Source organism: Balaenoptera physalus, assembly GCF_965194825.1.
Source record: "Balaenoptera physalus genome assembly, chromosome: 3".
Lineage (NCBI taxonomy): Eukaryota > Metazoa > Chordata > Mammalia > Artiodactyla > Balaenopteridae > Balaenoptera > Balaenoptera physalus.
Genome location: NC_138890.1, coordinates 28,161,096 through 28,297,049, shown reverse-complemented (window position 1 = coordinate 28,297,049; position 135,954 = coordinate 28,161,096). Strand labels below are relative to the sequence as shown.

The following is a 135,954-nucleotide window of genomic DNA, read 5'->3' as shown; positions in this document are numbered from 1 at the left end:
CGCTGAAGTTTAGAAGAAATTTAGATTAAGCTTAGAAGGGAAATGCAGCGGCTTGTTGGGGTAAGATCATTGGCTTTGAGATGAGATAAATGTGAGTTCAAATCCCAACTCGGCCACATCTGTAAAAGCCTGACTTTCAAATAGCAGGCCTGGCACACAAGAGCCGAAGTGATAACCACAGTGATTCATGCTGAGGATGTTTGCAAAGCACCTTCCTGTGCAGGCTTCATTTAATCTTCACAACCACCCCATGAGGCAGGAAACGTTTACAGAAGAGGAAACTCAGGGTCAGACCCAACATGATTAGAAATGGAGGTGAGTTTCTCCCCAGAGGAGGAGGTGGCTTTAAAGCTGAAATTCGCAGCCCCTCTGCCATATCATTGTGTTTTTATTACTTTTGATAGCCTAACCTCTAGGAAATTACTTTGCATCTTGTATGGTGAAGGGTCTATCTCCTCAACTGGACTGCCATTTATTTGATTAAAGGACTTGCATCTCCTTCACCTCTGTATCATCACCCCCTCCCCACGTTTGAGCAGTTCATGAAATAGCAACTGATTGACATGAACAGGCTTTGGAGAGAATTTTTCAACAGCCCAGCTATCTTTCCCTCTCCACCCATTAATAAAAAGTCATCTTAAATATGAATGTTCCATTATAAAAGTAAACATATCAAATGCAGAAAATTCAGAAAACTATAAAAATAAGGAGAAAAAAATAATTTATGCTCTAACCACCCAAAAGTATTATTTTGTCTTATCTCCTTCCAATCTCCCTGTGCAGAGATTTTTATTATTGCTCTTTATCTAAGAGACTATTCATTATAAATGTTTATTTTATTTTTACAATAAAAAAGTATATTTGTACATTGGAAAAGGGAAAAAAACCCTGAAAAATAATACAAGTTACTCAAAAGATTACAACCAAGAGATAGTTGATGTTAAAATACTTGGCATATTTTGACTTGACTTCTCCGCATTTCATTCTGAGGACCCCGAATTGAAGAATGGGGGGCTCCCAGGCCTGGCTGAGGTTCAGATCAGCCAAAGAACATCTCTACAATCCATGAAACCAGACTGCATAAGGCAGAGGTGTTTGTTCAGCTGTTTTAATCTAATGTTGAATGTGTAGGATTATATAGGAAAGTATAGGATTTCTTATTTACTCTTTTTTTTTATATATATACAGCAGGTTCTTATTAGTTATCCATTTTATACATATTAGTGTATATATGTCAATCCCAGTCTCCCATTAATGACTACTTGATAATTCTATCATATGGCTGAACCCAAAATCATTTCACCAGTTCCGAGTAGTGGTTGGGCATGTTGGTGGTTTTCAACCCTTCATATTTGGAAGCACCAGTGAAACCGACATCGCTGCTGTTACCTCTGCTAGCAGGCTCTCTGGTCATTGACTCAGAGGTAACCAGGACAGCCACATGGGCGCTTGGATCCCAAAGGCTGAGTTTCACCCACCTTCCCGTTCTTTTCGGTATAAGCCTGAGTGCCCGTGGATCTGAGAGAGCCGATGGATTTGATTCATCTGGAGGAGCAAGTTGCTGATGAGGAAATGACTTTGTGGGTTCCCCCTAGGAACCTCCTGCAATTTTTCTAGAGTGTCAGCTTCTGATCTCCCTTATAGATGGATGCACGGGGATAGAGAGGGCAAAAAACGTAGAAAAGGGACTTTTAAAAGTGAATATGTGAAATACACTGCCATGTGTAAAATAGCTAGTGGGAACCTGTGGTATAGCACAGGAAGCTCAGCTCGGTGCTCTGTGCTGACCTAGATGGGTGGGATGGGGGGGTGGTTCAAGAGGGAGGGGATATATATATATGTATAGCTGATTCATTTCACTGTACAACAGAAACTAACACAACATTGTAAAGCAATTATACTCCAATGAAAAAAATGAATATTTGCACATGAAAAACATTTCAACACTTCAGGGGAAGAAAAGGAAAAAGACAACAAAAAGTAATCTCTCTCTCACACCCAGATTCCCTATTACCTTTCCATAGGCAAATATTGTCCATGGTTTCTCATGTCTTCAGGAACTGTCTACACTTACACAATCATTTCTCTATCTTTCCACCTATCTATTCACTTGTCCAGCTATCTTTTTTCCATGTACCTATATAGCTAGCTACTCATCCATCCATCTATCCATCCATCCATCCATCCATTCATCTATCTATCCATCCGTCCATCCATATAAAAAACCAGGAATCTTTAAATGAATGTTAACCACAAATAGAGCAGTTTAGAATGGACTTTAAGAGGTAGCACCCTGCTTCCCCAGCCCAGCCACCCACCTGCTTTGTAACATTAGCCAAGATACCTTACTTCTCTCTGCCTCGATTTCCTAATATGAAAAGATGAGTTCCCTAATACCCCCCAAGGGGGCTGTGAATGTGCCTTGGAATGTGGAGACAGGAAGGCCGATGGGACAGTGGATGGAGAGTCTCGCTCTCCCAAGACCTGCAGGGAGGAAGGACATCAGTGAGGTTTTCCACCCAAATGAGTGCACAGGAGAGGAGAAAGGTGAAGCAAGGTGGCCAAGGGGAGTTCACCCTTGGGCACAGGTTGGTCACATTGGCACCCCTGCCTGGTGGAAGGGGACAGAGTGATGTTTCATAAACATTACCTCACCTGCTTTGCGGGAGATAAGGTGTTTGCTAAACTTTGTGGGGAGAGCAGGACCTTCCGCGTGACCACAACCAGGACGGTTGCCTGCTCAGACCGGCTGCCGGGACCTCCAGCTCAGCTTGCCCAAAATACAGGAACCAGCAAACAGCACTGGGTCTATTTAGTGTAAATAGAGGCAAATTCTCGGGAGATAAAGGACAAAGAGGTCACAGCTGGGAGAGGGACAGTGGCCTCCTCATGAGCCAGTGTCTGCGAACAGCTTTGCAATGTGGGGTTCAGGCTCCTGGTATGGCATTAGCTCCCTCTGGGGTTTGCATCAGGGCCTCTGTGTGGCATAACCACGTGAAGGGTGCCCCCTGGAGTTGTGCATTGGGGCAGACTGGCATGTACACATCAACGCGCTTATTGGTCCTTGACTATTTGGAAATTCTATTGATTTGAGAAGTCCGTCACTGTCCGTGCTGGCACTGGGCCCATCCACGTTTGGCTTTCGCATTCTGTGCTTCCTAATGCCATTTCTTAATTATGATTACACAGCTTTAGTACGTAGACTTGATGTTAAGTAATGGCCCTAAGTAAGAGTGAATTTTAATTAAGCTTCATTCAGAGCCTGCCTCTGATTGCCAAAGATTTGCAGCCTGAGAAGGGGAAAGCCTGCCTGTGTACAAAACTCTGACCTTTGTGCTCCTGAGCTGTCTCGACCAGATGGGTTTGCTTGATTTTCTGGCCTCAGGAGCACATTTCTTCACCACGCTGCAGGGGATATAAACTACACTCCCACCTTCCCTCCCAGCCAGCCGCAAACTCAGCCCAGGCAACAAGAAAACAGAACAAAACTATCCTGAGTGTAGGGGGACTACACTTCCTGAGGCTCAGCCCAGGGGTCAGCATCTCTTGGCGGAATATCACCCACATTGCCCACCTTGTCTTAGGAAATAAAGCTCACTCACTGTTCTCCAGTTCTCACGATACCCACTCTACAGATGAGAAAACCAAAGCTCTCAGAGGCTAAGGCTCACGGCTAGTGGGGGTAGAGGGAAGACTAGAAATCAGATCTGGTCTCAACGCCTGTGCCCTCCTCTGGTTAGAACACAGCCTTCCAGTACATGGCGAACATCTATGAGTTTGGGAGAAACCAACTTCCTTTTATTTCCTATCGGGCCGCTTAAACCAGTGTATCCCAAACTTTAGGGTTCGTACGCCATGCAGGTGAGTTTTACCACATCCGTAAACACAATCATGTACTTAACAGTGAAGAACAAACTCATTCGTTTTAAAACAAAACTTTATGTACTACCATAGAAACTGCTATCAAGCAAAAGTGATCATAAAAATACAACCATGAAAAATGAAACAATGTTATTAAATCCAAAGCAGAAAATGTTACCTTCTAAAAGTCCAAGACTCAGGCCTGGTTTTTATCTAAAAAAGAAGATGAGAAAAATATGAAAAACATGAGCATGAAACTGCGACTTTGTCCTTGAGATAATCAGAAGGCTTGAAAGAGAGTTGGAAAGATAATCATTATGTCACAATGTGACTCAGTGGTACTTAAAGTCCTATCCAAGTGCCACCTAAGAACGACTCAACTGCCCAACACTTTCCAAGATACTGATCTAGGCCTTTAGCACATGGTTCCAGGCTTTGCCTCTGAGTAATACTGCCCTTCAGCTGCCCCACGGATGACAAAATTCTGGCCAGAATTTTAGCTCTCCTATCGCCCAGCCCTGGCCCAAGGATGAGGTGTGGATATTCCTTTGGTGTTTCAAGTGCAAACACAGTGAAATCAAGGCCGGCTGGCGGGGTGGGTTCAGCTGCAGAGGACAAGCCTGACTGCCCTGTGCTGAATGTCATCGCCAGATCAGTCTCTTTCAGGATACTGAAGTTCCCGCCTTATCAAATCACCCACTGAAGCTAAGCTCTAAAAACATTTCGATTTTTCTAGAAGGAAAAGGTAAGTGGAAAATGCACTTTTCAATTACCTTGAAAAAAAAAGGGGCAATTTCACTCACAAATGACATACTTAGAAGCTCAGTTTGAAAACAGCAATTCAAATGAATCCCAGGCCAAATTAAAAGGGGGGGAAAAAAAAAAGGAAATCATTTATTAATCCCCTTCCATCTACTCCTTCTGACTGAGTGAATCTTCCTTAGACTCAAAAAAAGGATAAATGGGCTTGAAACAATTAAATAAGCACTTTATGACTTTAATAATCCAAGCCACAGAACTTTTCCATTAAAAGTTGGGTATTTAGAAGACCTAACCAGTCTAGTGACCCCAAAACCACCGTGTTTCAGGTGTTCTTCTAAATGGAGCTGGAGAAGGACTCTCTGCTCTTCTCCAAGGGATTTGAGGTGAAGTTTCAACCAAACCCTTTAACAGAGCCAAAGACTCTTAGGTAAACCTGCCCAATCTCTTCCCACTTCCTACACCTGGAAAACTTCACTAGAAAAGAAGGTACCTTGCTTGAAGTAGAAAAACAATATGGAAATTAACTTATGCCAGACAACCATCATTATCCCATGAAAACCACTACCCATTCTTTTTTTCTTGATGTTTTTAATGCCTGGTATCGGAGTGATGGTTGATGGTTTCTTAAGGCATACTTAGCATATTTTCTCCTACCATGAATAACAACAGCTGGAGCCAGACTGCTCAGGGGTTGAATTTCTACTCTGCAAGTTACCAGCTGTGGAACTTGGAACCTCAGTTTCCCCATCTGTAAAATGGGGATAATAATAGCACCTACCTCATATCGGATTGTTGTAAGGATTAAATGAGAGCATGCTTAGCACAATGCATGGCACATAGTCACTGCTCAGTGGACAGTCGATGGTTGACATTAACCCTGGCTCAAGCTTGTGTTGTGGTTTATCTCAGCAACTACTGACTTGCCTTTTGGGAGAAGTCGCTCCTATGCTCAGAAGTATTCAGAAGACCTGCAGGAAGGTGGTGAGCGACTCAACTCCTCTGTGAGTCTCTGGGATGCTTCTCTGTCCTCACTTCAGTTTTCTGCCCACCACGTGGGCCAAAGAGCACTGGCCAGAAGCAGGCGCGATCATTTTCCTGAGGACCTGGCTGGAGGGATGGGGCCATATGTAGCACATGAAAGAGGCATGTGCTCAGACCAGCACTGTCTTGGAAATCCATTTTGACTGTGGATCCAAAGAAAATCCTTCCAGACTTCGTGCCACACACCAAATCCTGCACACACGTATGCATTTCTCTCTCCCTATGCATATCCCCCGCACATCTGAGCGAACACCTGTCCCCGCACATGACATCTCATGCACATAGCTGTCCGGCCCTTTGATAAAATGCTCTGTTTCTCCCCAAGTGAAGCTTAATGTGCCTCTGCCTGGGGATTTATACCAAGCAATAAAATCCGCAGAATAGAGAAATGCAAATAGATTGTATAATATAATATTATCATTGTCAACACAGAAGACTTTTATTTACAGCCCCCCAAAAGAAAATACACTGTAGTGTCATTTGTTTCAGGGAATGCAAAAAAGGTTTCAACAACTAACAGGGCATGTTTCTGAGCAAAATATGCCCCATATATGATGTCGGAACACATATTGTCAGTGGCCGCTCGTGTGTCTGTGTTCTTGCAAACAAACCCGTGGAGTCGAGTTAGAGAAGGTCACTTCCAGCCTCTTTGAACCACAGGCCACCTGCCTTGTCCACACACAAACCAAGCAGCGCAGATTTATTTGGCAGGAGAGGGCCTCTGAGGCCGGCCATACCCGAGGAGCACATCTCAGGACGAGGTGTCTGAAGTGTCGCTGACTTGGCTTCCTGAGGAACTGAAGGGGGATGTGACAGAGGCCAAGTGAACAGGGTTCATGCTTTGAGCCAAGAGGCAGTAAGGAGGAAATGCAGGAGAGCAGACAGAGGCAGTGACTCCATCTTTTCTCTGGGCTGCATCCCTACAAGCTGAATCCCCACATTCCCCAAAGCTAGAGATCCTTCCATCAACGCTTTTGTTGCACAGGTTACTGACCTCTAATGAGACCAATGTTTTTCATGGATTTGGTTAGAAAATAAATCTGTTATTTTATTTAGGGATTTGGGTGTCCTGTGAGACCTGGTCCCAGTGATAATTTCATTTCTGTCTGAGAGGGAAGGGTGTAAATTTATAAAGCTTCAAACAGTAATAATTACCTGAAAGACATTTTATGCAAAAAAAATATATATTCTAGCTGTTTCACCCAATAGCGCTAAGAAATATGCAGGTATCATTAGAGCCACTTTATAGATGAGAACACAGAGGCTTGAGAGAAGTAAAGTGCATTATCCACGGTCACCCAGCTTGTAAGAGGGAGAACCGAGACGCACATTCAGGTCTGTTTGACTCCAGAGGCCATGACCGTGAACTTTACCCTAACCTGCCTGACCACCCATTACGAAAGCCTCGGCCTGTGCTGGGTGCCCCAACAAGGGTACGTCATTCAATCCTCCCAGGTGAGGTAGGCATTATGTTTCCAACACACGGATGAACAAAGTGAGGCTCCGGAGAGGAAAAGCATTTTCCCAAGTCACGCAGATGTTATGGATCTTGACTGGGATTCGGACCCCAAGCCCTGATTCCAAATCCTGTGGGATATAAAATGAGAGCTTGAAGGTGTAGTGATTATACCTTCCCCAGCCCACCATGCTCCCTATCAGTCCTACATGTTGGGTGAGTTTCATGGGTAATCAAATCAGTAACCTCATTTTGCAACCTACAATTCCTATTTTTTTGCTTGCAGCTCATTTGGACAAGGAAGGCCCCCATGTTTGAGAAGACAGTTCAGTAAAGCACTCTTGACCATCCCCAGGGTTTCTGCATCCAGGGTGGGTTGGATGGGTCATAACAACCGACTCCAGTTAAAGAAGGAAGGGAGGAAACCCCACCCCAGAGAGCAAGCTGATCTCCCAGGGGTTAAATGCCACGACCCTCCTAACTCAGTCCTGACCCATCCATCACAGATCCCCTGGTGACCTTCCACCATGTGCCCCAAAGTCAAGACAGAACCCAAGGAATGGTGAGTTCTGGGAATGGTGAGTTCTGTCAATCTGCTTTCACTGGACCCCATCATCACAGGGAGGTCAGAATGGAGAGGACTCACTTATTCGGGCAACAAATATTGGTGACCATGAAATTGGTGGCACCATGTCATGGGCTGGGGATTTGGTGGAGAGGAGCACAGACACATTCTCCGGTATCTGGGACTTATATCCTAGTCAGGGAAACAGATGAGAATCGGGGAAACAGATAAAGCAGACCAGCTATCAGATGGTGCTAAGTGTAAGAAGACAATAAAACAGGGGGTGTGATACTGGGGAGTTTGGGGGGTAACATTAGATGCAGAGGTCAGAGAAGGCTTCCCTGAGGAGGTAACACTGACTGGGACCTGACTGATGGGAAGGAGCTGCCCTAGGAAGACCTGGGCATCCCGAGCAGCCCTGGGGAACTCTGTTTGGGGCAGTCACCCGTCAGAGTGTCCATGATGACAGGAAGGTCACAAGAATCCCCAGACTCTAATTTCAGTCCACAACGAATCACATCCCTCTGCGAGCACCACGGCCCCAAACCCCCACTGCAGCCACACGCCCACAGCAGCAGCTTGTTTGACCAACAGAGTAGTGTTCCAAAACACACTCAGCGAAAACCTCCCTGGGGAGGTGAGGTCTCCAGTTTCTTTCTTTCTTTCTTCCCTTCCTTCCTTCTTCCCTTCCTTCCTTCCTTCTTCCCTTCCTTCCTTCCTACCTTCCTTCCTTTCCTTCCTTCCTTCCTCCTTTCTTTCTTCCTTCCTTCTTCCCTTCCTTCCTTTCTTCCTCCCTTCTTCCTTCCTTCCTTCCTTCCTTCCATCTCGGCCATGCCTCATGGCTTGCAGAATTTCAGTTCCTGGATCAGGGATTGAACCCGGGCCAAGGCAGTGAAAGCGCCGAGCCCAAACCACTGGACTGCCAGGGAATTCCATCCAGTTTCTCCTTTAAACAGTAAACATTTTGGGAATTCAGAGCTTCTCACAGGATGGCACCTGCTGGAAGGGCCTGGAGTTAATTTCCACACCTGCCTTATTCAGGATTCTGCATGAAATCATAAGGGAAAATGGAGGCATAAGTTTTCATTGCTGATAGAGGCTAGCTGGCATTTGCAAAGGGAGAAGCTACTGGCATTAACTGAACACCTTGAGCACCAGCCTTGAGCTGGATACTTCACCTGTGTTGTCTCCTTCATTCCCAGGTGGAAGATATTAAAAGATGCAATTTTACAGCCAGGATACTGAGTTCTCTGAGAGGCAAAACAGCTTCTTGAAGGTCACATAGCAAGGAAGTGGCAGAGCCAGAGAAAATTACCCTATATTACATTAATTACTAATGCGTTACTGATTACATTACGTTAATTGCATTAATCCAATGTATTGATCATTAATTCAATGTATTGATCAATCATACTAGGTTCCAGCCTCCTTGTTAGATGCCTAGGCTCACAGATGATTTCACTGAAATCTCACCATATATGATTACTATTTCCATCTGGCAGATGAGAAGATTGAGACTCAGAGAGGTGGAGTAGCTTGCCCGGGTCACTCAGCTCCTAAGTGAAAAGCCAGGATTCAAACCCAGGTATCTCTGACTGACACCCTCTCCCTTTTTTTTTTTTTCAGAAAGAGAGACTAAAGAGACTAAAGAAATTCAAGCGAGGGAAAGATAGAAATGTTCCATAGTAAAAGAGACCAAAGAGATATGACAACCAAATGCAAAGTCTGATTCTAGACTGGTAACTGTACTGAGGGGAAAGTGTTATTTTGTGGTCAACTGACAAAACTGGAATGTGGATTGTAGATTAGATAAAAATTCGATATTGAATTTATGATGTTGGTGACTCTGCTATGATTATGTAAGAGAATATCTTCATCCTTAGTAAACATACAGTACAGTATTCAGAGGTGAAAGGCCATGATATATGCAACTTGTTTATACGGTTCCGAAAAAAAAATTGTGTATGTGAGTACACACATGTGTGTGTGTGTGTGTGTGCACACATGCATACAGAGAGAAAAAGCAAATGAGGCAAAATGTTAACAGTAGATGAATCTACTAGGTTTATTTACTTTTCTGTAAGTTTGAAATTATTTCCAAATAAAAAGTTAAAAAGAGAGAGAAAGAATTGCCAGATATCATAATGAGCTTGTGGTTTTTTCCCGAGTCCTCCTCCAAGGATTTTCGACAATTTTCTGTATCCTAATTCTTCCCCTCTGTCTGAAATGCCACCATTACTAATTCATTCCTTCAGCTTTACATGTCCAGTTTTAAAATGCACGTATCTTTGAGTTATGTGTCATTCAGATCTTAAGGAGATTGAGCTGGAAATGTTAATACGCACCATCATCTGTTGAGTGTTACCTGCCAGGGATGGTGATAAGGATTTTCTCTGTGTTGTCTCACCTAGTCAACTTAATAGTCCCAAACGCCATAAAAGGTAGGCACTCTTACTCTCCTCATTTTAGAGACCCAGAAACCTGGGCACAGAGAGTGTTGTAACTGGCCTCAAGCCCCTCAGCAAATAAGCAACAAAGCTGAGGTTTGAACTGAGACGTCTTTAAAAGGGCAATCTTCCAAACAAGTGAACAGTTTGCTTTCACAGCAGAAGAAACTAGATACCAATTAATACAGGAGCTTGCATTCTTGCCAAGATGCACAGCTGATTTCCTAATCTCTACTCAGTGTCCCAGGCACTGCTCTTATGTGCTGGGACAGTAATCTTCGTTTTCTGGAGAAGCATCTTTAGAAAGGTATCATGAATGGTTCCCTGCCATAGGACATCAGCTGGTTTCTGAGCAACCACAGGGGATTTAGAAATCACTGGCAACTCACCAGGTGCTGTCATTACCATGACTAGGCATTCTCACTTTCCCAGGGTGATCTCCTTGTCAAATGGCTGGTTCCACGTTCAGACCACAGCTCTTCGTGAGTGAGTTGGGAAAGGCTGACTTCTGTGGCTGATAGCTCAAGAGAATTCCCCTTTGGAAGGCTCTCCACCAACCCAGGAATCAAGTATTAACTCTTACAGAGCATATAAGTTCCTGAAAATTCAGTCCTTTACTTTCCAGTTTCTTACTGCCCCCTCCTTCATTCCCTGTTCAGATCATACTAAGTTTCTTCCACTTCCCTGAAAGTGTCTGATTTTTCTCACCTTTGGGCAGATGCTCTTTCCTATGTCCAGAATGCCCCTTGTCCTAACTCCAACTTTTCCTACAAAATTCTGGTTTGTTCTTTTTGTCACAGCCTAGATATCACTTCCTCCAGGAAGCCTTCCCTGAATTCTAGACTAGAGTAGGTGCCCCTCCTTTGGGGTCTCCAAGCACCAAGGTATTAGCTTTTTTTTGTTCCCTATTAATCTCCTTGTAAAGGCCCATCTCTCTCCCTATATAGGCTCTTTATAGTCCCATGAAACAGGGGCTATGTTTTGTTCCCCCAATTTATTGGCCATAGCTTAATACAGAGTAATGACTCAGGAAATATTTGGTCCACGAGTAAATAAAGGAAGGAAAACTTTAATCTTAACCTGAATTTCCGTATACATTGATGAGGATTTTGAGTTAAGGCCATGATTCTATAATGCGAGAAGTAGTTTGGAAAACTAACTCAGGTCCTGGTCAAGCAGATCTGTTTTTGGGGCCCAGATCTGCAACACTCTGTGCCTTTAAGTGAGTTACCTAACGTCTCTAGGTCTGTTTCCTCATCTGTAAAACGCACGTCAGCACTGCATCTGCCTCATAGTTCTATTATGAGCATCAAACGTTAGACCCATGGAGCTTGTCACCACTGTCCCTGACCCTGGCAAACACTGGGTAAGTGTAGGCCATTAGGATTGTGATTTGTTGTGTTATTATAAGTATTATCATGATTATTATTGTTAAAGCCATATTAGAAGTAAAAGAAGCAGACATAGACATTCAGCTGGTTGTTACCATGGAAACCTGGATAAACACCCAGAAGTGTAATTGACTCTTCCTCCAGATGTTGGATGTACCGCAGCATCGGGGGGTCTTGCCTCAAGCAGGATCTACCTCTGCAAACAAGATTTCTGTTTCCTTTGTCAAACTCAAACCTGATTAGGGAAAAATAAAGCACATCGTTTCAAATTCCCAGTCTCTGGTGTCCACAACCAAGACAGATGTGTTTTGCTACATCTGGTCTGCAACCTTGAGTCAGGCAAGATAATTCTTGGGTCCTGAAAGTAAATTTTTTCAGGTACATTTACCAATTAAAAACTGGGCTACCGGCTCCAGAGACTTTAGTCCTATGAGCATGAACGTTGCAGCTGGAGAGACTGAGGCTGGAGAGGCAGCAAGGCACTGTGGTTAGGCACGCAGACATCAGACCCCAGCCCCACAGCTTACTAACTGCACCATCTGGGGCAAAAATTACTTTACCTCTGTGCCTCAGTGTCTTCATCTGTAAAATTAGGCTAATCAGAATATCTATCTCAGAGGGTTTCATAAGAGGATTAAATGAGTAGGTATTTGTAAAGGGCTTTGAACAGGGTCTCATACTAAGTGTTTGTTAAATAAATGCGAGTACTTTGTGGTCAATTCAAACAAGAGAGAAAATTATAGATTGTAGCCTCAGAGCCTTGGAGACTATGGATGTCTGTATTTATTTCTGCATTTTTGTTTCAAAGGTATCTGCTCAGGAGGGCAGGAAGGAGTCAGGAAGAAAATCCTTTTTGTTCTGCCTGTATAGTTGGCAATTCCTATGGGGGAAAAATCAATGAGAACTTGATAAACAGTGTGCAACCCTCTCTGGGGAATCCCTAAAATTGATTCCACTAAGATCCTTGACTTTCAAGTCCTCTATAAAGGAGGCAAAAATAAACACAGACTTTTCTCTAAGCTAGGAGGTAAAATTTTATTTCCAATTAAAAAAAAAAACTTTAAAAAAAGACCAGTTACATCCACGTCAAAGGTAATTTATTTTATGAGGGGTTGTTCAAGTACAGAATAAGATAGCACTACTCATAATAACCAGCAACAAGTGTACATTTAAAGGGCATTTTAAACATCTCAAAACATATTTGCACATCTTATCTGCCCTCCACATATGCCCCATTCCTTCTGTATTGCAGAGTAAAGAGCACATGGCCCAGAATTGCATGACTTACATTATTCTGTATGAGCTTCTATTCATAAGCAAGTGATTTTGTGTTTCTAGGCCTCAGTTTTCCTGTCTATGTAATGAAGATAATGTTCCTTACCTTGTGGTGTGTATTAAGCAAGTATTAAGTGAGTAAGCTATGTGAAGCCCCTGGCATGGTGACTGGCATATATTGTTAGTATTTACTGCGTCACACAATAAAATGTGAAGGTTAGATTATGAGAATAGAATGTGAAAGTTAAGAGAAAGTGCCTCGAAAATTTCCCATGAGGGGTATTATTTTAAATGGGATTCATATTTTAAGGAATAATGGTTAAATTTCTAGGTATGATAGTGGCATTACGGTTATGTTTTTAAAAGTGACCCTTCCAGATTGTAGCCTCTAAATACCACTAACTATTAAAAAGAACCAGAGCTTTGTGGGAAAAATGATAAGGACTGATTCCAGGTCTAGGAGGAAATGTACAAGATAAGCCTGGGACATCTTGTCAGCCGGGGAGCCATCAAAGACCACCAGGGCTGTGACAATAGGACTCAGGAGCCAGCTTGAAAAGGCTCCCACTGGCCAAAAAATGGGACAACTGGAACATCAGTAAAGGCTATAACAGCAAAGGATTGAAAAATATCAACTATGCTCAAAGGTGAGTTTGTAAATGATACTGGGAAAATGACCACTTTGGGAAGATTCTAGAGAGCCAACTTTTTTATTTTCAAAACTGATTTAAAAAAGGGGAGAAAATCAAGAATTTATCCTGCCTTCCTAGAGGAACCGTTCCTCTGCATAATCAAATAGTTAAATAAAAGAAGTCTCTTTGTCTAGGAGGATTCCAGATAATAAACTCCAAGGGAATGGTAGAATATCACCATTTTGTACACTCCTAATGAATTAATGGATCTAGTCAATGACCACCCATGGTTGCTCACGTCACCAAAGAGAGACAACCACATATCATGTGCTATGACATAATCTTGTCCCTTCAAAGAACGAAAACATAGAATCTTATCACGCTTCTAGGTCTAATTGTCTGATTACAAAAAGTGCATGGGACAAAGGAATATGTTCAATACCACCACAGAGCTATAGTCAGCAAACTGAGAATCTACAAGACAAATAACCCAGTTTCTGTAATTAAAAAAAAAAAAAAATGGGGCTTCCCTGGTGGCGCAGTGGTTGAGAATCTGCCTGCTAGTGCAGGGGACACGGGTTCGAGCCCTGGTCTGGGAAGATCCCACATGCCGCGGTGCAGCTGGGCCCGTGAGCCACAACTACTGAGCCTGAGCGCCTGGAGCCTGTGCTCCGCAACAAGAGAGGCCGCGATAGTGAGAGGCCCGCGCACCGCGATGAAGAGTGGCCTCCGCTCTCTGCAACTAGAGAAAGCCCTCGCACAGAAACGAAGACCCAGCACAGCCCGAAATAAATAAATAAATAAATTAATTTAAAAAAAAAAAAATGGAAGAAGATAGGTATTGAATAGAAAGAGAAAGAAAGAGTGAGGAATCTGTAGATTAAAGGAGACTTAAAAATATATCAACCATTTGGAATGTATGAATCTTATTTGGATCCCAATTTTAGCAATCTGTTTTTTAAAAATCAGGGAAATGTGAATACTGACTAGATATTTGATGATATTGAAGCAGTTCTTGTTAATTTTGTAGGTGTTTAAATGGTATTGGGGTGATTTTATTTGTCTTAACTGAGGTGAAATTCATATAACAGAAAACCAACCATTTTAAAGTGAACAATTCAGTGCCATTTAGTATATTCACAATGTAGTGCAACCACCATCTCTATCTAGTTTCAAAACATTTTCATCACCCCAAATGGAAACCCCATACCCCTGAAGCATTTGCTCCCCATTCCCCCCTCCCTACTTCCTCTTGTAACTACCATCCTGCATCTGTCTTGTCTATCTCTGTGAATTTACCTGTTCTGGATATTTCATATAAATGAATCATACAATATGTGACCTTTGTAACTGACTTCTTTCACTTAGCCTAGTGTTTCTCAGGTATATCCATGTTGCAGTATTTAAGTATGTATCAGTACTTCATTCCTTTTTATGACTACATAATATTTCTTTATATATATATATATATATATATATATATATATATATATATATATGTATATATATCACAGTTTGTCTATCCATTCATTTATTGATGGACATTTGGGCTTTTTCCATCTTTTAGCTTTTTTTTTTTTCTTTTTTGGCCGTGCAGCTTGCAGGATCCTAATTCCCAGACCAGGCATTGAACCTGCGTCCAGCAGTGGAAGCACGGAATCCTAACAACTGGACCGCCAGGGAACTCCCTAGCTATCGTTAATAGTGCTGTTATGAACATCACTTGTTTGAGTACCTATTTACAATTTTGTAGGGTATATTCTTAGGAGTGGAAATGCTGCGTAATTCTATGTTCAACTTTTTTTAAACATCTTTATTGGACTAAAATTGCTTTATAATGGTATGTTAGTTTCTGCTTTATAACAAAGTGAATCAGCTATACGTATACATATATCCCCATATCTCTTCCCTCTTGTGTCCCCCTCCCTCTGTCCCTCCCTATCCCACCCCTCTAGGTGGTCTTGAGGACATGGCAAGGGGGAAGGGTAAGCTGGGACAAAGTGAGACAGTGGTATGTACATATACATCCTACCAAATGGGTAGAGTAATCTTGGTTGTAGGTTCTTCCCTTTCATCACTTTAAATACGTCCTGCCACTCCCTTCTGGCTTGCAGAATTTCTGCTGAAAGATCAGCTGTTAACCTTATGGGGATTCCCTTTTATGTTATTTGTTGTTTTCCCCTTGCTGCTTTTAATATTTTTTCTTTGTATTTAATTTTTGATAGTTTGATTAATATGTGTCTTGGTGTGTTTCTCCTTAGATTTATCCTGTATGGGACTCTCTGTTCTTCCTGGACTTGATTGACTATTTCCTTTCCCATATTAGGGAAGTTTTCAACTATAATCTCTTCAAATATTTTCTCAGTCCCTTTCTTTTTCTCTTCTTCTTCTGGGACCCCTATAATTCGAATGTTGGTGCATTTAATGTTGTCCCAGAGGTCTCTGAGACTGTCCTCAATTCTTTTCATTCTTTTTTCTTTATTCTGCTCTGCAGTAGTTATTTCCACTATTTTATCTTCCAGGTCACTTATCTGTTCTTCTGCCTCAGTTATTCTGCTATTGATTCCTTCTAGAGAATTTTTAATATCATTTATTGTGTTGTTCATCACTGTTTGCTCTTTAGTTCTTCTGTGTCCTTGTTAAACATTTCTTGTATTTTCTCTGTTCTATTTCCAAGATTTTGGATCATCTTTACTATCACTACTCTGAATTCTTTTTCAGGTAGACTGCCTATTTCCTCTTCATTTGTTTAGTCTGGTGGGTTTTTACCTTGCTCCTTCATCTGCTGTGTGTTTCTCTGTCTTCTCATTTTGCTTAACTTACTGTGTTTGGGGTCTCTTTTCCGCAGGCTGCAGGTTCATAGTTCCCGTTGTTTTTGGTGTCTGCCCCCAGTGGGTAAGGTTGGTTCAGTGGGTTGTGTAGGCTTCCTGGTGGAGGGGACTAGTGCCTGTGCTCTGGTGGATGAGGCTGGATCTTGTCTTTGTGGTGGGCAGGTCCATGTCTGGTGGTGTGTTTTGGGGTGTCTGTGACCTTATTATGATTTTAGGCAGCCTCTCTGCTAATGGGTGGGGTTCTGTTCCTGTTTTGCTAGTTGTTTGGCATAGAGTGTCCAGCACTGTAGCTTGCTGGTCATTGAGTGGAGCTGGGTCTTAGTGTTGAGATGGAGATCTCTGGGAGACCTTTCACCATTTGATATTACGTGGAGCCAGGAGGTCTCTGGTGGACCAATGTCCTGAACTTGGCTCTCCCACCTCAGAGGCACAAGCCTGACACCCAGCCGGAGCACCAAGACACTGTTAACCACATGGCTTCCCAGTTATGATTTCCATGGTCTTGCGTTATTGAGGCTGGCTCTGCTTGACAGCTAGGGAAGGTTAACCTTCCCAGAGCCAAGGATTCCAGGCAAGGGATTACAGCACCTCACAGAGAAGTGCCCCCTTCACACCTGATGACTCCTGGCCTGGGGTTCTAGGTAAGCCGCTCACAAGGCTTTGGTACAAAGTTCGAAAACTGAGCCTTGATAGTGCGACACTGGATATGCTCGGGACCCGGGACCCAGAGGCAGGAAACCCAGAGCTGGCAGAAGTGATGTAAGGCCAGTCGCCCTTTGTTCAACTTTTTGAGGTAACACCATACCATTTTCCACAGTAGCTGTACCATTTTACGTTCCCACCAGGGAAGTGTGAGGGTTCCGATTTTCCACATACTTGCTAACACTTGTTATTTTCCATTTTTTAAAAATCATAACCGTCCTAGTGCATGTGAAGTAGTATCTCATTGTGGTTTTATTTGCCTTTCCCTAATGACTAATGATGTTGAGCATCTTTACACGTGCTTCTTGGCCATATCTTCTTTGGAGAAATGTCTATTCAAGTCTTTATCCATTTTTAAAATTGAGTTGTTTATCTTTTTATTGTTGCCTTATAAGAGTTTTGTATATATTCTGGATACTAGACCCTTATCAGATATATGATTTGCTAATATTTTCTCTCATTCTTTAGGTTGTCTATTCAGTTTCTTGATAATGTCTTTTGATGCAGTCCTTTAAAAATGTATCTATTTATCAATTCATACATTTATTCATTTGTTACTCATGCTTTTGATGTCATAACTAAGAATCCATTGCCAAATCCAAGGTCATGGAGATTTATCCCTATGTTTTCTTCTGATAATTCTGTAGTATTAGCTCTTAGTTTAGTGTTCCAGTTTGAGTTAATTTTTGTATATGGTGTGAGGTCGGAGTCCAACTTCATTATTTTGCATGTGGATTATTTAATTTTCAGGTTCCTTATACTTAAAAATATTTACAGACAAACTGATATGTTGTCTAGAATTTGTTCCAAAATATTCTATGGTGGGGAAAATGGAGTATACAGATAAAATAAGATTTCTATGAATTGATCATAGTTGAAGATGGATAATAAGTTATAGAGGTTCATTATAGTGGTCTCTCTACTTCTGTATATTTAAAGATTTTTCCGTAATAAAATAAGGGCTTTATCTTTTAGAGAGGTATATAGAAATATTTACAGATGACAATAAATAATATTTTAAAATTGTTTAAAAATTATTTTGATAAGGAAGTGGGGAAGGATATAAATAAAAAGATTGGTGATGAGTTGATAGTTGTTGAAGCTGTGTGTTGATACATGAGTGTTTGTTGTACCTCTCTTTCTACTTTTGAGTGAATTTGGAATTTTTCCAAAATAAAGTTTTTAAAATGGGATACATAATTCTTTACCTAAGATTATACTTGGCAATATTGAGAATCTTTCCAAACAATGACAAGAGGAGGAAGGCTAGAGAATAGCATTGACAGGTGATGTTTATTATTCCCAAACACCTGAAAACATCAGAACTGGATAAATGGGATATGGCAGGTGAGCATGTTTAAGCAATCCTTCCAGAAGAGGAAGGAAGGTAATATTTGATTGGGCCTTGAAGAATGAGTGTAAGTTTTTCAAGCAGATAGGAACAGGAAGGGTGGTCTAGGCAGAGACCCTGGGGAGGGAGAAAGCTTGAAATATTTGAGAGGGTTAAGCAGCTGGGTGTAGGTAGAGCCCAAGAGGCTAGGCAAAAGACAATTAGTGATGGCCTTTGAATATCATCCTAAGGATGGACTTTCAAGTAAGCCAGAGTTGAACCCTGGTGGCCCATGGACCAATGGAAAGTCTTTGGATTGTTAATGTGTTTTAATTGAGCCAACATTGAAAGAAACAAACTCAAGAGACTTCACCTAAAAATCTGAATGTCTAAATTTCTTGAAAAATTGGAAAATTTGGCATCATCATATCCACATTCTCCCATACGACAGTTGCCTGGCGCTGAGGGGTGGTTGCCGTCTTTAAACAGGCCATGCTTTCAAGTCACTAAGTCTCTCCCATCCTCTGTCTCATCCTCCACAAAAGGCCTATTATCACCATAGTTTAACTGGAGATTTTTTCCCACAATAGGGAATATTTATCCGCAACTGCTTTTGTCGCCATCAAAAGTGAGAGAATGAAATGTAGACACAGAGGCCTGTGCATCTCAGTAAAACATCTGAGAGAGTGCATTCCTCTGTGGCAGTGAAGACAACTCTATTCCTGATCTAATATGCAGAGTGTAGCAGTGACGAACAAACATAACTCTGGGTGCTAAAGTAACAACAACAATGGCAACAATAATAATAACACCAACACCAACTAATACAGTATTATCGTGAACACCCACATGCATAAGATGCTCTTCTACTGCTCTTCAGGCATTGCATCATTTCTTCCGTATGAAGACCCTCCATCCCCATTTACAAGGAAGGGAACTGGCCCAAGGTTATAGTGTTTTGTTCAGAGCCGGGAGGTTATTATTCAAGGCAGTCAGACCCCACAGCTCCAGACCATCATGCCGAGCACTGGCAAGAAACTTACGACTGATAATTCAACAAAATTAGTTCTTGAATGTGAGTTGGAAAGTACTCACCCCCATCCCCTGCCCCTGCACACACTGACATGACCCACTGGGCATTACAGTTTGTTGCCTTGACCTAAAGTCTTCAAGGGTTTTGAGCACAGAAGAGGGAAGAGTAGAGGGGGGTACACTGGGAGGTTGAGGAGAAGCCTGGAAGCAGGGAGAACAAGTACAGCTAATTTCTACCCAATGCAGGAATCTCTCCGAAACCTCCCCTCCTCACAGCTTTGATTGGCTACCTTCAAAATAGTGCTCACCAACTTTGGAGTCAGCCCGGCTCTGTGCCTTCATTGAAGGCAGTGACATTGTCCTGCTCATTTTATTATTATTATTATTATTATTATTATTATTATTATTATTATTATTATATTTTTTGGCTGCATTGGGTCTCCGTTGCTGTGCGCGGGCTTTCTCTAGTTGTGGCGAGCAGGGGCTACTCTTCATTGAGGTGCGTGGGCTTCTCATTGCAGTGGCTTCTCTTGTTGCGGAGCACGGGCTCTAGGCACGCGGGCTCAGTAGTTGTGGCTTGCGGGCTCTAGAATGAAGGCTCAGTAGTTGTGGTGCACGGCTTAGTTGCTCCACGGCATGTGGGATCTTCCCGGACCAGGGCTCGAACCCGTGTCCCCTGCATTGGCAGGCGGATTCTTAACCACTGTGCCACCAGGGAAGCCCTATCCTCCTCATTTTTGTATCAAAGACCCTTCTCCAATATCTAGCACAGTGCTTTGTATTACAAAGTGGGTATCCAACAAATACTTGTTTAATTAACGAACTAATTGTTGTGATCAGATCCCCATGGAGTTTTCTCTTCTCCAGGGTAAACATCCCTCACACATTCAACCATTTTCCCTTCTCAGAGCTTTCTCGATGACCCCCAGGGTCAGGACCAGGGTGAAGAAGAGAGACGCCCAAGTTACAATGTTGAAGAAGCCCCAGCTCTCAGGTGCCCATCCTGCACTTGCACGAGCCTGGGAGTGAGGACTTCTTTATACTTTGCACCCTGGGCACCTCTCTTGCCTCATCCTACACCCTCTCCAGAAAGGTAACGCCTTCTTTCACATCCCTGGACTCCAGATGAGGTCAAACCAGAAGATACGGTGGAAAAAGCTGTCATCTTCCAAGCTCTGCACATGGTACTGTTAATTCTAAGATTTCACTTCTTGTCTCTTAACACCTCTCCTCTTCACCCTAGGTCTGCCTCTGCCCCTCCATCCCCTCCCACATACACACATGGGCTCTGTCAAGCCAGCACTGGCCCATCCTACCCTTGCACAGTTGATGTCTTAAGACTGGGAGCAGAACTTTACAGTTAACCTGAATAAGTTTTGTCTTGTTTCTTTCAGCAACTCCTCCCGTTGTGTATCATCTTTTCTTAGGTCCTTATTTATTATTCAGCCTATTAGCTATTTTCCTGAGCCTTGTTTCCAATCATTCATTCATTCATTCACTCATCATATATTCCCTGAGCACCTGTTCCGAGTCAAGCTCTGTGCTGAGGGCACAGAAATGAGTGACCTGTCTCTACCCTTGAGAATCTCTGGCAAAGGAGGAAACATGCAGGTAAATAGCTGATGACAACACAGTGGGCTGAGTGTGACTGTAGAGAAGAATGGCGGTGCTCTGCTCATAGAGTGGCACTTAGACCAGACAAGAGGGCCAGGGAAGGCTTCTGGAGGAGGTGACAAGGCGTGAGATCACAGGGGATGACCAGATGATTGCATCATTGGATCTGACACACGAGCCGTCTACATCTTCCTCCAAGTTGTCAGTGATCATGGGGACAAGACCAAGGCTAAGCCTTGTTGCAAGCAGGAAACCACTCCCATCTGAAAGAGAAAGTCACCCTGATGAATACCTGCGTTCTCTAAAAGACTGCTGAGAGCTCATAGGGGGCCTTTGTGCAAGTGAGAATTCGAAAAGGGCAGCCTTCAGCAGCCTCAGTACTGATCCCTCTCTCCACCCGCCCCCAGTGTGGTCTGGTGAGAGAAGCACAGCCCAAACACAGTGGGAAGGGCCCCTCGAGGTGTGAGGCTCCTAGGCCTCTGCTTCCCTTCCTCTTTCATCCATACGCATTGATGCCTCCCTTTAAGCTGGTGATGGAGGAGAGGGCACGTGACTAACCTGCAATCCCCAAGCCAGCCAAAGATAAAGAGAGGCTGACATTCAGGGCCCTGGATTTGGGAATATCGGGCAACAGTTTTCTGTTCAGAACCTACGCAATTCCTGCCACACGGAATTTACCGCTCCTCAAACTTCCAACTAAACTCAGTTCTCAAGCTCTGTATGGAAGCTACAGTTAAGTTGGCCGTCTCTTTATTAAGGAAACAGCAGCCCCTGCTGTCACTCCGGACTATAAGCCGACTTGCTTTAGAGCTTATGACCTGAGCTGTGCTCCGAGCAGGAGGAGGATTTTTTTTTTAAAATTTATTTATTTTATTTATTTATTGTTGGCTGTGTTGGGTCTTCGTTTCTGTGCGAGGGCTTTCTCTAGTTGCGGCAAGCGGGGGCCACTCTTCATCGCCGTGCGCGGGCCTCTCACTGTCACGGCCTCTCTTGTTGCGGAGCACAAGCTCCAGACGCGCAGGCTCAGTAGTTGTGGCTCACGGGCCCAGTTGCTCCGTGGCATGTGGGATCTTCCCAGCCCAGGGCTCGAACCCGTGTCCCCTGCATTGGCAGGCAGATTCTCAACCACTGCGCCACCAGGGAAGCCCAGGAGGAGGATTTTATTTATACCTCCACCACAACATTTCTGGAAAGGAGTCCAGCCAGACCACTGCCCACTGCCTTTATTTGTTTGCTTGTCTGCTTTATTTCAAATGAACTTGGGCTGAGGATTTGGGGATACCATCTGATCTGTTATTATTATTATTGATTATAATAACAGCAATGACCAATTATTGAACACTTATTATGTGTTAAGCACTTACAAGCATTATTTTGTTTAATTATCTCAACAATAAAGGTTATTATACCCACTTTGCAGATTAAGAAGCTGAAAACATTGATCACTTGGTATAATTATTTTTTATTTAACAATTTAATAAGAATAACTTAATAACTATTTATTCATTTATTCACTCCACACATTTGTATTTAGCATCTATTTAGTACCACGAGGAATAAGGCACTGCCTGTGCCTTCATGAAGTAATGACAGAGTAAGGAGGGGGAACAAGAGGAGAAAAGAACTAATATTGATTGGGCATCCACTCTGTGCCACTCCGCTCAATGTTTTTAATTGCACTATCTCATCAAATCTTCCAACAATCCTGTGAGGTAAGTGTTTATATATCCATTTTACAGATGAGAAAAACTGAGTCTCAGGGAGTTCAAATGACTTGACGATGTCTGTACAGCTGGTTGGTGGAGGAGCTAGGATTTAAACTCATTTCTCCCTGATGCCAAAGCCCTACTTCTTGTGAGTATATATTCGAAGCAATGCTGTTTTTTTTTAAAAAAAAAAGTTTATTAAGGCATAAGAAGGGGTCAGGAAGGTGAAATGAACATCTCTGCCCAAGGGCAGGCAGATAATTCACTAAAACAGTTGGTGATCTTTGAGTTCCACTGAGCGTTCATTTCCTCAGTCATCCAAAGAGCCAGAAAATGTTTACTGAGCACCTAGTTGTGCCAGACATTTTATGGAAACCACGGAGATGACGGACAAGCTAGTATGATGTTATCTGCCTTCATAGGGATGCGATATCAGGGGATAAGGGAGGTCTAGCATTAAACAATGCAACTCCCAGCAAACTCTCCAGTTGGGATCAGGTTCTAGGAAGAAAGAGAAATAACAGGTGTCACAGAAGTACAAGGGGTGCCCTAAGTGAGACTGAGGTGTGTTGGGAAGCCTGGTTGAGGAATTCACATCTGAGCTGCCCCAGAAGGTCACGAGCAGAGGCTAAATAGAGAGAGAGGATGTAAGAGCCGCCAGGCAGAAGGGAGAGCACATGGGAAGATTCAAGGCAGGGAGCAGCTAGGAGCACGAAGTTTGTGAAAAGGAGAGATGGGGAGGAAGGCGAGGCTGGGGACGGGGTGGGGGGGAGGATCACAGGAAATCAAGCCAAGTTAAGGGTTGGGCACTTTAGCCTGGAGCAAGGCTTCTCAAACTAGCTGCAGGAAACAAAAATTCTGTTTTTGTTTCTCTGGTCTCTCATATACCAACACTTTTGTAAAATACAATAAAAATGAAAATTAAAAAAAGCAAACATATACAAAATAATAGCACAAACTTACGGTTACCAGATTCAATGGACATAAAATGGCTCTGTCAAATTGCTGTTTTTGTACTTATCTCACTGTGGACCAGTTACAGTTTGCAAACTGACACCTGTTGAGGATCTTTCCCATGAGAAGCACTGCTTACAGCCTCAGGGAGCCATTGTATCTGTTTCTGGAAGAATAAGTAACATTCAGCCAGGGGATAATGAGAAAACTACAAGAGAGGAGGGCCTTGAGGGCAGAGGCAGAGCCATGGTGTCTGGGGAACTGCAGAGTATGGGGTAGGTGGGCCGAAGCGGGGAGAGGCGAGGTTGGCAGGCAGGCTCAGGTCTGGGAGGCTTCCTTAGCTTTGGTGAAGAGATGAGCAGTTAGAACTGCACTGAGCAGACCCTAAATAGCAAAAGCAGCTGCCAGGGTCATTGCTCTCTTTTGAGTGGTGTAAAGCAGCCATGGGCAGTTCTATGTGCGTGAATCATCATGGTTTGCACATCTGATCGCCAGCCTCAGCATTCCCCGTCCACATAAAAAAAAAAAAAAAGTAAGAAAGAAAAACAAAGCGCCTGATTAGATCAATACTTAAGTCAAAGGCAACCACTTATAATTTGAGTAGAATGCTTAGAAATGCAATCACTGAAGATCTTTAACCAGTAGGAGTAGCCTATACTTCATAGTAACTATTTGACTCAATCTCGGGTATTAGAATTATTCATTTAATCATCCCAAAAAAGAAAAAAAGAAAATTCTAAGTGTAATAGAAATAGCTTCCATTTCCAAGCCCTGGGTACAAATGTTTTTCACACTATATTCACAAACATAGTGAAGCTCAGGGCAATTCCATGGGGTCCCGAAATTCACACAACTAAGTAAATGGCAGATGTAGGATTCCAGCCCGGAACGTGCACTTCTTCCCGCTGGTTCACACACCCCTGGGCTCAGTCACACTGCCATGCTGGTGAAGTGGGAGACAAGGGACCTGGTGGGTAGGATGGGTGGTTCAAGGGCCCCAGGGCAGGACTGAGAGGGCTGTTGGGGAAATATTCCATATCTTAACGTATTTTCCTTTGCTGGGCCACCGGGGTTGGCGGGGGCTATTCAAAAGCAATGATAAACAAGCTTTTAAAATGTTTGGTTGGAGTAGAAATAGAAAACAACCGAAATGACTGCTTTAGGGAAACACTGAAATGCAAAGGAAAGATGATACAGAAGGGGTGTAAGGGCTGCAAAACTGGTTGTTTAAACATTACCCAGCAGACCTTTCAGATGGAAAATCTGATATCTCCTTAAAATTGCTAGAGTAACCCTTCACTGAACATGTGCTCAGTGCCTTACCTGTATTATCTCATTCAATCTTCACCATGACCCTAGGAAGTAGGTTTGAGTACAGTCATCCCTTGGTATCCCGGGAGGACTGGTTCCAGGACCCCCCGCAGATACTGAAAATCCAAAGATGTTCAAGTCCCTTATATAAAAATGTGTAGTACAATCTGCCCTCCTTATCTCCGGGTTCCACGTGTGTAGATTCAGAAGGCTGACGGTATTCCCATTATACAGATGAAAAAACTGAGGTTCAGGGAAGTTAAGTGAGTTGCTCAGAGACCCAAAGCTAGTAAGTGGAGAACCCAGAATTTGAACCAAGTTACCAGACTCCAGAGGCTGAACTCTCCAACTCAGTGCGGCCTGTCTCTCATGCTGATGAGAGATTGCAAGCTTTGGCCAGTGAAGTGGAGGTAAGACTATCTTTGGAAGGCAGCTGGGGGATTCCCTGGGACCCCTGATGCGGGGAGTGCTGGTCCCTGTGTGTCTGAAGTGGGGGGGTCCTACTTCTGGCACCAAATAAATGGAGGTCCCATGGCTCCTCCTGAATGGCCTTTGATAAATTATCTGGATGGACTCATGGGTGAGGTTTTCATTTCTTTTCACATGTTTCCTCAAACAGTTCTTACCCAGACATTGAACGTCCGAGGACCGCGGCTGAAGGCAGGTCATGTTTTGCACAGGTGGGTTTCCCTTTCTAGAGGGTACAGGCCACAGCACCACAGCCCTATTCAGTGCACATAGCAAGTGGAATCCACTTGTTGGTTGAGATGAATTTGACCTCAGCACGATGATAATAATGCTCTTAACAGTCAGCATCATGGCAGTGGGAATCATCCAGGACAAATCCAAAGAAGCAAATGGCAATCAGGGTCAGACATAGCTGTGAAATGCCACCTCTGCTCTCACCCTTAAAAAAGAGTCTCAGAGGGAACCTTTCAATTGAGGTGGCCACCAACATTACACTCAATTGCAACCAATCATTCCAGAGGTCTCTCTGCAAACTTCCTACAGAACTGACAACTGGGCTGAGAAGATGGCCATCCTGACATTAGGAGAAAATGTTTGATAATAAATCAACAAAGTCTTGGTCTTCTTGAAGCTGACATTGTAGAAGGGAGAAAGGCACTAAGAAAGCAAATTCATAATAAATAAAACAATTACTGACTGTGGTAAGTTTGGGGAAGGAAATAAACTGGGTGATGAGTCAGAGAATAACTGGGGGAGTGAATCATTCAGGGTCCCAGCGGGAAACATTCAAACTGGGTGACTGGAGAGAGTTTTTAAAGAGACAGTTTACAAAGGTGTGGGAAAGACTGGATAAAGAAGAAAGCTATGGGGCAGTAGCACCGTGGCTAAAAGTGGCACCATTTCTATCCATAGCCTGAAGGGGCAAGGGGAGAAGGCAGTTACCAGAACCTGGAACCAGAGGTCATTTGAGAGGATGATCGACAGGAGTTGTGACCTTTGGAAGCAGAAGTGACACCACCACCTTCAATGACCCAGCACGCAGGGAGCAGAAGTAATAAATAGGACCTAACATGAGAAATATCATTTGATGAAGCAACTGACAAAGGATTAATCTCCAAAATTTACAAGTAGCTCATGCAGCTCAATATCAAAAAAACAAACAACCCAATCCAAAAATGGGCAGAAGACCTAAACAGACATTTCTCCAAAGAAGATATACAGATTGCCAACAAACACATGAAAGGATGCTCAACATCACTAATCATGAGAGAAATGCAAATCAAAACTACAATGAGGTATCACCTCACACCGGTCAGAATGATCACCATCAAAAAAATCTACAAACAATAAATGCTGGAGAGGGTGTGGAGAAAAGGGAACCCTCTTGCACTGTTGGTGGGAATGTAAATTGATACAGCCACTATGGAGAACAGTATGGAGATTCCTTAAAAAACTAAAAATAGAACTACCATATGACCCAGCAATCCCACTACTGGGCATATACCCTGAGAAAACCATAATTCAAAAAGAGGCATGTACCACAATGTTCATTGCAACACTATTTACAATAGCCAGGACATGGAAGAAACCTAAGTGTCCATTGACAGATGAATGGATAAAGAAGATGTGGCACATATATACAATGGAATATTACTCAGCCATAAAAAGAAACGAAATTGAGTTATTTGTAGTGAGGTGGATGGACCTAGAGTCTGTCATACAGAGTGAAGTAAGTCAGAAAGCGAAAAACAAATACTGTATGCTAACACATATGTATGGAATCTAAAAAATTGGTTCTGAAGAACCTAGGGGCAGGACAGGAATAAAGATGCAGACATAAGGAATGGACTTGAGGACACGGGGAGTGGGAAGGGTAAGCTGGGATGAAGTGAGAGTGGCATGGACATATATACACTACCAAATGTAAAATAGATAGCTAGTGGGAAGCAGCTGCATAGCACAGGGAGATCAGCTCGGTGCTTTGTGACCACCTAGAGGGTGGGATAGAGAGGGTGGGAAGGAGATGCAAGAGGGAGGAGATGTGGGGATATATGTATATGTATAGCTGATTCACTTTGTTATAAAGCAGAAACTACCACAACATTGTAAAGTAATTATACTCCAATAAAGATGTTAAAAAAAAAAAAAAGAAAGAAAGAAATATCATTCGAGGGGACTTCCTTGGCGGTCCAGTGGTTAAGACTTCGCCTTCCAGGGAAGGGGGTGCTGGTTCGATCCCTGGTCGAGGAGCTCAGAGCTAAGATCCCACATGCCTCTCGGCCAAAAAACATAAAAGAGAAGCAATATTGTAACAAATTCAATAAAGACTGTAAAAAAAAAAAAGAAATACCATTTGGAGGAAACACTTTGATGCTTCACTTCTAGGATGGATTTCCCTGGATGTGAGGCTTGACAATGGCAGGTTAGGGAGAAGAGATGGCCAAGCACAGAGCAGCAATGGCTCAAGACTCCACTGTAATCCCACAGTAAACCACACGCTTCAAGGGCAGTTGCTTTGCAGACACCCTGGGATTTGGCCATTGAAAAGGGGCTATTTGCATACCAGGTCAGCAAAGGAACTCTTGTCAGCCTGGAGGGAGGTGGTCTCTGGACCTTGAGCGATGACCTTGGGCTAGCCACTTAGTATTTCCAGGCCTCAGTTTCCTCATTTGTATAGAGAGGGCAATAGGCTTAATGATTTCTAGGTACCAGGCAAGGCTGTACAGAGGAAGAAGCACAGGCTTTGAAGCCCAGCAGCATGAGTTCAAGTTCCTCTATACTACTGGCTGCATGACCTTGGACACACCATATCTCTGGGCCTCAGCTTCGCTACCTGGCAAATGGGGATGACAGTGTCCACCCAGGCCAATCACGACGTTTAAACAATGTATGTAAAACCTCTAGCATTTTGTGCAAAGAATAGGAGCTCTATGCATGTCTATTCCTGTCCTTCAAGGCAACATGTCATAAGCGCCAAGAGAGCAGCCTCTGAGGTAGATTGGGTTTGAATCTGGCTCTACCACTGTCTGGTCAGGGACCTTGGGCAAGTCATTTAGTCTTTCTAAGCCTCTGCATCCTCATCTTTAAAACAGGAAAGAAAAGATACTGCCTGCCTTTATAGGGTTATTGTCAGAATCAAATGAAATAATGTATATTCTGCACTTTGAATATGTTCCCTCATCACCAACCCTCATCCCTTCAGCTGTAATATTCTGCAGCTGTACATAACATTACAAAGAGCTTTCCAGAATGTTCTCTGTGAGATTTTTCTCAGTACTTTTAGTTCAAAAAAGTTACATGGGGTTGGTTAAATATGGTACCGTCAGAATTTTCGCTATAATTGGATTGAAGCCATATGCTGAAGTCTACCTTGCTTTGCCCTGGGTGACATGCATCCAAGATGATAGTCGGTGTGCCCAGCAAAGATGGCACCAGAAGAAAAGAATCTGCATTTACCTCAGCTCCCCTGAAGGCCACCAACCAAAGGGGAGCTGCTGCCAGCCCTCCGCATCTCAATTTATTACCCTAACTGCTTTCTCAGACCCCTGGCGTGGCATGGTATGAAGCAAAAGAAATTGTAGCCACTAAGAAGGGAGCTGCTAATTTAAATGTATAGTTTGGCAAAGTGAGGGCCTCTGAAGGGCTCTGAGGGAGATAATGGCGGCTTCTGTTTGGAGGCTGGAGTCAGGAGGGTTGTTTATTGCACTCTAAGGCCAAGCGTTGCTATAGCAACAAATGACTTAGGGACAGTTTTGAACAGACTGTTTCTTTGAAAGAGTTTACATGATAAGAATAACTTGGGTTCTTTCTGGAAGGGATAATGTAAGGACATTTTTTCCTCCCGTCGTCTTAAACATAAGGACATTTGAAGGAAAATTCTTGTTCCAAAGCTGCAGAATAAGTGGGGGGAAAAGATTGGTAGGTTTTGTGCAAAAATATTAGCAGGTATAGTCCCTATGTGGAGAGGTTACAGGTGATTTTTTGTTTTACTTTTGGGGCACTTTTCTGAGTCTTCCACGATGGTTTTGGTTTTGTATCTAGGAAAATTTTACATTAAAAATAATATATTGACTATGATAAGACATAAGCCTGGAACTATTAGAAAGCTCAGGATCAAAATGGGAGTGGGTGCTCGTGGCCCGAAAGAGGACTGAGCCTGGACTTGGGGGAGGAATGGCCCACAGGGACTTTACAATACTACTGACCCTTGGCCTGGGGTTCCCTGGCTTTGACTCTGGGCAAGCACCCCAGGGGTAAGTGAGTGACAGGTTGATGTTTTGCTGAGGGGAGAATTTGAATCCTGTTGTCCTGGGGATGGAGTAAGGGAGCCCCACTCCCCCTTCATCACCTTCATCACCGCTTGACTTTGCAGCACATATGAGGCAATTCTCCTAAGATAAAAACCGTATTTCATGCGAAAAGTGGCCATCAAGTAATGGGGGAAAAGAGTCAGTGGTCAATGTGTGACATGAGAGTTTACCCAGGAATGTCGTGACTGGAGGGAGATGAGATTTGAAAGACATACTATGCAGATATTTATTTTTATATTGTGAATTAGGCAATTTGTGAGGATCTTGAGATGTTTTTCTCTAAGATGCTTTTTCCAGGGACTGATGTAATTGTTTGTGAGGTGAGAGTGGGGTATTGAGGGGGCAGGGAATTTCAGGGGAGAAAAATCTAAGACAGCAAAACTTTCAGCATGCATTTATTGAGCTCCTTATGTATACCAGGCATTTATTTTAAGGAACTCATAGCTATGCAGTAAATATTTAAGCAACAATAATATGCTATACTATGTTCATAAACAATATAACATGATTGTGAAGGGTAGCAGAATATGCCACCCCAAAATATGCCTTTTTGGCATAAGGATTATTTTGAGCTGATTATTTTTGAGAAACTGCAGACACAAGAGAAGCTCTTAAACAGAGTAGAAGTTACCCTTGTGTAAGGGACATTTACATTTATAAAGGACGTATCTATTTGTAGGCACCTCTGACCCTGTACCAGGAAGAGAAGGATAACTCTAAATCAGAAGAAACTCTGGTCAATGGAGAAGACACTGACTTAAATCTGTATAGCAAACCTTACCCCTGTTTACTGTGTCTTTCCTGGGAACTTCTCATAACCAGCCTCTCCTCCTCTCCCCATCTTTCTTTTGTCTTTAGGGGAAGCTGGTATTTAAGGTGGAGGCTTGGGCCATCTCAGGGAGTTACTCAGTTTCTCTGGGTATCTCCCATGTATACAAAAGGCACACATGTTGTTAAAAGCAAGACAACAGGCTTAAAATGGAGTTGCTTATGCTAAGCCCTGTGTCCACAAAGCTGAGGCTTGACTAAGTGAAATTACAGTTTCGGCTCTCCCAGAAAAGGAATCTTAAACCAGTCGATCAGGAATCACCTGATGGGCATTCTTGAGGTCATCTGCCCGATAGACTCCTGCCAACCCCTAAAGGAAAGTAACCTTACAGTAACCAACCCGCTTCTTTGCCTAGTATAACGTCCTTGTTCCTGCTCCCTTCTGCCTATAAAAGTCTTTCATTTTGTACAGCTACTCAGCGCGCCTTTCTCTCTGCTGGATTGGATGCTGCCCGATTCATGAATTGTTGCATAAAGCCAGTAAGAGCTTTAAAATTTACTCCGATGAATTTTGTTTTTTAACAATTTTAATAAGCTTCTGTTTGTTTTTCTCTTGTAATAAAATCTGTCTTTTATTACAGGGAGTTGTAGCCAAGAACTTAGAAGGGTAGAGAGAAAACTATTTTTCCTCTCCCACAGTGAATAAAAACCACAGGTTTGGATTCAGATTTACATCTTAATCTGGTTCTGCAAATAACCAGCTGTGTGACCTTAGCCATTTGCTCAGCTAACAGAAATAAGCCACATGGCCAGGATTTGAACCCATGCGTATATGATCCCAGAGTCCTGGGTTCCTTAAATCAAAAGGTTTCAATTGGAAAGACTTGTTGCTTTCTGGCATGTCTTCAGGCTCCTCTCTGCTGCATCTGGATATCTGTCTGGCTCCAGCTGCAGTTCTGGCTAGGTAACATTCTTTCCGCAGCCTCCTGTGCCCCAGAATCCAGGCTTTGGGACACTGTTTGCTTAGGTTCTCCTACTTGTCTTCATTTTTAATTTTGTCAGAGCCGTGAATTAAGCAGGAACCAGATACGATTTATTAATTCCATTCCTACCCCATGATCATGCCCAGAGGCTTGTAGGCACACACTGTAAATCACAAAGAATAATAATAATAATAAAAAAGAGCTCTCTGTTGAAAGCTAGCCTTAGGGGACATCTGTCAGCTTGTCAGGGACCCCCAGAGAGCCAGCTTCCTCTTTCCTTATTCCAGAATAAACCACAGGAAGAGGAGCCTGTAAGCGACAGGAATTTTGAGGCCAAATGGAGAGACATTCCCAGCCCCATCTGCCTTCTTGGCTAGCCATGAAACCTTGCCCCTTCTCTTCTACAAAAACAAGGAATTATAAACTAATGTGCCAAGCCCTTTGTAAAGATGTTCAGATGCAATCTTCACAACAGCCCAATTAAGTAAATGCTTAAATTATCCTCATTTTACATATGAGGACATGAATACTCAGAAAGGATAAGTAACTCTAGGATGTGCAGCTTATAAACTGAGGAGCTAAGATTTAAATTCAAAGACACATGATTCCAAAGCCTATGCTTTTTAAACCACACTAGACTACTAGAAACTTCTAGATCCTTCTTGAAAGTCCTTTTTGAGCTTCCCAACAAAAAACCCCAAACTGTGTTCCTGATGCAAGAGAGAATTAGGTCAGTGAGAATGTTGTTTAAAAACACACAGTGACCTCCAGCTGGCTCCCTTCCATAAGAGACTGGTGAAAGTTTCTTATTCACTCAACAAACTCTCCCTGGTCCCCACTCTGAGCCAGGCACTGGACTAATTACTGATAATACAGGGACAAATAAGGCCCAGGCCTCAACAAGCTAGCAGGAAAGACAGACAAGGAAACAAATACAGTAAGCATTTTAGGGTGTTCTCAAGAAGTAGGGGATACATTGAGAGTACATGGGACAGATGAGTTCCTGGGTAAATATCGCCATGGGATCTCAGAGACACTGCAGGGGAGTAGTAGGCATATGGTCCTGCCACTTCCCAGCTGAATGATCTCTAGCCCAAGACTAAACGGCTCTGAGCCCATTTTTTCCCTCATGTGTACAATGGGGACAATGCTATTTTGCAAGGCTCCAACAATAATGAGATAATGCAGGTCATGCTTAATGCTCCTGACCTTTCATCACCATGTATCACTCATCACCAAGTCCATGTTAATTCTATCCCCTAAACACCCTCTGATTTCATTTCCATCTCTCTGCCACCATTTTAAACAAGGTATTGCCAACTTTCACACGGACTATTCAACTAGACTCTTAACTGGACTTCCTGAGCCTATTCTTTCCCCTTTTCAATCTGTTCTCCATCATGAAGCCAGGGCCATCTTTCCAAACCACAAATATGATCTTATCAACCACCACCATTCCCAGTCTTTACCTGTTGAAGAGCCCTTAGTAGCTTCCCATAGGTTTCAGGAGCGACTGCATTCCTCCACACAACCTCCATGGTCTGGCCTCTGCCCCTTCTCCCATCTCTTCTTGCCCTAGGCATCCCCTTGCTCCCTGCTCTCTAGCCTTGCTGGACATTCTTTCAAGCCCTCTCATGCACTCTCAAGCTGTCTTCTGATGCAGGGCTCATGAACAGGCTGTTTCCTCAGCCTGGAATGTCCTTCTCTCCTTCTGATCTCAGCCTGAATGTCCCTACCTCAGGGACACTCTTCCTGAAAGCTGCCCCCAACACATGGCATGCCCCGTATGGCAGCGCCTAATTAAATTGAGCTGTTTGTGGATTCCAGTCTGTTTCTTCCTCCAGACCACGAGCTATCCATGTCCACCTGCAGACCAGCAAGAGACCTGTCAGTTTGGGCTCACCCCTATATGCCTAAAACTTGGTGACTGACACACAAGAGATACTCAAGAAAGAATTGTTGCATGAATACATGCACGGTACTCGATAAATTTACAAAAATGTGTTTCTTTTCCCTTGCCTAGGGCTTCTTGTACATGCAGTTCAAAAAAAGTTGCTCTTGTTTTGTGGCTTAGTTTGATGAAATAAACGATTTGTCAAGAGTCCTCAACAGTTGCAGACTCCTAGAATTTCCCCCTGTACAAGAGATGGTCGACAGAGGGCCCCACAGGAGCAATTATTGAAGTCAGGTCAGTGAAAATAGCAGCTGCTGGGAGACAGCAGACCCTGTTCCCAAATCTGTCTCTCCTTGAACCACTCAGACAGAACACCACCATCAGGCTGCCTACTGCTGTGGGCTCTGACCCGCCGTGTCCAAAATCCTTTTGATCTAGCCTCAAGAAACATAGGAAGACATAGGGCAAGAGATCAGAGGCCAATGTAAATTATTTGAACACAAATTCACTACTTGCTGCTTGATTTGTCAGTTTTACGGTAAAGAATTTGTAATCAAGAGCTCGCCCTGTTGGGTAGAATCATGCATGAGTGTTAGGGGAGATTTGCTTTCTATGGGGGCCACTTTTCACTTGCCAGTCAGTAGTTTTATTTCCATTTTAATTTTCAGAGCATCTGCCCCCCAGCAACAGCCTGCGATTTGGAATTCATGGCTCTGTTGTGTGTTTATGCACTGTGCTTGCTTGTAATTGACAAATTTAAATTCTGGTCATATTTCATTTATTACACAGACCCGGGGAAAAATCTTCGGTGAAAACCTAATTACAGCGAAAGTGCCACAAGGTAATTGCTATGAAAGAACTCCTGCAGCAGCAGGGCTGAATATTTCATCCACCCATAAAATGATTATGCTGACAAGATTCTGAAAAATAATAAAATCTGTTTAATAAAAAAGAAGCAAAATATCAGTGTTTTTACACACAAAGTATTAAAACATCCTTCATTTTGGACAGATCCTAAGTCATTTGATTTTTATTCAAATGATGATCCACAGCCGAGAGAGTTCTTTTATCAGAGTTTCATAATTCTCCCCACACCACACGAGGCTGCTTTGAAGCTTTCAGGCCTGTTGTTGCCTTTCAGGACAGCCATGAGTGTGCTTTTCATTGCTCTCTTGGATCTTTGGTCTGTGCTCCAGGATGAATCAGAAAGCAGAAAAAACTAAGAATATTCAGTGTTTAGATTCTGTGGTTCATCGACTTTCTCCTTGGCCACCATGGGAGCTGTCCCTCTGTCAGAGGGCTTTAGAAGCCACGAAGGTATGACTTCCGCTGTCAGAACTTTGTTGAGGGCCCAGCAGAGTGACGGACGCTGATGTACACCTTGGTTTCTCTGACTCTTCAGGATACTACTGTAGCAGACCATCCTCTTCATTCAGTCACTGGACCAAGATTTATTGAGCACTAACTATGTTCCAGGAATTGTGCTAGGCACAGAGTACAATCATAAGCAATGAGTAGACAAGGGTGAACACAATGATAGTTTCTTGCCCTTATGAAAGATATGTAGTAATAGTGAAAGAGACCGACCCAAACAAAACTAAAAAGTAAAGAGAAACATAAATTTTAAAAGTACAATTTAAATCAAGTATTATATGGAAACAAATAAGGGGCTGGGAGAGAGGATGGGATGATATTAGAGGATGGCCTCTCTGAACCCTAAAGCATAAAAAGAAACCAGTTTGGGAGGGTCAGAAGGAAACAACTGCAAAACAGTTGTCAGCATGTTCTAGGACTGAAAGATGTGTGAGACGAACAGAAACCGGAGCACATGAGGCCTTATAGAGCAGGGTCAGGAGCTTTGTGTTTTGAGCAGGAGATGACATGATCTAATTTACCTTTTAAAAAGCACATCCAGCTGTCATGTGCAGAGCGAGCAGATCATGGAGGCAAGAGCAGCGGTGGGAAGCCAGTAGGGATGCTATAGCAAGCAGTACAGGCTGGGGGGGTGGGGTCGGGGTGGGGGGATGGTTTCCAAGACCAGGGGAATGGCAGCAGGGCTAGCAGTAGGGAGATTTTTAGCACAAAAAGTTACATATAAAAATGTAACTATTAAAGAAAATCATGTAAAATCTCAGACCTTAGCACTGGAGTTTACATTATGTTGGCAAGTGAAACTGGAAGCAGACAAACAAAAAGGCTAGGAAACAGAAGGAATAAAGACCCGAATTAGGAAGCACCTGAAGCTGGAATATCCATCTCCTTCCTCCCCGCTCCCAGAATCAAGCAGACATTGTGAGTCTCTGTTTGCTGCTATGCCCGGGGAGGGGGGGAGCTTCTGCCCCAAACACTTAATTAGAAATTAAATGGACCTGATATATGCCTGAAAATTATATACATACATATATACCTATAAGATCTTACAGGAAAACCCAAATGAACTTTTTGGCCAACCCAATATATATATATTATTTTATATACATATATACACATAAAATTTTCAAAAATGACTGAATTCTGGCATCAGTAGCCAAAATAAATTTCAACTATGGTCACACATTTAATTTATGTAGAAAATGCTCAATGAAGTCATAAGTCAATATTCCTCAAAATATGGTCCATAGTCCCCCTAGGTTAAAATGGAAGAGGAGGGATTTAAAATGCAGATTTAGGGAGCCCCCAACTTAGATTTACTAAATCAGAGTCATTGGGGTGAGCCTTGGAACCTGCATTCTCACTAGCTCCCTAAGTAATTTTTCTACACTGTAAAGTCTGAGAAGCTCTGCCTCAAAGTGACTGATATTTTACCATGGTGAGAAATGCCCTGGAGAGTTTAAACTATAGAGAAGATGGGTTGGGACTAAAGTTACAGCTAGGCTAAATAAATAAATGAAAAAAAATGAAATCACCCATAAATCTCACTACCGAGGGATAATCATTAACATTTTGGTGTTTAGTCTTCCAAACTTGTTTTTATGCACATATACATTTTTTTCCTTTAAAAAAAGTGAGTGCACCCTTAGATTCTATTGTAATTGACTTCATGAACATAATACATTTTTTTTTTTTCATAAAGGCACTCATTTTTCATTGCATGGCTGGCTGATGAGAGTGAGGTGTGGGCATTGGCGGCAATGCCTAGAGGGAGAAACACCTGATCAGGATCTATGTCTTTAATAAACATGGGAAATATTGTTGGGAGATGGAGGGCTGACATGATAGAATTAGAAACACATTTTATTTAGGGACAGAGAAGGTTTTCCCTGATTGATGGATCTCTGAAAATAAACCCAACTTGTGTCATGAATATGCCTTGCTGGATGAAGGCATTTTCTGAAAAGCCAAGTGCAAAGAGTTTTCAGGCAAACAGGCATAGCAAGCAACTGTCAAAAACAGCACCATGTTGAATACTGTCGGCTTTTGTCCATCTGCTTTCTCAAAGACCTAGCTTCTTTCTTGGGTTACAAGAATGTTGAAGGAAGGAGGGAGCCAAATTCTGGCACAGTAAGTGCCTGCATTTTATTATGTTAGACATCAAGTTGGAAAACCTCAATATTTTCTTGGCTTCCATACCTACTGAATCTACAAGCCTTCAGACTGTTTGCTTTTCTTCTCATGGTTGAAGTGTTTTGGGCATAGGATTGCCAGATTTAGCAAATAAAAGTACAGAATTCCCAGTTAAATTTGATTCTTAGATAAACAAATTTTTAATATAATTATGTGCCATACAATATTTATAGTAACAGGACATATTTATAGTAAGGACATATTTATAGTAACAAAATTATCTGTTGCTTACTTGCAATTCAGATTTAACTAGATGTCCCATATTTTATTGGCAACTCTGTTTGGGTAGCTTCCTATTTCAGAGGGAAATGTTGGCGCAGAACTTTATTTTTTGCCCAGCTTTATTGAGATGTAACTGACATATAACATAAGTTTAAAGTGTACAGTGTGATGATTTGATACATGGATATATTGTGAAATGTTTACCACAATAAGGTTAGTTCACCCACCCTTCAGTTCACACAATTACCATGTTGTTGTTGTGATGGGGAGAACAGTAAAGCTCTACTCTCTTAGCAACTTTCAAGTATACAATACAGTGTTGTTAACTGGAGTGCCATGCTGTACATTGCATCCTTGGAACTTATTCATCTTATAACTTAAAATGTGTACCGCTTGACCAAATTTTCCCATTTTCCCCACCACTCAGCCTCTGGTAACCACCATTCTACATTCTGTTTCTGTGAGTTCAGTGTTTTTCGGTTCCACATATAAGTGATAACATACGGTATTCATCTTTCTCTGTCTGAAAGGCGAATTATGCTCATTTCACTTAGCATAATATCCTCAAGGTCCATTCCCACTGTCACCAATGGCAGGATTTTTACATAAAGTAATTTCTTAATTAGAAATCAAAATATTTTAGTTAATGCAGTGATCCATGTGGATTTCTGTTAATAACCTCTTTCTAAAGTTCAGAAGTGTTTCTTTCAGAGAAAAAGAAAATGACTCGGTCCAATGTAATCTCAGCTGCTTATCGAAGAGAGAAGGCAGCTAATCCAACTTCCACTTCAGACCAGAGGCAGAAGCCATGCGCTGTCTTCCTTCCTTTATGTGATTGGCTATGGCGAAAGCATTGGCTGTTCTTTTCTTTTCTTTTTTTTTCTGATTTTTGAATTTTATTTTATTTATTTTTTATACAGCAGGTTCTTATTAGTTATCTATTTTATAATATTAGTGTATCTATGTCAATCCCTATCTCCCAATCCATTGGCTGTTCTAATGAGCAAGGACACAGGTCATGCTCCTCAGGGAACGATCCAAGCATATGCTCATTACCTCCCAAATCTGTGTACACAGGAGTTGTACAAAGCAATATTCAGAGGGGAGTTGATGCTCCAGCAGGAAGCCAGCCCTAGGCACAGAGACCAGCACTTGTAATTTACGATGAGCTGTGGGAGGATGGGAATGGGAACTCTGAGAACAAGGGGAAGATGTGAGATAATTTACTCAATCTGTTTTCCTGGAAATGAAGACTTTATGTCAAGAATTTGTAATAAAACTAACTGAGGCACTCACACTCAGCTCCATAAAATGCTTCATCACCTTGTTGTTCTCTAACAGCTTTTTTCTTTATGGGAGAATTTACCAGCTTTTTAATCTCCTTTATTTGATTAACGTTAGAATCAACAATAGCAACCAGTGTTGGGTTTCAGTAAAGTGTTGTATTTGCAAACTTATTAAGGAAGATAGATTTTTTTTTAACATCTTTATTGGAGTATAATTGCTTTACAATGGTGTGTTAGTTTCTGCTTTATAACAAAGTGAATCAGCTATACATATACATATATCCCCATATCTCCTCCCTCTTGCGTCTCCCTCCCACCCTCCCTATCCCACCCCTCTAGGTGGTCACAAAGCACTGAGCTGATCTCCCTGTGTTATGTGGCTGCTTCCCACTAGCTAGCTATTTTACATTTGGTAGGAAGATAGATTTTTTTAGGGCCTCATCTATAACAGTCTCAAGCCTTAAGTAGCAGATCATGCTTTTAAAGTATTATGTTCTTAGGGAAAAAAAGAATCTATAGTAACTTGAGGAGGAAAAGCACTATAATAAGTAGTCATTGTTCTAAGACATTTTTATGGAGGAAAGTACATTATTACAATCTATCTTTTTCTGACTTCAGATCTCTTTTTCCCTCTTATGACATTAATTTAGAAGAAACACAAAGTTTTTTTTAAAGGCTCATTAATGATCTTTTCCCAAGTACAGTAGTTTGAACCTACTCATAAGAAGTGATCAGCACTATGGATAGGTAGAAGGTCTTTAGATTTAATCAAAAATCCTGTGAACAGAATCTTAGTCCAAAGGTATTTGAGCTGAAGCAGGTCCTGCAAACACTTGCTGGACCCTGCGAATGAATGGATTCAGTGTTTTGGGGACAATGGGGCCCCAGAGACACCACATCCTACTCAGCCCCAACCCCCATCGTCACCTGATTTTCAGAATTCTCAGCCTCAATGCTATCTCAGCCCACCTACCTTTTTCACCCTACTTCTCTTAAACACCTTCTTTTCTCCTGCTGTTATCTATGGGGAGTTTCCAAACACACGTCCAGAATCATGCAGATCTGAGGTGAAGTTTTCACTAGTCTGCATCAGTGAAGGAGAGGAAAAGAGACACATCCAGTAAGATTTTTGTTAAGGTAGTCTTATTCCAAAATTATTATGATCTTCTTTTTCTGTCTTCCTTCCTTTTCTTTCTTCCTTCCTTTTTGATGTTAAATTACCTCTGCTCGTATAAAACAGTAGTGGCAGTTATTTTTGTTTTGTTAATGATATCCTTAATTCAGAGAATAAATGTTGCTCACGCTATGTTGGTCACTCCATATTTATATGCTCCTTTGTATATTAGTATGCGTGTGTTCAAATTCAATAATCTGTGAAGGTCAAATCATTTCAAAGCCATGGTGTACTTGTTTCCATCACGTTTCAAGAGATGGTGTCCTGGACTGGCAGACAACTTGGTACGATGAAAAGCACAGAAGGTTCTGGAGTCTCACAGACAGGATCTGTGCTTGGAACTGAATCTGGGTCTTGTGGCCCCTGTGCAGGCACTAAGCTCTCTGAGCTCAAGATGCACTTTCTATACAACTAGGGTGATAACAGCTACCTCAGAGAGTTGTCAGAAGATGAACGCCTCTAACTTAATGCATAATATAGTGAATGCTAAAAGAATGTTTATTCCCTGGACTTCTGTGCCTCTTTTTGTCCCCACTACTCAGCACTTGGAGAAATAGATTAAAAAATGCTCAGTACACAAATCAGAAATAAGAAAATGCAAGACACTAGCAAGTGTCCACAGTTAAAATAGTGAGTGAAGGAAGCATTGGCAGAGAGACTAGTTGGAAATTGCAGAGTTGGATAGGGTTAATTCTGGAAGACTCTTTCCAGGATTGAGGTGAGTTTTGAAGCCCGTTGAGTATGAAGAGTCTTTTTTTTTTAATTGAAGTATAGTTGATTTACAATATTATATTAGTTTCAGGTGTACAATGTAGTGATTCAGATCTGTTATAGATTGTACTCCAATTAATAACTTAAGTAATGGCTATTACAAAGTAATGGCTATATTTCTCTGTGCTGTATTCTTGTTGCTTATTTACTTTATGCATAGTAGTTTGTATCTCTTAATCCCCTACCCCTGTCTTGCACCACCCCTCCTCCCCTTTCCCCACTGGTAACCACTAATTTGTTCTCTGTTTCTGTGAGTCTCTTTCTGTTTTGTTTTATACATTTGTTTGCTTTCTTTTTTTAGATTCCACAAGCATGAAGAAATCTTACACAGGGATGATGTATTGGACAGCAGCTAATCCTACGTTCAGCAACGTGTGGGACATATCTCACTAAGGATATGAGTGATGTTTTATATGGTACAGAGGCATCAAACAATGTGTAGTCACACTGTTAGAGTTATTCCCCATCCAACTCTTTCAATTCTTCTGACTACATCAAGAAGAAAGTCTCAGTTTGTACTAGACTATCTTTAACATTTCTCTAATACTTAATAACCCATTTTAACAAAGAATTTCAGGCTTCAGGATCACAGCCATTGAGAAGCAAGAAATATCTAAATGATTAAAAAAATGTTGTTTTATTTTCATTGTCTTTATTTTTCCCATTCCCTTCTGCTTAAATTTTATTTCATTCACATCGATGATATAAAAAATTTTAAGTAGATTTAAATGTTAAAGGGAAGTAAATTTAAAACATTAAGGTAATAATGTAGGTAGTACATTAGATATAAAATAAAAACAGACTATGTGTTGGAGGTTGTTGGGAAGGGACTGGTTGAAGAGGCTGATGAGTGTTATAAGGGAGACTTAGTGAAGGCAGACTTGTATAGAACCTGATGCTGGAGGGCATCAAGTCTAAGGCAATTCCCGAGGGTGTCGTGACAGCGATTCCTCTTGGAATCCAGCAGAGATGGCTTGAATCCCAACTTCTCTACTTGGCAAGAGGCCAGTGTACACCTCTCAGCTCATCTGTACAGATTTATAGGAATGATAATAGCTAACATTTATGGGGCACATCATCTGCCAAGCCCAATGTGATGCATTATCTCACTTAACCTTCAAAAGAAGACAGAAAGCAGCTATTATTACCCTCATAAGATAGCTGAGGACATCTACAGCTAAACCAGCGATGGAGTAGAACTCAAGCCCAGGCAGTTTCAGTCCAGAGTCTGACCTTAACCACAATCCTAGTCTGTGAAAATTAAACACAAACAAGGGCTGCAAATCACCTAGCCCGGTGCCTGGCACATAGGCGGAAAAATGCCTTTCAACCCTCCCTCTCTCCCCACGCAGTAGTGCTAGTCACAACCTGCTTGGCATCCAGAACCGTCTCTGCAGGAGCCTAGCCAGAGACTACAACTCCCAGGATGCACCAGGCGGAGAAACTGGCCAATCAGGAAGCCCGGTCTCACTTCCACTGCCGGGTCTCCCCACTTAGTAGCCAGAACTTCGGTGACGGCTGGCGCGGTGGGTACCGACGGGGTCAGGGTTGTGGGCTGCCCAGGGTTACCCAATTTTAAATAATCTTAATCCAGTTTTGGTGTGTGGGCTGGAGGTGAAGACCGTTGACATGTCCAGGCTGCCTCAGGTTCCATCTTCAGCCGCCAAGCGGGGCGGGTCGCCAGGTCTCTTAGCCCGTGGCTAAGAGCCCGGTTTCCTCAAAGGCATCGTCATCTGTTGGGTCGAGAAGGAGCGGTTGTCTGGGCGGCTCCAGGCAGGGCCGGTGGTCAAGGCTGCCGAGCACGTTTCGCGTTGTCCTGATCAGGTTTGGGAGCCTGAGGACTGCGGAAACTTCGAGGTTGCCTCTGGCTCCATCTTCAGGCCCCAGACTGTGGCCCCCTAAGGCCTGGGGCTCCTCACGCGTGTCACGCCGAGGAAGAGGACTTGGCCTTTAGAAGGAAAACTTCAGGGATAATAATCGCTCCTCAGGGGGAGGGCCTGGCCTCCTGGCCTCTGGCCCCGGGTTAGTGCCTAAGCTGCATTCCTGCCTTCAGTCTGTGGTATCGTGGCCTCCGACCCCCTATTCCCTTGGCCCCCGAGCCTGGTCTCCACTTCCCACCTCCTGGGGAAGCACTGTTTGACCAGCCTCTCCTTTCTCTGAGTGATGTCCTGACCGAGCTCCCTGGGGAAGGCTTGACCAGCTCTGGCCTCGCTCTGGTCCGCTGGGGTCCCCTTGCCACTCTGGCCTCTGACCCCACCCCACCTACGGGCACCAGAGGGCCCTGGATAACCAGACCCCAGAGTGGAGAAGGTCAACTTTCTTGGGCATTTCTCCATCCATTTAGTTTCTACTTACCTCTTGGTTTTTACTTGTATTTTATTTTTACCTTCATATCTTTAAGATTCTTTAATTGCACCATCCCCACCCTACCTCCTTTATTTTTTTTAATCATCTTTCCTTTCTCCTCAAACCTGGATCTTTGGCTTTGCCATACCCAAGTAAGATAGCTGCCATTCCATTTTCAGTGCCTAGGGGCTTGTAGGTGGATGCGAAGTGTAGTTTCTTCATTGTCTGGAGATGAAAAAAATTTATTTCCTTTACAGTGGCTCTGAAGTGAGTGAAATAGGATAAATTCCCCCGACTCAGGAAAAGGCAGAGGCAAGGAATTGATTTCAAGGTTAGTTTGTTTTCAGTTTTTGGGCAAGCAGCCTCACATGTAACTGCCCACCTTCTGGAGCTGTGTGCACTAATTGTGGTTTATTCAAGTTATTTTGAGTTATTTGAATGGCTAAGGTTAGCTTATCACCTAGAAACATCTCTATATATTTATATCTGACACAATTGGCTAAATATATGTACTTTATATATAACATAGTAACACATTGATTTACACATTTCAGCTAAATTAAAATGTGTGTTGCCCTAAATCCCAAAGCTAAAATAGAAGTGGCCATGTTGCCATCTTTGTAGTCAAGGAATTATAATCAAATCTTATTTTAAGCTTTACTATGTACTTAAAGAAACCGTGTATGGACCCTGTCATTCAAGCGTAAGTTAGAAAAAGGTGCTGACTTACATAAACAAAATTAGAGAAGATCTTATATGAGATTGCTAAATTGTAAGGTAGTTTATAAATGCTGAGGCTTTCTGAAACGGGGACATCTGCATTTCCATTGTAAGGGCCCCATCTTGTGGATATGGTTTGATTAAAGAAGACACCTCATCCTAAGAATTCCAGTTACAGGTGTTTTCAGTTGGACAAATATTAAGTTGATTCCTTCGTATGTTAGAATTCTAGCCATTATAGTCTCTCTAAAGAGACTATAATTTCACAAATATTTTAGTTCTGAAATAACAGATTTTTCCTTTTAGAAATGCTGAAAATTTAAGTATTTTTAAAGTATACATAAATACTCCTGATTTATACATTGTTTTTGTTTCTCTTTTAAAATCAGATGTTTGACAATAATGTTACCGACCATAAGCCAAATGTGGAAGCCATAATTAAAAATATTAACACAATTTCTATGGAGTTGAAGAAAATGAAAGGTAAGTATGGAATCACTGAATTAAAATGTTTGCATGTCATTGTTATAAAATAAACAGTAGAGTCAATTTGTGCTTCTGTTGGGGTGTAACTGAATTTTGCCTACTAATTAGGATTTTTCTATTTCTTAAGAAGTGCTTACACTGTAATATGAACTAGATCTCTGAAGATGCATTATGTTTGAGCATTGACCTGGAGGTTAGCAGACTTGAATTTTCATCCCTGAATCCATTAATCATTACTAAGCCCCTAAAGTTCCCTCCAAGTCAAAACTTGTAAGTTTGCTTGATTGTGTGAATTAATGGTTCTAGTAGGATTAGATCTTATAGGTTATGATGTTTAGTCACTCACCTTAGAGACATATTCTGTAATTTTATCCCAGGCATGTAAAATTTCCGTGATTGAATATTTCACCTATTCTTGACCAAACATTTCCTATGTTGGGAAACTCTCTATATCACCAGTCAATCTATTCCATCTTAGACAATTCCTCTTCATGGACTAGCTGAAATCTTTTTCCCTATTTCTTTCATCCATTGGTCCTATTTCTAACCATGAAAACCACTGAATATGTAGTGGTTATTCTTATGAAAACCTTTGATATTTGAATGCAGTCTCTGTGTCAGTTATGAGACCTTCCTACAAGTAACAAAATACCAATTTAACATGGCTTATACAATATGGAAGATAATAAGAAGATCCAAGGTTGGGCAGCCCTAAAGCTAACTCAGAGTTTTAAAGACTTCATCAGGTACTAGGTTCTTTCCATATTTCTGCTCTGTTATGTTCACTCTGTTTGTCACTTCCCATGGTCATTACCTGCAGACATGACCGTATACAGACACTATCTCTGCCTGTGTCTCTTATATAAGCCTTTCTCCAGATCCCTCCAGCGCATTTCCCCTTCCCTTTCATTGGCCAGATTTGTGCCACATGTGTATCCTACAGCAGCCACCACCAAGGGGAACAGACCAATTTGGACCAGTCAGGACTTACTGCTGGTGCTGGGGAAAGAATCACCTCAAGTGCAATCAAGCTGTGCCCCCAGGAAGAAGAGGGGAGTGGCTGTTGCTTAGGCACCAAATAGTTGGTGCCTGTTATGCTTTTCCTATGTGTTTTCCCAAGCATTTCCCAGACTTTGATCTGGGAACACTGCTGTCTCAGAAGATGTTAGTAGATGGTGTGCAATAAAAATGGAGTCCATCAACTGATGATCAGATAAGTTTGGGAAGGGCTTTATGCTATATAATTCTCTCACAAATTCATGGTACATATTAAGAGAGGCTCTGAGGAGTCTGATATAAAGGAATCAGGTTAGCTCTGCTTAATTCATCATCTCTCAAAATCAATCTAAACACTACGGCAAGGATTATGTTTCTAAAATGTAAATCTGCTGAAAATGCTCGTTGGCTCACCATTGTCCTCAGGATAAAGTCCAGACCTCCTAGAATGGACTGTAAGACCTTGAGATCAGGCCCTGCCTACCTCTCCAGTCTGTTACCTCATTCTTTATTCCCTGCACGTTCTGTGTTCCAGTCACATTGAACTATCTGCATATCTACACATTTGCTCTTTTTTGTGCCTGTGCCTTAACACATGCATATCCTCCTGCAATGCCTACTGTTGCACCCCTACCTCCACCCCACCAGGTTAACTGCTACTTATTAGTCAAGGTTACTTACAGTGGAAAACTATTTTTTAAGCCAGTATATCATTTCTTCTACCTTTTCATATTACCTATCACACTGTATTGTAATTGCATGTCTACTTACTTTTCCTATCCCTGCTCATCTGTAAGCTCCTTAAGGGTATACCTAGCACTTAACACAGTGCCTTTATATAATAGGCTCTTGAAAAACATTGATTAAATGAATAATTGGTTCCAGATGCTTGCACTCATGTAAAACAATTAGAGAAGCTTTAGATTCTTCTCAAACTTTATTATCTAACTGTTCTGGTTTGGGGATTATTCTTTCATGAAGTAAAATAAAATAAATATGATCAATGTGTTTCTGAAAAGTTGTGGGGTAGGGCAGGCAGTGAAGATACAAGACTTGTAGAGCTAGACTAGGAAGGTAGACTTCTGGTAAACAGGGAAGATTAAACGAACACTGTTACCCCCACTTTCTCCCAAAAGTAATAATATCAATAGCTAACACTTATAGAATTTACCATAATCCAGATACTCTTCCAAGAGCTCTACATAATGGACTCAATCGTCATAACAACCTTATGAGGTAGGAAATAATACCATTGGCATTTACAGATACAGAAACAGATATAGAGAGGTTAACTAACTTTCCCAGAGTTACACAACGAGTCACTGGTAGACCTGAGATTTAAATTTAAAGTCCTGCAAGTTGAGGGAAAGAGTAGTACTAAAAACAAGGGTCTTAAGACAAAGTTTACATGTTGAGTTACAAGACCCGCAGTGGGGAAACCCACTTGGCTACAAGACATTGGCAGCCAGATTTATACCCTCAAGCAGATTTTTCTTTCAGGAATCTGACCAGCCTAAGAGAAAAGACCTAGATACTGATAGCAGAGGTTCCTCCAACAAAATACCCAACCAGATCACCCCACAATATAGACCACCATGGGCAAAGGACTTCCAATTGTCTTTTTAGTACCATAGTCTTAAATACGAGCAGACAAGTATGGAAAACAGATATTTGAGGAAAGCATCTAATGTGAAAAGCAGAGACAAAACCAATAAATAGATTCAATCAACGGGGAAGAAACAGATTAAACTCCAAGAAACTATCATTAATATCCACAGAGAAGTAAGAGAAGATGCTATGTTCATGAAAAAGGAACAGGATACTATAAAATATATTTAGAGAACAAAGTTAAAAGTGTGACGGAAATAAACTCTGGAGAAGGGTTTAAAGATAAAATGAAGAAAATTCGAGTGTAGAGCAAAAACACAGACAAGGAAGTCCAACATCCAATAAATAGGAGTGCTAGAAAGAAAGAACATAGACAATGGATGGGGAGGAAGTCATTAAAGAAATAATCTGAGAAAATTTTCCAGAGCTGAAGGATATGATTTTTTACAATGAAAGACCCCATCACAGTAGATTGAAAATAGACCCATACTAAAAAACAATACTACGAAATTTCAGAACACTGGAAGAAAAAAAGATTCTTAAATCTTCTAAAGAGAAACAATGACTAAGAATTAGAATTGTATGACATTTCTCCATAGACACACTGGAAGCTAAAAGAAAATGCAGCAGTGCCTTTGGAAATCTGAAGAAACATGATGTCCAACCTAGATTTCTATAGCCAGTCAATCTATTAAGCATTGGTGTAGAGAGAGAAATTTTCAGACATAAATTTCCCCACCTCAGGAAGTTACCTAGGTTGCATTCCACCAAACAAAGGAGTAGACCAAAAAAAGAGAGACCTGAGATTCTGGAAAAAAGATATTCCACATAAGGGAGGGGATGAAAGGAGACCCTAGGATAATGGTGAAGGGTGTTCCCAAGATGTGAGCTGTACAGCAGTCCTAGAGAGCTGTCAGTCCAGACTAGAGCTGATCAGACGGCACTAGGAGAGGAGAGGCTTTCAACAATAGAATAGTCAAGGCACTTGACTATACTGAGAGGAGATTTACCCAACTGCAGAAATTTGGGATATATCCATGATAATTAAGCAATGAAAATAGGAAACAATTATTAACTGTGGTTGGGTGGTAGCTTGCAGGAAGGGAAACATCACGTAAGACTCAGCTGTAAAGATTATATAATCAAGAAAAATTTAAACATTAAATATTGAGCTAAGAAAAATTGTCCTCAAGTACAGTGGGGGAATGGGTATAAGTGAAAAGAGCTATATCTTAATCTTCTGTGATCAGAAGCAAATAGATAATACCTAAAATTGAAAAAAAAATATGCATGCCATTTAGAGATATGGAGGTTAAATACCACCCCTCCCAAAACAAACAAACAAACAAAAAAACACAGAAGAGAACCACAAAAGCAACAAAAACAAAATGGGCTCCAAAAAAGTTAAAAGTGGTTGCCTCTGGGAGAATAGGAACTGCTATTTTTTGCAACATGCCTTATTTGATTCTTTATACTATGTGCATGTATAACAGATAAAAATAGTAATTTTAAAAATACATAAATTTGCATAAATCAAATTGCAATTTAGTAAGATAACTGACAATTTGAGCTAAAGAGCCCTTCTAGTAAGTTTCTATATCATGCTTATTTTGTAGTATATAAATTTGACTCTAAGTCAAAATTGGGCACATCTGAATTGTGGTTTGAGCAATAATCACTTAAAAGAAAGCTAAATTAAGAATTAGGAAATAGCTCCTTAAAGTAATAATAGTTGCCTATGACATATGTGCTACAATATAATGTCTTCTATTATTTTGTTTTACACAGAGCTCTCCCAGTTACTGCTTTGTGACCTGACCCTATGTTTTAGTCATCCCGTGAAGACGGATGATTTAAAGGAAACAGAAAGAAACAACCCCCTCTTTGAAGAGTCTAAAATGTCAGATGTATCTCTTGCTTCTGACAGCTTTTTAATCTGATTTTTTATTTACTTGTTGTGAATTTATAACTTTTTATTGTTGAATTAACACATACCTAGGAGAATTGAGTTTACTAATATATTTAATATAATAAAAAACAAAATAAAAATATGTTGAGTTGTAAAGAATCATTTCATGCTCTTGAAGGCTATTATTTTCTTGTTTTAATGTTTCAAGGAATGGCTAATTTATTTCATTAATGGCAAGAGTATGACATAGGAAATTGGCTATGAGGCACTGCTTATCCTTTACCCTATGCTTGAATTTGGCTTAGGTTGAAAGAGAGTTACTCAATTATAAATGTATGGTATGAGTTTATATTAATCAGATCTCTCCTGGTAGCAAGTGCCAAAAGCAACTCAAGCTAGCTGAAGCATTTATTGGGTCATGTGACTTGGAAGTCCATGGTTGGGATAGATTTCAGGGCCTCCACTAATTCATCAGATGTCTCTATCCTGGTTCTGTTTCTGTACATTGGCCTCATCCTCTCCTGTTAAAAGCTGATTTCCTCCATATGCCAGGTAGAAGGGGGTAGAGGTATGGTAGACAACTCCAGGTGTACAGCATTATCTTTTGGGGATCCCAGAGAAAAGAGATCTTCTCTGTCTCAGTGTTTAACATTCCAGGGAAAGATCCTGATTGGCCCAGCTTTGATTAAGATGGGTCCTGAGCAACTGTGTTTGGTGAGGCTGGTATCATATGCCAGGTCTGTAGCAAAGGAGAGACCCCACCAAAAGAACAGAGTTGCCATGGCCTGAAGAAGGGGAGAAAGAATGCTAGTCATAAAAACATCAGATACCACTCATTTCAGTCATTGAAGTGGAATAGGTTTTAGTTTTAGGATACCTTTATTCTAAAACTTCCTAATTTCTGTCCCTTTCCACCAACAAAAACTTAAAATAATAAGCGTTTACCTTGTAAACATAATTCACTACTATATAGTTGCTTTGAAATCTACCATGTCCTTCATTTTAGATATTTTTGAACATAAAGTATAGAATACCATGAAGCAAGACACAAGGTCAGCAGAACTTGTAGTGTTTTCTATCCATTACCCAGCACCTAGCTCAGTGCACAGAATAGGCATGACGTAAACACTTGTTGAATATCCTATGAATAAACAGCTAAATGAATGCAAGATTTTCAGCTTTAGAATTCCTGAGGTCTGGACCCTAATTTGAGAATTTCCACTTTCTAAGGATGAAGTTTTGTGAAGCATCCTTTTTATCATCGATTAAAAGTCTCCACATGCTCATTATCTTAGCAAATCGTGCCAGTGGTCTTTCTATTAGCTCATGAAAGTGAAGATGCAAGATATTCTTTGTGACTCGGAAAACTCGTAGATTAAACAGAGAAGCCAAAAATTTTTGTTAATAAAAGTTGTGGGGACTTCCCCGGTGGCACAGTGGTTAAGAATCCACCTGCCAATGCAGAGAACACGGGTTCAAGCCCTGGTCTGGGAAGATCCCACATGCCGCGGAGCAACTAAGCGCATTGCTCCACAACTACTGAGCCTGTGCTCTAGAGCCTGCAAGCCACAACTACTGAAGCCTGCGTGACACAACTACTGAAGCCCGCGTGCCTAGAGCCCATGCTTCACAACAAGAGAAGCCACCGCAATGAGAAGCCCGCGCACCACAACGAAGAGAAGTCCCCGCTCACCCCAACTAGAGAAAGCCGGCACGCAGCAACAAAGACCCAATGCAGCCAAAAATAAATAAATAAATAAATAAATTTTAAAAAAAGTTGTGGAATAACAACTAAGGCCTCAAAGGGGAAAACTTAACTAAATGCGAGGTTTTCATTTTGTGAAATGCCTACTTCTTTTTGTTAAATGAGATATGTAGGTTGAAGGAAAGAAGTGAATTGCTTTGAAGAATTTATAAAGCCTTTTGGGGAAGGGTGAAGAGAGGGCTTTATGACAGTTGTCAGGGGGATAAAAATAGAAAAAAGGTATCTAATTGGAAAGCCTGATCAAATTTTTCCATGTATATGTACATTGCTTTTTCATCTTCCCAGGAAGACTTTGGTAAAAATCTACATCACTTGATGATGCTTTGGAGTTGGGTAGGGGTGGAGGAGGTAGGGTGTGGGTGTCGGTTGTGATGAAATTAAATCCGGGTGTATATGACACCAAAGTCTCATCTCTAAATTTAAAATGTTTTCTTTTGGTATTTGTCACTTAAATTTGCTTTCAAACAGAAAAATAATAGTGTGAATGAAATAAAGTCAATAAAGTTGTTTTAGGAACCAAAAAGTGAAGCAAAAGGCAAATTAATTTTAATTCCAGGAAGTTATCCCAACTGCATTTATCTTTTTCATTAAAAAAGTATACAAAAATCCCCCCAACAAAAACACCAAATAAGTATGAAACACTTTTGAAGCCTCTTAAACTATTGCTCTTGAGAAATTAAATTTTAGTAATTTTCAAATTGTACATATAAAACTGATGATTGCTTTGAATGGTAAAGGATTGACTATTTAAAAAATCAGTTTTACGTGTTACCAAAAGCTATTACCATTTCAGTGTTTTGAAACTTACCCCACATTGTTTCTGTAGGTATGTAAACTACTGTACTTGGAAATGGGTGTTCAAATACACATCTTTTTAAAATGAATTATTACAGTGCACTACTAGACTTCAAGTGTGAACATTATTACTCATGCACTTTGCAAATATTGAAGAAGAATAAATAAATTATGGGATCTTTGACAGTCTTCATTTCAAACACTTTCTTAAGCGAAAGGACAAAGCCCTTGTGTTCGTGTTGAGGGGTTCAAATCAGTCCTGAGTGTTAGACGGTTCACCAAGGTTGACTGATCTTCCCAGGCTGGGACAGAGGCAGGAGGAAGGTTCACTTGCTTGGCTAACTTGCTAGGGATAACCTGCAGAGTACGTTAATGTGCACTGGTATCTGGAACCTCGGTTCTTCCCGTCAATGAGCAGAAGTGGCATTTTCCTGAAGTAGTCGATAATATCTGACACAGACAGAAAGTCCTGAAAGATTCAAAATAGGGAGATAAATCAACATTGGAATAGGTAGTGTGAATTTCACTCTCAGTTTTTTTTATCTGCATAATATCCTACATCTTGAAGTATGAGGATCATGGGGAAAAAACATGTAAAATTTGGCAAATATTTTAATGATTTCTGCTACAGAACTTTGAAAAAATAATTCCTCACCAATATCCAGCAAACCTTGGATAAAAGACAAGTATGTATTTAGGTATATATATTTTTAACCTCATATAGGGAATTATATATATTATAGAGATAGAGAGAGGGAGAGTCTAATTATGATAGCCTTACCTTAGGATCGTTCTGTCTGTGGTTTGGTTTTGGTTTTTGTATCCCTACTTTACTCTAAATCACGAACAATGTTAGGAGGTATAAGGAATCAGGAGGTCAGACAGCGTTGCCGGTGTCTGAAGATGCATAATAGTTCCTTCATGATCTCTGCCGTGTCCCCACTGCCACCTCCACACTCACTTGCTCTGTAGCAAGTCTTTGCATTCATTACCTGGATCACCCTATCCCTGATGGTCAGACTGGGAAACCCCCATCCATCCATCTAGATACGGGTCAGAGGTCACTTGGTACCCCAGACAGAATTATGCACTTCCTCCAAGACTACTCTGCTAGGTGCCTCCCTCCAGGGCAACTGCAATGAGTGGTTTGTATTTGTGTGTTTCCACACTAGACCAATAGAAGTCCTGGAGGGCAGACATCTCTGCTTCTATAGGACCTATGCAGCTCTACCCATGCTGAACCAGTGATTCAAACATGTGACCAAAATCATGTGGGGTTTTTTTTTCTACTGGTTTACATTACCATAACTTAAAAATATTTGGAGTGAAGTGGAAGTTATGGGTAAGTTGTTTCTCATTCTGGAAATGTTTGATTCAGCTGATCCTCCTCCTGGAAATTTGAACTTAAAGTACATGTTTGGGGCATTAAGTTTAGCTATAGTTTCCTTTGCAAAAAGCAGCCGGGAAAGGTTTCCTTCACACCAGTTGTGATAACTACCCCAAAAGCGACTAGCATAAACCTTGAAAAAAATAGAGGAAAATGTCTTTGGCAATATGGCCACCTTCATTGGCCTTACTTCCATTTTTAGTAAGCAATGACCCAAGTCATTTTTCCAGATGTCCATTTAAGACACAGCCCTATAAACACACTGTAATCTTATGTTAAAATTATGTCACAGAAGTGACTTAATTCACCTCTGTGTCACAGAAGGGACTTGCCTTTGGCACCATCTAACTGGATTTTTAAAAATTTAAATGCTAACATACATGTATTTTTTAAGTTACACATGTGATTTTAGACTATTTGGAATAAAAGATATAAGTAGCAGAGGTAGATACTGTTACCATTTTATTTCCTTCCAGTAAATGAAGGGCTTCACTAATGTGACTTAACTCTAAAGTTGCCAGGCAGTATGGACCCCAAAAGAATGCTACAGCAAGGTTCCATGTAGGTAGGTATGCAGAGAGGCATAAGTAGAGAATTGGGGGAAATTTTACAACTAGAAGTCCTTACCTCTTTCCCTCGGAGTCCAGTTCCCAGCAAGTAAACTTGGCTTTCCTCCTGATAACGGATCTGGATGTTGTAAACTTTATCTTTGTACAACACCATGAGGACATATGGATTGGTTATTGTTTTTCTAGAGCTGTCTCTAACCAGGAAAGTGCCATCCTAAAAGGATAAATTCTTGTTATTATGGGAGCAGCAAAAGTCAATACTCTTGTTGCCTGTGAGAGCAGTAGACAAGCTTCTAGGGATCTGGGAACCTACCAGTTGACAATTCAGTGAACAGTTAGTTCCCCAAACAGCTGCAGTCCCATGTGGCATGGATTTCTTGGTTGTCAAGAAAGAGGCAGCAGAGATTATGTTAGGGAAATTTCCAAATTTCAAAGAGACCTCTTTGAAGTCTCTTGATGAAAAGGAATCTCTTTTTCAGTAATAAAACAAATGATAGATGGTTGAGTGGATAAAGGGCCAGCAAAATAAGGACTTTTTGTTGGTTAACTAAAGATATATCTTCCTACTGCTGAGAGCTATTTCCCTAACTCTTTCTTTCCACAGTCAAAGTCAGAAAACACCCAAATTCCTAAGAAATTTACCCATTTTAAAACCTCATGGTATCCAGGTACAGTGTTTTGTCATCAAACACCTTAACAAAATCCAGTGTGGACCATCTGTGTTCTTATCTCCCTTTTTTTCCTGATATTTACCAAAATAGTATTGTGATTTGTCCTGTACTTTAAAATTTCATTCCATAAATTAGCTACATGATATTAATACTATAAAGATCTAATATTAAAATAAAATGAATTAGGAAGGACTCATTTCAATTACTCCCTCCTCTGTGTACTGAATCAGGATGGTTCTAAATAGCCATCAATCTGCAATAATGGCTTTCCTTTGTTCTTTTTATTCCAGGTTGATTGAGTAAATTCTAGCTGGAACATCTCTGTTGAACAAATATACGTGTGGACCAGCGATTCATAGCCCTGGCTTCACTTTAGAATTTCAAGTTTGGAAGACTTCCAGAGCCCACACAGCACCCCTGACTAATTAAATCAGAATCTCTCCAAGTGAGACCAGAATCAGAATTTTTTAAGGCTCCCCAGGTGATTTAAATGTACAGCCAAGCTTGAGAACTACTGTTGCAGTCTCGAGATGTGAAAGATGTGAAAGATGAAGGATCTTTGCTTTCCTGTCTCTGATATATAGATTTAAGGTTAATATTTAGCACTGGAAGACAGGAAATCTGGTTTAAGACCTTTCATATTAAATGACAGCTAGAAATTTCTAGGGGAAAGGACAAAAAATTGCTGTTGTCTCTCTCAGTACGGGTCCCTTCACATTGATGTGGATCAAGAGGAAGATGGAACCGATAAGACATTGGAAATTTGGGGGAAAGAGAGTCTCCTTTTGATGCTGTGTGATTCCTGTGAAAAGATGGACCATTTTAGTTAATAAAATCTCCTAAGATTCTGCCAGCCAAATGACTACCTTAATTTAGATTTTTTCCCCAGGGTCCTGAGAGTCTGGTAGGACACTGGTAGGTGGAAAGCTGGCACTAATTGGCCCCCTTGGTATAACAGCATGAATGGCACCCAGCAGAATTCCTAGCCTATAACTGGTACTCAGTAAAAGTCAGTTCCATTTCTTTCCTTCCATTAATATTTATAACTACTTAAAAAATAAACTTTAGCACAGTACCTGGTTTATCTTTCTAAGAGCCGCTTCTGCCTCTATTCGGGTAATATAAGAAACGTACCAGTCTTCATTTAATGAATTCTGAAAATGTAAATTTTTAAAAATGGTATAAATTTTGCAGTTACATATGTAAGTGAAAAGAAAAGCCTCCAAGTAATCATTACCCTAAATCACCACCTCAGTTCCATGAAGTTTGAAGCATTTATTTTCTTAATTTGAATATAGAATCATTCAGGTGAGGATAAATAGAAGATATTTTGTGTGAACTGCTTTTTTTCATGACACTAGTTGCAAAGGTAGCAGTGAATAAGCATTTCATATATAATGAAGCCTCTAATCAGGAACGATATAGATGTAATAATTTCTTCAGTGTAGTATAATAATATATTTACTGAAAAAAACTAGGTTAATGAGCAGTTAAGTGACTTATGCAATGTCATAAACCAAGAAACAGATGGAAAACAGGATTATTTTTCTCATTGTTTAATGCAAAACACACATTTGCCATTGGAAGAGGAACGCCAAGGAAAAAAGAACATATTATTTTTCGAGTCCTCCTCTTGATATTTTTCACTAAAAAAATTAAGACTAATAGAAGATAAAAGAACAAGAGAGTATTCAGTGGGAGTTTCTGATGATTCATTTACTGGGGTAGAAATAAAATACAAACATATGCTTTATATTACCTCTTCTTCCGAAGGGCATGGTAGCTGAGGTTTGTTTGGAGCTGGCGAGGGAAAGCTCCTGCCTTCAACTCTGGGAGGTGGCCTGTTGCTAGGGCCTTCAAAAGTAGAGCATTTTGAAAGTTCATTTACTTTAAGCAATTTTTCACTTGTCATAACACATTTCCCCCCCAAAATGCCCTTGCAGTTATTCCCAGCAGTTAACATTTCAAGAAACCACAGCTTCAAATATAATTTTCGGGACTTCCCTGGCAGTCCAGTGGTTAAGGCTCTGTGCTCCCAATGCAGGGGGCACGGGTTCGATCCCTGGTCGGGATCCTGCATGCCGCACAGCCAAAAAAAAAAAAAAAAAAATGTCACTTGTTCGAAACCACAAGGGCTGTTCAGGCCCTATTCTGTAGCCAGGCCAGTGAAATTTTGAGACACTACCACACATTTGAGTGATTGCTTAATTGGGCACGTTACATATATACCACCCATGTGATAACAGACAATGTGGTGATAAAATAATTATGTTCTCATTGTTTTCACAAAAAGAAATTTGTTACCCAAGATGAGGTGAAGTTACCTTAAGAATATTTTTAGCTTTTAGAACCAGAGTTTACTATCTGCTGTTCTTTACCAAATTTTCTACAGAGGTAGAACGGTTCAACTCCCATAGAAAGCCCCACCAACTATCTGATCAATCAGGAAGTCTGTATTGGGTTCTATAAATTACCCAGCACTTGTGCTTCGCCTTCTCTAACACCTTTTTTTCTTGTTGACAGTTTCCTGAAACTTTCCAAGAGAATGTGTTTCAGGAAAGGTTTGAGTTTGTTGATTTATAATTGCCAAGGCTGTCTCCTGTGTGCCAGAACAGCTGTTAAAGGCTGGGAAATTCTGCGAGTTGAATGTTCTCTTAATAATTCATGCATCATTCATTTGTTCATTCAACAGACATTTATTCAGCACTACTCTGTCCAGGCCCCGAGTAAGGCACCTGTGTATGCTACCTTTCATTCTCACAGCAACCCCGCAAGGTGGGTGTTATCTTCTTTTTTGAATATCAGGAAACAAAGGCTCAGAGAGTCTAAACAAAGCATGTGCTCTTAGTGGCAGCACCAGGACTTGAACCTTACTGTGCTTAAATGAGAATTCCAGGGGGACCCAGTATCACCCAGGCTCAGGAATATGCATTTAACAAGCACTCCAGGTGGTTCTGCACCAGGGCTGTTACTCCATCTGCAATACACCACAAGGGGCAAGCTGCCTGCCCCTGGGCCATTGAGAGAGGAGAGTTACTTGGGAAGAGCCAGAGTCTTCCCAGCCATGTCACCTAGATTATTTGAGATGATGTTCCCTGTTTCTAAATAAGCAGATCAGGGTAGCCTGAGCTGCTGATCTTCCTTCTTAAGGCTCCAAGAACCTGAACAAGACCTTCCCCGTGCCCACCTTTGCAGTCCAACATGGCAGGCACTTTTATAGCGTTTGTTGAATGAATGAAATCTAGCTACATGGGAAAGTAATATAATCAAGGCCTATAGTGCATGGCTGTTTTAGAGTTGAGGAATTATTCTCTTTCTGCTTCTGCACCTGCAGGCCAGCACTACAAAGTCACTATTCATGACAGACAATATACTGCTTTTCATTGCAGTCACCCATCACCCTTAACATCTAGATCCTCAAGGGTTTTGGACAATATACAGCACATCCTTTATCTTCCTGACCTTGGGACAGCCAGTGGAGGATTAGACTGAGGGCCAGGTGTCCTGGTACTCTTAGGAGAAAAGGATTCAATTTTGATTAAGGTAGTAAAGTAAGCCCTCTGCATCCACAGGTTCCACATCTGTGAATTCAACCAACTGCAGACTGGTTCAGCCAGTGGGTTGGTTGAATCTGTGGATGTGAAGCCTGTGGATGTGAAGGTGTGACGGTGCTACGTCATTTTACACAAAGAACTTGAACATCCTTGGATTTTGGTATCTGTGGGGTCCTGAAACCAATCCCCCTCCCATATTAGAGGGATGACTCTATTCCAAAAAAATTAACCAAACTGTTTATATTAATAATCCCCATCACCAACTCATAAAAGCAGGAGTCTGTGGAATTCACTTTGTGAGATACTGCTATAAGTGAAGTGTCTGAAGCTCAGATGCCCGCAGGGGCCATGCAAGGAACACAAAGTAGGTTCACAAAATAATGAGTTGTGGACACTGGAAAATTGAGGGGTGTGTGTGGAGGAACTGTGGAAGCCATATAGTGAATATGGACACTATATCCTCAGATGCTTAGGAATCATTGAAAACGTAGTGGATTTCACTGGTGTCAGCAGTAGGGTCTCACACATACATGGGATGATGTACCCAATTGAATGTAATAGATGTGCTCCTGAAAAAAGATCTACTCTTGAGTTATAATTTAAACTTACTAAAGTAGTTTTCTATTTATAACACATACAGTACTGGTGTTCCTGTATGTGTACCATGAGTGCCAAAAAAATAAAAAGAGTGTTTTGTTTTTTCCTCACAGGATTTTTAAAAGTCTTAAGTCAACCTTTAAAAATTGGGTAATTTCACATCAAAAGCCATATTTCCAGTTTTTCTTGAAAAAAAAATCAGAAAATCTGGTAACACTAGGTGAGTTTCCTAGCATGAGAAAAAAAATCTGTTTACTAGAGTTGGGTGACTTTCCATAGTCATTTGTCAGTCATTCAACAAATATATTTAAAGTGCCTACCATGTGCTAGTTACTTGCAAGTCTTTAAGGATAAAAAATAAACACAGTCTAGTCCTACCTTGTAGGCCTTTGCTTCTACTCAGAGTGGTCCACGGACCACCAATACCAGCATCGCACAGGAACTTGCTAGAAATGCAGAACCTCGGGTCCCGTCCAAGACCCACTGAACTAGAATCTGCATTTTAACACAACTCCCAGGTGATTTGTATGCATTTTTAAAGTCTGAGGACACTCTCAGCAAATACTTATCATGGACACCCAGAGGAGGCATTACTGAAAATGCAGGTCCCCACCCAGACTTACTGTATCAGTATCTTGGGGCCTGGGGTCTCTTCTTAAACGGTATTTTAAACCTCTTCCTCAACTAGCAACACTAGGTTAGATTCATTATAGAAACCAAAACTACAGAGAAAGCCAGCACTATCCTAAGCACCATATAAAAACAGCAGGGAGGAAAAGCTCTTTGTGGGAGGATGAAGGCCAAGGCTGCCTTCCTGAGGAAGTGTGTGTGTGTGTGTGTGTGTGTGTGTGTGTGTGTGTGTGTGTGTGTGTGTGTGTGTGTGTGTGTGCATGTCTGTGGTGTTCTGTGTAGTATCCTATCACTCCAACAGCCTTTGGCACACTGCAGAAACTGAGTGAAGGGCTGGATGAGGAAGTCAGATACTTTTAGGAGACAACAAAACCTTTGCTAAAAGACTTTGGGACAGGTTGACTGTCCAGTCATGATGGCATATTGGCTGGAGTAGACCACTAGAGCCCAGAGTACAAACCTTGATAGAAGTATGGCGGCAGGGAGGCACTCTGCGAAAAACTACTGTTGCTGTGGAGACAGAAAAAGAACGGATTTTAAGTTGGGTTAGGTTTAAGGGGCCAGAGGGGGAGCCTGGACTGGGGAAATGCTGCTTCTTTTGCTATCACTTCCCACTCCCTCCCTGAAACCATGGAAGCAGAGCAAAGAGAAGGAACTTGTTGGACATACTTCACTGCTGTCCCAAGATGGACCATCCCAAAGTCTAACAAGCTTCTCAAGCCAAAAAGCAAAAGCAACAAAAGAACTGTGTAAAGGGCTTTAAAAGCTACTTTAAAAAGTTAGCTGCAATTTGAGGACTTTGAATTTGGAACATGACAGAAGTCCTCTGGGGAGAGGACTTCTCTTTCAGTTAGGAAAATATATTAAATGGGCATGTTGTTTGGGAATGGTGCATCCCCAGGGCCTAGTGGTTTATAAGGAGAGGGGAGGGAGACGAGAAACACAGAGAGGGCTCGGTGGGGCTGCAGCCGACAGAAGCAGCATCTCTGGGGGCTGGGGTGGTGGTGAGGAGGGCCCGAGGGAGGCCCCGAAATGCTGTCTGCTCCACGCTGAGCAGCAATTTCCCTAACCTTTAGCCCAAACCTTCTGTAAAAGTGCTCTGGTCAGAAATCTCGTGCGAGTGTTATTTTGTAAGAATGAAGGATAGGGCTGGGGCCCCAGGTGGGATGAGATGGCATGAGAAAATGACAGACATGGCAGAAGAAGGAAAACAGCTGGAAGAATGAGAGGAAGCAGCAGAAAATCAGAGCAAGAGGCACCCAGGGAAAATGAAAAGAAATTGAGAATCCTTCCAGATATCTGGCAGGGGTGGAGGGGTCTTGCTGGTGGGTGAGTTTTCTCCCATAATTAGGGTGGGGACTGAGCCTCTCCCTTTGGATAGTGAAGGAGAAGATGAGCCCAAAGTGCCGGTGGATGAACCCTCGGGGGCACTACAAGGCAGCCCGACGGCTTATTTATGAGAAACGACCTGAGTCTTCCCCCTGTCCGTGCCTCTGCCTCTGACAGCCTGCCTAATCATGGACGCTGAGAAACACTCTTGCTACTGAGAAAACAGACCTGCTGGGGACAGAGCCTGTGCAGTGAATTCTCCCCATCTGCTAGGTACAAGGTGCATTTTCTCAGTCTTCCCATCCAAGATGCAGGGTGAACTCCAACTAATTCAATTAATTGGGTTTCTTGAGTGTTTGTTTCTTTGTGTTAACTCACAGAGTGAAAACATTCCCTATTTCCTGCCAAAGAGTCCATTCTGTCTGAGGCCATGACAGGGCAGTCAATTCTGTACCCCTCTGACCCCCACGCACAGAGACTCAGAGGACAGCAGTGAGTTAACATATGCGATTCTATATGCTCAGCTTGGTTTTGTTTCTTAAGACCCAAAATGTTCTGAGCCTATGACCAGTGGCTCATTTCTTTCTTTCTCAACCCACCTGACATGCGCTCAGTATCAGTGGCCCCAGACGTAATGCTGGGTTAGAACTGAATGAGGTCAGCACAAACCTTTCTGAGAAGGCTCCGGGCAGGTGAGCTGATGGGAGGGAGTGCTTGGGCGATGGCTTGGTAGATCTTGAAGGGAAGGTGTTGGAGCTCATGGGGAGCAGTGCTGGCTGGGGCAGAGATCTCTGATGTACTTCAGGGGAAAAGAAAAAAGAAAGCAGATTGTCAGGATCCAAGTGTCACAGGAACACCCCAGAACTGCTCCCCAGTTAGAAATAGCTAGTCTAAAGGGAGATACAAAAATCCAAAAGATCAAATGTCATTAGGAAGTGGTAGGTTGGAAGCCCACCCCCCAAGGTTTTTCTAGATGATTTACTGCCTTAGAATGCAGTTTCAAATGCTGCCATTCTATATCATTCTCCATAATACACATTTATTTTATTTTTTTTTTCATTTTTGAAATGTTAACTTGGCAGAAAATTGTCAGTTGGAAACCATATGAATTTCAGAAAAGATTCACAAGTTTTGTTTTATGAAAGCCAAATTTTATGCTATGTCATTCATTCATCTGCAGTTAGTGATCCTTTAACCACATGTGTTAGAGAGCATAAATACTAGAATGTTTTCTATCAAACTGTATATGCAATTTTCAGTTTTGCTGTACTAGTAATTTGCCCTGTTATGCATGAACTTAACAGTTCTCTTTGGTAACCCAGCCAAATAACTCCATTTTATTATAACTATGCAGTATACCAACTGATATACATCTACTTAATACTAATTTTACAATTATAATGGATTCTATGGAGTTTCTGTACTAAATAATTCCATCTGAATGCCTGAGCAGAAAAATGAAGGAATGGGTTATAAGTTGTAAGAAAGCCTTTCTGAACATACCATCATCTTCATCCTGGTAAGGGGAAGAAAAAAAAAGACATTAACCTATCATCAAAACACAATTTCTCAAAGAGTAACTATATTTCTGTATTTCTCAATCATAGAAATGTCTCTGTTTTCTTTCTTTAGCAGTTGTGTGTCTCCATAATAAAGATACTGTGGAGAACAGTAAAACTTGCTAAATAATTTATAATTTCTTAATACAAACCATCATTTAAAGACACTCCAATCTGAGACACTCTTTATATATTTAACATAAAATAGCTTCTGAGGTGTCTAAAAGGGCCCAAAGATACACTAATAATGATGATATCTACTATGTGCCCCAAAGACTCATGTATAATATTTCATCCAGTTCTTCAAGCAACCCTTCAAGAATTTAACATTCTCATATTACAAATGGAAACATGCTGCCCAAGAGGGATTCCTAACTTGCCAAGAGTTACAGAAATTGATTCAAACCTAATCTGCCTGACCCAAAGCTTAACCTTCTTTTGCAATGGCCGCTCCTCTTAAAAGCAATGCAACCTTACTGATTCGTAAATAGCTTCCAAGCTGTGTCCACTTGGTTCAGCACATTTATCTTTAGGACAACCTTCTGAAATAGATAAGGGAGGGGCTCTTTGCTCTACTCCTCAGATAGGAAATGATGTTCAGAGAGGCAAGAATGATTTTGCCATTGACGAGTAGACCAAAATTGCCAACTTGGACTTGTTTTGTTAGGCTAGCACAGTGGTGGTGAAAGAGCACCTTCCTCAAGTGTTGTTGTGAGGATCAAATTAGTTACTACTTGTGCCTGGTATATGTGGAGTGTTCAGTAAAGTTTGCTGTCCCTGGGCTTCCCTGGTGGCGCAGTGGTTAAGAATCTGCCTGCCAATGTAGGGGACATGGATTCGAGCCCTGGTCTGGGAAGATCCCACATGCCGCGGAGCAACTAAGCCCGTGCGCCACAACTACTGAGCCTGCGCATCTGGAGCCTGTGCTCTGCAACGGGAGAGGCTGTGACAGTGAGAGGCCCGCGCACTGCGATGAAGAGTGGCCCCCGCTCTCCGCAACTGGAGAAAGCCCTCGCACGGAAACGAAGACCCAACACAGCCAAAAATAAATAAATATATTAATTAATTAAAAAAAAAAAGTTTGCTGTCCCTAGTCCTGCCATTGAGATAAGGCAAGAAGGATCATCGCCAGAATCACTCATCCCAGTTGGCCAACTGGGAAGGAGTCCCAGCAAAGGGCTGCATAGATAAATACACATGGACTCAGGGAATCCCCAGAATGAAATTGGTCTTTGACACTTCTGCAACCATGTTTCCGCTGGTCCAAAATATAAGACTTCTGGATTCTCATGACAACAAGTGTCAATCCTTCCAGAGACAGGGAGCCTCAGGAATGTGACGTTACCCTCATTTTCAACCTTATCTCCTCTTTGTCCCTATAGCTCTGCAGCCAAACTGCTGTCCTCACCGTCCCCACAGGCTCCACGGGCATCGCCACTCACCTGCCTTTGCTGAGGACATTCCTGAGGCTGGAATGCACTGAGCTTTCTCTTGGGGTGTCTATCCTATGTCCTTCCCATCATTCAATGGCCACATCTCTAAAAGTCACCCTTGGCTCCTCAACCCCCATACATCACTTTCTTCCCTCCGCCTCTGTAGCTTGTTCTGTGATCATATGCTCCTTAGCATGTTGTCCGTGGGTTTGCCTGTCTCCATCATATCTTAGCACAGCATCTAGCACAGAGCTATGAAACACCAGGCACCTGTGGGCTGAGCCCTTGCACATGGCAGGGGTGTGATGGCCTTCAGACAGCTTACAGTATAGAGGAAATCAGACAGACCTGGATTTCGATCCTGCCTATTCACTAGCTGTGCAACTTACAGTGAGTATCTTACTCCTCTAAGCTTCCATTTCCTCTTAGTGAAAGAGAAACAGTGACTCCTCACAGGGACATTAAATGCAAAGCATATGTAAAGCTGGGATGACCAACTGTCCTGGTCCTTGTTTGCCTGAAACTGATGGGGTTCCTGGGACGTGAGACTTCCATTGCTAAAACTGGGCAAGTCCCAGGCAAACAGCTTGTCAAAAGTAGCTAGGTTGGTAACATGTACATAGTAGGCATTCAATAAATGCTGTTTCCCCTCTTTCTTAGGCCATGGAGGTATTAAAGGGGAAAACAGAGGCCTAGGAAACTTTGCTGTGAGGCCCAGACTCTCCCTTTATTCTCCCTTCTACCGACTGCCCCTTCATCTTGCTAATTACCACCTGGTAATAGGGCTGAGATTCGCCCATCCTCCCTAGGAAGCTTCAGAGGGATAGGAGTTAAGCAGTGCAGCATGGTGGGCAGGAGGGAAAGATGGAGGCCCCACCAGGCAGTGGTATTCAGGAGCCTACTGTGTGCAGGCCTGGCTCCCAGTGCTGGACTCCAGTGAAGGCAGAGCAGAGGTAGCCTCGACCTCCTCAGAGCCTACACCGGTTTCCCTGTGCCAAGCATTCACCACATGACATTTTGTACTTACATTCTCTCTTCTGTCTGATCCCCATCCATGCCTGAAATGAATCAGGGCAAAGGAAAAGAACTGAGCATAAAGACTTTCAAAGAATATAGATAGTTTCACTTGATCTAATAATGAGAAATCAAACCCATGAGCCATGATAAAATGGGAAGCAAAATCCCCAGCAGAAAAGCAAGGGAGAGGGAGGTTTGGTGACTCCATGTTCTATCATCATTGTGAACTGAGCTAGACAACCTTTATTCTGTTTAGCTACTGCTGCAAATCATTACATTAAAGAAAAAAAATGTTTAATCAACAAACTAACTCTTAGTAGCTATTAAATTTCACTGAGTAGATGTTTCTCCAAGCAAATAAAAACATTTTAGGAAACATTCTCCTTTGCTGATATTTTAAAACAGCCACCTTGGGGCTCACCCTTCCTGTGAAGTGAAGATAATTGGGAAACGCTGCTGCTTTGGGACTTTCCCCTGATGCACGAGCTGGTCAAACAGATTTGATGACAGCGGCCTTAGAGCTGTGGTGGGCAACTGTCTGCCTGGGCCCGCTTCATGTTCTCCTTAGAGAGAGGGACACGAGGAGGACGATTTGTTGAGCGCCTCCTGTCGGATGCCTCACGTCATCGCATCCTGTGTTTATTTAAAACTTTGATATTTTGTTCATTATGATATTTTTGACATTCATTTTGATTTTTCAGAATAGTCCACTAAAATATTAACTCAGTTACTGAGGTTTTACTGATGCACCCTGATCCTGGCCCTGATTTAGTCCTCACACTGGCCAAGCAAGGGCCATAGTTATGAATCCTGATTGCACAGGTGAGGTCAACGGAAGCTTTGCTTGTGTCTTTAGTAAGGAGCGGAAGTGGGCCCGACCCCAGATATGTTTGTGCCATTGGCTAAATAGGCCCCGAAAGACTGTATAGTAAAGTTAGAAATATTAGAACTGACTTTGGTATTCTGTCACCATAAAACGTGGTTGAGCAGTGAGGAAGACATTAACAGTGACCTAAACCTTCCCACAGTGATTTCCTCTCCGCTGCCCATATGGAAGTACAAAATGGTAGGTATAGTTCCTACACCTTGTGATGGAAGGAAAATGCAACCAAAAATCTGACTGGTTGAGGAGAAGGTCTCCGCAAACGGCAGTCATTCCTGTGCTCCCAAGGAAGCATCTCTCTACGCCTCTCTGTGCTAGATTGCCACTTCCTTCCAAGTGACCCAGGCACTCTACATCCAACCTGAGAAGCCTGAACACTCCTCAAGCCCCAGCAGCAAAATGAGTCCACTCCCACCCGGGAGCACCATGGTCTTGGGTCCCTACGAAGAGCTCTTTCTACAAGGCAGGAGTTCACGTCACCCCCTCTGCACGACAAGCTCAAGCGACAGAAGACAATTACTTTGGCACAGGTGGCTTCTTCCCTGGCAGGGGGCTGCTCCTGTCGTGCCTTTCCATGGCTGGTGGCAACGGGGGCTTTTGTATCTTGGGTAAATGCTCCCCGAGAGGCCTGCAGAGTTGAGAGAAAGGATGTGTGGGAAACAAACTAGAGTCTTACAACACGTGCCACGTACCCTCACGCAGGTGCCCAGAACCACTCACCTTCCCGCTGGGGCGGAGAGCTGCAAGGCAGGAGGGAAGATGTGTGAGTGTCCTCAGCACTTTCCACAGAATAAAGACAAGGTACAAAACAGAACAAAAACGAAAACAAACGAAACAAAACAAGGAGAAAGCTTACCTTGTCAGAAATCGCTGGTTTCTTTCCTGTAAGTGACAAACAGCAGGTAAGCCTTGAGTTTAAAAGCTAAGCATTAAAACATTGTTTGATGAACCTGAATCCGAGCCCCTTGGAGGGCTGCTTGGGTCTTAGCATTGAGGAATCATAGACTATAGACCTGGAGGTGTCCTTTACCGAGCACCTAATTTTATAGGCTCAGACAAATTAAATGACTTTGCCCAAGGGTCACACAGTGTTGTGTACATACAAACAGTATTGTGGGTTCTGTGCTTCTTTCCAATTTATTTTTTAAATATAACTGATGATGAAAAGGATTAATGCCCTCTTGAGATTTTATGCCTCTTTCATTTGTCCAGAACTTCTTTGTACAGCCTGAGTTTATTTTCATATCTGAAATAAACCCATTTGCCATGGAGGGGTTAATTTTCCTTCAGTCCTCTGGTACATTTGCCATTATGTAAGGTATTACACTTAGTTTCTGGAAAAGTTTTTAACTTGGGGTACAGGGTTTCAGGAGATTCTCCTGGTGGACTGCAAATCATTTTGTTTTGGTTTTTGTTTTTCTTTCTTTCTTCCTTCCTTTCCCTTCCTTTCCTTTCCTTTTCTTTTCCTCTCTCCCTCTCTTTTTCTCCCCCTCTCTCCCTCTCCCTCTATCTTCCCCTCTCTCTCTCTCTCCCTCCCCTCTTCCTTCCTTCTTTCCTTCCATCCTTTTTTCCTTTTACTTTTCTCTTGGAACAGATGACATGCAGGCTCCCTGAAGAAATACTAGGCATACCTGAGAACTCTGCATTGCAAAGTTATTCAAAGCAAAGTATTTTTTTATTCTGTCTGAAGTCCCCTTGAGTAGATATGCCCTATGTCTTCAATGTAATAAAAGCATAAGTTAATTGGATTCAACCAGGTTTAGAAGCAAATCCTGTATGATTTTGAGCAAGTTAAAGTCTTTGAGTTTCAATTTCCTCACCTGTAAAATGGGAATTATAGGTTAAAACTGCATAGGTTTGCTATAAGAATTGTAGGCTAAAACTGCATAGATTTGCTATAAGGATCAGGTGACAATTTATATGCAGGGCCAGGCAGTGACCCATGGGTGCTGACAATTGTTAGATAGCTCCTCTTTCTTCCCCTCCCTCCACCCCCAGCTCAGTTAACACCCTAGGGTGAATGGTGATACATCTGTCTGGAGTTGTATTTTCGCAACATGATTTATTCCTTAAAGACTGAATACATCCCTGGCCCATGATAGGCCCTAAGAATCTTGTTCCACTGTGAAGAGCTCACTGCCTAGTGGGAGAGAGTTGGGTGGTATAAAAAATGTTCATTAGGGCTTCCCTGGTGGCGCAGTGGTTGAGAATCTGCCTGCCAATGCAGGGGACACGGGTACGAGCCCTGATCTGGGAAGATCCCACATGCCACGGAGCAACTAAGCCCATGAGCCACAATTACTGAGCCTGCGCGTCTGGAGCCTGTGCTCCGCAACAAGAGAGGCCGCGATAGCGAGAGGCCTGCGCACTGCGATGAAGAGTGGCCCCCACTTGCCGCAACTAGAGAAAGCCCTCGCACAGAAACGAAGACCCAACACAGCCAAAAATAAATTAAAAAGAAAAAAAAAAACTTTAAAAGAAAAAAAATATGTTCATTATTTATAAAATTTTGGTTTGAGGTGGAAACCCTACTTCAGAGGGGTACCCAGAAAACTTAAATTAATATCATTAGATATAATGATATAAATTATATCATTATAATAAATAGGTTTTCTTTTAAAAACATGTGCTGATTTATGCATATTCCCTGGGCATGTTAGGAGTCTCCCGATAAGAGTCTGAGCATTGTAAGAGGTTAATTCTCCTAAAACATCACGGATAAGGGAGTAATTCAAGGGTAGAGCTGGTACTGTCAAGAAAAGGTGTCTTTAAAAAAATAAATAAATAAAAATATTTTAAAAGGGTAACTTTTGTTCAGGAAGTGATCCTGAAGGATTTGACATCAGTATTCCATTTTTCTGATGCTTTGACTCATGGTAGTAAGCAGGGCTGGGGTCTGAAGTCGAATCTCTCGGACTTCATTTTCACGTAATTTGTCCAGCCCTCTGCAGCAGGCCATTTGAAACTCAGATAGCCAACATAGCTTTGCATGAGTCGGCAGAGCTGTGATACAGTTCAGGGAAACAGCAGCAAGCAGTGGCATCAAATCCAAGAACTGAAAGTTGTTTTGCCGACAAAAGAGGAAACTGAGGCCACAAAGGCTAAATGCCTTGCTCACCGGGAAGCTAAGGAAGGGCTGGGGTGGGCTGGGGGTTCCAGGCTCCTTACCCCTCAAGGCCCAGGGCTCCTTGCCCAGAACTCCCTAGTCCACGGCAAGGAAAATCCAGTGTCTCCAACTGCAGCATTATGTGGTGGAAAAGGGCACCCACAGTGAAGTCAGAAACACTTGGGTTCAAATCCTGCAATTCCCTAATTATGCAAATTTGGGAAATTTATTCAACCTCTCTGAACCTCAGCTTTATCATCTGCAAAGTGAGGATGATAATACCCCCTCTTTGTTGGGCGGGGGTGAGGACTAGAGATAATGTAGAGATAACTCTCCATAGCCGTGGGTTCCACACCCATGAATCAACCAACCTCAGATCAACAATATTTGGAAAAATAATTCCAGAAAGTTCTAAAAAGCAACACTTGAATTTGCCATGCACTGGCAACTATGTACGTGTATTTATGTTGTATTTACTTAGCATTTATATTGTATTAGGTATTATGAGTAATCTAGAGATGATTTAAAGTCCACGGGAAGATGTACATAAGTTATATGCAAATACTACACCATTTTATGTAAGAGACTTGAGTATCCCTGGATTTTGATATCCACAGGGATCCTGGATCCAGGGATTCCCCCTACGGATACTGAGAGACAACTGTAACTTATTTGTGGTAGGTAAAGCACTTGACCCATAGTAGGTGCTCAATAAATTGTAGCTAAGTTTTAGAATTGGATTAAAAATAGCTTTATGTAGAGGTAACTGCAATCCAAGAATACTCTGGGCCAATTCTGGAGGAAAGAACTGTAGTATACCTACAGTTTGGTCAACCACCCATACAACAAAAGACAGCTCTGACATTTGAATAGCACCTTAGAGTTTTATAAAGTATTTTCTCATTACAGGGCACCCACCTGACAAATAAGGAGACAGCTCTGAAAAAGCAACATCCCTGTGGTCAGTGAGCTGCTAAGTTAGCAGCCAAGGCAGCCGACAACAGCTCTCCCAGGCCTCTTGCCTCTTAGCCCAGATGCCTCCCCATCCTCCTTCAGGAGGACATGGGATGGATGTGTGTACACAGATGGCACCCATGGAGAAGCAGGCCCAGCGCGGGGCTAAGGACAGAAGCTCTACATCAGGCTTCTCTGAGTCTGGGTTTCCACCCCCATCACTTGGTAGCCGAGTAAACTTGGTAAGTTACCTCTTCATGCCTCAGTTTCCTCATCTGTACCATGAGGATGATCTAATAGTCCCCACTTCATAGGATTGTGGGGATAGTTAAACGAGATGGTCCCTGTGAAAAGCATGCAGTAAGCACTCTATAAATGTTGGCCACTGTTACTATGCATCAAATATAAAAGACACCAACCTAGTGCGAAGGGCTCTCTGTCAAACGGAGCTAAGGAACGATCTAGGGGTGGTTTCGTGCTTCTGTCTATGGAAGGAGCAGGGACTGAAAGGGAAACACTGAAGTCAGTTCAAAGAAGAGAGCAGTTGGCTGGGGGAGGGGTGCGGGTGGGCTGGTGGGCAAGAGAGGGCAGCCCCTGTACTTACGCTTTGCTGTTTTTTGGTTTCTACTTCTGCTAGGCTCTTCGTGGTTGAGCTGGGGTGGCGGTAGTGGCTGCTTTAAAAGAAATCCACGTATTAGGAAGCATTTCCAACCCATCAGCAAGCCCTGAGGGCTTTATCCGCCTAAATAGGTGTGAAGTTGTTCACTTTTCTCCACCCCCATGTTCCACTCACACATATACCTGTCCATTTCTCACCTGAACTGAGCTCCCTGTCCCACACACTGTGAGAGTGTTTTCCGCATGTCACTCCCCTGCCAAGCTTTTCAGTTGCTCCTATCACATTAGGAACAAACCTAAAACTCACCATGGCCCGCGAAGCTCTGCCTGAGCTGCCCCCTCTCCACCCACCCGTCCAACACCTTTGTACACTCCTCTCTCCAGTGCCCACTGGACTCTCACCATAAGTATCTTCCTGCAGTTCCTGCAAAATCTCAAGCTTATGCACTCTTTGGCATCTCTGTACTTGTGCTTTCCTCTGCCTGGGATGTTGTTTTCCCAGCTCTCGCCACAGCTGGCTCACCCTGGCCAGCTCAATGTCACCTCCCCACCTACCATCATGTTCCCTGGTCTTCTGTCTCCCTAGCCACACGTTACTACTCAAATTACCTTGTTTATACATCTCTATACTTGTTTATCATCCATCTACCCCTAACCCAAATAAAAATTTTATGAAAGCAGGGATCTTATTTGTCTTGTTCACACTCTATTCCCAGCAGCTAGAACACTGCTGGGCACTGCGGCTCAATAAATGTCTGTAGATTGAATGAATGAATTCTGCATCCCAAGAGTGAGGTGAAGCGGTACAGATTTCAAGAGCAAAATGCATGTGTAGATAAATTCAGCTCCATGAGCCCCCTTTGTAATAAAACTGCAAAAGCAGGAGGAAGCCATCTGTTCTTAGATGAGGTGTCCCAAACTGTGGGGTGATCTGGATTTTGAGCTTTGGGGAAAATATGTCCTCTCCCTCATTCTAGCCCTGACACTTGGCATTCACCACAGCTGTCAAAGTGCTCTGGTCCTTTATGAAGAGAGCACATTTCCAACTATTGACTCCTGATCTTGAACTTCTCCGGGCCTCTCTGGATACAAGCCTACCTCAGAGATATTGCGGGTTCAGTTCCAGACCACCGCAATAAAGCAAAAATCAAAAGAAGCCTAGTGATGAGGAAAAAATCATAAATTTCTCTATGACAGGACAATCAAACTAAATCAGAACTGAAACACATATAATATGCCCCCATTGGTGATGGGCGTTTCCTATGCAATGTGCATTTGTATTATGCATTAACCAGATCTCCTCAAGGCAGGAGGATATAAACAAACTTTGAGAAAAATGGTTTCTTCTGAAACCACCATTGTGACTTTTAAGTTTAGTATTTCTTTCTCATCCTGTCAGGGAGTCACACTGACCTAAAGGCTCACTCTGTAGGTACACACCTGACCAAAATATCTCTGATGAACTTTGTGTTTAATACTAACCTGTCAATATGATACATGATTCTTAGTCTCAAAAATGTATGAAACTGAATCTCTAGCTCCTGACCAGTGGAGCAGTTCTCAGAGCTTCTGAGAGTCTGTCTCCCAGGTTATAATCCTCAGTTTGGCTCAAATAAAATTCTCTTGTTTTCTTCTTAGTTTGATTGTTAATTGAATTTTCGTTAACACTAGTCACACAACTTTTTTTATTTCCCACTGAATGTAAAAGTTACATTTATACTATACTGAAGTCTATTAAGTGTGTGATAGCATTATGTCTAATAAAACAATGTGCATATCTTACTTTTAAAATATTGCTAAAAAATGCTAACCATCATCTGACACGGCAGAGTTGCCACAAATCTTCAATTTGTAAAAAACATGCAATATCTGTGAAACGCAATAAAGCAAAATGCAATAAAACGAGGTGTGCCTGTTAGTTATGTAGAACCACGGGATCTGAGACTGTAAGCTTGAAGAAAGAGGAAAGGGAGTTTGCTGCTTCTCTCCCTGGGTTCATGGCATTGCACGTTTTGTTCTCAAACCTTTTGTCGGTGGAATTTCAGATGTTGGCCAGCAGGTGGCGCAAGTCTTTTTGCAGGAGGGAAGGCTGGGGACCCAAATACTAGTAGGTGCCATTAGCTTATTTTACAGTTTTCACTTATTTCAAAAGTCAGAAAAAATAGCACAATGAATACTAGAAGGAGACTTTTTATTATACAAATAGCTTATATGGTTTATGGTAAAGAGAAAATACCGATGATAAAAGCATTATGATGTGTATAAAAATCACTAGTATTTCATCCTCCAAAAAGCCCACTGTGAGTACTTGGGAATGCATTTTCCCGGCCTACATATAACTTTTCCTTACTGGCTAGAATTGCATAAAGATGTCTGTAGTTTTTTCTCTCTGCAGAGGAAATCATCGAGTGGACACAAAGTGGCATAACAGAAAGTATGGAGCCTACCGAATGAGCCCGGCCGCCGGCGGGCAAAGGAAGGATGGCGGCCATCGGCCTCTGCGGGGGCACGGGCGGCTGCTGCACTTTCCCGGAGTGGGGCCGGTCTGTGGAAACGCAAAGGCATTAAAATGAAAGGAGAAATGCTACATCTAGGCGAGTGTGGGCCACACCCAGGGCTCTCCAGGAACCCCTCCAGCGCCGGCTGGGGGCATCTCCGCATTGCTGGATCCCACAGACTACCCCCTAGCACCAAGGCCAGCCCGAGCCAACATGGCAGGGATGTGCCCACACCTGGGTCATACAGGGTGGGGAGTCCTTGGCCCCTTGCCTTCTCTGTACCTGCCCAGTTTGTCTTACTCTTATACTTCGGAGCAACACTCACCTGACCTCTGGGGAAGAGGTATTCATCAGAGGTTTTGTTGATGAAGGCATGAAAAAAGGCCTCTTAGTAATTAATTCAGCCAGAACCGTGAGGGAGTGTTTTCAGACAAAACTGTACAGAAGTAAACATGTACAGACACACAAATGCACACATGCATATGTGCACACATGCACACGCAGACACACACAGAGACACATACACTGAGGCACACCCCGCTGCCTGGGCAAGGTGAAATCCACTGTCATGGCTCATGAGGATCCTGTCCTAGGTCCCCTTCCTTCCCCTCACAAGTGCTCTGGGTTGTCCTCCCTCCCCCCCGCCCCCACCACTTCCTCCTTTCTTAAAGGGAGGAGCCAGTCACCGACTCCTGTAACCAAACCACAGACTCTTAACAAAAACTCACATCCTTCTGGTCATCACAGAAGTATCCCCAGGCCAGGTTGATAGGCTGGCAGTGTTCCATCCCTTTGACAGGGAAAGGCCAGGCCAAGACTGTGAGGAAGTGACAGCATTCTTACATTTTGTGCCCTGGTTGCCTCTTCTGCCTCACCCTAGCCCCAGTCCTGGGGAAGCAGCACTCTTCCACAGAGAATGGGGCTCAGAACCCAGCAAGCCTGGTCTAATCTCATACCAGTGCACCCGCTCTGGCCATCTGTCAGCTCCTCTGACCCGTCATGCTCCTTTCAGCCTCAGGGCTTTTGCACGGCCATTTCCACTGCTTAGAATGCTCTTTCCTTCCCACCTCTATGCTCACTTAGCCAACTCCTGTTCACCCTTTAAGTTTCAGATTAAATATCATATCCTCAGGGAAGCAAGTCCAGATCAGGCATATGCCCCAGCCTCGTCTCCCGCGCTTGTCTTCCTGAGTATATATCATGGTTTAATTAAGTCATTTTGCGACTCATTTGTTTGATGTTGCCTGGACTATGAATTCTTTAGGGTGAGGACTGTCTACCATCTCGTTCATTCTGTACGCTCAGAACTGGCATGTATGAGGCACTCAACGACTTAGTTACCTGTTTCTTCTCAGGGTCTTAATTTCCCTATATATGAAACAGGCTTGATAATTGTTGCCTGTATCATACAGGGTGCTTCAAAACACAAAATGAAATGTCGACAGAGCGTGAAAGGGCTTTAAAATTGCCAAGTGTTATACAGCCTAAAGGATTCGTGGTATTAATTTTTGTGATATTGATCATCAACTTTCTAGCTCACTCCTTGATATTATGCAAGTGTGTATGTGCCTACTTTCTGTTACCACCACTGCTAGAGTGTAAGCCCTGTGAGGCAAGGGCTGTGTCTTCTTTCCGGATGATTTTGAATTTCAGCATTTAGAATGATGCCTGGCTCATAATAGAAGACCAATAATTTTTGTTGAATGGATGAATGAATAAATGAATGAGGGAGAAATGGGCTGACAGGAGCAGATAGACAGTGAAAATCTTGAATACTGTTTAAAGATATTAAAGTTATGGCCAAACCACATTCAATAGTGTTATATTTATTCTGACAGTCTGTGGGTAGTGGTGCCACCTAATCATGAATTGGTCAAAGATGGGGAGGAACAGGAAAGTCCTCTTGAGTACCAAAGTAACACTCAAAATAACCTATTACTTCCAAATACCCTTAACTGGCAGTTCAATATCACCCACCATCAGCGATGATTTGTCTGCAATCATAAATATTTGTCTGCAAATCATAAATATTATTGATCCTCACAGCGAACCTATGTGGTCTGTATTGGTATTGTCCTATTTCAAAGATGAGGAAATTGAGGCCCAGAGAGGTGGAGTCACTCGCCCAAAGCCACACAGCTGGTTAGCTGGCATCAGCATGCCAAGCTTTCTGCTGCATGGGCGTTGGCCTCCCATACATCAGTGGGGGCTGGGGGCTGGGCTGCCAGGGCCCTTACCTATGTACGTGGAGCTGGGGTTGGAGAAAGGCTTGGCAGGCAGGATGGAGTTCTGCAGAGCCTCCTCATCGTTGGAGGGTGGGGGCTCATAATCGGCGTCGTCTTCCACGGGTGCCTCTTCCTCTTCATTGGGGGACTCATAGTCACCGTCATCCTCCCCATCCTGATCATCATCGGGACTTTCATAGTCATCTTCCTGCCAACACAGTGATGTTGTGATGGGGCGGCTTACCAGTGATGGGGACCACACGGTGTGTAGAGGTCCCTTGGCAGTAGGCGTGCCCGCATCTACTCTCTCTCTGCCAAGCCTCACAGTGGTCCTCAATTGGGGGCACTAGTCAGCACTAGGATGGTCCTCCCACTACACATGAGGATACTGAGCTCAGGGGGTACAAAATCACAGCGCCAGCAAGATGTAGACTTGGGACCCCCGTCAAGGTCTTCAGACCACTAGGCAAGTGCATTTTTCTCTACATTTTTTTGCACAACAGAGAAAAGCAGAACAAATGAGGGGGATACAGGAACAGAGGGATGGGAGAGCCCGCTGTTTGGAGTAAACACGTTTTTTACTCCAGACATTGCCAAGAGGAAGACTAAACACCAGGAGTGTTTGTGATGCCCCTAGTTAATTGTCAGTTCTGTTCTTAGGGTGCCTATGCTCAAAACTTTCTTCCCTAATGGGGAAACCAGACAACCAAAGCCTGTTAACTAGAAGGCAGGTTAAGTTGTGCCTGAGAGGGGATAGTCAGGGCTGGGCTAGTCCCTTTGCTGAGAGCTGAGTGTATAAAAACAACAGCTTATTATTCGTGACATCTGGCACTGAGTGTGAAGCTGCTCTCTTGGAAGAGACTCTTTCTAAATTTTAAATTATTTATTGTATTTCACGTATGCTTCTCTGTGGGTCTCAGGGAAATTAAGCCCTGGGGGCTGGGTGATTGCCTTTGAAGCAACCCATGAAAGTGGACAGTTACAGTAATGATTTCCCAGGCAAAAGTGGCACCATCAGCTGCCAAGCAATGACTGGCTTATCACTCTCAGGTCAAGGTCAAGTGGGTCCTAAATGAACCCAGGGCATTTCTCTAAAGTCAAGGGCAGTGTGGAAAGAAGCAACAGAAGGTTGCAACTTGGCGAGGAAAGGTGCGCACTGAGAGCCTAGAAATCCTGACAACCTTACTAGGTGGCTTAAGGAAGCCTGTCTAAGGTGCTCAAGTGAAAGATGCATGTGTTAATTTTTTGACTTGCGGAATATGTATATTTCTAATATTGGAAGATGAGGTTGAGTACCTTCCTGAACTCCAAAAAAGACTTCGTCCTGCCATCAGTGTTCCTATAACTTGAGAACAGAGGATGGAACCCCTGATGAACGGGAGGGACTTCGGAACCACGGCCTCAGCGCCTCTGCAGCCCTTGCTGACTGCCCCCTAGACCTAGAGGGGCTCCCTGCAATCTCTCAGCCTGCACACCCCAGCCCTGTGGCTCCTGACTTTCCACCAGGCCTTTACCCCATAAGCCTTTCTCAACAATAGACTTTTCCTCTCTGCTTCTAGAAAACTTATTTTCTCCCAGTGATTTGGCTTGAATATTTCTATGTGTGTTTTTGTTCCTAATCATATTCTGCCCTGTGTATGTGTCATCTAAGCTATAAAATGCTCATAGAATTGGGTTCTTCGTCTCCATCACCCCCCAGTGCTCTGTGCAGTGCTGGGCACTTCATGGAACCCCAAATGTTGTAGCCAGTGGCTAGAGGAGACTCCCTGTTTACAGAGAAGATGGAGGTGGCTAGCCTCACGGGAGGGACTGCATGGCAAGAAGCGGCAAAGATGCAGCTTCTGCCTAAAAATGTAAACATTTGGGGGGAAACTGGTCTATTTTTCCTTTGGAACAAAATTAATCTGTCCTATTCCTTCGTTCTCATGTAGAAAGCACAGACTTAGCTAACATTTTTTTTTTTTTTTTCAAATTCAATGCTTTCTTTTACCAGAATCCCAGCAGGACAAGGGATGTTTAGTGCCTGCTTCCTAAAGGCACTAGAGGCAGCCGCTTACCAGAAAGACCACCGGATGGAGGGTGGGCGACCTGGGTCCTTGGCCTGCCTCTAACTAGATGTGTGGCTCTACTTTCTCCAGCGGGCTTGGCTGCTTCATCTGTAAAGTGAGCAGACTGGGCTACGAGCCGTAATGGAGTTCTTAGCCTGAGTCTGGCTTCAAGCGTGGTGACTACATATGCAGTTTTCTGGGGACAAGATGTGCAGAATTCATCAGACTCTGAAAGGCGTCATCATGACCCCTCAAATATAAAACCCAGTTGGATCGGCCCATCCCTGAGGTCTTTCCAGGGCTGATAGTTAATTCTGAACTCCCTTTCCCTCTGGGTCACCAGTGGGGACTTAAGCCTATGAGAAAGGCTACTTTAAATCTACTTTAGTGTAGACCATGTGGAGGAGGGGTTTGGGGGAGGGCCCTGCTGTGGAGGTGTGCACGGTGGATAACGGCGTGGTCAGCACCCCACAGCCCGTGGCCAAGTCCAGCCCACTGTCTGTTGTTTGTCAGTGAAGGGCTGGTGGCACAAAACCAAGCCCATTCATTCAGGTGTCGTCTACAGCTGCTCTCGTGCTACAAGGGCAGAGGGGAGTAGATGAGGCCAGAGACGCCGTGGATCGCAAAGCCAGAAAGTTACTAGAAGGCTCTGGCCTTCACAGAGCACATCATCTGACCCCTGGGTGGCTCTGTCAGGGCCTTGCTCCTTTCAGCATCATGCTGGTTCCTTATGACAAAGGCACTCTGGAAACAGCTGTAAGGTGGAAGAACGGCCCACCCCATACTCACAAAGGATGACCAGCCTCCGTCGTCTTCTTCGTGGCTTTCTGTGGAAGAGGATAACACCAGCATCGGTACCAAAAGAAGCAGCAAGAAGGAAAGTCAGAGCCGCTCCCCACTCCGGGATCCTTCCCCACCACTGCCCCATTCCAGGCCTTCATGCTACATACCTGGGGGTTAACAATTCAGTATCAGCTCTAGAATTTCTACTTGAGGGGCTCATTCTGCCAGACAGAGGCAGTGGTTCTTAACCTTTCACATGCATAAAAGTCACTTGAGAGTGCTTTAAAATATGCAGATACCCCGGGTCCTATCCCTAGAGCTTTTGATTCAGCAGGACTGAGTGGGAGCCAGGAATCTGCATTTTAACAGGATGTGCAATTTAACAACTGAATAATTGCTTTAAAGACTCAGAAGCAGGAGGGCTGGCTCTGCTTAGGTGCTCAGTTCAAAGCCCGGGTCATTCCATGCACCCCACAGAGTCCCTCACTGTGTCTCTGCAGAGGGTCCCAGCTCAGAAGGGGCCATAGCCAGGTGCCCCAGCATAGTGACATCTCTCCTCCCCTCAATCTGGACCAGCAGACAGGAGAACCAAAGCACCTGTCACCTCCTAAAGCCCTTGCTCTCACCCCTGAGACCTTTACCTGTTTCCTCAGGAAACCGCTGGACTTGGGGTCTGTAAAGACAAACAGCATTGCATTAATGGCCCTACTGACTTAGGGAGATCTCCCTCTTTCCTCAGTCCAGCCCTGCAAGAGGAGCCCCCCGGGGGAGGGTATGTCTCACCACCCAGGACCGCTGTCCTTGTTGCTCTGAAACCAGGTCCAGGCTACCCGAAAATTCTGGAAACCACCAAAGCCATGTTGGTGGCAAAACTGGGAGCTTGTGACTGTCTGACTCTCTAGGGGAAGTTCCCCTGATGTCCCAGACACAGGGCAGAGAGGGGGGACACCCGGACTGAAGGATCACTGCGGATCAGAAATGGGGGCAAAACCACTCCCGTGACTCCCATTTAAAGTTAGACTTGGGTTTGAAAACTCCTTGCATTTCATTAAAGTGACACCAGGCCCTCAGCGGCCCCACTCACTTGCGTGTGAAAATGCTCCTTCTCTCTTCATTCTTGTTGATTTCTTGACTTAACTTACTGAGAATCCTACAAGATAAAGGGACAGGGGAGGTGACAAAACAATCATCTCCCTGCTGCCCCAAACTTCCTCCCGCTGAGCCCTGAAGTTCCCTGATCTGTGTGACCTCAGGTACCTGGGCCAATATTGGCCAGCCTCTTTTTATTTTTATTTTTTTTAACATCTTTATTGGAGTATAATTGTTTTACAATGGTGTGTTAGTTTCTGCTTTATAACAAAGTGAATCAGTTATACATATACATATATCCCCATATCTCCTCCCTCTTGCGTCTCCCTCCCACCCTCCCTATCCCACCCCTCTAGGTGGTCACAAAGCACTGAGCTGATCTCCCTGTGCTATGCGGCTGCTTCCCACTAGCTATCTATTTTACGTTTGGTAGTGTATATATGTCCATGCCACTCTCTCACTTTGTCACAGCTTACCCTTCCCCCTCCCCATATCCTCGAGTCAATTCTCTAGTAGGTCTGTGTCTTTATTCCCGTCTTACCACTAGGTTCTTCATGACCTTTTTTTTTTTTTTCCTTAGATTCCATATATATGTGTTAGCATACAGTATTTTGGCCTCCAGCCAGTCCCCTGCCCGTGGGGCCTCTGCTCCTCACCTCCTGAAGAACTTGTCACCTCCATCCCCCTACCAGTCCCTGCTCCTGCTCGGGAAGCTCTCTGCTGGGGCCTCCGTCTAGCTCAGAGCCCCTCACTGGAGACGGGTCAGCTCACACCTGGCTCCTCTTCCTCTGAAATCCTGCAGCCTTATGATCTGGATATGACCGCTGCGTATTTTATTGTGTTAGTATTCCCCGGGGCTGAGGTCCCCTGACTCTGGGTTTGGCATCCCTGTAGTGATATCTAACTTCTAAGAATCTTCAAACCATCTCCGAGACCTGGAGAAATCAGCTGCTCGCCGCATAACTCTTGACAAGAGCTCCCGTGCGCTTCTTGGGTCTGAAATCTCCTTCCGTTCTCCGCTCCCTGACTCCTTCTTGGTGACATGGATTCTTATAAACACTTGGTGAAGTGTTCCCGATCTAGGCACAGCCTGCAGAGTGGGAGACTTCCTGAATCACCCATGCCCGGAGGCCACCCTTGGCCAGGACCCTCTTATTCCTTGGATGTTGTGAACTAGCAAATCCCCAAACCCCAGGACAGGAAGGGCCTTTGTGAATGGGACGGCACCTCTGGCATGCCCTAGCAGTAAGCTCCAGCCGCCCTTCGCACCATTGCTGTGACCAAGGGAGCCCTCATCAGTAAACAGGCTCATGTTCCCTAGAGATTTGGGGCAGCTGGAGGAGCCTCAGAGGTGATCTAGTCCAACATCATTTTACAGATGGCACCACAGAGACCCAGACGGAGGAAGGGACCGGCCTGCACAGCGGGTTAGTGATGAGGGCCACCCTCTCCCCACCACACGCACCAGCCCCAGAAGCCAGGCTCCCTAGTTTCCAGAGCAGCACACTTTCAACACACCACATCCCGTGTTCATGCCCCTGATGCCAGAAGCCCCCTGGGGGTGAACGAGCCTGCAGCCCCTCTGGAAATGACCCGGGGTCTACACTGCTTCTGCTGAAGTGACCACCTCAAGGTAACAAGTTTGGCCTAAAGCAAAATTGCTAAGTGAGCAGAAGTAGTCTTGGCATCCACCAGTTCTTGCGTCCCCCATCATCCCCCAGGCCCCCAGTCCCCCCACTTCTCCTTGCTCCCCGGGACCTGCTGCTCGGAACCCTCCAACTCATTCGAGTGACAGGATAAGTGAATTGTTAATAAATCCGCTGGGAACTTTAGAGGACAGAGAAGGAGAGAGGGCAGCGTTTAATCCTCCATCATAATGTCATTGTTGGGATTTCACACTTCACCGGGAGATGCTTGGGGATGGGGCTTCCCAGCGGCCTCCTGATCACACCTCCAGAGCACTTGTTCCTGGTTCTTCTGTTTCCTTTAAGCGATGGTTTTGAGAAGCTGGTGGGAGTCCCTCTCCTCCCTCCTCTGACGTGCGGTGTCCCACACCCTGGCCAGGTGCGTCTGTGATGGCTGCAGCCGCCACCCGCATTCAGTCACGCCTTCATTCAACAGCGCGCACTCCAGGGCTTCTAAGTGCCAGGAGCTCTGCTGGGGCTCAAGGTGCCTCAGTGAACAAAACAGAGATCCCTGCTCTCGAGGAGCTTACTTGCTAGCGGAGAGAGACAGACAATAAACAACGAACATTTAAGGAAGTGAAATTCTAAGTGAGAGCTGTGTGTACACACATGCAGCAGAGGTGCGGGCTGGGTGAGGGTGGAAGGAGTGCATAGGTGGGGTGCGGTTGCAATCGAAAATGAGCAAGCCTCTGGGAGGAGGTGACTTTTCAGCAAGACCTGAACTGGGGGATGCTGGGCAGCACATCCCTGCAGAGTGGGGGGGGGGGAGGGGGTGGGGGAGGGATGGGGGAGGGGGGAGGGGGAGGGGAGAGGGGGAGGGGGGAGGCCCTGACGGGCTGGCACAGCTGCTTTGATCCTGAAAAGACCTCCTGCTCTCTGCAGCTCCTCTGCTTACTGGTATCTTCAGCAGCCAGGCTGGAAGCTGCTGGGCTCCTAACTGGTGAAGGAAGGAAATGTCAAACCACAGGACACACAGAGGAGCAACACAGAGCTGAGAGCAAGCAGAGCCAGAGAGGGGCTGGCAGCCCAGCCTGCAGCAAACACGGGCGCCCAGGGCCTCCTGTTTTGTTTTTTTTTTTTTTAGAAATTCACGTTCTTTTATTTACTTATTTATTTATGACTGTGTTGAGTCTTCGTTTCTGTGCGAGGGCTTTCTCTACTTGCGGCAAGTGGGGACCACTCTTCATCGCGGTGCGCGGGCCTCTCACTACCGCGGCCTCTCTTGTTGCGGAGCACAGGCTCCAGACGCGCAGGCTCAGTAATTGTGGCTCACGGGCCCAGCTGCTCCGTGGCATGTGGGATCTTCCCAGACCAGGGCTCGAACCCGTGTCCCCTGCATTGGCAGGCAGATTCTCAACCACTGCGCCACCAGGGAAGCCCGGGCCTCCTTCTTTGGGGGGCCTCAGGGCAACCTTCCCAGTCAGCTGGGACCACTGCTGGGGGTGAGTGCAGAGGGCAGCGGTGCTGGTGGACAGAGCAGGAGGTTGTTGCTACCTGTGTGTGCAAACCTTCAAGGTTGTCCCCGACTCCCACATCCCCAGAGGACCAAGTGACAGTGAGTGGCCGGAGATGACTCATTCCCCCTCTTCCCCACAAACCCCAGGCCACACTCAGCACCAGGGAGAAAGGCAGAGGGGGCTGGGCAGCTGGTAGACACAGTTCTCTCTGCTTCGTCTGTTTTAGCCCCAGAAGTGGAGCGAAATTTTCCACAGGAAGTCAGGCCATGGCAGGAGACAGAATCCTGCCATGACCTGGGTTCCAGCCCTGTTGCATCCCTTAGCTTGCTGTGTGATGGGGGCTGGTCTTTGACTTCTCAGTTGAAGGCCTCTTCTGGTGATGTTAGAAGGTACGGAGGGTGGGATGGTGGGTCCTTGTTGAGTTTGACTGCAGCATCCTGCCCAAGGGCAGTGTGACCTCAGGCAAGGCATTTGCCGCCCACCCCCCTTGGCCTCGATTCCTCATTAGCAAAACAAGAGGGTTGGCCCTACTTAGAGAATCCCTGACCGGCCTGACCATAGAGATTACATGTTACAGACACTGAGCCCACTGGTGACTTAACCCATCGGAGCCTCCAGGAGAGATGCCTCGGGGTGCGGGTGGGGTGTGGCAGTTACACAAGCACCCCAGTAACATGGGTGATTCCTACCGTCTGCAAAGGTTGTGAAATCACTGCTGTCATTCTGGTATTCTTGGAATTGTTTTTTTAAAAAAATAAAAATGGAGGAGGAGGACCAGGAAGAGAAGACGGAGGAAGAGGAGGAGGAGTGAGGTCGGGGGGGCAGGAGCAGAATACAGGGTCTCTGTCTGGCTTGATGTGGTCCCTGTAGGGTTCTCCCAGTAGACCTGGGGCTCCCTTTCAATGGTCCCTGTACTTTACCAGCTGTGGGTAGAGGGTCTTGAAGTGGGTCTTGAAGTCAACTTTGCTGGTCACACAGAAGTAGGAAGGAAGCAATGAAAGAAAGACAGGCAGGCAGAAAGGAAGTCAGGGAGGAAGGAGGGAGAGAGGAAGGAAACAGAACAGATAGAAACTATCAGAGCCCACAGCACACAGTAAGAGTCGATATTATTTCACGAACACTGTATTTTTGTTGCCCGTGTGGTCACATGTACCAGCACACAACTTAAATGTATTTCTTACCAAAGCTTGCATAGCCTGAGCTTTAGATGAGCTTCCTCTGTCTCCCACGAGGCGGGGGGCTCGGGGGGAGATGGGGAGTTGCTCCTCTGACTCTGTTTCAGGGGCACACTGGCCTCTCCCACGCCCAGAATTGGGCAGAAGTCTGCGTTTGCTCCACGCTGCCCTCTCCGGCTCCTCAAAGCCTCTCTGTCCTCTGACACCACCTCTGTGACCCCTGTCCCGCCTCCCAGCCCACGTTCTCAGTCCTAAACTTGCTCTCGCTCTGCGTGTCACCCTTCTTTAAAGGAACAAAACTCTTCCTTTAAAAGTCAGCCTCCATGTCCTGGCTATTGTAAATAGAGCTGCAATGAACATTGTGGTACATGCCTCTTTTTGAATTATGGTTTTCTCAGGGTATATGCCCAGTAGTGGGATTGATGGGTCGTATGGTAGTTCTATTTTTAGTTTTTTAAGGACCCTGCATACTGTTCTCCATAGTGGCTGTATCAATTTACATTCCCACCAACAGTGCAAGAGGGTTCCGTTTTCTCCACACCCTCTCCAGCATTTATTGTTTGTAGATTTTTTGATGATGGCCATTTTGACTGGTGTGAGATGATATCTCATTGTAGTTTTGATTTGCATTTCTCTAATGATTAATGATGTTGAGCATTCTAAGTGTCCATCAACAGATGAATGGATAAAGAAGATGTGGCACATATATACAATGGAATGTTACTCAGCCATAAAAACAAACGAAATTGAGTTATTTGTAGTGAGGTGGATGGACCTAGAGTCTGTCATACAGAGTGAAGTAAGTCAGAAAGAGAAAAACAAATACCGTATGCTAACACATATATATGGAATCTAAAAAAAAAAAAAAAAAAATGGTCATGAAGAACCTAGGGGCGGGAATAAAGACACAGACCTACTAGAGAATGGACTTGAGGATACAGGGAGGTGGAAGGGTAAGCTGGGACGAAGTGAGAGAGTGGCATGGACTTATATACACTGCCAAATGTAAAATAGATAGCTAGCGGGAAGCAGCACATAGCACATGGAGATCAGCTCGGTGCTTTGTGACCACCTAGAGGGAGCGGGATAGGGAGCGTGGGAGGGAGGGAGATGCAAGAGGGAAGAGATATGGGGATGTATGTATATGTATAGCTGATTCACTTTGTTATAAAGCAGAAACTAACACACCATTGTAAAGCAATTATACTCCAATAAAGATGTTAAAAAAAAAAAAAAAAAAGTCAGCCTCCTTGAACCAAGAGCCAAACCTTCTAAAGTTCTGTCCTATCACCTGAGGAGCCAGGGAGACGCCAGGACATAAGCCTCAGGACTCAGGCCTCTGTGTAGAACCAGGCACGTGAGGGGGAAACAAGAATTTGAGGGCACAGCGGGGTCTCCCCACTTCTCAGGCATGTCCTCCGCCCGACAGTGTTACAAGTTTTATTTTACTTGTACTCCACAGTCCTTTTGGGTAGTAGCCAAGAAGAATTATCCCCACTTTTACCAACAAGGAAAGCAAGGCACTGGGGAAGTGTGTGTCAAAGGTCCCATGATGGTTTTTACATGGAGCTGAGCCAGAAGTCAAGTGTCCTGGGTTCACACTGGGGAGGAGGAGCGGCGGTCGGTGGAGAGGAAGCACTTTTCATGTGGGGGGGACTGCGCACCTCGACAGGGATTAGCCAGTGAATGGGAGCGGGGCGGGCGTGTGACAGAGGGGCCTTGTCACCGTCTCCATCCTGCTGGGGGCTGGGCACATTCTTTCATGGGCACAAGGATGTCATGTTCACACAGACCTACTAGAGAATGGACTTGAGGATGCAGGGAGGGGGAAGGGTAAGCTGTGACAAAGTGAGAGAGTGGCATGGACATATATACACTACCAAACGTAAAATAGATAGCTAGTGGGAAGCAGCCGCATAGCACAGGGAGATCAGCTCAGTGCTTTGTGACCACCTAGAGGGGTGGGATAGGGAGGGTGGGAGGGAGGGAGATGCAAGAGGGAAGAGATATGGGAACATATGTATATGTATAACTGATTCACTTTGTTATAAAGCAGAAACTAACACACCATTGTAAAGCAATTATACTCCAATAAAGATGTTTAAAAAAAAAAAAAAAGAATGTCATGTTCAGCACTGGGGCCCTCCTCCATCCTTCCCCCGCCCCCATCATCTGCTGTCTTTCTAGCTTAGGTAGGCATTGAGTAGATGAGACAGGAGGCTGTCTCTGAGGTTAGGAGACCGACAGCCTTATCAGAAGACAGACAAATCAACAGGCATGACTGCATTACCTCTCTGATTGGATGTTAGCTTTTCCCAGCCTAATTTCACTATCGGTAAATGGGTACAGTGTGCATTAATGTTATAAACAGAATCATCCAATGCCTATCTGCTGCCTACACCACCACCACATTGCTGCCCTCTCCTTATTTTTAAGTTACACTATATTATTTTAAATATAAAACTTATAGCATTAAAAAAGATAAAAACTCCAAATGGTCACCAGCAGATTTTACCACGTGTTCTATCGATTTAACCAGAGCACGCTCAGCTATACCATTGGTGTCAGGCTAGGTCCTCTAAAACGAGGTTGACATTGTTTTATTTTAAAACTCTCCTCCATTACATTGTCCTTGATGTCTGTGGGAGAAACTATGTCCTGAGAGAGTGACTATATCTTCAGACAGAGAAGGCTTCCTCGCCAGAAGCTGCCTGCTTACAAAATCTATTTAGTACTGACTTTTTAAGCATCAGGGAAGGAAATTGAGGTATTCAGAGGAGTGTAATCTGGTTTTGGTCTGCTGTACCTAAACACAATTTCTTTTCTATAACCCTTTAGGGTAATGATCCAGGGCAAACGAACCTGCGTACAAGGGAATGGAACAAATAAGCACTGACTATCTCTACTTATCAAGGACGGCGCCAGGCAACTTATGTGGGCTGTCTCCTTCATATACACCGTTCCCTAAGAGTTCCTTCTTTCCTCTTCTATCGATGAGGAAACTGAGGCTCAGTGTGTTGAAGCAACTTGCCTGAGTCCCACAGCTGGTAGGAGGCAGAGCCCGCCTTAGAACCTGGATCTCCCTTGCTCCAAAGCCCATGCTTTTCTATTCTTTCATCCTCCCCAGTTAGCAGGATAAAATAATTAGTAAACATCTGAAATTGTGCTCATTGGGATTTTGCATAAAATGGTTAGAATAGCTAACACATCTTCAGTCCATTTTATTATTTCCCCATTATTTCCTCTAACTTTCCCACTGGCCCTTTGAGATATGTTCTATTATTGTCCCCATTTTACAGATGAGGAAGCTGAGGCTCAGGGAACTCAGATAACTTGTCCACAGACTCACAGCTAGTGAATGGAAGAATTTAGTCTCAAGTTGTCTGACCTCAGAGCCTGCATTTTACTCACTAAGCTCTCCTCTCTGCCTGCTCAGATCTTTAATAATATCTTTTAAAAGAATGAGCCCATGCAGTTCATGTAACTCGTTCCTTCACTTTATAGACTTGGAAACTGAGGGTGGTCTATGACTCATCCCGGGCACAGAGCTCACAGAAGTAGAGATGGAATTGGTACTCATTATACAGTTATGCCAGGGACGGTCACTATCAGAGTCACCTAATCAGGGCAGCCCAGACCTTCCCCAGATGCTTTCCCCATCACTCCCCACGTTCACCCTTCGTGTTCCATGGGCAGGCCCCATAGCTTCTCTGGGGCACACATTCAAGCACATCAGAGGGGGATTTTACTGCAGGCCAAGTTGTTTAAGTTTTCAAATAACTGAAGAAATATCCCACACCTCTACCTCACCAATGTGAGTGTTTAGAATCGTTCTTCTGCACTAACTAGCAGTTGCTTCTCACACTACCTCCTTCTCCTGGCTCTCAAACATCCAGATGCCAGCTGAGCTCAGCCTTAAGATTAAAAAGGATCTTCCCAGTTAAAAGTGCCTTCCTCATCTCTTTTCTTCTACTGCTCTGACTAAATCCCCTCCTTCCAGCATCTTCATAGCCACAGCCTAGGAGAAGCTCCCATCTCATAGTGGAATCATAGCCGTCATCTCCTAACTGGGTTCCATGCCTCCAGCTGAGCCCTCCCCTGAATCATCTTTTACATGCCCCGGGAAGAGTCAAGATGCAGGTTTTCCCTAGTGTTCTCCCTGGTGAACTCACTTCACCAACACTCTCAGACTCCTTAGAACGGCTCAAAGCATCCTTCACAATTGTGACCAGTCACTGTGGTCTTTTTACTTTTTACTTCCCCAGGTATACGCCACAGCTGCTCTGACCTACTTGCAGTTCCAGTAAATGCACTGGTGCCATGCCTTCGCAATATAGTCCCCATTTCTAGAATGTACTTTAACCATTTTTCATCTGATCACACCTAATGCATTTCAAAGATCCAAGTTAAGTTCCCTTCTTCCCCAAAGTCTTTCCTAATGCCATTTCTTGATTTTAAAACTCTGTGTGGACCAAACTTACCATGTCTGCAGGCTGACTCTGGCCCACCAGCCACCAATTCTCACTCCTGTATGTTAAGGTCTCTCCTTTACATGGAACTATGGTCTTTTTCTAGAGCATCACATTTCTGTAGTTACAGAAATGTTCTACATCTGTACTCTCCAATATAGTAGTCACCACTATATCTGGCTTTTGAGGCCTTGAAATGTGGCTAGTGCCTCTGAGGAACTGAATTTTTAATCTAATTTAGATTTAAATAGCCACTTGCGGCTAGAAAAAACTCTAAAGAAGAACAAGGATTCTTCAACAATAGTTGCCCCTGGAGCTAGGCGGCACCAAAGGCAAATCCTTATTCCTTTCTTTTTCTTCACCCTTCCCGGTGAGGGAAACCGGAGAGTCATATTTTCCTTATTTGAGCTACTCTGGCAGTCTACCTACACATGCGACTTTTCAACCTCTTACTTCATTGACCTACTTCCCTTTTATCATTGTGAGCTCTGAGACTTTTAGAGCGAGAGAAAGGACCTCAGAGGACGTCTAGAGTAGAGATCTCAAACTGGTGGCCCCCAGACTAAATGTAGCCCAGAGATATGTTCACTTTGGCATTTACAATATTTGAAAATATTTGAGCAACATTTAAAAATTGAGATACATTGCATAAAACGGATATTTCTTGCTACTTTTGTTAAGTTCAAAGACTGGGCATCACTGGGTCCAGGTTGACTGGAGCTGAGTAGCTGCTGCTCCCTTTGGATGGAGACTATGATTCCAATTTGCCACAGTCTCCACCACTCCCTGTTGTCCACCAACAATGAGGCTTTGTGCTGATTACCACTTTTATCATCATAATCGTGCTATTATTTTTCTTACAGTGGAGAAATAGTTCTCCATATCCATGCTCTATTCAAAGGTGGAAAAATGATAGGGCTTTGTATTTTTCAACCTGACCCGTTTCACCCATTTCTATCAGCTGTCTGGCTCCCATAAGCATTTGCGTGTAGGGTTCCTACTAGAGGGACAGAAAACACATGGTACAATAGGCACACTGCAACTTCCCGTTTTAGCACCCATGTCATACATAAGAAATGGCCCCCCTTTCCTCAGAATTCTTCTCAACACGATGCCCGTGACAGCCATTCCAAGCAGTCAGTACTGACAGACAAAAGGAAGTTCATTGCCATCCTTCATCGGGTCCAACTCTCTCATTTTACTGAGGTCCAGAAAACTTAAGCAATGACTGAGTTGGTGATGACACCATGATGAAATCTCAGATCTTTGATTCCAGTACTATTTTCAAAGGCCAACCCACCCCACTGGGAAGAGAGGAAATGAAAACGTGGTCCAGAGTCAGGCTTATCTTTGGCAAGAGCAGCCAATACATCAGCTGGGCTAGATCTGTTATTTCTTTTTCTCAAGTCATCTTGTAACTTCTCTTCACTATACCCTGTCCTTGCCTTCACCCTTCCTCCTCATTTTCCTGTTTCAAACCAACAGTGATAGATAACTGACTCAGCTCCCCCTGGACTACTCCCCATTCTACCCAAGGAATGAGGGGGTATACTTACGGCACCCGGAGCTTAGGGAACTTCTGGATGTCATTCTCTGCCAGGTTCTGAAATGAAGACAGCAGTAGGTTACAACCCACAGGAAAGGGTTCTGTGCCTGGTGAGTAGAGTATGGTATGAAACAATAGGGAACAGTGGGGACTGCAGCAAACTGCAGAGTACACCCCACTCACCCATCCAAAGCGGGCAGCTTCTAGATGGTGCATAAAAGCCTGTGGGCCTGGTGTTGCCAGATCTTTTTCAAAGGGAATCCTGAAACCTGCATCTTATATGAAATGTCCTGAGTTCTAAATATGGACAAATAATTTTAACTGAAGCAAACAGCAAACACTATGAGAGCCAAATCTGTGGGACCACACAGGACTTGTTTTGTGGGCTGAACTTGGCCATGTCATGACATCTTTCTTAGACTCTCAGCCCAGACTTCAGGGCGCCTCTCAGCAGCCGTATGGAGCAGCTATGAGAAGCCAGCCTGGAGAAGGAATCTGTGCCCTTACAACACCATCACACCCCAACTGCCTCTTTCACCAGCGTTATTAGTAGAATTCTCCAGATGTAAGGATGCAATAAAGAGGCTGTCCAGAGGGAACCAAGAGGGGAAAGGGGAAAGAAACTCATATTTGTGAAGAACTGACTTTGGGCCTCTCCTTACAGCATCTTGGTTAATCCTCACATCAACCCTGTGATGTAGAAACTACCAGCATCGTTCCCATTTTAGTGAGAAAGCTGTGGCCCGGGAATGTAAGGGGATTCCAGCTTGTAGGTGATGGAGCTGGCGCTGGGACCCTGCTCTATGGCCTCCATTGTCTATTTTCTTCCTGCAAGCTTCACTCTTATCATGTCCAAGCCCTTTGTGGGTCCCAGTGGCCTGTGCTGGGGGCAGGTGGTGAGAGAAGAAGGCACCTGAAAGGGAGGAGGAAGAAAAGAGGGTGGGCACACTCTCCATAGAACCAATGCCGAGGCAAAGAAGGGGCCTCCTTAACATTCTAATTGAGGCCAGAAGCCCAGTGGTTAGAGCGGGAGCTCTGGAGTCAGACAGGCTGGTTTGGAATCTTGGTTCCTTCACTTAGCAGCTCTCTGATTTGGGAAAGATGCTTAGTCTCTCTAAGCCTCAGTTTCCTTATCTGTATAATGGGAACCATAATAATATTAATAGCCCCGTTTCAGGGGTTGTGAGGATTGAATAAGATGACATATGTCCTGTGCTTGGCTCAGTGCCTGACATACCTTTTGTGAGTGATAAATGGGGGTTAGGTGAGTAATTTCTGTCCCGGGGGAGGGAGCAGCTGGGGTCTGGCTGGCTCTTGGATGTTAGTGTCTTTCTTTCTACTTCCGCTCTGGGCTGGGAGCTGCCTGGCAGGTTGTTGGATGCCTTCTGAGATGAGCTGGGCAAGCTTCTTTTTAAGCACAGGGGCTGGGGCATCTTAGCAATGTGCTTATGGCCTCATCTGGTCCAGCTCTTAGGAGCAGTGTCTGACCCAGCTCCCATATCAGACCCTGTGGCAGGGTTGGGGAGGGAGTTTGCCAAGAGTCCTGAGACAATCAGGCTCTTGGTCAAAATTCTTCTTTTTTTTTTTTTTTTCTGCATCACTGAGCCATGGCATCCCCTCCCTCCAGAGCTACCTCCTTCTCAGGGAGGATACCAAGACTCTTGTTCAGAGTGTGGCATGATGAGTGGAGGGCTTCCTGGGAGTTGCCAGAGGGATGAATGCTGAGAACTGGGCAGTTTCTGTTCTGCTGAGTCAAGGACATAAGCTGAGGGAATTTCAGGAAGCATGTGAAGGAGAAGGTGAGCATGTGAGCATGGCTGGAGACATAGAGGCAGAGGATATTAGGAAAGAGAAAGGCCTTTAGAACAGGTAAAAGAATTGGGAGGAAAGATGGAAGACGGTAAACACAATTTTTGGAGGATTTTGCTATGTGATGTAACCCCCTCCTCCACCTCCTTCAAAGACCTTTAGCAAAGTCTGGAAACTCTGGGTTACTTGTACAATGACTTGGAGTTTTAGACTTGTGGCTTTGCAGGAGTATGCTTATATGCTGAGTGTGTCCTCAAGAGGGACACGAGAGAAAGGAAAGCTGAGAATTGCACCCCACCTGGAGAGGCAATGTGGCAGGTGCTGCTGCTTGCCTACCCAATATCCACTCTCTTTCTCCCTTACTGATGGGACCTGGATTTTGTTCAGGGCAGTAAATGTGCCCAGTTCAAAATATTTAACACCCTAGACTCCCTTGCATATGGCTGAGGTCACCGGACTCCATTGCAGCCAGTGAGATATAACCTGAAGTCTAACTGGATAAAGCTTTTGGGAAAGTTTCCCTGAAAATAAGGGGGAATGTATTCCCCATGCATTTCTGCATTTTTAATTCTTTGCCCTTCCCCGTTTCCTCCTGCCTGGAATGCAGATGTGATGCCTGGAGATGGAGTAGCCATCTTGTAACCATTAGGACAGAAGCCACCAATGGTCTCCATTGGCTGGGTGGGGCCTGAGTTCTTGATGACTTCCTTTAGCAGCTCACCAGCCTCGAGTGCCTAACTCTAGATTTCTTATCACTTGAGAAAGATAAGCCTCTATTTGGTTAAGCCACTGTGGTTCAGTTTCTGTTTCATGCAGCCGCATACCTTTCTAACTGACACAGCTTCCAAGCACATGGCCTCCTCTTCTTCAACCTTCTGGAAGCGCAGCACCCCTATTCCCTCACCAGACTTCTCAATGGAAAACAAATTGGCAGCAAAACAGATTCAAAGGACCTGCTAGATCCTACACTGAAGAAAAGAGGAAGGAAGGAAGGAAAGGAGGAAGGAAGGAAGGGAGGGAGGGAGGAAGGGAGGAAGAGAGGAAGGGAGGAAGGGAGGGATGAGGGGAGGGAGGGAAGGAGGGAATCAAAGAAAGAAAAGAGGAAGGGAGGGATAGAGGGAAAAAGACTGGGGTCTTCCACTTCTGCTTCTAATAGCAGAATGGTCCTGGATATTATAAAGCTGGAAAGGGTGAGATATAACCTGAAGTCTAACATTTCATATAGATGAGATAATACAGCTCAGATCAGAGCCCAAGTTGTACCCAGAGCACCTGGGGCGGAGAGTGGTCTCAGCAGAAGCTGCCGGGTCAGGCCTGGGTTCTGCTCCCCGCTCTCCTGGCTCCTCGAGCCCCTCTTTCCACTTCTTCCTCTTCACACAGTGATTAGAGCATGCAGCATATTCTCTGAGGGCCTGACAGGTCCCAGATATTGGGGCAGAGGAGGCAAAGCTCCTCAACCAAGGCAACAACCCTGTCCTAATAGGCCTGAAGCTCACAATGGGAGCTTTGGGGGGACTCCCAGAGCTGGGAGGGACTGTCACCCGCTACCACCCAGTCCAATGTGCTCTGTTAACAGAGGAGGGAACAAGGAGAAGCTCAAGGAGGGCAAGTGCTTATTCAAGGTGACCCAGGGCATCAGGACCACAACTGGGACCATCCTCAAGAAAGATGTCTTACTCTCTTTCGACTCAGCCCCGAGAAGCCTCTGTTCTCAGTGCTAAAGGCGTCAGAAGGAAATACTCAGATTTGGCAGTAATTTGCAAGAAGAAGAACAATAAAACCCCCAGAACTCTATTGGCTCAGAGCTCAGTATAAACAAATAGCATTGTTAAAAACTTATGCATGGTTATATTAAATTAAATGTGTGTTTTAGTCCAATTACTAGGTGTGTGACTTAGAATAAGTCACATCACACCTCTGTACATGTTTCTTCAATTGCAACTGAGGTGGTTGGAGCCTTCCTGAAGATAACTTTCTGCTATAAAACAAGCTTCTGGAAGGCAGAAAACACATCTTAATCATTTCTATATTCCCAGCACATGGCATGGTCTGGTATGTAAAAGGAGCTCAGGAACATGCTTGTCAAGTGAATGGCAGGGTGAATGACTGAATGATTTAGGTGGGACAGTGCATAAACATGTCTTACATGGCACATGAAAACAAAACTCAGACCAAAAGGGGCACAGGTTTGGTCTCGGCATGAGACTTAGGAACTGACCAGAAAGGAACAGATGACTATGGGTGGTAGTGAGCTCACTATCACTGAAGGAATTCAAGAAGCTCTTGGTGGCAGAGATGCAATACAGGAAATGGATTGGTGTGCTGGGTGGAGAACTAGAACATGCGCCCTCTCTGGCCCCTTGCAACCCTGAAGTCTCGTGGTTCAGTTCCCTCACTGCTGCTGACTAGGTCTTACAAAGAAACACATCTTAACTTGTCCCCCGACTCCAAATCCAATTTGGGAACATCTACCCCATGAGACCTTTGAAGTCTTTTTCCTACTTCTTTTTTAAATGATGAAGAAACATGACCAGAAGGGATAGACTGGTGCAGTCAGGGTCTCTCTTACCCATTGGCAAAGGTGTCATTTTAGGGGAAATGCTCAGACCACCTCCCCAGCCACTACCCAGTGCCTCTAACTCCACCAATTAGAGCTGCATCCCTTTCTACGTAATGGCTTAGTCCTTAATATACAGCTGCATGTTAGTCTTACACTTGAAGCTTTTCGCAGTATAATGGAGTGGAGAAAGCCATACCACATGTGTGTTTAATTGGCACAAAACCAACTATGTGAGTTTAGTAGAGAAAGAGGGACGTATTGAAATAAGGAGGGTGATTCTACCCTTTATTCTAGTCAGTGAGTATGTACTCCAGCGTGAGAAGTAGAAAAAGAGAATCTTCTATTCTCCCATATGATCTTTTTTCCCCTTGGCCTTCTCAAAGTATGAGTGGTATTTGAATAGATTTTCAAGAGGTGTGTGTGTGTTCCTCCTTATACCTTGACTTTAGAATGTACCTTGGTATGAGTGAAAAATCTGGGAGGTATCCTAAATAAGAGGATCCTGAGAGGTGATGAGAGAGGCGTTCATACAAAACTGAAGAAGGCCACGGGCTGTGTGGCAATCCTGAAGACAGGCATTGCCCCTGGGCATCCCCAGCGACAGGGTAGCCCAGTTGGCCCTGCAGCCATTGATTAAAGTGCAGGACAGCTTTGGTCTCAATGTGTCGGACTAGCCAGCGCTCACCAAAAACCGCGGCCCGTCGATGTGATGTTTCTTCACAGCCTTTTCACAGTCCTTGTAGTTCAGCTGAAAAAGAGGACGGGAGGTGCTGTCAGTGCGGGCAGGCTATGCCATTGGTCCCCATCCCTCGCCTGCCCCAGAAGCTTAGCAATTTGTGGTCCTTGTGGCTAGCCAGGCGCCACTCTCCCCTCCCCTGTCTAACAGAGGGGCCCCGTCCCTACCTCAGCCCTGCTTTCACTAACTAACCCCTTGGGACTCTCTGAAATGGAGAAATTGCCTGTCTAAGGCCTTGGGGCCAACCCCTAAGGGCTGGGGCACAGAAGGAGCGCCTTCAGAGCTTCAAAGGGCTGGCCATACGCTCCTCTGGCAAGCAGAAAAGAGCTGAAAGAAGAAAATAAATAGCATCCGTCATCTTGCTGCCCAAAGACAACCTCGGTGAAAATGGCGGTGTCTTTCTTTCAGTGGTTTTTCCTAAGCATCTTTCTAAACATAATCGAGGTTATCATTCGTATTCAATCTTGCTACCTTGACTTTTCCTCCTGAAAAATACAGGCACTGCCTCATGTTACTGCAAACGGATTTTGAACATTATTTGAGTTTGTTCCCTCTTGCTGAACATTTAAGTTGTTTCCCAAACTGCTGCTCCAATAATGATAATACAAACTTCTAGCAACTACTGAACACTTGCTATATGGCAGGCACTGTTCTAAGTACTTAAACCAATTTTAAGTCATTTAGGCCTCACATTTTTCAAATGGAGAGTCAAAGGCACAAAGAGTCAAGTAACTTGTACAAGGTTCCATGGGTAGGCAGGTGACAGAGGTGATAACCGGGCTTCAGAGCAAGGAATGGTCTCCTTTTAGTTAATAACAGTATAACTTACATACAGTAAGTGAACAGATTTAAGTGCAGCTTAACATACCAGATCAAAAAACATCATGGATATTCTTTTACATACAGCTTTTTCTTCTATTTTATATAGTTGAAGTTAGAGTCTCAAAATAGAATTATAGAATCAAGAGGAATGATCATTTTTAGGGCCTGGTTGCTTTCCTAGAGTCACATCAACTGACAATTGAAGCAGGTGTCTGTTTCACCTCACCCTCAAGAACATAAGCATTTGTATTTGAAATATCTCTAAATTTGATGTTTCTAGATAGAGTATTTAAGGTAAAATATTTGTCCTTGAGAATTCTAGCTTCTCCTCTCAAGTACGGGTCTCACAGTTTGTGGCAGCCTTCTTTTGGGGCAAACTTAAAATTAGGACCTTTTCTTATGGCCAACAAATCTAAAGAGTGAGAGCAATTGTTGTAACCTCATGGCCTGACAGGGTAGGATGAATATTAGAAAGCTCGGAAAAAGCGATTTAGCAGTCATATAGAAAGCAAGCAGTCTCTGCAGGGCCCCAAACGCCCCTTTTATGCATATGCTGTGCGGTGGCATGGTTCTTGGAATTTTCGACTGCCTTTAATTCATCATTTTAACTGTCCTCATTACCAGCTGAATCTCTGATTTTGCAGAGTGCTGACTTGGACTCTAGATAGACAGACAGTCCTGCAGACTGGGGCCCGCCTGGGAGTTTGATTCTGAGCCAGTAATGTCTAGGCCAGAGGATGAGACTCTGTTCTTTTAGCATATACTTAGACGATTCTTATGAGTGCCCAGCTTTGGTTGGCGCTGGTCTAGAGCAGGTACCTGGTGCTGCAGATGGGACCACTGAGGCCCAGAGAGGGGAAGGGACTGGCCTAAGGTCACACAGTGAGTTGGGGACACAGCTAGGATTAGAATTTATGGCTCTGAGCCAGAGTCTTCTCCACTGCATGGCCCAGGGATGCCTTCCTGCCAAGTTAAAAGGAATTGGAGGAGTTAAAGAAATAGAAAACATGACCTCAGTCCTCAGGGTCTTACGTTCCAGACAGAGGATGAGCTGCATGTATTTGAGACAGTAAGACACCAAGGCCCACTGCTCTGCATGGAGTTCCCGGCAAGGGCCCAGTGAATAGAGCAGGAGAAAGGGAAGACTGAACATGAATTGGCCCCCTGTCTCTGCTGGAGGCCTCACACACGTATTTCCTTTATTTCTCCCAACAACCCCATGAGGTTAGTCACTGTTACTATCTCTGGCTTACTGACGAGGAAGCCGAGGCACAGAGGTGAAGTAAAAACAGGAGGGTCACCAAGCTAGCAGGTGGCAGAGCCAGGATTCAAACCAAGGTGCGTCTGACTCCAGAACTGGCTGGGGAGGTGCCTCCAAGGGGGACCTGGCCCCAGTGCTTCATTAGAAATTACACCTGCTAATAGGACTTTTGCTGGCTAAGATCCATCCCCGAATGACTCCGCGGTCAGTTGTCTTTGCGTTTTCTCTCTGGGGGAACTGAGATGCTCAGGTTTGAGGGGTGTCTACCTGGGTCTGTGGGTTCCTGGATCACAGGTGCCCCTCAGTCTCCTCGTTCCTGCCTTCAGTCCCTTCATGCTGGGAGGGGAAAGCTGTCCAGGTTCTGTGGACTTGACCTGGAGTCTGGGGTCGCCAAGAAGAAAATTCTCCCTTCCTCCAGCTCAGGCAGAGGGCCGTCCTCCTGAATCAACCCTGACCTGCAGTCCAGCTCTCTCTACTAAGGGGAACTTTACCCTTGGATTCTGCAGCTGCTGTACTATTTGTGTAATTCTCCTTCCCACATTGGAGATGGGGCCTATCTGTGCCTCTCAGCCCATCCCCAGGTATGCCTTGCTAATTCTCAATTCTTTTCTCCTTTCTTTATTGAGGTAATATGCCGCTTTATAGCGTCTTAGCAAATTTCACTTGTGGCCCTAATTTATTTGGTCTACATTTAAGAAAAGTATTTAGAAACCTCTTTCAAAAGTCAGTTACCTCAATGATCTTTGCACCCACGGTGCTGAAACCTAAGTTTATTATGACCTTTTCATGAGGGAAAAATAACAGAAACGAGATGCACAAAAAGCAGCAAATAACTGGATCTGTGGGCTGTGCCTCTATCTTGCCACACCCAATTCAACATTTTCACATTTTTCTTAGGGAAGAACAGTTGTGACAGGAAATACCTTGGTACCATATGGACCCCAAGTTAGACTATGTGACCCTGGGAGCCTACTCCATGCCAGGAAAAACAAGAAGTTGACTTAGATAACCTCTAAGGTCTTGACCTAAATCTTATGTTTGTGGTAATCTGGAGTAACAACTGAATCTGATGCCAGCCTCCAGAGGTGGGAGTGTTAGAAGCTCAATTGTCCCTCACGAGACATCGTATCCCTTGGACAGGGATAGAGGGTCCCTGAGTCATGTGACTTGGGATCTGCCCAAGCAGACATGTGACCTGTGGTCCCACCAGCAGATGACCAAACACAGGGATCCTTGAGCACCTTCAAGGCTGGAGGGCAGGACAGCAACACTCAACTCTGCCACAGCTTGGCCCCTGACCCTTCCTGGCCAACCTTCTCCTCTTCAGGGGCCTCAGTTTCCCCAGCTATAGTCTGAGGCTCATGTCAGTTTCCCAGCCTGCCTCATAAAGCTCCAATGACACTCTGTCCAGGTAAGGGCTTGAACAGCCCTCTTTCAAGGTCATGAGCAATGACTTGCCCTGATGCCATCTCCAGCATCATTCATCACAGCCTCTAGCCTTTCCTTTCTTCTCTCCTACCCCCAGGACTCCATGTCTCCCCTTTCTAACAAGTAGCCTTGATCTCACTAGTTGTTACAGCAGTTCTGAGCCTCAGAGCAAGGACTTTGAAACCAGACAGGTGTGACTAGAATCTCACCTCTGTCACATGTAGTCCCTGGGGCTTTGGGCCGGTTAGCCTCCTTGAGCTTATTTTGCAGCTGAGCCGGGAGGACAGCAATCTTGGAGAGGGTTAGATGGGACTGTGCCTGAAGAGCACAAACTCGACCCCTGGCACATAGTAGATACTTGTCCCTCTGAGGGCCTCCCATCTCCCCAGAACGCATTGCTGGAGCACTCAGTGGCGCTCACTCAACTGGCGAGGTTGCCCGGGATTGGAAGTTCCACTGCTATCTTTCACGCCTCTCATGTTCTGCCCGGACTCCATCTTCAAGCCTCTGCCCAGCCCTACCACCCACAAAACAGCAAGGCTCACCTTCTTGAAATAGTCTGCAAGGGTGTCAGGGTCCCAGGCCAGGACCTCGGAGCGAAAGGGCACGTTCCTGAATGCCATGGTTGCTCTCCTGGGACGCAGCTCACCGACTGAGCATGGGTGTTGCACCCATGGACAGAGAACCCCAAATCCAGAGCGTGGAGGTGTCTTCGGCTCTTCCAACTCCCAGGTACCCTCTGGAAAAGCTCTGCTGGAGCCGATGTCCTTTCTGCTATAGCCAGATCCCAGAAAGCAACGGCTTCCTCTGAGAACAAATATGGTCTCTTCTCAGAAAACGACTCAGCAAGTTTCCTTTACCACTTCCTCTGCTGGGCTCTAAATAAGTAAACAAGGAAGCCCAGCTCTGGGGGCTTGAGAGGCAGAGAGAGCTACAGGCTGGTAATTCCCCACTGGCCCCATCCACCCCAGCCCAGTGGGAGGGGCAATGAAGAGAACTTAGACTCCAGTGGGAGTCCAAATAGGTTTCCATTAAAATCCCTGGCATCCATATGTCTAAACCACATTCCTTCTTGGCTGGGTCTTTGCAGATGAAAATCTAATTTGACGGTTGACCTAAAATATAGACCATCTCCCACATCAGTGAAGGGGAAGGAGCATGACCTTTTAATGCTTTCCAACCACCCCTCAGTTTCTCTCAAATGGATACACTTGAGCTTCTTTCGCTGCCTCCTTATAGTTATTACAAGAGGATCCTCTGTGAGCCAGTGAGTTGGGCACCCAGGACTGAGAAAGGGAATCCACTGGGCAGAGCCGGGCTTAATTTCTGCTCTGACTCTTTCCATGCTGGGCAACCTCAGGCAAGGGCTGAAACTCTAGGAAGCTCAGTTTCCATATCTGAAATACAGGAACAGAAGAATTGCTTCATATGCACATAAAACTTAGCTGCATTTAACTAGACAAACTTAAGGGAAAAAAGTTAAAAGAAAAAAATACCGATTGCTATTGATGCTGCCATATATTCTAGTCACTGTTTTGTTCCCACCGTATATTCTACTTACTATTTATTCCTCCACATAGTCTATCTAAAGAGCATATCCCTGGAGACAGGAGATGGGAATCTGGGTTCTCTCAGTCGGTTTCTTAGACCCTGTGCGCTTCCTATATCTGAGCATCTCCTTGACTGAGGGTGAGTCCAGTGTCAAAAGCGAACTCATTTGTACAACTTCACAGCCTCCAAACACAAGTTCGCTGCTCATCTAGTGCTGCATGCACAGGCACACACAGATGACCGTCTATCCCAATGCTTAAAGAAAGAACAAAGCTCTGTTGCACTTACCGAGTGATGTTAGGTTGGCCCCTGAGGTGATGTCTTCCTGAAGTTTTTTCAAGGATAGCTTTGGCCATGCAGTTTCCTTCTTAGACACAATCTAAGGACCCTCACTGTAACGTACCAGCCTCGCAAGGTCGTTGTGTAAATGAGATCTGCACATTGTCTCGGGCCAAGCACCTTTATGGAAGTGGTTCATGAACCTGAGCTGATGTCATCCTCACCTCAGAGGGTGCCAGGGGCATCGACTGAGGCAACCTAGCACTCCTCACAGGGCTGGTACCTAAGAGCTCTGAGCAACTGACTGTGCTCTAGAGAGCATGGCCTGCTGTTCAAAACTCCGCCGCTTGTGGGAGAGGTCACTTCACTTTTCAAATCCCCAGAAGAGCAGCAAATGATAAAAAACCATTTGAAAAGACAGGAAGAGAGAATAATCGCCTCCAAGTAAGGCAATCAAAGAAAATATCATGGAATTAGCTGGGATTTAAGCAGGACCTTGGAAGATGTAGCCGAGGGAGGGCATTCTGAACCTGTGTGTGGTATATGGTGTGTGTGTGTGTGTGTTGGGTTGTACTTCGTGAGCAAAAAAACACACCACACCTGTGGAAAGGAACATTCAAGATCATCCTTCGAAGGAGAAGCAATTTCTTTTAATGATGTTCACCCACACTCACAAGAATGCAAATCTATAGAAAAGCAGAAGTTGGAATTAAGGTATAGCTAAATATGCGGCTCTTTTGGAAGAATCATCCAATAAACGTGGCCAAGATGGACAATCTGTAGAGCCCATTTGGAAGAGAGACACAGCAGTTAAGAAACCTGGATGACAGTGAATCCTTCACACGTGCCAAGGAGTGCGCTAAGGACTCTGCAGTAATTGACATTTAATTGTTGGCACTATTACCACTCCTACTTTGCAGAAGAGAAAACTGAGGCTCAGCGAGGTGAAGCCCCTCGCCCCCCTTGCACCCAGCAAGTAGGTTGTGCGGCCAGGTCTTGTCTGGAACTCTGAGCCTAGAGCCCCTGTCCTTCACCTCTCTGCCACCTCGGGGCTCTGAGATGTTACGTAAATTGCACAAGGTGGAGCAGGGGTTCAAACCCAGCTCCGTCTCCAGTCTGTGTAACTTCCTCTCTATCAGTCTGTCTTCCGCAAAGAGCAGGTGAGGTTGGCAATTAGGAGCAGTTAAGAAGAGGATACAGCACTTTCCACAAGGCAGGACTTTGGTGCGTGCACCGCCCCCCAACAGGGTCACAGACCCCTTCCCCAGAAAGGACAGCTGAGCCGGGAGACCAGATGGCACAAGGGGAAGCGGCTTGCTTCAGCTTGGAGCCTTTACGCTTCCTCAGTCCTCGGTAATTTCCCAACACTCACGAGTTTCACATCTCCTGTCGCCGGCTGGAGGGTTCCAGAAATTCCAGGGGCAGGGCTAGTTGACCCCCAAGAGAGGCTCAGGACACCAGGGTGACCCTCGACAGGCTGGCTCACTTGGCCCAGCCTCAGTCTCCACACCTGTAAAATGGGCGGTCATGAGAGCAGCCTCGGGGAACGGCCCACAGCAGAGGGTATGCCATGGCGAGGAAGGCTGGGGCCAACTCACAACGATCCTCCAAAGAGCATGGGCCTTGGCTTCAAGCACGAAGCAGAGCAGAGAGCGGGGAGCAGGTAAGGCACAGTGATGTAGAGCCATGGCCTCAGGGGCGGATACCTTCTCCCATCTCTGTCTCCCCCAGGCAGGTGGGGAAACCCAGAACTCATGAAGAAACAAATTAAAAGGTTTAGTGGAGGTCTTCTCAGGCTTTGTAATCTCTGTCTGCAGGTTAGGAAGGGGGCAGTCTGTGCACACTAAGAACAATGTCATATCAGTACACGGGGACAGGGGCTCGTGGCGTAGACAATCTTAAATATGCATCCAACAGAGCCTGTGGATAAGAGAGCAAATCTTGCAGGGAGTAACATGTCAGATTTTTAGATCTTAGAGACAAAAAATGGATATGGGAACAGCACACTGCACCCCAGAGTTGGGGGGAGGATCTCCCAATATCCCCCCTGCCGCACCCCACACCGTCCAGACTTGAAGCTGTCTCTTTTTCCTGCTAACCTGCAGAAGAATTAGATGAGGAGATAACTGCTTTTCTTCACAACTAATCGTAGAGGTGAGAAAAATATGCAATTTATTAGAAGAGTCTTGTGGGTTGCAGCCTCTGGGGGCAGGGGAAGGAGTTGTCACTTAGAGACCGGGAGAGATGGCAAGTAGGGACTTCGGAGGAGAGAATGTATTGACCTTCTTAGGAGAGCTAAAGGTGGAAGGGAGGATGTGCTTATTTTGATGTGATTTGGACAGAGGGTGTTGCCTGGGGGAGAGAGACAAAGGTGGTGGCATGTGGCTCAGAGAAGGTGACGTCTAGGGACCCCGCGAACCATGGAGAGAATGCCCTCATGTGGGTTCACTCCAGTCTCACCTCCACCAAACTTGTATCACCTGAGGCCGAGGTGAATCGCTACTGGAACTTTCCTTAGGGCCTCTGTGGGTTTGTCTATAGTGGGGACAAGAGCTGCAGCTGTCACCTTCGCAGGGAGGGGACCATTTTCCCCTCCACTCTCAGAGGCTGACAGTGGAAGCATCATCTGTGTGGAATCCTTCTGGACGACCAAGGTCTCCACCCACACAGGAGGGTCCAGCCAGGAGAGCCAGGAAGGGGCCCTGACCGTTCTGCTGAGCGGAGACAGCTCCATGCACCTGGCAGCCATACACTAAGACAGAATTTGGGGACCCTGCCTGGGAATGCGTGTGTCAGGAGGGACCGGCCTGCCACACAACCATCCCAGATGTGCAGGGGCCGTCCTCACCATCACTCCTGGAGGCTGGGAGAGGGGGGGAGGGATGGGGGGAGGGGCTCAGGCAAGCCCCGGGCAACCCTTCTCCAGACCGCACTGCGCTCTGTGTCCTGAGAGCCACCCCAGTCTGGACACGGTCCCCACCCCGCCACACACGCAGCCTGGGCTATGCAGGAGGAAAGCATGAACCAGCTGTTGCATGTGGGACAACGAAGAGCAATATTTTCCACTTCCTCAGACCTGACAACTTCATTCGTTTCAAATATATATATATATTTTTTTTCATCCTCTCTCTGTGTCTCTCTTTCTCTGCTCTTTGGGCTGAGGTGCGTCAGAAGTTCGAAGGTGGGTGGGAGGAACTGCTTATTGGGACTTCCTGTCAAGCCTCTCTTCCTCGTCTGCCCTATTTTTCACTCGGGCAGCCTATCCCCAGATAGCTCCGCTGAGAAGAGAAACTCCCCAGCTGCCCGCAAGGGTGGGTGGGTTGTGGGCAGGGGACCAGAGTGGGGAAGACAAGCTTCTCTGCTTGATAGAGGAGAAAAAACCTTGCCCTCCCCTCCCCCTCCCCCTCCCTCTCTTCCTTGGGCAAGCTGGAGAAAGGCAGTGGAGCAGTGGGCAGAGTGGGTGCCAGAAAGGCAAAAGCAATTTTACCCGTAGCCCAGCAAAGGTGACCGTGGCTTACTCTGGCTGCACTCTCCCAGGGAGAGATGTGGGCCCAGGAAGCCCACACCTGCCCCTAAGAGGAAGAGAAAATTTGCGACCAACAAGGCCAGCAGCCCAGCGTGGCTCAAATCCATTATAGCTCTCAGCGCATTTCACCCTCACAAGAGACGTATGAGTAAGTAGATGGCAATTTTATAGAAGCTGAGAGACCAGAATTCACTTGCCCAAGTTCCCATGGCGAGTCAGTATGGAGCAGGAATGCCAGCTCAGGGCCAGGTGGGTTTCCATCTGTTCTACTTTCACCACTCTTCCCTCAGTCTTGGCAAGTCACTTAGCTGTTGACTTTCAGTCTGGACGTTCCTGCCTCAACTGTGGCCCTGGTGCTTGTGGCTGCCACACTATTTCTGGAGCCCCTGATGTTGGCTGCATTACCTGTCTTAACAATATCAGTGCCCTGACCACCAGTTTATGTATGACCTTCCAGAATTTGATGCAGACAGAGTGCATCTTCCAATACTCTGTCCTGGGAGGGTCACCTTGTTTGGCCTCTTCAGTCCTTTACACCTTCCCGGGGGTGAGTGTCAGAGCTTTCCCGTGAGCATGTTCCTGGAACAGAGGATGGATCCCTTAGAAAGAGTGGGTTAGGGATTTGGGGAAAAGAGGATGCATCTAGAAAACTGGTAGTTTGTCTATCTAGCCCTTCCATGAGACCTCAAGGGTTTGGAGAAAAGAAATGCTAGAATCTTATATGTATAATATCATGTGATCCTTATGACTGCTCTTTGTGAAAGGGAGATAGGGGCATATACACCCATTTTACAGATTGCAGAGAAAGAACAAATGTTTGTCCAAGGCCTCACAGATAACTGGAGGGATTTGAAACCAAACGTGTCTGGTGCTAAGACTCTTTCCACTGAGAGATTTCGTTTCCATAGATGGAAACTTTGCTAGGTGAATAACCAATATTTACCTAGAACAGTTTGTACCAACCGTATTTATTAGGTTATGAAAGAAAGTGTATTTTGTCTTTGAGTTATTCTAAAATAATGATTCTTGGTTTGCCTACATTTTTCTCTAATTAAAAAAAAAACAGGCTTAGCAATGTGAATGCTGAGTTAGTGGTGCAGGCTCATCGAATCCCCTGACTGTACCCTGCAGGTAAGGAGACATTTACTTGGGGTGACAGGCTCGGCTGTCTCAGGCTGTGTGGGGATGGGAGAGGGGGGTGGCCAAAGAGAAGAGTAAAGTAAGGGAGGGAAATGACCGGCCCTCATTCATTTCATCCTGGGACCCTGAAGAAGTCTGCATCGCTCTGCTGTGGAGACCCCTGGAGTTGTCTGGCATCTTCGTGTTCAAGTCTGGTTCTTAAACCATCCTTTTGAATAATGTAAGTTCCCCTGTACTCTGTTGCTCAGGTAGCACAAAGTTGGGTTCTGTTGCTTGTAACCTGTCTTAGTTCAGGCTGCTAAAACAAAACACTGCAGACTGAGTGGCTTAAAACAACAGAAATTTTCTCTCACAGTTCTGGAGGCTGGAAGTCCAAGATCAAGGCGCCAGCACAGTTGTGTTCTGGTGAACAGAACCTTCCCGGCTCATAGCCAGCACCTTCTCACTGTGTCCTCATGTGGTAGAAGGGGCAAGGGAGGTTTCTGAGGTCTCTTTTATCAGGGCACTAATCCCATTCGCAAGGGCTCCACCCCATGATCTAAGCCTCTCCTAAAGGTCCCACCTCCTAATACCATAACACTGGGGGTTAGGATTTGAATACATCAACTTTGGGGGGGGACACAAACATTCAGACCATAGTAGAACAAAACAATCCATTAACTCTCTCTCTCTCTCAAGGCAGAATTTATAGGAATCGAGATTCAGACTCTGGAGTCAGAATAACATGTTTGAATTCCAGCTTTGTTACACACCAGCTGTGTGACCTTGGCCAACTTACTTAACTTCTCTGTGCCACAATTTCCAGAGGGGGATGGGGAAAGCTAAATAATAGCATCGACCTCATTAAGTGGTTGTGAGGATTCAATGAAATAAAATTTCAGGCAATGACTACAGCCCCTGGCACACCATAGATGGTGGTTCTTGCTGGCATTGTTCACTGTTGTGAACATATCTGACTCATTAGTTCTTCCCCAGAGATCAGCAGTTAGCTCTATACTTCTATGGGTTCCTGGGCTGCATACAACACTGAGCTCCCCTTTCCCGTATCATATGTGGGTAGGGTCCATTACATACACTACTGTGTGATTCTTCTTATGTAGACAGATAGCAAGAGTGGTAGAGTTGAGATTTCCTAAGAATTAAGAAGAGATGTTGCAGGCTCAAAGGCCGATGAGGCCAGGGGGAAATGCAGGTGAGAGAAGCAAGCTTGGTAGGAAAAACGATAACCCAATGCAATGACAAATGGCAACTTACTCTGGGCATTAGTCAGGAAGATAATAAGGAGGGGTGGGGATTAGGGCAAACAAGGAGCAGCTCAGTCCAAGCCCATTGCTTGCTGTATTGTAAGGAGAGTCTGCTAGTGTAAGAACGGGGCCCAGTGTTGCCAGATCCTTGATTAAGAAAATCTAGAAACATGTTACAAAAAGAAAAAGGAAATGCAATCTACTGTGCTAGGCAGAATATAATCAACTACCCTTAAGACAGTGAGATTACCCTGAAAACTTGGGTGGGCCCACAGGGGTCCTTACAAGTGGAAGAGGGAGGCAGAAGAGGAAAGAATCAGTGGGACATGTGATTATAAGAGAAAGACACAGAGAGATGAGACATTACTAGTTTTGAAAATGGAGGAAGGTAGCCACTAACCAAGGAATGTGAGTGGCCTCTAGCTACAGGGAAAGGTGAGGAAAAGAATTCTCCCCTAGACCCTTCAAGAAGGAACAAAGCCCCAAAGTTCAGCCCACTGAGACCTATGTCAGACTTTCAACCTCCAGACTGTAAGATAATGAATTTATGTTGTTTTGAGTCACTAAATTTGTGGTAATTTGTTATCGCAGCAGTAGAAAACTAATACATCAACTAACTTAAAAAAAAAACACGTGGGCCCAGCAAATCACACCTGGTATCTGTTCCTGCGAACCACTTCTGATTTAGAATCACTGAATGACATAGAATTCATTGGAATAACTCATTGACCTAATCATTGCCCAGAGGTGCCCCAGATCACACAGCTGTGACTCACACTAGGGATGCTGATTCTTAGGGCGGACTCATGTCACCACCTGGGGCATTGGTGGAAAGCAAACGGAGGTGAGCTAATGTCTATGAAGTCCCGGCCGTCGTGACATTCACATCATGTGTGCCGTGCCTTATGTAAATACACCTGTACATGGCTGGGAAGACAGCAAGAAATAGCAGTTTCAGTGGTGTGGGTCACGTGGGTCACTACTGATCTCTTTAAGAAAACAAATGAATGGACCCGGGTGAGCTCCCAAAGTCTGACTACAGGCTCTGTCTTCAGAACACGAATCCTGTCTAAGAAAAGACTTCCTCCTAGACACAGGGCATGGTGCGGGGCCCTTTCCCTGTCACTGCTGTCAACGCGGCTACGACTTCCCAGACTAATGTTCCTGTGTCTCAAGCCAGTCACATTTTATTCTTTTTGTGTGTGTGTGCATGTGATTTCTGAGGCACCATTCCGTTTCCCCGGAAAGACCTGCACTGAGTGGCAGCATGAATGACCACGTGTTCATTCAGCAGCAGCAGCACCTATGGCGCTGCTTTTCTAAGCTCTGGGTCCTGTGACGGTTTACACTCAGAGGATGCCTGTCAGGGCTGTGCAATGTCTAAAGTTGAACCTCTGGAAAATGGAACCAGAGACTGGTAATTATAGAGCAATAAAGTCCCCCAAAGTGGCCGCCCGTGGGTGTCTTTTAGCTATGTGGGTAATCTGCTTGGACCACAGTGCTTCTCCCCACTGCCCCACTCCCAGAAAATGACTTTGAATACCTTTACCTGGGACATGTTCTCTTCAGTTTGCTGTAGCCCCCAATCCTCCCCCTTTATCTTATACCACCACCCTTCACTCATTCACATTCCCTGCCAAGCCCCCAAAAGAGTTTGAGTTTGGGACAGTTGATGCTTATCCAAGTCCCACATTCAATTCAATTCATGTATTTATTCATCCAAGAAATATTTATTGAGCACCTACTACATGCCAAAATGTTCTAGGTAACGGGGATTCACCAGAGAACAAAGTCCTTAGTCTTATGGGGCCTTATAATGAAAATAGCAATGGCAAGGTGGCAATGATGATGATGAAGGTAATTAACAAGCACTGAGTATTTACTTTGTGCCAGGCTATGTTCTAAGCCATATATATATATATATATATATATATATATATATATATATATATATATTTATTTATTTATTTATTTATTTATTTATTTATTTATTTATTTATTTCCTCCTCACAACAGCCCTATAAACTATTTCCCTCACTATAAGATAAGGAAACTGAGGCACAGACAAATTCCCTGCATATGTGGGAGATAAACATTAACAAGGAACAAATAAGAGACTCTAGGGTTCTACTCTCCAATATGGTAGCCGCTAGCCACATCTGGCTGTTTAAATTAAAAGTAATTAACATGAAATGAAATAAAATTAAAATTTCAGTTCCTCAGCTACATGCATTTCAAGCACTCAATAGTCACCTGTGGCCAGTGGCTACCATTTTGGACACAGAGCATTTCCATCATTGCCAAGCTCTTTTGGGCAGGGCTAATCTAGAGTATTGTCATCAGTAATGGAAGCTCCAGGGACTGAATCTTCTCTGACACTCACCAGTTGGGAGACCTTGAACAAATGTCTTAAGCTCTCTGAATCTCAGGTTATTGATCTATAAAATGTAGTTAATAATAACACCATTCTCAAGGAGTTTGGGGGAATATGAATTAATTCTTGGCTGTTTAGAACACTGTTCAGCACATAGTAAACATCTGACCAATTATAGCTATTATTATAAATATATAAAATGATGGGAGGGAGTGATAAATATTATGAAGACAAATAAAGCAGAGGCAGGGGACAGAAGGTGAGGGGCACTTGCTTGGACAGGTCAGTCAAGGAGGTCCTCCTGAGGAGGTGGCATCTGCATGAAGTCAGGAAGCCAGACTTGGGTAACCAGGAAGGACATCCAGGCAGAGGCTGTGGATGAAGACTGTGAGGCTGCAACTTGCTTGGTGTGGTCCAGAAACAGCATCCTGGCAGAGAAGCTGGGAAGGAGTGAGCCAGGGAGAGAGGAGAGAGAGCAGGGCTCGGGAGATACCGAAGGACTATGGGGAGAACTTAGGCGCTTGTTCTGAGAGTGGTAGGGGCACCTGGTGGGTTTGGAGCAAGGAAGTGATGGGATCTGACTTTTATTTTAAAAAGTCACCCTAGCCATGTGTGGAGGGAGGGTCAAGGGGGCAGGAGTAGAGGCAGGCAGCTGGTGGCATGGAAAAGAGTGAAGATGAGAAGGTTTCGTATTCAGAGCAGCCCTTCACACCACTGTCCCCTCAGTCTGGAACCCTCTTTGCCCTGATGTCCTCCTGGCTCGCTCCCTCACCTCCTCAGGTCTTGACTCAGAAGTCACCCTTTCAGAAGAGGCTCCTTGTCCCCTTTCCCCCACCCCTTTTACTCCTTACCACTTATCCTGATCTAAGATACAACATATTTTCTTGGTTTTGTTTACTGTGGAAAGAAAACACAAGAGTGGGGATTTTTATCAGCTTTGCTCATTACTGAATCCCCAGCACCTAAGCAGTAACCAGCACAAACTAAGTGCTTGAGAAATATCATGGAATGAATGAATCGGTGTATGAATTATAGAGAGAAGGAGGAGTGTAGGTGATAACTGAGAAAACTGAAGCCCAGAGAGGGAAAATCAGTGGGCTAAATCCACAGAGCAGTCGAGGGCAGAGCTGGTACTGGAACCCAGGCTTCCCAACCCTGGTCTTGTCCTGTCCCTGCTCCCCACCACCTCATATAAGTTTTTCCTTTATTCTTGGAGCTCTCAATAAACATTTTTCTCTCCATGTTTAGTTGTCACTTTTCTCTTGAACCAGCTGTGTCTTGACTCCCTTTCTCCATATTTTCCAGAATATATTCTTCTGTTCAGCTGAACTTTCACTTTTTCTGCAAGCCTGACCCAACTGCAATATCCAGATCGTCATCTGCATCACATGAAAGAGACGAAACAGGAAGCCATGGTGCCCAATCTGGTTTCCCTGCCAGGGCAGTCTGCCCAGGAAGATGCAGAGACACTGCGCCATGGCAGGGGGTGGCGGTGCTGAGCTGAGCTGAGCATCCTTCCCCCAAACATACAGTTGCTGAGCAAAAATGGAGGTCATGCTGTTTGCTCTGGTACAACGAGCCCAGGGATTGCCCCGAGAAACCTCATTCAATTTGCCCTCACGGGCAGAGTCCCGACAGCTCAGCCTTCCCTTCCCTTCCCTCTGTGTGATGGCAGAGAGGTCCTCAGAGCTGGTCACTCCATCATGCCCCTTCCCGCTTCCCCTTCCTGACCCATGCAGGCGGGAGGTAATTCTCCAGCTTGCCTGATGGCAATTCTGAACTCTTGCTCTATCCCACCTCTGGTAAAACAGCAAAATTCTCTTTTTTATTCTTTATCGTAATATTAAAAATTAAAGGCTACCTTTTAGAACCCTTATTCTGTATTAGGCACTTTGCAAATCCACAATCCTTGCATAGCCCATCTTACAAACGAAGACTCAAATGTTATCCCGTGGGTAAGTGGTGGAGTTGGGCTCAGTCCTCGGGTCTGTCTGTGTCTGAATCTGGAGCTTGTTTTCTTCCCTGAGACGCAATCACCTTTCACTCATTCGGCAATTTTTTATCAAGCCATGCTATGTGCCAGGCACTGTTCTAAGCATCAGGTTATGATGATCAACAAGACAAGGTCCAGCCCTGGAAGAACAAGTGGGAGAGAAAACAATGAACAAGAAGTAAACAATGAACCCAGAGGTCATGTTCAATAGACGTATTGGCCATGGACACATTGAAACAAGCCCGTGTGAGAGAACAAGCACAGGACAGGGGCTTCTCGGCTGGGTGGTTGGGGAAGGTTCCTTCATGCTGATGGATGCCAAGGACAGCAGGAAGGAGACACTTTACCAGAAGGCCGTGGTCCACCTCGGGAGGGGGCCATGGATTGAGGCAAGCTGTCAGGAGGGTGGGGGGGGTGCGTGGCTGACCTTGGGGAAATTCTTGGGGTGGTGTGTCTCTATTTAACCACTAACCATGTAGGGCCATCTTTGCTCGTCATCTCCAGCCTTGTTGATTAAGTAGTGTATACCATTTCCCCTGTTAGGTTTAATGTCAAACATCTCTTCCTCTGTCCTGGTCCCTCTCTTCTCTTCATGCCCGGTTGGGTCCCCTAATGGGTTTTTCTCCTCCTGACACCAAAGGCTGAGGAACCTTAAAGCCACCATCGCAAGGGAAGAAGCTGCAGCAGCAACAGCTACCTCGAGCTCCCCCTGGTGGCCTTTCTCCAAGCTGCACATCCCTTACCCTCCGCGGCTCCTTGAGCCGCTGGCTCCCCGCCGCCTCCCCGCCGCTGTCCACAGACACGCGCGCCTCCACTCCCCATCTCGGTCCAGCCCCCTTTACCGGAGACTTGGTCAGACCTGATGCCTGGCGCCCTCCCCCCACACCCCCATGCTTATCACCCCTCCTGGCTCTTCTTAGCTCTTGTCTGGTCACCTGACAAGGGGTCTAGAGCCCCATGACTAGACTCAGAGCCCCCAGACCCCATTTATCCAGAAAGTGACTGCAGAATCACTTCAGATGACTCGATGCAGACTGAGAACGTTATCCTGTTCCTTCTAGGAGAACGTGTAAAGGACCCGCTCCCTAATTCCCTTCCCTATCGACGCTGAGCATCACCTCCTTGGGAGAACTTCCCTGAGCCTTCCAAATGTGGGTCAGGGTCCCTCCGCAGTGCTTCCAGCGGGTGCTGCACCTACCCCTCATGCAGCCCCAACCAGGAGTGGCCATCTGACCCCTCATCTCTCCCACTGCAAGGGGGTCTCCTTGAGGGCAGCTCAACACAATATCTCTAGGAGTGACAGGGTTCCTGGCACAGATGAGCCTTATGAGGCCCAACTGGCCCACGTCTGAGGCTGCTGCAGCCCTGCTGTCGGGACCCTGGGAAACCAGAGCACGTGATTGTTTCCGTTTCTAACTGTCCAGGATGTGGGAATCCTTCCAGACGTAGTGCCTCTTCAGCTTCCTCTTTGGTTTCTCTTAAAAAGCACAACTGGGGGATGTGTAGGCTCAGCCAGGGTTGGAGGGTCAGAAGCACATAAGTCGAGAGTACCCTCTGATCGCAAGCAGGGAGATCAGACTTTCTATGACATAACTGAAAGGGCATATGGGGATTTTTGTATCTCCAGGAAGACTCCGAGACACCCCTGTTTAGAATGCAGTGAATCCCCGGCACCGTCTAGGGTGCTGAGCTGGTCAGATGGCAGAGATCTGGAAGATACCCAGAGGGGCGGGAGTGGGGATGGGGACGATGGTGTCACGCCCTTGCAGCCCCCAAATCCCTTCAAGTTGTCTGCTACACTCCATATTTTATACTGTTTGAACAAAGTTTTGATTTTTTTCTTCCTACGAAGGTAAAACAGGCATTATGGAAACTTTAATAAAATATAAACAAGAAACAAGAATAATAAAAATTAAACACTTCAGATTTACTGTTTCCTTTTTAAAAAGGAAATTTAAAAAAATTTTTTCCTTTTGCACTGTCAAAATAGGATCACATTCTGCTTACAATTCTTCATAACCTCTTTTTTAAAAATATATGCAACGTATTGTGAACAGATTTCCATATGGCTGAATGTCATTCTGGAGCAGCTTTTTAGATGGCTACAGAGCGCCCTGTAGTATGCAGGTACTAGAATTTATTTCAAAAACTCCCTACGGTTGGATATTTCGGTTGGTTCCAAATTTCACTACTATAAACAACTCAGAAATGAGCCTTCTTTTATCCATGACTATGTCTAGGATAAGTTGTTAGATGTAGACTTGCTGGTCAAGGATATGAACTTTTATAATTTTCCTACATCTCACCCTGCTGTTCTCTACTAAGAAAGTTTTCATTTTGGCTCCAGCCAGCAGGGCTCGAGGGTGTGTATTGTCATTTTGTGACATTTTCTCCTGCCAAGGCTGCCTTTGGTGTTCACTTAACCTGTCTTCACTGGGACAGTAGATGGCAGGCCATGCAGTTGGCTCCAATACCCACCTGGGAAAAGTCCTAGAGAAACCTCAATAACCTGGTTGATACCAAGGATGACTGGTGAGAATATCAGTATCGCATTTGGAACAATGATTTAAAATGCCACGAATGTCCTATCAAATACAGCACAGAGGTTAATAGACTCTGGGGTCACACAGACTTGGGTTTGAATCCTTACCTTGACTTGGGCAAGACCTTACTGAGCCTCAGGTTTCTCAGCTGTGAAATGGAATCATAATATCACATCCTGATGGGGTGTCTTGGGAATTAAATGTAATCAGGTGTGTAAAATCCATAGCACGGAGTACCAAGTCAACCCTCAGCACACAGTAGCTAGAACTGTTATTAAATAGGAACAATAATTTGAGCCAATGTAACAACTTGTTTATCTAGTTGAGGCCTTTAAGAGGCCTGTTAAACTAAAAATGATTTCCAACTAGTATAACAACTGTTCTCATGGGAATAGACACCCTTATGATTTAATTTCCTTAAACATTTACTATAGTCTACGTTTTGTAATTCAGTGTTTCTTAACATTCTCTGTGAAATTTTATTTGGCTTAACAGGCCCCATTTTTATAAAGCTTGTTCTAGCAAACTTTCTCCATGGCAAGGCAAGCTAAACTCAGGTTTGGCCACCAGGTCAGAGACTCCCTGGATGGGGAGACTGGGGAAAATGTAGATCCTCGGCTCTCACTGAGTCCCCCTAGTTCAGATCTCCAGGTGGGTCCCAGGGGTCTGTCCCATTAGCAAACGTGTAGCTAATCGATATAGCTATATCTATTCTTGGCATTGGAACTGGCATTGGAAATTCTAGACGGTAACCATAATCTGGATATCTGTGGACTTCTAGAAAAAAAGGATGCTATTTTTGTTTCGTTCTAGTAAAAACACTAACTGATGCATCATTTCTACTCTATCCAGAAGGGAACATTGTCTAGGGTCTTTTAACAGGGTTAATCCTTAGTTTTAAACCTTCTGCTGTGACATTTTATTTTTCTTTCCACCTTAGACCAGCCTCTCAGGGGGCCCATGAGGTGTGCCTCTGGTCACAGTGTTGGCTGGGCCGTATGGCCCAGAGTTCCACATCCTTCCCTGAGGACACAGTCATTCTGGAAGGTGTGCTATTTTCCATCTAAATGTCCTTTGGCAATATAAGTGCCGTCTCCGACCTCTGTCCAAGGCACTGGCTCTGTCTGCAGAAGCCATGTGTTAGAAACTGCTTTGTGCGTAATGGGCGGCTTGGTCTAGAAAAGAGGGAGCTTTTAAAGCGCACTTTTACACCAGCCCTTTCAAGTCCTCCCAGGAAGATAACTGCTATTTCATTTTATTTTAAGTTAGAGTTCCTCTTTGTCCCTCTCCTTAAAGGTTATCTTATCTATCTGCCAAGGCCATGGAATTATCTAATTGGATAGCAGGCACTCTATAAGGCACTTAGTGCAAATTATTTCAAATTCTCAGAACAGCTTGGGAAGGTCAGCGTAGGGGTCACTCACCTCTTTTGGCTCTCCAGCCTCAGCAACCTCCGTTCCAGTTAACGCCGTCCTTCCAATTAGCGCCAGGCACGTCCCTTGGGGGAATTCTCCTAACAGCGCAGCCATGGGGGAAGGAGTGTGTATTACACAGCAGAACCAAAGCGGTTAATTTTCCCTATTCCTCTCCTCTGTTGACACGGCCCATCGGACACTCTGTGCCAGGATTTTGAGATTTGAGCTGGTGATGCAAAGAGAGACATGGATTCAGCTGGAACATCTGGAGCACTTACGTATGCCTCACCTGGCTCCCGAGGTGGGACCTGCTGTGTGGGTCCCGCAGCCTGACCCTCCGAGGTCCCATAGCTGCTTCCTGCTTTCCAAGCCTGTTCTCATTCCTTCAGTTCTTTGAGCCTCCAGCCCCCAAAACTACTCAAGGCACGCCATCTGTCATTTAATGTAGAGTCAGTTTCTGGTGCCTGTAACTAAGAACCTAGTCTGATCACTAAGGATTTTGGACCCCAGTTTACAGGTAAGGAAGGCAAGCTCTGGGTTGTAGCTCTTAAGCAAAAAGCTCTCCTCCTACAAAACTCATGTATCAAGAAATATAGAGTCTAAGCTGGGCCCGTCTGGATCTGGAGGTTTGGTTACCGAAAAGAGTAGACTCTCTGGTTTGGTTTCCTTACTGAGGCCTGCACACCAGTGTATTTCCTGAGTTGTGCATTCAGTGTGGCCAAATCCAGGTGCACACAGAATAGCAGCTTGGTATTGTGCAGAGTTCCACTGGTGTGGCACACACCGCGATTTGAGTTAGAATACAGATGAATACACACGTTTGAAAAACGTTAAGTATTGTGCACGTGCACACACACACATATTGCTGCGTGTTGGAAAAATATAATTAGCTCATCCAAGTCATGATCTCATATGATGTTGCTCAGAAAGAGGAAAAGATATTTTTGGAGTTAAAAAAATAATTGAATTAAAATAAAATAATAAATACATAGAAGTCACTGTGTTTAATCTTAGAGAAGACAAAAACCGTGATGCCCAGACATGAAGGTCTGAAATTTGAGACTCCACCAGAGGGGGAAGAACCTCTGGGGAGAATCTCAGGCCAGATGCTGGTCCCGGCCGGATGGGTCAACCTGAGGGAGGCAGCTTCTTGGTACCACATCTTCCGTTGAGATGGATGATATTTAAGCTTGTTATTGGCCATTCATTTTTTATCTGCAAGTATCAGCAAAACCAAATCTGGGTGAGAGAGATAAGCTTTCCTTATCCAGTGTCTAATGAGCATATGATAGAGGCAGGTTTCCTCTCTATACAAAGGGAAGTTCTGGGAAGCCCGTGAACTGGAAAATCAAGAGGTCTGGCTGGTGTTAACCCAAGAGCATGGGCGAAGCATGTCCTCCTGGCGTTGGAGAAGTTCAGATCTGAGCCTCCTTCCACCTGTTCATTGTTTTCTTCCAACATTCATTGAAAACTTCTTATTACCCACTTCTCAGGTGCCAGGGACTGTGCTGTGAGCTGGCACTCCACAGTCCACGAGCACCCAGTACCTGCCCTCCTAAGCGAGACAGATGGCTAATCTGTCCCTCAAGGCTTATTGGTGTTGGTGAAATAGTTCTGGTTCACATAGGATCAAAGGAGCAGAAGAGCACTGACCCTTCTGTGTGTCACGGGGGAGCGTGATGGTGGAGGCGAAGGAAGGGGTAAGGGAGGCAGTGTGTAAGCCAAGCAGGTATTTGCCAACCTCCCACATTTACTAATTTTACTGGGCTTTAGTCTCCTCATCTGTAAAATGGGAATAATAATAGGCACACAGACAATGTGTTAAAAGAGAAAGGGAAAAGGCTTAATAACTAAGTGAAATAATCCAGTCACAGAAGGATAAATAGTGCATGATTCCACTTATATGAGGTATCTAAAGTAGTCAAGTAGTTCTTAATACAAGTGGAAAGTAGAATGGTGGTTGGCAGGGGCTGGGCAGGGGAAATCCGGAGTTGCTCTTCCACAGGTCCAGAGTTTCAGCTATGCAAGAGGAAAATGTTCCAGACAGCTGCTGTGCAGCAAAGTATATATACAGCTAACACTACTGTACTGTACTCTTAAAAATTTGTTAAGAGGATAGATTTCATGTTGTTTTCTATCACAATAAGAAAGGTAAAGGGCCTGAGCAAACAACACTATATATTCTTTATGAATATTTACTTTGGTAGTAAGAGTATAAAAACATGGAAGGAGGCTGTCTACCAATCTTCGGCAAGCTATTGTTTCTAGGAAGGGAGGGAGAGAAATGAGATTGGGGAGGGGAGGACTCCAATGTATTTGTAAGTTTTAATTCTTAAAACAAAAGAATCTGAAGCCAAGGGGCAAAATATGAATTTGTCAAATTGGAGTAAGGGGTGCATTGGGATTTATCATTATTTATTGTGTTTGAACTATTTAACAATAATAATTAAGTAAAAGAAAGTGCTTATATTATGTTTAAAATATTTAACAATAATAATTAAGAATAAGACTGTGCTCAGCAAAGTGCTTGCCATAGAAAAGGGCAAAAAGTGTCAGCCAAACAACAAATCGAAACACAAAAGCCCGTGCAGAAGTCCAGAAGAAGCCCAGAAGCAAGAGAGAGCCTGCTGTGCTTCTAGAAGAGCTTAGGCATCCATTGAAGTTGGGGAAGGAAGCGGGGGTCAGATCACGAAGAGCTCTCCTATGCTGAAGGCCAGCTTCAGTCCTGGAGACCCACCCCGCTGGTTTAGCATGGAGAGAAATGAAGTCCCAGCTCCAACTCGATGCCCCTCATTATCAAGGACTGTATAGCAAAGCCACTGGAACTCTCCCCTGTTGGTGAGAATGCAAAATGGTGCAACCACTTTTGAAACCAGTCTGGTCATTTGTGATCCAGTGAAATATTCACTTACCATATGAATATTTACCATAGCATTCCCATTGTTAGGTATTTGCCCTGAAGAAGTGAAAACGTGTGTTGACACAAACCTGTACATGAATGTTTATAGCAGTTCTATTCATAACTGTCAAGAAATGAAAATAACCCAAATACCTTTCAACTGGCGAATGGACAAAAGGATGGTGTGGTACGTCTATACCACAGAAAGCCACTCAGCAATAAAAAAGAATGAACTCTTGATACATGCAACAACTTGGATGCATCTCAAAGGTATCAGTTGGAGTGAAAGAAGTCAGTCTCAAAAGATGACGTACCATGAGGTTCCATATATATGACATTCTCAAAGAGACAAAACTATAATGATAGAGAACTCATGGGTGATTGCCAGGGACTAGGGATGGGGGAGAGGATGGCTACAAAGGGATAGCAGAAGGGAGCTTTTTTGGGTGTTAGAACCTGTTCCGTATCCTGATTGTGGTGGTGGTTACACCAACCTAGACATTAAAACTCGCAGAACTGTGCACACAGAAAGTCAATTTTACTGTATGTTAATTTAAAAAAACAAAACTTTTTAAATCCTGGAAGTAGCAGTATACTTTGAAGGTAGTCAGCCATCCAAGATAATACCTGTGAATTGAGGAAGAAAGACGAAATGGTACAAGTAAAAGATTAGACATTTCTTATAAAACATTTAGAACTTATATTCATCCATCCATCCAGGCATCCATCCAACCAGCCAATCATTATGGGTGGTTCTGACCAGCGCACATCCAGTGCTCGTGGAATATACAATATGATGTAGTCGGAAGATACGGAAAAATGACAAAATGTGATGAGTATCAACAAAGAAGTACATTGATTACTGAAAGACAGAAACGTTTCTGAAGCAGTTTCCACTTAGGAAAGAATTTGTCAGGTGCATACCAAGTCCAACAGCTTTTAATTATTTTCCCAGGTGGGCTATATCCATGCAGCTATTTTCACATTGGCACAAAATATCTAATCTGGCATATTTGCAAAATGTGTAGTAGTTATGCAGTTTTGTATATATCTTATAAAATACACCATATCTGTCTTCAACCCCAAGTTCATTTTATGTGAAATGAAAATCTAAATGTATGCACATGTATTGGGAAATGGAGAGTTTCCCTTCAGTATGTGAACTTTGTGTCCCTCTTGATGGGAATAATGAGCAAAAGAGGGAACTGGGAGCTGAGAATGGAGACAAGGTCAGCAGAAGAAGAGGCGCGGTGTGGATTTATGTATTCTTTTTATTTATTTATCATTTATTGCCTTGAAGCCCTAAAAGAGATGGCGGAACCGACCAGAGAGACTGGCCTTCAGGCAGCGTGTGTGGAGAGCGCTGCCCACATATGCTGGGCAAGGTGTTGCCACGGCAGCACCAAGACCTATAACCTCGGAGACCAGCAAGGGGCTTTGAGAAATGTCTGCTCGGTAGGCAAACAAATGGATTAATTACCCCAGGCTTATTTCCTTTTCATGATTGAGACTCTTTCATGATTTGGGGATCCAGAGGCAGAACCCAGAAGTTGCATACAATCAAAACTTGGGATGTGGACCAGACAAGGCACAGAAACAATGTCCCTTCACATGTGTGTTACTTGCAACAAAATAAAATAAATTTGCAAATTAATTTTGAGATGTATAAAAAAGAAAATACGGATGGATGGATGGACAGAAGGGTGGCTAACTGGTGGATAAATATAGGATAAAAACAAATTTAGGTCCTCAAGGAGATGGCACGTAACTCCCCACTCTGTACATGTGGGCTACACATAGTGACTTTCTTCTAATGAGGACATGTGGAAATGGGGGGAAAAAAGTGACTTGCTCTTTGGAGTGGAAAAACCTGATAAACACTACCTCAGCCAGTGATCAAGACCACCTTCAATAGTGATAAGACACGTACCCCTTGATGTGATGTGAATGGCACTTTACCTCTGTGGTCTTTCTTCCAAAAACCCATAATGCCAGTATGATCATGAGAAAGTTGTCATGTTCACAATAGGCAAGATACGGAAACAATCTAAGTGTACCTCTACAAATGGATGGATAAAGAGATGGGGTATATAAAATGGAATATTACTTAACCAGGAGAAAGAAGGAAATCCTGCCATGTGCAACAACATGGATGGAACCTGAGGGCATTATGCTAAGAGGTAAGTCAGACAGAGAAAGACACATACTGTATGATATTCTTTATATGTGGATTCTAAGAAAGCCAAACTCATAGAAACAGAGAGTAGAATGGTGAGAGAGGGGAAATGGGGAGATGTCGGTCAAAAGTCACAAACTTTCAGTTATAAGATGAATAAGTTCTGGAGATCTAATGCAAAGCATGGCAATAATGGTTAACAATATTGTATTTCTATACTTGAAAATTGCTAACAGAGTAGATCTTAAATATTCTCATCACAAAAAATAAATGATGATTATGTGAGGTGATGGAGGTGTTAACCAACCCTACTGTGGTGATCATTTCACAATGTATAAGTTTATCAAATCATCACATTGTACACCTTAAACTTACACACTTTTATATGTCAATTATATCTCAATAAAGCTGGAAAAATAAATTATTATTTTTTTTAAAAAAAGAAAGAAAATCATCAGATAATTCCCTATTGAGGGACACTCTACAAAGTACCAGATCATTATTCCTCAAACTGTCAAGGTGATCAAAAACCGGGGGAGTCTAAGAAATCATCACAGCCAAGAGGAACTTAAGGAGAGAGGACAGTAAGATGTAACGTGGTATCCTGAATGGGAGCCTAGAACAGAAAAAGGACATTAGGCAAAAAGTAAGGAAACCTGCAAACTGTGTGGACTTCAGCTAATAATAATACACCAATATTAGCTCTTTAATGGGAATTCCCTGGAGGTCCAGTGGTTAGGACTCCTGACTTTCACTGCCGGGGGCGTGGGTTCAAACCCTGGTGGGGAGTTAATATCCCTCAAGCCTCGTGGAGTGGCCAAAGGGAAAAAAAATTTGGTCATTAATTATGACAAATGTACTATACTAATGTATGATGTTAATAAACAGAGGATATTGAGTACAAGGGACCTCTGCACTATCTTCACAATCTTTCTCTAAATCTAAAACAATTCTAAAATTCAAAGTTTGTTTAAATAAACAAGCTTAGTAAAATGTTCATGGTAGAACCGAGGTGGTGGATAATATTGGTGTGCACTGTAAAAATTCTTCTGACTTTGTTGTGTGTTTGAAATTATTCATAATTTAAAAAATTAATGTGTGACCATTTTGTTTAAACTGCAGGGTAGGAAGATCCTGAAATGCTTCAAGCACCTAGCAAGCAAACAAAGGATTGTAAATTAAAATGAACTCTATAACACTAATAAAGATGTGCAAATTGCCTCCGAGGTCTCGTCCTCACTTGGTGTGCTATGTTCATTGCTTTATATTACTCAATGTAAAGTAATTTATAAGGATATTAATAACTTTCCCATCAACTTTGGTTTCCCCAACCCTGGACCTCCCTCTTGAGATTTTAAGATTCTTAATCACAATTTCTCCTGAATACCCCCACAGTTGGAGAGATGCTACGTATTTACATATTTCCACAGATGACCTAGCGTCCTACTTCACAGACAAAAGCTGAGGCTACCAGGCCTAACTCCCCCACTTCCTGTCCTCCTACCTACAAACGTATTTATAACCTTCCTACCCTCGCCCCTTCCTTCCAGCCTCAGAGAGCTATTTAGAGTTGACTCCTCCCTCTGTCCTCCATCCTCCCCTTTCTAATTCTTCCAGGACAGTCATATATCTTCCATCCATTATTTTATCGCTTTTCCAAATCTTCATATCTTCTCTACCAACTCTCTTCACAGCACCCCCCCCCAAGCCTGTGAACTTCATCTTTTAAGCAACGAGCTGAGTCCTCCAGAAGCAAAGCAAACCAACCACAAAAAGTCTTTTCCCTCTGCCTCCATTCCCCTCTTTTTCTCATAGCCAGGGTTCTCAGGAGGACACGGTCTACACTTGCCGTCTGCGCACACATTCATTCCCCAGTGCCTAACTCTGCACCGAAGCCTCTGCCCGTCTCACTGTTGGCTTCCCCAAGGCCCACAGCACAGCCTGGTCTGTCAGCAGCAGGGGGCCCTCAGGACCCAGTGCCTGCTCGGCATTCTCCCCTCCCCTGGCTTCTAGGACTCGCTCTCCTCCCACCACCACTTTGGCTGATCCTTGTCAGCCTCTCTTGCTGGTTCCTCTTTCTCTGGTCACCCTGATAGGTATTAGAGCTCTGCCCTTGACCTTCTTATCATGCCTTAACACACTCTTCCTGCATGATCCCACTCCTCTCAAGGTCTCCATCACTCTGATGACGCCCAGATCTGCACTTCCCCACACAATACAAAGGGCTGACATGTAACTTGTTTTGAGGACGTACTACGCGCTGGGCACCGTGTAAGCACTTTCCATACATTGTCTCATCTGATCTTTACAACAAGCCTAGGAAGGTGGTACTATGATTATCATCCCATTTTACACAGAGAGATCAAACAATTTGCCCAAGTTCACACAGCCCGAAGTCAGGATTTGAACGCTGACCCATGCTGTAACCACCACACTACTCTCCTTGCAGAACATCTCCACCTGGAGTTTCTTCATTTGCCTCAAACTCAACATGCCCCAAATGGAACTCGTATTCTTTCCCCACCTTGTATTTTTAGAGGAGGCTCTAGACTTGCTTCTACAATTGGGCAGGGAGGAACTCTTTAAGAGAAAGAAAAGCAAAAGAAAATAGTGACTACAAAATCAGGTTCAGAGTCCTGAAGCTTCAGCCTGGACTTTCCCCAACACATGTCCGGTGCCGCAGCAGGGTGACCATCAGAAACACGCATCTCATCAACCCTGCTATGACTCTCCATTGTCCTCCGGCTAAAGTCTAAATTCCTTAGCCTAGCATTTCCCAACTCTGGTCAACCTTGCCAGGCTTACTTCTCACTGTGCTCTCCTTTTGTTCCTTTTTTCAAGAAATAATTCTTGAGTACTAAGGGTTCTGGACCCGATTCCAATGTGTGTGTGTGTGTGTGTGTATGCGTGTGCTGAGGAGGTTTTCCCACACCACGAAGCAGTGCTCAGGGCATCATCGAGGTGTCCTATAACCCAATTCAAATTCTGATGCTATCCTCCTGAAGTTAGCATCAGATCCCATAAGTTAAGGGCTCAGTCTCACAAGACTGACACCCTGCCCCCAACTTCAGAGGCCAATCTCAAGTCCAGGTTGTCCCCTGTGCTTCTGACCTACCGGCTATGGACCAGAGATATCCACAGCCCCCTCCTCAGGTTCTGTCAACTTGCTAGAGTGGCTCACAGAAACATTTTACTTACTAGATCATCAGTTTATTATAAAAAGATATAACCAGGAACAGCCAGATGAAAGAAACAAATAAGCAAGATGGGTGAGTGAGAAGAGTACTATAAATTAACCAAAATCATGTCACTGAGGGTGCTACTTTAGAAGAAATGGTCAAGTCACTTTACAAGAAGGTGGCATTTATGTGAAACCCAAATGGTGAGAAAGGAACAGCCAAGCAAAGAGGAGTAGAAAGTCCTGATGTGAATGACTTGAGCGTGTTCGAGGATCAGGAAAGGGTAGAAAGAGTAAACAGGGAGAGGGCTGGGACGTGAGGTTGGAGAGGTCCACAGGGACAAGACCATGCAGCGTCTCACAGGCCATGGAAAGGAGTCTAGACTTCATTGGAAGTGAGTTAGAGGCACACGTAATTGTTGAGTGGGTGAAGGAGTGAGTGAACACATAAACACGATGCACGTGCACTGTTTCAAATGTAGTTTGTCTATGGTGTGTCTCTGCCTTGAGCCCTCAACGTCACCTTTACCTGGACCCTCTTCTGACCACCTGGTTGGTGTCAGGTAAAACAACCTTTGTCCTGAACGCCAGGCACGTTGCTGTTGGACAAACTGAGGTGGCCACCTTTGCCCCAGGTCCCATCTCAGAATTAAGGCAGAGGGAGAGTGAACAGCCTTGCATGGAAACAGCCCGGGGCTAACCCTTACCTCCTGGTCCAGGGCTGATTTCCTTGCAGTCCCTCAGGGCTCCTGGGTAAAGAGCGAGGTCATAGACAAGGGTGACGGGAAGGGCCAGGGACAGTGCTAGAACAGGGAACACCCAGGAAGTTTGGCAACAGAGCAGATTTTGGATCCTTTCAACCTACTGTATAGCACAGGGAACTATACTCAGCATCTCGTAATAACCTATATGGAAAAAGAATCTGAAAAAGAATATATATATATATATATATATATATATATATATATATATATATATATATATATATATATAACTGAATCACTTTGTTGTATACCTGAAACTAACACAACATTGTAAATCGACTATACGTCAATAAAATTTTTTTTTTTAAAGATTTTGGATCCTTTCTCGAGCATTCATCTCTACATGAGTGACCTTGGACAGACCTCTTCACCTCTCAGGCTCAGTTTCCCAACCGTGACATGGGGACACAAGTACCATGTCATTGGGTTTGGGGGAAAGAGTAAATACGACCATTTAATAAAATAATAGGTTTAGACAAATATTATCTGCTCTCCCTTTCTTTAAACAAATAATGACCCCGTTGCCTAAGACTTAAACTGTACCATCAGAAAGCACCTTTCTTCTTTGCTCCTGTTCTATCAAACTGAGAAAACGGCAAAAATCATGTGGTGAGTCTCAGTTCCCCATTTCGTTTATATCCAAGTTGATATTTCCCTTTTGCCATAATAGAAAAAAAAAAAAAAAGCAAAAGAAAAATCGAAACAGCTTCACTTCCCCTTCCCTCAAGATCCAGCATGACAACCCCTCCAGAGGCAGAGCTGCAAATCAGAAGAAGCAGCAGAGTCTTCAGAAGGCAAGGTGGCATCACCCCAAGGCTTAGAAATCGAGGACAAGAGCTGGGAAGCCGGGGGGAGCCGGCATTAGAACAAGCCTCCCTCCGACGGCCTCCGTGAACTTGGCTTGTACAATACCCTCCCCTTTCCCCACATCGTGTGGGAGCAGATCATTCAGCTTCATAATTAATTATTGTGAGAGCAAAATTCATGTGGCCGAATTATTTTTCGTTCTCATTTAGTTCTTTTTGTCTTTTTGTCTTTAAAAAAATGTCCAAACAGACTGTGGACCACACCGGATCATCTAGGGTTCAATGTTTTGGGAGCCGGTTTTCTGAAAGCCCTGGTCTCAGGAAAGCTCAGCAAGTTGCCGCATTTCACTAGTGGGCCAATGTGGAACATGTACATACACACACACACGCACACCCCTCCCCTTGCCCCAGTTCCACACCACTCCCCTACCCTCAACCCCAGGAAGTAGATTTCTCAACCAGCAGGGCCGGGTATGAGTCACAGGCAATTCCGTTTTCTTTGGGGGCATAAGACTTCCCTCTCGCTCTTGGGGCCACAGGGGGTTGCTGAGAAGGAGATGTGGTCCTGACCTCGAAGGAAATTCCCACGTCTGTACCGTGGCAGGGAAAGGGCACAGTTTCTTTGCTCAGCCATCTCAAGGGTCAAGGATGCCCTTGTTCTTGGCCAAGGCCCATGTTCCTGGTAAAGGACTGATGTCTGCAGGGGTTGGTGCCACGTGGTGTGTGGATGGTAGGGAGAGGGTGTAGGAAAGGAGGGCTAATATGAACTGTGTGTTCCTCAGGAGAGTCTGCCCAAGGTCACATGATGGTGGGGAATGTGTATGTATGTGTGTGTGTGTGTACTCACACTTATGTGCAAGCTGGTTACTGAGGCTTTCAAACTTTCCTCCAGGAGCTGTTGCCTTTGGGGAGGGAATAAAGGAGAAATCCCTCTCCCCTCTCCCTCCACCTTGGTTGATCCATGAGGAAGGGTGGGCACGTCCATTGCTCACACAATGTTCTCCTTTTCCACAAATCAGCTCAGACTAAGCAAAGAAACAGGGTGGTGGCCCTCCCCCATAACGCATCATGATGGCAGGAGAGGAAGGGCCCTACCTGGGGGGACAAGACTCTCCCTGAATCCATGAGAGTTGACCCGACGGCTCCCTGGGGATGGTCAAGATGAGTCTTCAGGAAGACTCACACCAGGAATCCTCTGTCTCCTTTCCTTTCTCGGGTGGAAATGATACGTCCCCGTCCTTGTGATCCACCTGCAGGCTGCCCACCATCCTTGAAAGGGACAGAGAGGAGAGAGACAAACCAAGCAAAGCCAGCGGGCTTTGAAAGCAGCCTTAGCTCTGATTGCCGGCGCTGCCCCAGGGGCCAGCCCTGCCTGAAGCCCTTTGAGCCTAGGTCATCGGAAGGCTACCATGGGGCCATTTGGTGACCAGAGGGGCCTGTGTCTATCTCAGGACACAGAGGGCTTCTGTCGGCCACTGACGCCCAGCGTGGGCAGGTGGGAGGGTACCAATCCCAGACAACAAGTTGATGCAAGATGGCACTGCCCAGCCAAACCACAGGAAGAAGAGAAATTCAGTAAGCAGAAGACACTACACTGAACCCAAATGAGGTAAATGCCTATGTGTCTGACTTTTAGAAGAAAGGGGAACATGACAAACATATTCTTAGCAAGGCTTCTTCAGAAAAGAAAATGTTTCACAGCATGTGTCCTGGTGTGGGTACACTTCGGGCCATTCTGAGTCCAGAGTCCTGGTCACTGGCTTCCCCAAGTTCAGTGCCAAGAGTCTACGATAGCCTCTGCTCTGCCAGCCAGGCTGCGGTCTCAGAAAGATCCTTCCACTCTAGAGGTGTGGAGCTAAAGAGGGTTTCCACTCAGATAACCTGAAACCCAAGAAACGGGTTAAACTCCTCAGCCCCTGGATTAAGTGCTGTTTTGTTGCGTTTACCCCAGCAGAGGGCAGGGCAACATCGCTCTCTTCGCTCCCCACCCCAGAGCCAAGTCCACGGTCAGAGGAGGTGAGCATTAGCAAAAACGTGGCTTTTTTTCCTTGGGTGGAAAGGCTGGAAGCCTGATTTGCTTCTGGGCCTTCGGCTGGCCTAGGTGTTACGAAGATGCTGATGTTACTGCTTCCAGCATCAGCACTGTGCATCGTGCCAGGAGTGTGGGTGTGTGCATGGGGGCTGAAGCCTCTTTCACCCTGGGTTCGCCTCCATCCCTGACATGGTGAGGCTGGAAAAGAAGCGTGCGGCTTCTCCCGAGGCCTTAATCAACACCCTCGCCCCCACTTAAATCCCGTCTGGCGGCTGCTTCCTGCTAAGGTTATGACATCACTGCACGATGTTTCCTCTTTAGCAAAGCGGGGTCCAGGTGATGTCCAAGGGGTGGCCCCCAAAACTGAAAAGAACAAGAATCAAGGATGGTGTTTACTCCCTAGGAGATGTGCTGTTTCTCAGGAAAACTGCAGAAGCCCCAGATGCATTTGCCAGACAGAGCTAGATCAGCAGAACAGCGGGTTTGGACTCGGAGGCCAGTTCAGTTCCGCCAGTGGGAAGAAAAACAATGCAGAATGTGGTTTTCTAGTTCCTGGGGTTTAGGGAGCTCAGAAACTCTCTCTCTCTGCCCTTGCTGCACCATTGTTAACTGTGGAGGACACTCTGCCCTCTCTTAGTACTGACATTGAGTTTCCAGCAGCCTCAGTTTATCTGGCAGTGAAATGGAAAACCTCATTTTAAACTCATCACCTATGGTATGAGAGAGGTGGGTGTGACTCCCATGGGCCTTTCCATATCTTCTCCTCCCCCTCAATCGCCCTTTCTCTTTCTCCCCTGACTTCTGCTTGTTCTTTCTCTTTCCTCCTACTCTCGAGGTCCTCTGTCCTCTGTCATCTCTCTGCCCCCTCCAGGCAGCAAGATGAAGAGCATGCCACATTCTGGTTAAGAAGTTTTGCTTTGCAGAAACACAGCCAATTTATGATCCTGCCCTTCCCATCTAGGGACTTGTTTATTTACGTTGAGCAACATGAGGAGAGAGGCTTAGCTGGGAGTTTCTGAGGCCGGGGAAAATTACAGTGATACTTAAAAGTGATGCCCTCACCAAGGTGCTGTGCCCAAGCGGCCACTGAGCTCTGAACAGAGGGGCTTGTGGAGGGAGGGTGTCAGAAAGGAGGCGGGCTAAGGTTCCCCCTTGGAGTTATGGTTAACTTTCTCCGTGTTCCCAAGCCAAGAGACAGAGACAGAAGCACAGAGGGAAAGAGGGAGACAGCGTAAGACACAGAGAGAGCCAGAGAGACAAAGAGAGAGCAGAGAGGGGAGAGACAAAAAATCCAAAGGGTAGAGAGAAAGAAAGAGGTGTGGCAGTTCTCGAATATGTTTAAAAATCACAAATAAGATTTGAAGAGAGGGGAAAGGGTTTAAAAGGGATTTTTTCCCCTTATTTACTACTAAATGAAAGAGCCCCTGCAGCAGGTGACTGGCGACCAGGGGAGGTTCCATAAGAACCAGGACCAGTTAAGTGGCAAGGTCCCCGAGCCTTTGTTCCTGGCCTGCAGGGCAACTTGTACCTTCTACATTTTTCTGTGGTGCAGGGTGGTTGAAAAGTACGGTAGGCCCGGCACTGAAGCTTGTCCTGAAGAGCCAGGTCATGGGTTGATCTGTCTGGGGTGCCTCATGTCCCCCATCCCACTGGATATCCCTGTCCTACTAACACCTCTCCCCCCAAGCTGCAGATGACGTGTTAAAGTGGGGAGCGCAGGCCCAGGATCATATATATCCCAGCTGGAACCCAGGACCTGCCACTTACTAGCTATGTGTTTGAACCAAATTCCCTAATCTCTGCGAGCCTTGGTTTTCCCATCTGGAAAATGGAGGTATTAATATCCCACAGTGTTATTATAAGAATTATTAATAATATTAGTACAGTATTAAACAAGGAAACAAGTAATGGTCTTGGCTCTTAACCAACACATACTGAACACCACACTGTGGGTGTGTGCTGTACATTCATGATCCCAGGTCATCCTCACGTCACCTCCACCAGGTACGGACCACAAACATTCTCACTTTTTACAGGACACTGAGAAAGGCAAAACCAAAAGTTCCCGCTGACAGGGTGGCTCCAACACCCTTCCCTTTCGCCGTCAACACATCATAGGCGACCAAGATATGTGAGCTTCCTTTCCTTCCCCACCTACCGATGGTTTGGCTTTCTGTTTGGACAGGCCCATTCCCTGCAGCTGGAGTCCAGCCCTGCAGAGCTGCAGAGCCCTGGAGAAGCAGCCCAGCCTCGGAGGCCGTCGGGAAGCACCTCGTCCCAAATACATCAGCCAATAGCTGGCGGAGGCATCCTGGGCAAAATCATTTTCTCTCTCTGAGACCTCTGATTCCTCATCAGAGGAATGGAAGTAGAGGTGATGTTAAAGGTCCTCCTGCCCAGACAAGCTGTTTCGGGGACCCAGGGTAGGGAGGCAGCGTTATCAGTGCAGAGAGAAGCCACAGCTCACAGGATGGGCAGAATTCTCTTCCTCTCTCTCAGCCCCACCAAGAGCCTCTGTTAGGACCTATAGACCCTCAGGGCATAGGCCGGGCTGTGGCTGCACCCAGACTTTAGAAGGGGAAAAAGGAGGACCACACAACCTGAAACTTACTCTGATCTGGGGTTTAGGCCCCTAGTGCATTGAGAGCAGTCAAATTTCAGGATAGAACACATAGGTTGAGAGATCAGACATGTGGGGCTTCAAGTCCATCTTAAGAGTCCCTTCCTAGCTGTGTGACCTTGGGCAAGTCACTGTCTCTCTGAGCCTTAGTTTCCTCATCTACAAAATGGGAATAAAACTAGTGCTACCTCCAAGGGTAGATGTAATACAACAAGGCTTAGAAAGCACCTGGCCCAGCCTCCAGGGCACAGCAAATGCTCATCTACACTGCTGCCCCTGCACCTGTGCTGAGAGCCGAGGGGCTGTGCTCCCGGGCTTTCCATCCCCACCTGACTCAGGGCCTCATCCTGCCACCGCTGTCCATACCGGGTACGAGTGCCACTCGCAGGGTACGTGAAATGGCGTTTGAAAGATGAAGGCTCTGTGCTGCTCATGGATTTTCTATTTAAATTTACTGATTCCCTAATTATAATCTCAGCAAGAAAGAAAGGACCGAGACCAGCAGGGGCTGTCGAAGAGCAATTACTTGGCAATTTTCTTTTTTCCAGTGGAAGCGAAGGGAGGTGGAGGAGCAGGACACAGGGAGCTCAGATTCCCTACTCCTTCCCTTTCCCTGGGCTTAATGTTCTCTGCCCTGTTGGCAGGGCCGGGTAGCTGCCTGGGAGCCGACTCAGCACTTCTTTGGAGGGCAGCCACGGGGATGGTGCTTGGGGGGCAATGGGAGAGGGGGAGCTGGTGGGGGGGGGGACTTACCCATAAAGTGACATCTCTTTGACATCCCCCTTTCTTGCAAAGCTGAAACAGGTCCTGCTCTCCCCTTCCTTCCTGGTTAACAGATAACTGTAGGGCACACACCTATTTGATAGATCTTTCTTTTTCTTTCCTAATTTCCAAAAGTAGAAAGAACGCTTGCATAGAATTATCCAGGGTGCTTGTCAAAGATTCAGGCCCCAAAGTCTCACCTCAGACCTACAGAATCAGCGTCTGCCGCCTGGGGGTGGGCACTGACATCTGCACGTGGCTAGTGGTCTGGGAGATGCTCACAGACGCTGAAGGCCGAAAGCCCCCCACGGTGGGCTGTAAACTCCTTGAGCCCATCCTGTTTCCACATGGCAGCAAGATGCAAGGCTGGGCCCCGTGTCTGACACCTGGCGATCCATCGTTGCATCCTTGGGCAACTCAGCTCATCACCTCTTGGGTGCCTGTGGTCACCAGCTTTGGACGTGTCAGGTGCAGAAGAGGATGGCTGAAGACTTGCCTTGTCCTCTGCACAGAGTGACCCAAGCCAGTACATTGTCGTTTGCAGAGTGTCAGATCCAGAAGGACTCTAGGCAAGCAATTTCTGAGCGTGAGAACAAAGATGCCTGGGCTTCAAAATCTGGTTCCACCACCACTTACCAGCCAAACAACTTTGGACGTGTTGCAGCACCTCTCTGTGCTTCAGCTTCCTCAACTGCAGAAATAAGACAATAACAGAACCGTCTTCCTGGGAGGGTAACTCACGATTACATGGGACACACGCACACCAGTGCACATGTACGCCCATGCATGCGCACACACAAACATGTGTGCATGAACACACGGTACCTCACAAAGTGCCGGGCACGTGCGAGCTGCGAATTAACTGCTGTTGCTGGAGGCTTACTACACACTAAGCGCAGTGCTGAGTGCCATAGCTGGATTTTTTCATCAAATCCTCACCACCTGGTAAGTAGGTTTTGTCCCATTTTACAGAGGAGGGAACTGAGACTCAAAGAGATGAAGTAACTGGTGCCAGGTTAAAGAAGCAGTAAGGTTGGAGCCATTGGTTTATTCATAAAATATTGGCTACTCTGTGTGTGCCAGGCTCTATTCTAGGCATTGGGGATTTTGTGGAAAACAAGGTAGACAAGGTTCCTGGTCCCTTGGCAATCACGTCTATTTGGGGGAGATTTGGAGACTGACTCTAAATTGTCTGACTCCAGAGCCCACATGTCTGCCCACCACTCGTACTGCCTTCTTCATAGGCGATGGGTCTTATGATCATCGTCAAGCACACGGCCAAGCCTCTCCCATCTCCTGTCGCTGTGTCTGGGTCCTGGGACTCTGTACTTGGAACAGAGTGGGACTTGCTGAGAAGAGCTCTGATCCTGGGATGGGGAAGCAGGTTGAGGGTAGAATACAGACCACCAGGTTCAGAGTGAGGGTTGGAGGGTCTCAAAAACTATGAGTAGAAACAGCACTCATTTTACAGTCAGATCTAGCCTTTGCTGCTTGTTATTCCTGAAAACGTTGTCCAAAGTGCGTTGAGATCTCCCCATCACTAGGAGGGATACCTGCTCCTCCCCCAAGTCCCCTGACCTACATCTTCTCAGGACCAGAAGGGCGGTCACCCCTGGCCAGGTGGGCTGCAGGTTGGGGAGTAGGAACTTGGGCTCCCTCTAGTGAGACAGTGGGGGACCTGCGTTCCAGGCGCAGAGCAGCCTCTCAGTAGGACTTCCTCCCTGTCAAGAAGTTGGTGGGGTTGAGAGAGTCCTGGTCAAAAATAGCCCCTCCTGTGGCTACCAAGGACGGCAACAGCTCCCCGGCAGAGCTGTCAGGAATGCTCGCTCTTCTGAGGTCCTTGCCTCTGCACCTAAACTCCCCCCAGCTGTGCACACACAGATCCCTGGGTTCTGGCCCCATGTAGCCCCCTCAGCCTCCTCACCATACTCTTTGCCACACCAAACAAGCACTGCTTTCCCTGCTGGGCCTGTTGGGCTGGGCTTGCCCCTGGCCCCTTCCTGCTCCCTACCGACTGGGGGTGGGCCATGACAGAGATTGGCCCTGAGCCCCATTTCCAGGCTCAGCTTTGCCTCCTGGAAGCCACCCCATAGTATTTTTGGAGTCACTTAACATCCTAACGATTAGCAAACTCTTGCAACCAGATGCCTGGGCTCTGCTGAGTCAGCAGAGGTCCCAACAGCAGTGGAGAACAGACCCTGGGCAGTGTCACTTCGAATGAGTCTCGTGACCTCTCAGGGCTGCAGTCTCCTTGTCTGAAAACTGAAATAAAAGGCTGAGGTTAAAAGGGACAAAATATGGGAAAGCACTTTGGAAAGTATAATACACAAGCAGCTGTTAGTATTTCTATTATGTTTGAAACTGGGAAATCAGCTGAGATGCCTTATCCTTTAGGATTCCAGTGGCTTTTCTTGGATGTCCTCCCACCATGACCATGTAGTGGGCCCCTTCTGCTCTCAGTCTCTCTGCTATTATGTAGATGTGGGGAGGAGTGTAGGGAGGGCAGGGTATTCCCAGTCACCTGGACTTCAGAGCACCTGCTAACACTGAATTAGGCCAGCTTAGGGACCTGCTTGGTTTCATAGGTACCCTGATTCTGTTCCGCATCAAATCCATCTGAATTTGTAATTCAATCCCTTCTCCTAATTTTCACTTTAAAAATCTGACAAATCCTTTGTATGTAGCCAACTTCACGGGAAGTTTGGGGAGACAGACGGAGCTTACCTCACGGCCAGGCAGACAACTTAAAGGTGAGTTTCGACATCTCCCTAAACATCCCTTGGTTATTCCCAATACCTGGAGGCCAGCCTCCATCTCCTCTTTCCTAAGGCCTCTTCAGCTCTCTCCCATCCCAAATTCCTACCACAGAGAAGTTTAGGTCTTTCTTTCTTCAAGGACCCACACCTCTATCTACAAAGGCAATCCCTTCCCTGAGAGGAGCTTAGGTGTCAGTTGAGGGGATAATAACTTCTTTCTCTCCACTACGCTTATTTATCTCTGGACTCCCCATTCATGTGGGTAAGAGATAGGAAAGAATGAGGGCTGATGGGATGCTACTGCAGGGGCAGAGGTTGAGGAGGTCACAGAGAGGAGCTCCAAGGCTGCACATAGTTCTGTCCCATAGTTATTTTTAAGGGGGTCTTAGCTCCTCAAGTCACAGAATCAAACTCAAGCATTTTCTCCTCTACACGGCAGAGTCTTAATAAAGGTTTGTCCTGAGCTGACCTAGTTCAGTAACATATTAAGGAAGACAGGACCCATACTCTTTCCAACCGAAGCTGAAGCCACAGAAGCAAAAGGGCCCTGGAAACGCCTCCAGGCCCATTGTGTCTGGTCCTTTGTCCTGCCCTGGAACCTCTGAAGCCCAAGGACACCCAGCTGTCAGACTCGTGGCCAGAGACAGAGACAAGAGATGTGACTGAAGCTTGCAAGTAAGGAGGAGAGTCGCACAGTCATTCCAGACTCCAGATAATTCCATGTGGGGTCAGCACACCCTGGAGGGGCAGCTGTGGGTCTCAGGTTCTTCATCTGTATAGTGGTCAACATCACAACAATAACAACAGCAGCAACTGCAAATAATAATAGCTGCCCTTATTTGAGCGCTTATTATGTGCCACGTCCTTACACACATTTTTCACTGAGTACGGTAATCGTATGATGTAACTACCCTCATTTTACAGAGTGAGGAATGGAAGAACTGAGACTTGAGAGGTTTCGTTTGTCTAGAGGTGACATAGTTAGGAGGTGTAGGAACCGGGCTTTTAACCATCACATGGCCCTGCCTCCTAACCAGTATACCATTTAACACTCGTACCAATTCTCAACTTAGAAATGAACTTCTCAGGTATTATTTTATTTACCCCTCACCTCGACATACCCAACCTGGAAGCTATTTTACAACCACGTCACAGACAAGGAAACGAGGCTTAGAGAAATGACAAGGTTTGTCTGCCTCTCCTTTGCTCACTGGAATTCGAGAGCGATGCCGAGGTAAAAGGTATTGACATTCTGCAGTGGAAAGATAACCTGGTGGGGGAGGGAGTGTATATTAAAGGGGTGAGCATCTCCCTCTCCATCATGAGCAAGCTTACGGACTAGATGGAGAAAAACAACACAAACCACAAACAAAGCTTTCACATCCCCTTTGGTATGCCATTGCCTCCTGCCCTTCTGGGAACCCGCCAGCTTGGCACTGAGCTTGAATTCCTCTAAGAGTTGAGTTGGTTTCACCATTTGAGGCTCTGGGCACAGTGACAAGGGCGGGTTTTCTCGGATCTGCAGTGAGCATTACACCAGAGTTTGGGAAATAGCCCCTACTCAGCACTGCACCGATGCAAATACCCCAGTGTCTCTCTCCTGCCCACTAGCCGCCCAGGACTCTGCCGGCCCCACTGGGCACTGATGTAATTACCAATATGAGGATGAATATTTAAAGGGACTCTTATTTAACCGGTAAGTGCCTCCTCTCCAAGTTCCCTCCATCACTGCCTCTAGATGGATTTCTAGAAGGATTGTTCTGACTTAGACCCGGAGCTGCCTCTGGTTTGGCCTTGGTCATGTGACCATTCTCCCTGCTTTCTTGGTGGGTGGCCTTAAAGGTAGAAGGGACTGGTCAGTCTGGCCTGGCTGTGAATGTCAGGGTCAGCCCCTCTATTCTTGGTGACCGGATCTGGGGAAACAAGACTGTGACGGGTCCAGGGAGAGGGAGACAACCATAGAAGCAAAGGGGACTGACCACCCATGACGAATTACCTCTTTACGATTTCTGACACCCGCCTTGGTGCCACAAAGGATTTGGGTCATTTGTGACAGTATATGTAGTAAAATATAAAACGCAAGTGACCCAAAATCTGAAGGCAGTGTAGAATTTGGGTTAAAAACGCAGGCTCTCCACTCTCATTGTCATTGGTGTGGGAGAGGCAGCCTCTCTATATGTGCAGGGCCCCCTAGAGTGACCCAGGACTGTTGTGATTCTAGCAACTGAAAGCAGCTGCATCCCCGGAAGCCCCTCAGTCCTGGGAAGCCAGGACAGTTGGTCACCCTGCCTGTTTAACACCAGAATCAATTCTGACAGTTGGGAGGTCTTATCCCCATTTTAAAGATAAGGAAATAGAGGCTCAGGAAGCTGGAATACCTGGCTTATGGGCACACACCTAATGAGTGGTTACGGTGGCAACTTAAGTTGAAGTCTCACGGGCTCCAAAACCCACGTTATCCATGGTGCTCTAAACCAGCCAAGATCCTGACCAGAGCAAAATTTCAAGCCTGTTTTGGTGAATTTATTCAAAAGAGCTTGGTGGCTGGAGGAACCCAGCTCGTCTCCATGAACAGTGGGGAGGTGGGCATTCTTCCTTGGGCTGCCCTTGGCACTGGGGATGGAGCAGAAGAAAACAGACCTGGTCCCACTGTCTGGGAGCTTGCAGACTTGGGGGACAGACATCAGGCAGACACGTATATAAAATAGAGGCAGGGAAGGCCAAGTGCCCTGAAGAAAGATACACACACACACACACCTGTCCCCGCCGGGTAAGGGAATCGGTGGTCAGAGGGGCGCTTTCCCGATGGAGTTGTTGGAGGGACCTCTCTGCGGAGGTGACACGTGAGCAAAAACCTGAATAAGGTGAGAACAACTTTGTGTGAGTAGCGTTCCAGACCGAAGAAGCGCAGTGCAAAGGCTCTGAGTCCAGAACATGCTTGGCCTGTGTGAGGAACAGCCAGGGGGCCAGCGAGGCTGGAAGGGAGTGAGCGAGGCAGAGGCTGCCAGGACCTTAACCCAGAGCCTTGCAGGGAGGCTGCTGGAGGGTTCAGGGCAGGAGAAAGACAGGACTGTGAACTGGAGGTGACAGAGATCAGCCCCTGCCTCCCACCGCAGTCTGAGCCACAGCAGCCGTGTCTCCATGGGCCCCTGGGATGTGGTCTCCTCTGGCCAGGTGGCTCAGGGTCAGGGCCACTGAAGTGGGGGATGAGGGTGGGGTGATGAGGAGTACCTTTCCCTGTGTCCCTGGTCGAGTGGCTCAGCTCCCTTGGTCTGCCTTCCTCCTTGTCTCAGCATCACTCCAGGGTCAGAGCCCTTTGTCCAGGCATCAAAGTTCTCAAGAAGCTCTCCGTGCCCAGCACTGTGCTGGGATCTGAGGGAGCATGGAGTACGCGTCAGGCCTGGGATAGAAATGTGAACAAAAGAGACACACTCTCCCTGTCCTCCGGGCAGCTTACATGCAGGGAGAGAGGCTGTCATTAAACCAACAGACACACAAAGGGGTCCACATTTATATGCGAATCAATACAACTGTGTATCCTAGGTGAGATGAGCTTGGAGAGATAAACAGTGGTGGGATCACGAAGGGCCTTGAAAGCACTGCCAAGCAGCGTGGGTGTGCTTTTGAAGGCAATGGGAAGTCATTGATGGAATGTAAATGAGGGGCTGACTAAGCAGATTCGCTGTGAGAAATGGGCCAATCGGAGAGGTACTAAGGAAGCAGAAGTGACAAGAATGGGTGATAGCTTGGATGGAACTAATGATGGCATGGCAAGCGGGGAAACTTGGGTAGTTTTCCCCCAGAATGGATGTCCACCAGGAACCTCAGGATGTGACCTTATTTGGAAATAGCGTCTTTGCAGTTGCAATTAGTTAAATTAAGTTGAGGTCATACTGGATTGGGACCATGGTCCAATGACTATCGTCCTTATAAGAAGAGAAAGCAGAGACACAGGAAGAAGTCCACGTGAAGATCAAGGCAAGGTTGAGAGGGATGTATCTACAAGCCAAGGAATGCCCAGGATTGTTGGCAATCACTGGAAGCTAGGAGAGAGGCAAGGAGCGGATTCCTTCCTGAGCCTCCAGAAGGAACCAACCCTACCAACACCTTGATATCAAACTTCTGGGCTCCAGAACTAAACTTTAGTGAGTGACTAAATTTCTGTTGTTTTAAGCCACCCAGTAGGAGGTAGTTTGTTATAGCTGCCACAGCAAACTAATGCCGTGGGGAAAGAGGATGAGGGAGAAATCAAGAATGACTCCCAGTTTTGTGACCTGGGTGTCCTGGGAGGCTATGATGTGGTTTGCTGAGCTAAAGAGTATGGGAAAAGCCATCTGGGCTATTTGCAAAGAGCAGGGCCCTGCCGACCCAGAAACAGAACAGGTATATTTTGATGGGAACATAAGAATTAAAGAAGAATCCAGAATCACTTGTATCTAGGAATTGGGACCCCAGCCCTAAAATGTGCATTTTGTGAACCTGTGTCCAGGGCCTCTGGGACACAGTGGTGAGACAAAAGGAGCCTGACTTATAGAGCTCTCTGTTGGTCAGCCTGGGGCAGCCAGACCACACCTGTGGCCTTTGGTATCCAGCTGAAGCTGGCTCTTCTCTTTCCACGCTTACATAACACAGGGGGTCTGAGTCCAGTTCTGAGCATAGGACGCAAGGGTGGGGGTCAGGAGAAGACAGCACTGGGCCGGAAATGTCGATGGGTAGCAATGGGGTAGCATCTGGGGGCACCAGACGGAGAAGGGGCGGTTTCAAGGACCCCCTTGGTCTCTCCCCATCTTTTCCCTAGAAGCCTCTGCAGCTGCACAATCCCCCTTCTCGCCAGTTGCATAGCAAAACCGTGGTTCCTCCAGCTCCGAGCCAGGCCCTGCAGACATGCTGACACAGTTGAGGGCAAAGGGCATCAAGACCCCAACACGAGGTGCCCTGCCCTCAACACAAATGAGCCTGAGCAACTCCAGCCAACAGCGCTCATGAATCCCCATCAGCTCTTAGGCATCATTTCTCATAATGA

At 44.8% G+C, this 135,954-nt stretch overlaps 2 protein-coding genes and 2 long non-coding RNA genes across 4 annotated transcripts in view; 2 read left to right on the top strand and 2 right to left on the bottom strand.

Annotated features, from left to right (window-relative positions):
* Positions 1-6,813, bottom strand: part of LOC309658263 — an 18,659-nt gene extending 11,846 nt beyond the window's left edge. Inside the window, exons 1-2 of the long non-coding RNA XR_014262155.1 lie at positions 4,040-6,813; positions 1-2 (exon numbers count right to left, since the gene is read on the bottom strand). The exon at positions 1-2 is cut by the window's left edge and continues 11,846 nt beyond it. This is a non-coding gene — a long non-coding RNA (uncharacterized lncRNA). The remainder of the gene's footprint in view (positions 3-4,039) is intronic.
* Positions 6,814-26,331: 19,518 nt separating this feature from the next.
* On the top strand, positions 26,332-41,124 carry LOC309658262. The gene is made up of 3 exons (XR_014262154.1): positions 26,332-33,627; positions 34,123-34,174; positions 40,652-41,124. It is a non-coding gene; the product is annotated as an uncharacterized lncRNA (long non-coding RNA).
* Positions 41,125-41,793: 669 nt separating this feature from the next.
* LOC309658231 (uncharacterized protein C5orf58) lies at positions 41,794-48,574 on the top strand. Its single transcript, XM_082456640.1, has 4 exons — positions 41,794-41,876; positions 42,954-43,027; positions 43,806-43,899; positions 48,295-48,574. The coding sequence occupies exons 3-4, from the start codon at positions 43,806-43,808 to the stop codon at positions 48,444-48,446; spliced, it is 246 nt and encodes an 81-aa protein (XP_082312766.1). The 5' UTR covers positions 41,794-41,876; positions 42,954-43,027; the 3' UTR covers positions 48,447-48,574.
* A 2,130-nt stretch (positions 48,575-50,704) lies between these two features.
* Positions 50,705-100,987, bottom strand: LCP2 (lymphocyte cytosolic protein 2). Its single transcript, XM_082456641.1, has 18 exons — positions 97,419-100,987; positions 93,312-93,374; positions 88,268-88,314; positions 77,921-77,986; positions 77,478-77,509; positions 76,843-76,880; positions 74,018-74,213; positions 71,730-71,827; positions 69,269-69,335; positions 69,080-69,167; positions 65,125-65,268; positions 63,711-63,762; positions 60,382-60,503; positions 58,844-58,893; positions 55,362-55,456; positions 54,679-54,756; positions 52,990-53,145; positions 50,705-51,444 (listed from the first exon to the last, which is right to left on the bottom strand). Exons 1-18 carry the CDS (start codon positions 97,494-97,496, stop codon positions 51,322-51,324), a joined length of 1,593 nt encoding a protein of 530 aa, XP_082312767.1. The 5' UTR covers positions 97,497-100,987; the 3' UTR covers positions 50,705-51,321.
* Positions 100,988-135,954: the final 34,967 nt, after the last annotated feature.

What these genes read in the sequence shown, in the direction of transcription:
- LOC309658231 (XM_082456640.1), top strand. Translation starts at nt 43,806, where the DNA reads ATGTTTGACAATAATGTTACCGACCATAAGCCAAATGTGGAAGCCATA. An exon ending in GGAGTTGAAGAAAATGAAAG is followed by an intron (nt 43,900 to 48,294) that starts GTAAGTATGGAA and finishes TGTTTTACACAG; the next exon opens with AGCTCTCCCAGTTACTGCTT.
- LCP2 (XM_082456641.1), bottom strand. Translation starts at nt 97,496, where the DNA reads ATGGCATTCAGGAACGTGCCCTTTCGCTCCGAGGTCCTGGCCTGGGAC. An exon ending in TTGCAGACTATTTCAAGAAG is followed by an intron (nt 93,375 to 97,418) that starts GTGAGCCTTGCT and finishes CCTCTTTTTCAG; the next exon opens with CTGAACTACAAGGACTGTGA. An exon ending in CCGGCGGCCGGGCTCATTCG is followed by an intron (nt 69,336 to 71,729) that starts GTAGGCTCCATA and finishes CTTTTAAAGCAG; the next exon opens with CCACTACCGCCACCCCAGCT.